The sequence below is a fragment of the Juglans microcarpa x Juglans regia genome, chromosome 8D (assembly GCF_004785595.1).
Source record: "Juglans microcarpa x Juglans regia isolate MS1-56 chromosome 8D, Jm3101_v1.0, whole genome shotgun sequence".
NCBI classification, from domain to species: Eukaryota; Viridiplantae; Streptophyta; class Magnoliopsida; order Fagales; family Juglandaceae; genus Juglans; species Juglans microcarpa x Juglans regia.
This window is the reverse complement of record NC_054608.1, coordinates 2,345,006-2,454,139: the sequence shown is the minus strand read 5'-3', so window position 1 is coordinate 2,454,139 and position 109,134 is coordinate 2,345,006. Positions and strand designations below refer to the sequence as shown.

The 109,134-nt window shown below is 33.9% G+C and overlaps 9 protein-coding genes, 2 long non-coding RNA genes and 1 other non-coding gene across 20 annotated transcripts; 6 read left to right on the top strand and 6 right to left on the bottom strand.

The window, feature by feature from the left end:
• Positions 1 to 5,323: 5,323 nt before the first annotated feature.
• On the top strand, positions 5,324 to 13,057 carry LOC121242077 (protein LAZ1 homolog 1-like). Of its 2 annotated transcripts, XM_041139974.1 has the most exons (9): positions 5,324 to 5,457; positions 5,543 to 5,699; positions 5,964 to 6,020; positions 8,255 to 8,363; positions 9,770 to 9,954; positions 10,051 to 10,139; positions 10,454 to 10,709; positions 12,127 to 12,372; positions 12,463 to 13,057. In XM_041139974.1, the coding sequence occupies exons 2-9, from the start codon at positions 5,559 to 5,561 to the stop codon at positions 12,757 to 12,759; spliced, it is 1,380 nt and encodes a 459-aa protein (XP_040995908.1). In that variant the 5' UTR covers positions 5,324 to 5,457; positions 5,543 to 5,558; the 3' UTR covers positions 12,760 to 13,057. The 2 variants fall into 2 exon arrangements, with proteins under 2 accessions (XP_040995908.1, XP_040995909.1); XM_041139975.1 differs by lacking the exon at positions 12,463 to 13,057 and having other exon boundaries at positions 12,170 to 12,354.
• Positions 13,058 to 15,096: 2,039 nt separating this feature from the next.
• On the top strand, positions 15,097 to 15,198 carry LOC121243806. The gene has a single exon (XR_005936291.1). It is a non-coding gene; the product is annotated as a small nucleolar RNA Z221/R21b (small nucleolar RNA).
• Positions 15,199 to 17,964: 2,766 nt separating this feature from the next.
• LOC121242079 (pathogen-related protein-like) lies at positions 17,965 to 19,486 on the top strand. Of its 2 annotated transcripts, XM_041139979.1 has the most exons (5): positions 17,965 to 18,085; positions 18,239 to 18,429; positions 18,545 to 18,677; positions 18,778 to 19,079; positions 19,183 to 19,486. In XM_041139979.1, the coding sequence occupies exons 2-5, from the start codon at positions 18,289 to 18,291 to the stop codon at positions 19,324 to 19,326; spliced, it is 720 nt and encodes a 239-aa protein (XP_040995913.1). In that variant the 5' UTR covers positions 17,965 to 18,085; positions 18,239 to 18,288; the 3' UTR covers positions 19,327 to 19,486. The 2 variants fall into 2 exon arrangements, with proteins under 2 accessions (XP_040995913.1, XP_040995912.1); XM_041139978.1 differs by lacking the exon at positions 17,965 to 18,085 and having other exon boundaries at positions 18,157 to 18,429.
• Positions 19,487 to 19,744: 258 nt separating this feature from the next.
• Positions 19,745 to 23,783, bottom strand: LOC121242078 (uncharacterized protein C57A10.07-like). The gene is given in 5 exon segments (XM_041139977.1): positions 19,745 to 19,895; positions 20,298 to 20,709; positions 21,478 to 21,602; positions 22,614 to 23,088; positions 23,091 to 23,783. Coding segments are annotated over 4 exon segments (1,041 nt in total). The 5' UTR covers positions 23,211 to 23,783; the 3' UTR covers positions 19,745 to 19,895; positions 20,298 to 20,388.
• Positions 23,784 to 25,328: 1,545 nt separating this feature from the next.
• On the bottom strand, positions 25,329 to 48,967 carry LOC121242073 (glycolipid transfer protein 3-like). 2 transcript variants are annotated; one of them, XM_041139971.1, is made up of 7 exons: positions 48,834 to 48,967; positions 27,644 to 28,044; positions 27,497 to 27,552; positions 27,122 to 27,252; positions 26,246 to 26,384; positions 25,795 to 25,938; positions 25,329 to 25,547 (listed from the first exon to the last, which is right to left on the bottom strand). In XM_041139971.1, exons 2-7 carry the CDS (start codon positions 27,804 to 27,806, stop codon positions 25,512 to 25,514), a joined length of 669 nt encoding a protein of 222 aa, XP_040995905.1. In that variant the 5' UTR covers positions 27,807 to 28,044; positions 48,834 to 48,967; the 3' UTR covers positions 25,329 to 25,511. The 2 variants fall into 2 exon arrangements, with proteins under 2 accessions (XP_040995905.1, XP_040995906.1); XM_041139972.1 differs by having other exon boundaries at positions 26,249 to 26,384; positions 48,834 to 48,957.
• On the top strand, positions 33,058 to 36,572 carry LOC121242075. 2 transcript variants are annotated; one of them, XR_005935884.1, is made up of 3 exons: positions 33,058 to 33,097; positions 36,252 to 36,352; positions 36,459 to 36,572. It is a non-coding gene; the product is annotated as an uncharacterized LOC121242075 (long non-coding RNA). The 2 variants fall into 2 exon arrangements; XR_005935885.1 differs by having other exon boundaries at positions 36,249 to 36,352.
• On the top strand, positions 36,672 to 36,971 carry LOC121242076. Its single transcript, XR_005935886.1, has 2 exons — positions 36,672 to 36,780; positions 36,863 to 36,971. It is a non-coding gene; the product is annotated as an uncharacterized LOC121242076 (long non-coding RNA).
• Positions 40,339 to 44,657, bottom strand: LOC121242071 (LRR receptor-like serine/threonine-protein kinase RGI1). 2 transcript variants are annotated; one of them, XM_041139967.1, is made up of 2 exons: positions 41,352 to 44,652; positions 40,339 to 40,924 (listed from the first exon to the last, which is right to left on the bottom strand). In XM_041139967.1, exons 1-2 carry the CDS (start codon positions 44,164 to 44,166, stop codon positions 40,470 to 40,472), a joined length of 3,270 nt encoding a protein of 1,089 aa, XP_040995901.1. In that variant the 5' UTR covers positions 44,167 to 44,652; the 3' UTR covers positions 40,339 to 40,469. The 2 variants fall into 2 exon arrangements, with proteins under 2 accessions (XP_040995901.1, XP_040995903.1); XM_041139969.1 differs by having other exon boundaries at positions 40,753 to 40,940; positions 41,352 to 44,657.
• LOC121242072 lies at positions 48,865 to 51,543 on the top strand. Its single transcript, XM_041139970.1, has 6 exons — positions 48,865 to 49,284; positions 49,412 to 49,526; positions 50,742 to 50,823; positions 50,906 to 50,957; positions 51,072 to 51,126; positions 51,423 to 51,543. The coding sequence occupies exons 1-6, from the start codon at positions 48,865 to 48,867 to the stop codon at positions 51,509 to 51,511; spliced, it is 813 nt and encodes a 270-aa protein (XP_040995904.1). The 3' UTR covers positions 51,512 to 51,543.
• Positions 51,544 to 56,974: 5,431 nt separating this feature from the next.
• LOC121242070 (dof zinc finger protein DOF1.2-like) lies at positions 56,975 to 58,285 on the bottom strand. Its single transcript, XM_041139966.1, has one exon. The coding sequence runs from the start codon at positions 58,061 to 58,063 to the stop codon at positions 57,164 to 57,166; it is 900 nt and encodes a 299-aa protein (XP_040995900.1). The 5' UTR covers positions 58,064 to 58,285; the 3' UTR covers positions 56,975 to 57,163.
• A 13,924-nt stretch (positions 58,286 to 72,209) lies between these two features.
• LOC121242069 (probable LRR receptor-like serine/threonine-protein kinase At3g47570) lies at positions 72,210 to 76,941 on the bottom strand. The gene is made up of 4 exons (XM_041139965.1): positions 76,799 to 76,941; positions 76,261 to 76,385; positions 72,779 to 75,485; positions 72,210 to 72,651 (listed from the first exon to the last, which is right to left on the bottom strand). Exons 3-4 carry the CDS (start codon positions 75,438 to 75,440, stop codon positions 72,227 to 72,229), a joined length of 3,087 nt encoding a protein of 1,028 aa, XP_040995899.1. The 5' UTR covers positions 75,441 to 75,485; positions 76,261 to 76,385; positions 76,799 to 76,941; the 3' UTR covers positions 72,210 to 72,226.
• Positions 76,942 to 98,869: 21,928 nt separating this feature from the next.
• On the bottom strand, positions 98,870 to 103,668 carry LOC121242068 (ABC transporter G family member 22-like). Of its 4 annotated transcripts, none has more exons than XM_041139961.1 (11): positions 103,436 to 103,668; positions 102,740 to 103,181; positions 102,205 to 102,311; positions 101,854 to 102,086; positions 101,604 to 101,759; positions 100,891 to 101,074; positions 100,477 to 100,785; positions 100,104 to 100,391; positions 99,726 to 100,010; positions 99,545 to 99,652; positions 98,870 to 99,418 (listed from the first exon to the last, which is right to left on the bottom strand). In XM_041139961.1, exons 2-11 carry the CDS (start codon positions 103,164 to 103,166, stop codon positions 99,176 to 99,178), a joined length of 2,340 nt encoding a protein of 779 aa, XP_040995895.1. In that variant the 5' UTR covers positions 103,167 to 103,181; positions 103,436 to 103,668; the 3' UTR covers positions 98,870 to 99,175. The 4 variants fall into 4 exon arrangements, with proteins under 4 accessions (XP_040995895.1, XP_040995896.1, XP_040995897.1 ...); XM_041139962.1 differs by having other exon boundaries at positions 102,740 to 103,174; XM_041139963.1 differs by having other exon boundaries at positions 102,740 to 103,166.
• Positions 103,669 to 109,134: the final 5,466 nt, after the last annotated feature.

Genomic DNA, 109,134 nt, shown 5'->3' with positions numbered 1-109,134 from the left:
CCATTGGTACCTAATTTTTGGTAGCCAACTATGACTAGGTGCATATAAGAAAAGGGCTACTTTCCAAGCAACTTTAGAGTGACAAAAAAATTAGAAGATTTTAAAGAACGGCTATATTTGAAATCTTTTATATCAAACACAATTCATATGACATAATTTAATTTGAAAAAATGCAATGAATTTGAGACTTTCATTTTGTTAATTTTGGGCTTGAATCTCACCCATTTAGGCCATGTATCTTAGAGCACTGGCATCAACCTCTACAACCGTTATTTTTCATCAAAATTTGAAAGCTTTGTGATTTTTCAAATCACTGTATTAGATTTGGTATACACATAAATCTCTAATTTTGAACTATAATATATTTAAGTTCATCTCTATATTTGAATACCATGTTCACACTATATAGCCATTATTTTATTTACTTAAATTATTGTTTTCTAATTTTGAGTCACAGTATATTTAAATTGGGAAACAATAATTTAAATATTAAATGAAATTATTAATTAACATATAGCTAGTGCAATTGTAAAATATGAAAAAAATAAATTAAAAATATTATTATTAAAAAAATAATATTATATTATTATTTTGACTAATCCAATGACTAATCTAATATGAGAATATGGTTAGGGAGGTTTTGCATTTATAGAAAATACGTACTTTTTATCAAATTTTAGAGATGAATTTGATGAAATTCATGACAATGCTCAACTCCATAGCAATCACATGATGTTAATAATGTCTTGGTTTTAGAGATACCAAATAATGAACAATGTTATACAATCTCCCTAACCTTCACACACTACATTTTTTAAAATTTTTAAAATTTTTAATATTTAAAAAAAAATTAGTTTATTTTTTTATATGAATAATGAATAGAAGAATTGAATTAGTTTAAAAAGAAAAAAATTAAAAAAATTAAAAAAATTATGGTGTGTGGAAGTTGTGTAAATAATAGGAGATTGTATAAATTTTTTTTCCAAAGAATTATCATAAAGTAATCATCATGCATGTGCAAAATTACACGAAAGGATGCCTTGAAGGCAAAAGATCAAAGCAATCCACTGTGCAATCACTATAAAAATGGAGCTGAATTATTTCAAAAGATTGTTTTGAAAAATAATTTTCAATACGAATAGGAGCTTTTCCCCTTAGCTTTTTAAATGTATACAAACTAAGTCTTCGTTTGTTTTTGTGGATGAGATAAATTGAGATAAAAGTTAAAAATTAAATAAAATATTGTTATAACATATTTTTTTAATATTATTTTTATTTTAAAATTTTAAAAAAATTGAATTTTTTATTTTATTATGTGAAAACTTAAAAAAATTATAATAATTAGGTGAGATGAGATAAAATAAATTGATAAATTTTGTAAAAATTAACTAGGCCTAAAACGAGGACAAGAAAATCTGAATGAAATTTATGGCAACATATAATCACAATAATGGATAGAGTTAATAATTAAAATTAGAAATAACGATTATATTATTTTTTATAATAATGATAACAGTGATGGTGATAATAATGATACTGATTAGAGAGGACATTTCTCTCGCTCATAGACTATGGGCCTGGGCCTTCATCTACTCATAATTTGAGTCTCAATAACAAAGAGGCCTATTAAAGTTGAGAGAGACCCAACCCACTTCCCATTACCAATTAATAACCACTCAGCAGGGATAAAAGAATGACAGTTATTATAACAATCTATTAGAGCAAAAACCCTAATTCCTAAGTTTGAATTTGAATAATAGATATATCTATTATTACTTAAGCAATAGAATAGTTCATAAGCTCTATATAAAAAGAGAACCCATGTACGTAAGATGGATCAAATTCATTGATATTATTATCATTATCTTTAATCACTGACTTAGGCATCGGAAACGTTCTCTCGAACTCTCAAAATCTCTACTCTTTAGTTACAGGTGATTGTGAGGTGGTGGCGGTGAAACACGTCCATAACACTGATGAAAATGATATATATTTATAATGAGTTTATGAATAAGTAAACATCAGATTCATCCTCTTCCATCTTTTTATCCATTTATTTAATTCCACAATTAAAGATTTAAAATCTAAAATCTAATTAACAAAATATTAAATACAATTTGAGCCTCGTTTGTTTTTACAATTATTATCATCTCATCTCATTATTACAACTTTTTTAATTCTCACACAAAAGAAAATTAACAATTCTAACTTTTTTAAATTTTTAAATAAAAAAAAATATTAAAAAAATATATATTTTAACAATATTTATTTAACTTTTAACTTTTATCGCAACTCATCTCATCTTCGAAAACAAACGAGACTTACATACAGAAAGATCAATACTCTCTGTGCATAACTTTGGGAATGGTTGGTAAATTTTGCACTTGACAAGAGAATAATTATACTTATCATCTCTATACATCACATACTACATTTATTTTATTTATTTATAATAAATATATGGTGTATAGATGATAAACAGAACAACTAAATTAATTTAATAAAAATAAAATAAAATAAAATAAAATAAAAATAATAACAGAATTTTAAAATATATAAAATATGGGGCGTAGGATATGTCATATGAGTCCTCTGGACAGACATATTCGTCCAGTAACCATCAACTGATGTGGAACCTAGAGGCTAGAGCTCGTCTCAAATTGCTGCCACGTAAACATGCTTGCGTGGAAATGAAATTTCGTATAAAGCATACAAAATTTGCTAGCGTCTTTAAAACCACAGCACCTCGCACCCTCCGAAAGATGAAAGCGCTCGCATTTATCAACACCTCAAACATTCTTAGAACCAGATTGCTGTTACCGTGACACTAGCCTAACACTGTGGAATTCGAGGGAAGGAAGTTTACGTACACAGTGTTCCCAACTGACGAAGCAAAATTCAGTTTACTCTTCCCTTTCGTGCGTGCGTCCCAAATGAATGTTATCTTTTCATTCAATTTTACCGGAAAGTTGATTTTCGCTAGAAATTTCTCAAGCAAAGAGGTTGGAGTCAAAAACCCTATTTTGAATTTCGTTTTATGACCTTTCATTTAAAAATACAAAAAAGTATGTACTTTTTTTTGTAGTTTGTTTCCGATTAGCGTACACAATATTTTTCGTTGGTGTGCGATTAATATTCTAGGGTTTTTATTTTTTCTTTCTTGGGTTTCAACTTTCTTCCTCATGAATTTCGAGTAGTTTAGGAGAATATGGTTATGTTCGATTAGATGGATAAAGTAAGGTTCTTTGAGAACCGTAGGCTTGTTGCTGGTGAAGAACCTTCCTAGCAGCAGTTTTGAAATCTGAGAAAATTGAGGATAATGGGTGAAATGAGAAGTCTTCTATGTGATGATTGACTTCGGTGTTGCTTTCGGCAAATAAGAAGGAAAAAGAAAACAAGCCGGAAAATTGTTGTAAACTAAGTAACTGCGTCAGCTTGCTTTCGTTCCATACGTTTAAAACTCTTAATTCTCTTTTTTTGGAATGCAATCACTGAAATATTATGAGATAAAGGTTTAATGTTTTGCACGGAAATTGTGAAACCTGCATGTCATCTCGTTAAGAAAAATATCATAACCCTCAGTGATTAATGTTTCTGATAGTTAGTGGGCTTAAGTTCAAGCCATTTGATTGAGATGTCTTCTTGTAGCACAGTAGAATCCATGTTCTACTTTGATTTGAATTTTTAACTGATCGGTTGGTAAATGACTCATGGGGGCCATTTTCAGATTAAGCCTTCTAGTATGTGCATTTAATAGATGGTGTTTAGTTCCCATGTTCCCCCTATTGAAAAGTGAATGATGATTTTTTCTTTTGCAAATACTGAAGTGATGATGCTTTGGTAGATTATAAGCTACTACAATCAGATATTTCAACGTTGGGAAGAAGTCTAATGGCTAATTTAATCCCTTGGATAAAATAGATCATGAGTAGCTCTAGATAGTAATAGTTTTTGGAAGGACTTGTTAAAAAAAAAAAAAAGTTTTTGGAAGGATAATAGCTTTAAGTTGAAATGATGAGATCAATGATCGGAGGATATCTGGATATGTGTGGAAGATGGAGTGGAACACTATGTTCGTTGCACCCAAAAAGTAACGCATGATTTGGCAGGTCATAGATCAAGTTATTTATTTTTGATAAGTTACGGATAATAGATCTATGATAATTTTATTTGTCATTAGTGGAAACAAGTGGGTGTTTTAATAAATCAAAACATATTTTATTTTCTGGAGTTTCATTTTTAATTGTCTAGATTCCACTGTAGATGTTCATATGCAAGCCCGATCTCTGCAATTTTGTAACTTTGGACTTCTTTTTTGGACTAACAAGGTTCCATACTAGAAATGTTTTGCTTTCAAGGGTGAAATTATCCAGTTGCATGGGGTTTGGGAAAGTTCTGTTTACTTGGCCAGATTTCTTTTGCCGTCACTTTCTTGTATGTTACTTTATTCATTGTTTATTATACGTGTTTAAATGTCAATATGAAAAAGGGTTTTACATTTCATAAATTCCTATTTATACTTCTTGTATGTGTGCTGTTGGTACAGATAAGTGGCTTTGCTGAAAGTTGAGGTGTGATCATTAAGGAATCTGGACTTTATGAGGCTGAGTTTTGGGCCTTTAGACTCTAGCCTTTTCTGTTTTTTTATTTTTTATTTATTAGTAAGTTATATACACGGCTGTACATTTTTGAACATATAATGACACCCTCTGAACATTCTTACCGGGGTCAGAGCTATTGCTCATTGATACTTGGATAGCCATCTTTCAAAGTTCAAGCTGCTTGTTTATCTTGCTTTTTGGAAAAAACTGTACAAGTTAAATGGACTGAGAAATTGTTGGTTATTGACTTCTAGATTAGTTGAGCATCGAACAGTGATTCAAATTTTTAGATATATAGATGGCTAGCATCTTCTTTCTAATTCATGTATTATGTTAGGGCTACTATATTACTTGAAACCAATGAACTACTTTATATTTCTTTCTAGCATGTATAATATGAATCTTTCAATCAATTTCTATACAAATGTGTAAATACAGTTACTTTCTTAACTATAATGGTTTGCAGTTTCCTATTCCCAAACAATAGACGTGTGCCTCCAATTTTCTGGTGGTTCATGCTATAATTTATTTTGATTAATGGTTTCTTGTTTCAATCTTCAGGATCCTGATTTTTGATGCTTCTTTTTGCCATTAAAGCAGAAGCTCACATCTTTTTTAGGCAGAATTTGTCATTATTTTCATTGTATTATATCCTCTAGGCACTACTGCAACCTGCCGAACAAGGCTCCTTTCAAGTCAAACAAGTAGGCAAGAAGGCCAGCTTTCCTCTGTTTAAATATCAAACCTCTTGGGAGCAAGGAGTTTCTTTATAGTTGACTCAAAGAAAATGTAAAAAAGGTGGCACAAGAGAAAGTACGGATAAAGCATCTTGGGTTACGACGTAAATTTTCAACTAGCATGTTGTGTTTATTGACGTGTTGAGTAGAATTTATTATATAGTTCTATTCAATTCACTGTTTTTTTCCTCTGATTGAGTCCTCAGGCGGATCGGGGAAAATGTGGTTGCTTCACCTGGGTGCTGAGTCTGCAATATTCTCCAGTTGGCCTATTTTCAGTGCAAGTATATTTGTAGCTGTTGCGGTGGTGCTCTCCATGTATCTTATCTTTGAGCATTTAGCTGCTTATAATCAGCCAGAGGTTCTTTATAGTCCTTTAGTGTTTGATTTACTTTACTTTTCTTTATTATTAATGTGGCTATGATGTGTATTCATATAGCCCCTGTACTATATTACTATTTTCATTTGCTTTTATGTATACAAAATTATACAAGGTTACTTGTATAATTTTGTGGCTTGGTTAGTTTCATATAGATTGCTATATCTTATTTAAGTACATAAATTGTTATTAATTTCTCTTAACAAGATCATCCAAAGTAAGAGCTTTAATTGTTGGAAATCTCAGGAGCAGAAGTTTCTAATTGGTCTCGTTCTGATGGTTCCTGTTTATGCACTAGAATCGGTATGATGGATGCTACCTTTTGTGTTTATCCCCCCTTCATTTTGTTTATCTGTTTCTCATTCAATGTTTTTGATTAGTTTGCTAGTTTTTCTAATATTTTCAATATATATCAACATTTACAATGCTTCAAAAGAGTGTCATCCTGCACTATTTGGCCCACCTTTCCATGTCCTATGATTATAAAATTAGCAATTTAATATCACATCGGTTTCCTTAGAGTGAAGAAATGCATTTATGTGTGTGTGTGTGTGTGTGGAGTGAAGTTGTCAAAATTACTATGTTTTCATTGCCCTTTATTGGAGAATGCTAGAGGTTCTGAAAAACATGAAAATATTTGCATCTGGTTGTCCATGTTTCCTTGGAAAAGACTCGGTTAATAGAATATGTAGCTAGCACTTACATTTTTTTTTGAACTGATTTTACGTTGTGGAAATGTTTGTGCTTCAGTTTTGTTACTGTTGGATTTGAAGATGCACTCCACTGTGAAAAATATGTTTACTTGGTCTTTTGTCTTGCCTCAATGGAGTTGAGGTCAGTCGTAGGTTAAAACAAAAAAGTGAAATATTTGGAGTCTTATGGACCTTTTATGTTAAATTGCTTTGAGAGACATCTGTAACACCCCTTCCCATAGATCAGGAATGTTACGTACATTCATAATATAATGCTCGATAAAGAGATTCGAATTTATGAAAATACCTTATTTATTGAATGATCAAACTAACTTAGCATAACATTCTTTCATAACATAAAGCTGAAACATAGTGAAAAAGGCATAAACTAGTTCTATGTGGTGATCACTTGTTCAAATATTTTAATCATAAACTAAATCTTTGTGGAAATAACACTTATTCAAGTCTCTGAAACTAATCTACTTCTGTGTCCACGCAATCAACATCTGGGACATTAAAACATAAAAACAGAAAAACAAATGAGTCGAAGACTCAATAATAGCACATCATAATGTAAACTTAGCTTAGCATTAGGCTTAATTTAGAAAACCTTAATGTATCGTAACATATGAGGAATTAACGAAATCATGGAATTTCATGTAACCTGATGCATGAGTGACTGACTCCATGCATTTCCTATCAATCATACATGACTTGTTCATCTTGTCTTTCCCTTATTTAGTTGCCATCATTACATATGTGCATCTGTCCAATTGTTGTAGACCATATATACATATCGTAACATGAGGTGTACCACGCTTGGTCTGTGGCACCATGTAACGTATCATATCATGTAGTGATACATGCTTGGGTCTGTGTTATCACCGTGTAACAACGTATCATAACGTATCATACAAGAATAATTTACAGCAAACATAAAATTTTGATTATGCTACTTACCTCTTAACGTTGCTTCCACAATCTTACTTCGTAGCTCGGCTGAGACGGTGGGTCTGGGTGGTTGGAAGTGACTGGCGGCAATTTCTAGGTGACCAAGTGGTATCCTGATTTCTCTGTGGTGGTCGGCGGTGGTAGAATGAAATATACAAGCCAATGAGTCACTGCTGGTAGAGAGAGAGAGAGAGAGAAGGAAAACGATGGGGAAAGAAGCGGGCTTACCATTGACGTGCTTTGTCCTGTTTTCCGACGAGAGAGTCTCGGTTTGCTATGAGGAAGGCTACGGGGCTGTTGTTTTCAACTTGGGGGTTGTTGTGAGGATGGGTTTGACTGCAAGGTTGCTACTGGTTTGATGAAAGGAATATTGTGAGGAAAAAGAGAGGATTTATGGGAGGGTTTTTGACGGGTGAATTGGTTTCGAATTAGGAAACTATTCAAACGTGGGAAATCAAACAGATGGATATACGGGGTGTAGACAGTGGAAGAAACACAATCAAATAAAATCACTATCTCAAAACGGAACTTAAAAATAATAAAAATACTAATTAATAATAATAATAATTATTATTATAAAAATAATAATTCTAAGTCCTAATTTAGGACCCGTATGTTACAACATCTGATTGCTTTCTTGTCTCTTTTTTGTGTAAACTTTGAAAAACATAATAAATGAAGTCTAATGAACAATATGTGCATAAATGCTTCTGAATTTGAGAACATAGTATTGGATTCTTGATATGTTACAAGACAACCTTGACTGTTCACATGTTCATAAACCGTGTTATTCATGCATGTTGTGTCATAGGCTTGCCTGCACCATATGAGAAATTCAGCCTGTATGGCTGTGTAGTTTTAGCATTCATTTGTCAACTAATTGTATGGGTGCAGTTTTTGTCACTTTTAAACTCAGATGCTGCCTTCAACTGTGAAGTTATTCGGGATTGCTATGAGGCTTTTGCACTATATTGCTTTGAGAGATACCTGATAGCCTGCTTAGGTATGTTAGAGGATCGTGCGTATATACTCTTTCGATTGGTGACAATCATTGTCCCTTAAATTTGTTATATTAGATAATAAACCATATGTCTTTAACGGTGTTGACTTTTTATTCTTTCCTTCTCCTTTCTTCCTTTATAATTTCATTTCATCCTCCCCATGCATGCCTTTGTGTGGCATAAGCAATTGATGGATTGGATAACTAAAATTATGAAGTTCTTGAAATTAATGTAACTAATCATCTACAAGTGTGCTGCATAAGATTAACCAAATTATTAAATAAAAAATATTACATTTAACTAAATTAGCATGGTCTTGAGCCATCACACAGTAAATAGAACTTTTAACAGAATACTAATTTAGTACCTTGTTCTCTGTAAGTTGATTGAACATCTTGTCTCCCTGTTGCTCTCTTTGTTTTATGTTATTAATGAGAAGTCTCACAAACTTCACTTGAGGGGAGAAACAGACCAGAGCTCTTTATATAGCATGCCAATGTGACCTGGCCATCGAGAAGTCTTAACTTATAGGCTCTCTAACTTCTTCTAAAAATTCAATATCTTTTATGAACCCATTGGTTTCACGATTTCTTTGTATCTATCTCTAACTCCTAAATACGTGTGCCATCTCTTGTAAGCATCTTGTGTACTTGGGTTATGCCTTTTCCTTAATATTTATAAAATTTGTTTTACTTATAAAGAAAATGAATATATTGGTTACAAGACTAAGGGATCGTTTGGATACAACTTATAATATCTCAGAATATTTGTGAATAGTAGTGAAATGGTTTGTGAATATTAGTGAAATTTTTTGAGTTAAGATGTTTTATAGGGTTTTGGGAAATGGGAGAGAAAATTTTGAATAAAAATATTATGAAGTTAAAATATTATTTGAATATAATTTTTTAATATAATTTTTGTTTTGAAATTGAAAAAAAAGTTGTATTGTTTTTTGTATTTTGTTTGGAAGTTTGGAAAAGTTGTAATGATTAAATAAAAAAGTTGAAGATTTGAAATTGAAAAGTTGAGTGATGTTTGGGAAGGAAATATCTGAAAATATTCGAGAATACCTGAGAATAATTGAGAATATCTGTATACACAAACAAGGCCTAAAAAGGCATGAGTTGAATAACCTAAAGGACACACAATAAAGAAAAGTAAAATATTACTAAAGTTAAATGAAAACTACTAACTGAATTAAACATATTATATTCATTTAATTTTTTAACTTAATTACATATATTGTTTAATTTTGATGTAATAGCATAATGGGAGAATGGCTGATGTGTTTGAATAGGAGCAAAGCTTGTTACATCTGAAATTTTATATTGTAATAGCTAGATGGTATTGACTATTGAGATTTGATATTATTTTCATTTTTTTTGACAAAATTTATTGCTTCCTGTAGGTGGTGAGGAAAAGACAATTGAGTTTATGGAAAATCAAGGGCTTATTGATTTCAACACACCTCTTTTGAAAGAAGCATATACTTATGGAGTTGTAGAACATCCTTTTCCACTAAATTTTGTCCTAAGAGATTGGTATCTTGGTCCTAACTTCTATAATGCTGTGAAAATTGGCATTGTTCAATATGTATGTGTGCGCTTTTTTATGGAAGATTATCACATTGCTCCTTTTCTTTTGCATTTCGAAGCCTCTATTTGGTGCTTACTGAAATATTATCTCCAGATGATACTGAAGATGATCTGTGCACTGCTGGCAATGATTCTAGAAGCTTTTGGGGTATATGGAGAAGGGAAGTTTGAATGGAGATACGGGTCAGACATCCTTATCAATAATTCAAAGTTTTTGATCAGCTTGTACATTCGTACAACACCCATGCACAAGCACACGCTCACGCTCACGCTCACGCACAAACATACTCACGCACGCACTCATGCACATACATAGATACGTCTCCAAATGGGCACATCACACACACATGTTTACACGTCTATTTGTAAGTGAACATATGAGAAATATATGTGTGTGTTTGCGTTTATCAAAGGTGCTGCTGAGAATTACATTATGTTTTGCATCGCAGTAATTTTCTATTGTTGCTATTATCTGAATGTCTCTAATTTGTTTGCAGCTATCCATACTTGGCAGTTGTTCTTAATTTCAGTCAGACATGGGCTCTATATTGCCTTTTACAGTTCTATACCATTATTAAAGATAAATTGGAACCAATTAAACCCCTGGCAAAGTTTCTGACTTTCAAATCAATTGTATTCCTGACATGGTGGCAAGGCATTGCTATCGCATTTCTTTTCTCGATGGGAGTTTTTAAAGGGTCTTTGGCTCAGGAACTAAAAACGCGGATACAAGACTACATCATCTGTATTGAGGTATGCATTTAAAAAACACCATGATTATTGTTCTTTTCCTCACAAAAATGTTTATAGGCAAAATTATATAAAATAAAAAAAAACTATCTTACAGTTTTACTGTGTATTCCTTTCATTTTGCTATTAGTGTGCCTGCAATATGGAGTTTAATGTATAGGGGCACAAAATGCCAGAGTATGCATTCGAAAAAATTTGACATATATAAGATCTAATTTGAAACTTGAAGCTGGTGAAAACTGGGATTTCTGTTGGTTTGAAGAAAGGCTTTGAGATGCATCCATCATTAGTGCACTGGTAATTAGGCGTATACTGTGTATACTTCCTGTGTAATTGGGCAATTTGGGCTATGCCTTTTTCTATTGCTAAAGTTTTATTTTTACTTATTAAAAAAAAAAGGCTTTGAGATGCAGATATTCTAAAAGCATGAATCATAATATTGAAAGAGATTAAGCTTTTTGTCGACTTTGGGGTGATTTTTTCGATGATTTTGAGACCCTTGTGTGAGGGTTTCGATATAAAAGTGTATATCTCAAATTTAATTAGTAGAAAATGGGAGCTCAAAATAAAATTCCAAGCATACTCCAAGTTATCAAACAATTAAGGTTAAGATAAGATTCTCATGTAACAGTGTATCTCAATCACTTGATCATGAAATATGCTCGATCACTGTAAAACTTGCTTTTACTTTAGAAGCTTTATTTTTTATTTTTTACCATTTTAAGGATTTACTAAGTTTCTTTTGAAATTTCACTCCTGCGATTATTTGAATAGGAGTGGAAAAAGGTTTTAGCTTTTGTTGAACGCTCTTTTGTCCATATGAAAGATTTTGATAAGTTTTGGGTAATTTTGGCTTATCAAAAAAATTATTGCATAGATTTCTTTTAGATCTTTTTTTATGGCTGTTGGGGTATTCTATTACAGCATTAGTACCAAGTGGAGATTTGGCATTGAGGAATCCTGGAGTTTATGGTCATTTGTTCGAGTGAATTATGGTTTGAAAGTTGTGCACTTACTACCTTTTTTTTTTATACTAATTTTTCAATTCCTTTTTTTGTATGCTTATTGTTTTGGGTTTTATTATTTAGTATACTATATATATTGTTGATCCTTTATAATAGACCACCCAATAAAAGATTTGATGGTATATCTCTTGAATCTCAGTATTCACAAGCACCATGTTTGCGTTTGTGGCTTCTAAATACTAAAATACCATACAACTAATCGGTTTTGTGAGGTATTTTGTGCTTACCAAGTAAATAATAAAGCATGAAGTCATTTTCTAACCTCTTGCCATTTTATGCTTCTTTCCATTAAATTATCCAATTGTTAGTCACGCCAAGATAAAACCTTCATTTAATTTTGAGAATGTTCAAGTGTCTATACTTGCACGGCTTCTGATTTCATGCTTAACAAATAGATGGGTGTTGCTGCCGTGGTTCACCTGTATGTCTTCCCAGCAGTGCCTTACAAAAGGGGAGAACGATGTGTTCGTAATGTAGCAGTTATGGCAAACTATGCGTCATTAGATGCACCTCCTGATCCAGAGGAGGTTCAAGACAGCGAAAGATCAACTATAATCCGCCTGGTTCGGCATGATGAGCAAGAAAAACGTTTGAATTTACCCCAGAGTGTCTGTGATGTGGTTGTTGGGAGTGGTGGAATTGTAAGATATTAACCCTTTTCATTTTAGTCATTGCTGCTTCTTTTTTTTTTTTTCAGTCTTTTGCTGAACTCGGTTAATTTGCTCTTTCAGATTGTTGATGACATGAAGTACACAGTATCACATGTAGTAGAACCCGTTGAAAGGGGAATTGCAAAAATAAATGAAACCTTCCATCAGATATCCGAAAATGCGAAACGTTATGAGGAGCAGAGGAGGAGCAGTAAGGATGATAGTTATCTTATCCCCTTGAACTCATGGACTAGAGAGTTTTCTGAAGTTAATGAAAATCTTGTTGAAGGTAGCATCAGTGATAGTGGTCTGTCTAATGGGAAAAGACAGCATCACCGGTCAAAAGCCTCAGCATCTCGAGCTAGAACATTCAGATAATGTTCACAGCTATACACATGTAAATACACTGAATTAACTCAATATCGTCCACTGAGTCTGGTTCTTTTGACGCTCAGATGTAACACAAGAAGGGGGTGAAGGCAGTTTATGCAAAAGATTTTCTTTTAGTTGGGTGATGCCGAGTTAGAGAAGCATTGGGCAATGGTGGATTGAGAGACCAGGAAATGATGCCGGCCAAATTGCTATCATCAACTCTTTTTTAGAGCACTGAAATTTTGACAATTATTCAGGAATGTTTAAAGTTTTTCCAATTTGAGTATAATATTATCAAAATTTCTTAAATTAGCAAATTTTGGTACCATTGGTTATAATGGATATTATAAACCTTTATGGTCCGATGTGCAAATTAGGTTGCGTTTAGGTAGTGAGGTATTCTTAGGTATTCTGTAAATAGTAAAAAAGTAATGATAGAATATTGAATAGTAGTAAAAAGTAGAAAAATAATAATAAAATAATAAATAATAGTGAGGTATTATGAGAATAACTAAATACCAAACTAGGCTTAGAGGTATAATTTTTCTACGTTCTTTGTTAAACATTTCTTGTTAACTTTGGGAAAAAGTATTTGGTAGACCAATTGCGAATTTTTTTTCTCCATTAATTTGGTGCAAAACTGAATGAAAAATCTCAATATTTCTAGGCATGGAATATGGATAGCAACTGATGGTCTTTAAGTAGTGATGTGTCATTGGGTCCCATGTCTCTTGGACAAGGATCTAAAATTAGACAAAAAAAAAAAAAAAAAAAAAAAAATAGAACTTGTGCTCTCAAATGCCATGTCAATTAGAACATATATTTACATAAATAATTTTAATTATAAGTTATTGTATTATCAAGTCTGTGGGTATAATACACCATTCATATCAGAGTATTCTCATTGGCGTGGACAAACGAGAAGATTGGTTTAAATTTACATAATTGATGTCAAAACCATCTCGCATTGAATTGGACAAATATAAAATAATTTAAATTCTTGCTATAGTGGTTGGCCAAAGATGAAGAATTATAATTAATTCACCAAACATTAAAATACTAATTTCTTACTCCAAACAAACATTAAAATATTAGTTTCTCACTCCAAGCAAAAATAGTATTTGGTTTATAATTAAGAAATTTAGATAGAATTTTAGATGGGTTTAATCAAATATTTTTTGTTATTAGCAATAAATGACTTTTGAAAATATGATTTTTTAATATTAATTTAATTAGAGTATAATTATTATTAACATTTAATTGGTAGAGCTATAAAATGCAATAAAAATAAATTAAATAAAAAAATTATTAAATTAATAATATTTTATTATTATATAAAGAGTGAATGAATAATCCAATGTGAAGATTAAATTTAAATGGAATAGGTAAATGAAAAAAAAAAGTGATATTAGTTAAATTTTGAAGATGAATTTGACCAACCCAATGATAATACTCTCACTTAAATTATAAAATTTGATTTATAAGATTTATATTATAAAATTTATCTCTTAAATCAAATTATATCATATTAATACTTTATTCAATGTATTCTGTATACAGATTTAAGAATAGTTTTTTTTTTGTTTTTTTTTTTAATTATATGATATATTGTGATAGAAAAAGAGACTCTGCTCATTGGTACTTTAAAAATAACTAATAATTTTTAGAAAGCATGACAATAAGGTTCGGTTTGTATTCGCAAGTCATCTCAACTCATTTCAATTTATCTTAACTCATCTCACTACTATTCATTATTATTCATCAACTTTAACTCACAAATCTCACTACTATTCACAACTCATCTCACTACTATTCACAACCCATCTCAACTCATCTCAACTCATCTTCGAATCCAAACGATACCTAAAAGGTATCTATACAGCTACAACCGAGGAGAAATCTTCTCAATACGTGTATTCTAATTTTTTTTTATATATATTTTTAATATATTTAAATATATATTTTTAAAAAATACAACATCATTAAATTAAAAACAAATATTTTATTAATCATTAAATTAAAAAAAATATTTTATTAATCATTAAATTAAAAAAATATTGTCGGGACTTATCTGGATTCATAGCATTTTCTGAATTTAAATATGTACACAAATATTAGCGGGTTAAAAATGTCAAAGCACCTTAAAAGGAGTTAGGGTTTTGGGGTTGGCGTCCCTATATATTTGTGTTTCAATCTGGCAGTCTCTACCTCGGATTTACATCTCTCTCTTCTCTAGTTTCGTTTTCGTTGCCTCTCTCTCTCTCTCTCTCTCTCTCTCTCTGTTTTTAAAATTAGGGTTCGTTCAGTCACTAGATTTATGGGAAGACTTAACTTTATTGGGGAGGGCAGTGATGAGGAATAGAGAAAGTCATGCACCACTCTGACGATTTTTCAAATCGATCTGTGCTGATAAATTTTCTCATACCCATAACATTCTCTGAGCTCTTTTATTTTCTCCTTTTTTTTTTTTCAATTATTCATTTTTTTTTTCTGTTTTTATGCTGCAATGCTTTTTGGGCATTTCTTATTGTTATTTAAATCCGAACCTTTGTTTTACTTTTTTTTTGTTGTCAATAATTCTTTTGTTTAATTTCAAAGTGATGATTTTTGGAATCCAGATAAAGGAAATGAAGGGATCAGATGATGCAGTCTTCTTGACCAAAGAAGACCTAACCATGATGCGGACCTAATCTCTTTATGAGGATAAGCCTTTGGTTTCTGATGGTTCCTTTAGAAATATAATTACTTGAAAACGAGTGTCTTGGTTCTTCTGAAAGTAGATTCATTTGATGTTGAAAATCTATGTAGTCAAGCCCATCTTTTGTTGTGTTTGATTAGTAATTATTCTCAGGTGTTGAGAATAAGCATTAGAAATTTTGATAATTTGACTATGGTACTAACAATTTTGGGATGTAATATTCTTTCTCATTTTCCCTTTTCCTTTTTTTGAGCTTTGGTCCATTATCAAAGTGGTGATGCAGTGGAACAAATCAATTCAATTAGAAGTCTCTCTCCTAAGAAAGGATCATTGAATTCAACAGATGACATTAGGGCATCATTAAATCTATTTCTCATCCTTTTCCTCTTCATCTTCTAATCATTTCGTGATATTAAATGATAAGTTTACAAATAGAATATAAAGAATAGTTTTATCATGATAATAATTGAGATAATGAAGTATTAATAATCATTCCCTTCGAAAATATGCTACACAAGAAAAAACCAGAGCAATGCATATATGCAGGATTTGGTCCAACAGATCTCTCACAAACCAGGCCACAACATCCCTTTCCTTGTAACCAACGGATCACAGCTTGAGAAATACCAATGTGACCCTATCTATCCCTTTCAAAGCTCTTCCCAGGATGGAAGGCTATACAGCCTATAAATATGAAGCTGAACCAGAACTGTAATTTTTCCCAGAACATAACATCTCAAAATGGCTAGGGATAAACAATGGATCACACAAATCAAATCCACCAACTTATTGAAAACAACCAAGATTATCGACTCTTCCTGCTCCTTTACCCCCCACAACTTTAATGATCTTTGCCTGTATGGTTATGCTTGTGCCTGTCCAGATATAACTGCCAAGAACTGAAGCAGCGAAAATCATGCAGTGTCGGTTTAAGAAATGGAAAGTTCTCATTTATTAATAGTTCTAATAATCTGAGAAGTTTCCGAGATGCTGATGTTGGAGCTACTGTTCATAAAATTGCGAATGAAACCGAGCAAATTATAACAGCGATTCTGTAAGTTTTGGCCAATACATAAGACACAATGTGTAAGCTTAGTGTGATTGTGAGAGGCAATAATACGATTACAAGTTTTATCTGCCTTGGCTGGAGGCCATGCCCTCTATAATTGAGTTTGGGGTCTACTCTCTCTTTACGTTTTTGCCATCCTACCAAATGAATCAATGATTGTGCGAATATACGGATAGTTTATAAGAATAAGCATGAAAACTTCATTAGTATATCAGCAGTCTTTATAACACAAGTATAGGTTTCTTCTTATCAGGTGTTGGGATATTTATAATTTTATAGGGGAAAATTGCATTAATCTGCTTCGAAGATGTGATTGGTTGTTCACTGAGACATTGCTTGAACATGGATGGAGTTGGAGGAGTCGTGACACTAGAGTTGCAGACTATTCAAAGCGTGGTAGGTTGCAGAATATTCAAAACATGGAGTTGGTTCCCTCACATCACATCAGCTGCCTGCCAATGGAGTATATGACTACTTGGGCTGCAAGGCTAGCTCTTTTAAGCCATTATTTCAATGCACACTTTTATTTTATTCAATTTAAATATTTTCTAATTGTTTGAGGCTGATGATTCAACTCGATTGATAAGTTCTCTATATTTTAATTAGAATTTCAGTTAAAGAAAATAACAAATGGGTTTTATTGATCTGAATATTATGTTGATTTGGTAGGCACAATGAACCTTAATCCATATTCAACTAGGCTGTTAGTTGGAGGCGGCCACTACACAGGGCCGGCTTATAGATATTATTATTAGAAAAATACTATAGATGCAAAGGGATTCCATACACTGATGTAGCACACTCACAGTGTGTCACGTGTTTCTCTATTTTTTTTTTCTCTTTCCGTGCAAGGCCCCTCCCCTCCTCCCCTTTTCCCTTTCTGTCTCGACTCGGGCTCGCGCGCTGTTGTGTGTGGGATTCTTTGTGAAATTTCTTTGTGTCTGTAGCAGCCCTCTTATTATTATTATTATTTTCTTCCAAAAAAGGGAGGTTGGGATCTCCATTATAGAATGTCCGGTTTGAGCCATACCGGTTTATAGATATTATTAATAAAAAAAATATTAATATTTGTTTTGCATCTCAAGATTTTCAATAAAATTTCATTATTGAACATTTAAATATTATTATTATTTTAAAATTAAAGTGTCATGTACTTAATGGTGGCTTTGAAAAAAAGTAAAGTATATTATTAAAAAATTAATTTTTTTTATATAAATTTTTATTTTTATTTTTTTTTTTTAAAACGATTACGCGACAATGATTAACATTCTTTTCTCGGCCACAAAATATATTGAGCTGCCCCTGCCACCACGAGTATCAGGCTCAATTATACAGCGAAGAATGTAAGGGGCCCCACAATATATGAAGACAAGCACACCGTAGGGTCAGACTTCAATATATTACCACAAAATATATTGAGCTGCCCCTGCCACCACGAGTATCAGGCTCAATTATACAGCGAAGAATGTAAGGGGCCCCACAATATATGAAGACAAGCACACCGTAGGGTCAGACTTTGATATACGAGGAGTCATGACACTAGAGTTCAGACAATTCAAAGCGTGGTGGGTGTACTGATTGCCAATATAAGAGTCTCTTCTGAAACATTCGGTATGTGGTAATATGCAACAATTCAAAGCGTGGTGGGTCTACTGATTGCCGATATAAGAGTCTCTTCTGAAACATTCGGTTTGTGGTAATAATCTCTTCTGTAACAGAACTCCAGAAGTTGGCAATACCCAGAAATTCTTGTTTACTGGGAAGTAAGATGGCAACTTCAGGAGTCGAGGCTCAGGACAAATATCGTTCCTACTTACATGGAGAAGAAGAGAAGAACACAAAATGGAGGTTTGGTGCCCCTCCTAACTATGATCTTGTTAACAGGCTTTTTGAAGAAGGCAGAACTAAGGTCTCTCTCTCTCTCTCTCACTCTCTGAGTGTGTGTGTGTGTATATGCGTTTGAGCATGAGAAATACCATAAAATTTGTAAGATAATCTGATACCAATTTGTTCATGGGAAATAGATATGGCCTCCTGGCTCACTTGAAGAAAAAGTGCAGAACCTTGTTAAGTCATGGGAAATGGAGATGTTTCACAAAACATGCTCTGATGACTATAAATCACTTGATCCGAATAAGTATACTTTCAGCCTTAATGGTAACCCAAGCTCCTTATTTATCTCACTGAATTATTATCATAATCATTCCATATTCCAAATATCTTTAGTCATGTATTACAAATCGCTCAAAACCTGTAGGAAGGAAGGCTGTAACTTTAGAAGAAAAGCGCAAGCTTGGGGGAGGCTACAATTCCTTGCTACAAACCTCTTTGCCAGAGAAGCTTCGTGGCTACAATCCAGCAGAAGAAACAGTTGATTCATCTCATAGGGCTTTTGTTACAGCTTTCCCGCGTGGGTTTGCTCTGGAGGTTCTGAGAGTTTATTCAGGGCCACCAGTGATTGTTTACAAGTTCAGGCATTGGGGTTTTATGGAGGGTGCTTTCAAAGGCCATGAACCAACAGGAGAAATGGTTGAACTCTTTGGGATGGCCGCTTTTGAGGTATTGTCGTTGTGGTTCTTTGTTATAATCATCATCATCTTCTTCTTCTTCTTCTTCTTCTTCTTCTTCAATCATATAGCAAATATTCTCTTCTTTGAAACAGTTGGACGAAAAGGAGAAAATTGTGAAGGTCGAGTTCTACTTTGACCGTGGAGAACTGCTAGGAGGTCTCATGCAAGGTGCTAGCTTGGATAGTTCCTCCGTAGAGGAGGCTGCAACCTGCCCTTTCCTGAAGAACACAGGGTAGCTACCCAAATACCTGTGTAACAATGTAACCAAGGGTCCGCTTGCAACCCTATAGCATTATGAATAATCTTTGGCACTTAGGCATCAACCCGGGTTTGCAGCATGAGGGTTGAAACGATATTAAAGTTTTGGATGGTTTATTTAATTTCAGTACTTTCACACGTGTTGATCAACTTTTCTGCAAATGAGCATCACTGCCAACATACTTTGGCCTACAAAAAGTGGATAATAATGTTCTTGTACAAACAAAAAAGTGAGATGGCTTCGTTTGTTTTCAAAACTCTTTTTAATTCATCTCATCTTATCTCATTTATAAAAATAAATAAGACATTAAATGTGCAAAAGCTTGGGTGTTTGGTTAACCAAGTGTTTTGAGGTACTTCTAGCAACTAAGTGGGATAAGAACATCAATAATGCACGTTACCAAGAAATTTTTCCACTATATAGAGCATATATGCAAGTTTCCCATCATCTGACGGTGACATAATTTTCTCTATTATCTTCCCAACATATTCTCTTTTCTTTTCATTTCTCTAAAAATTGATTAGAACAGTTAATTAAGAAAAAAACCAGTATTTTGAATACCGTACCGGTCAAGACATTGAAACGAAATATTTCGGTATTAATACCGTTTCGGAATAACGTTTCCGGATAGTCGATATATAAATAAATTATATATATATAAATATATATAAAAATTATATTCCAAAATAATAGTCTATATATAAATACATATATATATATATATATAAATTATAAAGTCTATAATCTGAATTGAAGGTTAAAAAATATGCTTGTAGTTTGAAAAACGAAAAAAAAAAAAGGCCGAAATCTAAGTCGGTACAAGCCGAAATTGAGGCCGGTACGGACAGTACAAAACGCGTATAGTACCTGTACCGGCCAGACGGCCAGTATGAAAAATTTCGGCCGTACCGGCCAGTACGGTACGAAATTTAAAATATTGAAAAAAACTACATTATTCTTAGGTTAAGCATCTCTTTCTGGTTGTAATGGTGGATTTAACTAATATTTGTTGTATGTGTAAAAACTCCTCTAACAAGTTTCACTGGGACCAAGGAAGGGAGCCTGGATAAGGAGCTGTTCCACAATATTTGAACAGACCTTCAATCTCAGGGCACCCATTAGGATAAGGAATTGACCGGTGAAAAGGATCACGCTTTAATTTTTTCCGAAAGAGTGAACCTTGGCATCCATATGGATCTCCATGGAATTGAGTCCGCACCAATGCCTCACCTTTCAGAGCTGCTTCTTTCGAAGTGAGTGAAGCTGGGGTGCCTAAGTAGAAAAACCTCGACTCTGGAAACCCAATTGCAGACCGATGCAGATGCGCAAATCTCTCTTCCTTGAAATCATAACTTACAACCTGATTCCAAATTGCAATAATGTTAGGGTGATTTAGTTCAAACCTTGCAGAAATTTTAATGATAACTAATAGGAATAGTTAGGAAAAAAAACTATAAATACATTCAAGTGTGAGAGCAAACGTGATACACGTGAACACCTACTGTACCTAGAACACAAACACACACTCACATGGGGGGGGGGGGGGGGGGGGGGGGGGGGGGGGCAGACTTCAAAAGGGAAAAAGTAAGAGCATGTTCTCTTATAGTATCTCAGCACTTGTTCGATTGATGATTAGCATTTTAGACACATAAATAGCGACAAACTTACAATCAAAATACAGGAAAATGAAAGGACGAATAAGAAGCTAAATGATTTGGTGTGATATACATTTCCACTCAATGATATATGGCACTACAACTCTCTTGTGGACACCCACAGCGACTTTGTATGTACTTTAGTTTTCAAAGAATCATAAACATGTATTTGTTTCGGAAACATCCATATGTATATTTGGGAAAATACTTGTCATACTCTTTTCCAAAGCCAAAATGGGTACTTATTGCTGACATATTCATGGCTACAAATGAAGCTTAATCAATGGTCGTTAGTCCCTATCGTGAGCATCCATTACACTGAAGGAACGAAAACAAATACAACCGTCTGGTTGTTTTTCTTAATTTTCATACCATCACATGTATGCGTTCGAAATATTTTAGCTCCAAAAGGAGAAGAAAAAGAAAAAAGGAGAAGGAATAGAATAAAAAAGCTTCGAGTAAAGGGAGCTTACAGTTATGTTATAAGGATACGTGCCAGTAAGCTCTCGGAAACGACACACACTAAAGAGGAGATTCTCAAAGCTCTCCCTTGCATGCTCTTCCGTGAGTGCCCTCCATCTCATGTTTTCTTTCTTGCCTATATAAACAACCAGACAATCAGTTGCATGATAGCAGGAAAAACCAGATTATCCATAGTATTCATGAATTGGAAACAACTTTACCTCACAAAGAATCCATGATTAATCTTATCAAGTTTCCATTTGTTCCATAAAACAACTGATAACTCAAGGCTAAGAGAGAACTACGCAATGGGGATATATATTTATCATCCATTACGTAGAAAAGACTCTTAAAAATCTCAGCTCTGTATTTCCCGAAGAGTCCCTAGAAAATGTTTCACCCTAAAGAAAGATGTAAAAGCATTGCAGGGATATGATTGGCTGTAAGTTATTATCCCCAACATAATGCCTAATGGCCTGTAAAAAATGTGAAGTTCCCTAGAAAGTATAACAAAACAATCATGATTAATGTGCAAATCTGCACAATCAGTTTAAATGGCAACTAGAAAACTCCATAGCTACAAAATACTCGGCAAGCCACGGGCCAACAACTACTTCCTTTTTAGTTGACTGAAGCTGAGAATAATCCAGGAGTGCACTTCATCCTACTGTTAGTAAGATACCAAAGTACACAAATTTAAATAAATCTAACCTAGTTTAAAAGTTCTGACAGTTTGTATTGATATGGGCAACTATACTTCTAATAACTTAAAATTAAATGCCACAAATACTTGCTTCACTTTGTATTGGATGCAATTCATTCTTGAGTTATACCAAATGGATTTAAGTCCAAGATTCTTTGTTTAGAAAATACTCACAGCCACTTTACTAAAAGGCAAGAAATTTATCGGCCAAGATTCTTTGTTTAGAAAATACTCACAGCCACTTTACTAAAAGGCAAGAAATTTATCGGCACATAATCATGGATTCTGATCTAACTCCCAAGTGAGCAGGATATAATCTAAGCACCTATTAGAACCATTCCTTTAGCAATCAACAAACAGATCAATTCTCAGTTGATAAATATTTTCCATACAAATGAGGCACAGAAAAACAGGTACAGAAAGTAATATAACACATGCACTCACCAAACCATCCTCTCGACTCAGCAACGCTCCAATAACTCTGTGCCTCACTGCGAGGACCAGCATCTTTTCGAGTCTCCCCACCACTAAACAAAAGCAAAGCTGCATCATCTTTGGCCGCAATTTCAACTCCCTCTTGAATATGTCTCACAAACGTAGCAGCTTGACCTGGATTCTTCTGATAAGATTCCAAAAACCATGAATCTTCTTTGTCAGCTTTCCCACAGCTGCTACTCGTATATACAGAATGCCCAGCAACCATTACCAGACTCCGAAGATCCCGCAACGGATAATCGCCCAAAACCACATCCATTTTTTGATTACTACCCACCATTCGGTAGTGGCTCTCATACAGAGATAAAATGATGAGGATTGTGACCCCAAGGGACAAGGAGATGATGAAAACCAAAAGTGGGTGTAGCTTACCGTAATAATGAAGACGAGTTCCCAACGTTTTAAGCATTTTGATGGGATGAAGGGGGAATTCTTAGGCTTTCGGGCACGTCTAGCGATTCCTAATTCTAAATCAAAGTCGCTGCCTCTTGGGTATGCATGGAAGGACTTGGGACTCCCAGAAGACCCAAGTGAATAATTGCTCATGATAATATGAATCCAGCTAATGGGTTTCGAGAGGGTGTGCTATTAAGCATACCCAGATGGTAATCCGAACAAATTAAGCAATGGGATCATGGGTTTTCTGATTCAGATTTCAGGGGTAATAAATAATCACACGACTACATAGACGTTCAACGAAGTCCATGTCAGAGGTAGAGACATCATAAATCCAAAACTATTTCATAAATTTTGCAGCTTGCTAAAGAAATCGATCATGCTAAAGAGAAATTCTGCAGCTTGCTAACGAGTAAAGAGAAATCGATCACTTTAAGAGTGGAGAGCATGTAGGAGTTGTATATGATCTGGAAAAAATAAAGCCAACCAAGAGAGAGAACTCACCCAAAAAAAAAACTTGTGAGATCTTGGGTGTATCTTTAGTACAGCTTCAGATTGCTAGAGGATATTGTTGTTCTTGGGACATGGCGCTGACTGAAGAGTTCTCCCGAGCTTGTGAAAAATACTGAATTTAACAGATTCTCTCTAAAGTTTCTGCTTTTACAATTTTTCTTGCGGCGACTATTCAGTTTCGATCTGTCGAATGTCGATCAGAGGAAGAAAAAAAAATTGCGAGTTTACCCTGATTTTGTCCTTCAATTGCTTGTATATTTAATTTTTTTTAAAATTTTTTTATTTGATAATTAAGAAAATAATTTTTAATATATTAGTGTATTTTTTATTTTTTAAAAATATTTAAAAATAAGAAAAGAAAAATAAGAAAAAAAAAATAAAAATCCACATTCAGCCTAGCTGTTAAGAGTAACCCGACTCAACAAAAAATGACGGTGCTAGCAAAGATGCAGTCAACCGAAACAAACCACCAAAATTTTTTTTATCTTTTATCTTTTTCTTTTTCAAACATTTTCTTAAATTTATTAAATATTTTTTAAAAAAATAAAAAATATGAATTCATTTTAAAATAATTACTTAACAATTAAATAAAAAATAAAAAAAAAAAAAATGCAATTCGGTGGCCTCCTCATGAGGCAGAAGCATTTCCCAAAAGAAATTCTGTCGAAAGTTTTCACATGCCCATACTCAAGGTTATGAAGCCATAAACTTTTTAAAAATAATATTTTATTATGAGTTATTGTAATTTTTAAGTTTTATTTCATTCCTTATATATAAAATATAAACCGATACAAGAATCGATTTAAAAACACTAATTCAATATTTATATTGTTTTGTATTTTAAGTCATGTGACATTCTATCCATAAAAGTAGGCATCTACCTATTGAATTTGAAGTATTATGTTTATAGAGTGGTAATCATTTTAAAAGTAATGTTTTATTATGAACTGTTGTAACTTTTAAATTTTATTTTTTTCTTACATATAAAGATATAAACCGATTCAAGTTTCCACTCAAAGATACTATTTTAATTTTTATATTATTTTGTCAAATAAACTACTCTATAAACCGTTTTGAATTTTTCTACTATAAAATCTGGCCTCTCTCTAAATCTCTGTTCCTCGTACACAATAATCAGCGTCTTGCGCGGGTTATAGGCTCGTGTTTTTTAAAAAATATGATGAATGATCCATTTAAGAATGATCTAAGATACGGACTGTTCGTTATTAGCATCCGAATTAGCTTCCAATAATCCAAATCATTTCCTACTGGACAAAGAGGCTGGCTTGAGTATCACATTCAGAACATGATGACTATATATATACATATATATTTCTCGGCAATCATACGAAGTATCTGTATAGAAGTAGAGCCTGTAGTGTGATAGATAATTTTATCTTTATCTTTAGTTTGGATGCTGTCTTGTCCGTTGATATTGTTACCACATGAATCCTTCGTCACGAGTGATGATTTTTTTAATTAAAAATACAAAATTAAATTTAAATAGTCCACTCCCTTAAAAAAAATCTGGATGGAACATAAGAAGTATACTTTCACGAACTGCACCTCCATTTTTCTCTACATTTGGATACTGAGGACAGAATACCTTACTATTATTTAATATTTTATTATTATTTTTTATCTATTTTTTACTATTATTTATTATTATTTAATATTCTATAATTAATTTTTTTATTATTATTCACAGAATACTTGAGAATACTTCGCTACGCAATTGTTGCCAATGAGATGATATTTACACGTATAACATATACATTATACTCCCTTAATTTCATGTTTCTTTGACAGATTTTGCAAATCGAGCTATTTACATATTTGTATTATATTACAGGGGAAAAAAAAGAGTAAAAAATGAAACATTGCTTTTCAAAATCAGACCGTGTACATATGTTCCGTTTTCTTTATATGATATCTCCTTTAGGTAGACTTTAACCTTTCCAAGCCATAAAAACTCTGCAACAAATAAGAAACCAGTATGAATAAACATATAGGAACTGCATAACATATAGAAACCAGTATTATTAGACACTCTCCACACTGACATGGCATGAATGATTGTCATTTCTTTTTTCTCAATCTAAATTTTAATTTTAGTTTTTTTAATTTGATATGTCAAATGCGTGACGGGTGTATCCTCCACATCGGCTTGCAAATAGAATTTTTTTTTTTTTTTTGTTAGAAAACATGAAATTAAGCTTACCAAGATTGAGTGGTTTTCTTCTAATAAAGGCAAAAATAGTGAAATCAAGGTTTGCATTTCCTCTTTAAGGGTCTCACAGTTGCCATCTTTCCCCATGAGGAGATTAGTGAATGTTTTGTTGTCAGGCACTAGTTTTAGAGCTACCTGTAAACACCACACTTGTTAGTTGGAGGTGTGTTTGGAAGAAGATGATGAAGGAAGTATATAGTAGCATGTCCATGCTTTAATGCTTGTGAAAGCTTGTAAACAGTGATAAAAGCACTCATGAGCTTAACATGAAGAGAAAAGAGAAAAGACACCACCACCAGCTCATAGATGGGGCTCTCATTGAGAAAAGTGAAGCTTAAACTGGCCCAAACAATCAATTTGATTCACCCACCCACCTTTATTAAAAGCAAGTGATGACAATTTAATTAAAGGATACAGACATTTAGGGAGTGAGAGGAATTATTACTTTGAAAGCAGCTGCTGATATCCATCCATGCCATAGCTTTAAAGTGGTGTTGTAAGACTCCTCCACTGCTTGTTCCATCCTCTGTTCAGGGTCTTTTGCTAGTTTTTGCAATAATGCCAAAGTAAAATCCATTGATCTGGGGAGAAAAACACATTAATTTGTTCATGTCATTGAACATCAAGGCCTGATAATTTTAGATGTGAGTAGTCAGACCAAAAACAGAAGAAGAAGAAAGAAAGAATACGAATTTGATTCTAAAATCAGATACAGAGCTCAATCCAAGTTTATTTTGTTTCAATTAACAAGAAGCCAAGACAGTGAAGTGCTTATGTTTGAATCAAGAATTAAACTAACTCATGAAACTAATCAAAGGACATCAACTCAAGTTAAAGCTAGCATCACAGAAGATCATATTAATCCGATCCGTAATGAACTTAGAAAAAGAAAAGAGCATTATATTTTGTCATTGGATTATGCTGTGAGAAATAGAGCTGACTTGCAGAAACCATAAACAAAATGGTCATGGACAAGAAGATACTCTAGTTATTGTCTGTATTCATGACTTCGTGCCAGATGAACTGTGAAATGAGTCATTATTATTACTAATACGTGCACGGTTGATCTTGGAGTAATCTAAATGTGATCTTCTTCGATCATTAAATACAATAAATCAAATTAATTTAAAAATTAATTATTAAATTTATGAATGTTTAACATAAGAATGGGTGATAGGGCTTAACAAGAACAAAGTTCCTTCTTCAAAAATTATTAGAACAGCTACACAAATGTACCTCTGTTGGAACCTTATTAGACCTTTTTATATTTATTACTCAGAATCTTAATATTAAAACGCAAAAACACAAAGATGTTTACCTGGTAAGCCATAGAAAGGCTCTGCTACAGCTTGTAACTTTTCTTGCATTGCCTTCACTGGATTCTTTCTTCAAGATCTCAACCAGATTTGAATTCAGTAAAGGATCAGATTCATGAGCCGTTTCCAATCTCTGCGCTCGAGACACAATATAAAAATGGAAGTCGTTAAAGATAAGGATTCAAATAAAAAAAGCCAGCAGGAAAGCACCACAGCTTTGATAGCCGTAGTTTCTGATAATAAAGCTCCACATGAACTTTAAGAAAGCCAGCAGGAAAGCATGTCATTACAAAATCAAAAGAGTATTCTTTTCATATAACAAAATCAAAAGAGAATCGGGGAGATTTTTGTTGTGCCGTGGTTTTCCTTCTAATTACCTGAATATTCTGATGAATGTCTTGTCTAAGAACAGCCATCGTTGGTCCAATCTTATCTGCAAAAAGGTTTAAAACCACAGAAAGTTTATGTGATTTTTTACACATCTAGAGCTATTGAGAGAGAGAGGTGCAGATAAAAAGACCAACCAAGAACTTGAATAACCAAGTTGCAGACATAAAGAAATGGCTTTGTGGGGATGTGAGCAGCATCATGATCATCACCAGGTTTAAGTACTTTGACCATCAAAGTGAGCTCTTCAATGGCAGAGCTTATCTCTGACCCCTTCTCCATCTCCCTTTTCCTCTTCATCTCAACCCTCTATATCTTCTCTCTCTCCCTTATATTTGACTCATGATTCTTGTCTCAATACTTATAGCTCAACTCTGGGTATGTTATGCAAGATAGAGGGAGAGGGAGCCTTTTTGAATTTTCATTGATCGCTGACACACTCGGTGACACTTGTCCATATATGTTAAAACTATTAGAAGGGAGATCTAGCCGGTGTAGCTTCTCAGGCCAAAACTCTCTCTCTCTCTCTCTCTCTCCCCTTTTTCTAATCCTTTTTTTTTTTTCAAATTTTTATGGGTTTTGTGTATTTTTTTTTTCAAATGTTTCTGTTACTCTAGATTGATGGCGACCTTAAATTTGACATTGAAATAATCGAATCTCCCAATTGCTTTTTTATATGCAAGTATATATCCATCTGATGTGGGTCATGTAAAATAATTAACAAGATGGTAAAACTCTTATCATTATCCGAGTCTACGCCGCAGCTACCAGAGATATTCAGACTTTATCCATTACAAGTTGGAGGAATATTTATCATAATGTTGGCCATTTCCATGACGAAAAAGGCTGAAGCAGCTCTCCTTATAAACTCTTTTTGCAAAAGTATATCGATATATATGCACGTCTTTAATAAAGTTGTAGCTGTGGCTGCAATTTGGCGGGCTGAAGTCATGCAAGTCAAACCAGTTGTACTTGACAGTTCTAGTCTGCGTACATGGCTATAGTTTTTGTGGCCACTGCTTGGTGCGTTAGTGCTTTTGTTTCGGAATGTAATTTTCTGGTTGATAACAATAAAAAAAATGACACCATGTAATTTCTATCACATCAATGGACAGGAGTCGCCTGGATGGTACCTCAATTTTAATGACAGTCCTAACTTATTATAGAGAAAAACGACCTGATAGTTACAAATATTTAAGAAAGACCAAAACCCAGGCAAAAAAAAAACCTAGACATCAAGCCAGACCAGTACCTAGGGGTTACATATATACAAAGAAGAGAAATACCAAACCCAGGTATAAAAAAAAGGTCATAATCCAACCAGACAGTATACATATACCTAGAATACAGATTAGTAGAATAAGCCAAACCAAAAAATCCAAATAAACATAGTAAAGAATAAAACAGTCCTAAGCTGATCAAATAATAGGAAGACCTAGTCTTTCGACTCCCTCAGAACTTTGACTACATCAGGAAAAGGAAAGTCTCTATCAAACTTTTGCCTTGTTAGCCTAGAGAGCCCCAGCAGTGGCAAGCAGGTGATCCTAAGATGTTTGGCGTGGTCCTAATTCATTATTGTAATGAGTACTAAAAAAGATGTTGATTAGGTTGGAAATGTGATGTCCTTAACTACTGTATATATCATGGTTTTGTTAGGTACTTCTTCTTTTATAATAATTTGATTCGTTTCTTCTCTTCGTATATTGTTTAGGACGTACCAATTACATCTCCGCGGAGAGTTAGATACCAATCAACAGTACTTCATCCTCTCCTTTGCGCACGACTACAAAGAGAATACATACCAGTACTTAAAACTACAAGTCAAACTGATTTTTAGTCTGTTTTAGGTAATGAATTGTATGATGGTTCTGCTTGACAATTTACATATTCCGCTGAGAGTTGATTAATCTGTCTGGGCGCAGCAAGTCAGAGAACCTTTGAAGGAAGTGATTTTCTCCAAGAAACCCCCGGCCGAAAGGGATCCAAGTAATTTTTTAATGCAGAATGCAGATCATCAATCCATTGTTTATTAATTTACTCATATATTTTATAGTTTGTGTCTATATATATACATATATATATATATTAATCTGTTCTTGTATGTAAGCCATGACTCAATAATGGTTGTGGTAGAGTAGTATATAAAATTCAGTTCTCTCTCAATCAGAATATTAATGGTTCAAAGTCTAAATACAGATCACTGATCATTAGTTAATTACAATATCATCATCTTGTAGGCCAATTTTATTTAGTTTAATTTTTTTTGAGAAATTCTCAAATGGGATCCATGAATCTAGGAAGCATATATATCATGCACCATTTTATGAAACACTAGCTAAAAATTAACTGATGCTGTACATGAGCAGACAACCTTGTAATTGTCCTTTCCAATTGAAAGACTTCAACGGTACTTGAGTTAGGGTTATGCATTTATATATGCGGTAGGTTTTGAAAAACAAAAAAGATAACTCATATTTCTAGTATATAATCTGCAGATCTCTTGCGTTGCTAGTACTTCTGCTAAAAACAATATTTGATACGCTCATATATGTGATACCTCGTGCTGAACGATAAGGATAAGTGGTGCATGTGTTCCCACATTGTTTAAGAATAAGAAGTTGATCTTGCTCAGTACTATAATGACTTTGATAGGATTTCGATTATATAATTAACTAGTCCTTTTGAAATATAGACTACCTGACTTGCCAGCCTTCCCTTGGGAGTCTAGTGTTGTGGAAAAATATAGTTTTAGATACGATTGTAATTTTTTTCTATCTCTTTTGCTCTTAATGGTATAAAGGCAAGAGATTAACAGTATCCAAGATTAATAGAAAATTAGATCAGTATGAATGCAACAGGATTCCTTTGGGAATTACATCAATTGTTTAAGACCATCGAAAGAAGACAAAATGAATATATGTTATAAATTAGTGTGAACATCTGTTGATTTGGGAAACAATAAATTAAGGATAATTAAAGTGATTAAGTAAATTAGGCAGAGACAGCCCATTGGCCATTGAGCTAAATTAGCTTTATCTTGCCCCAACTACCTTGCTCTCATCAATATTATTTTATTAATCAAGTGTCATGCCTGACATCAGTACTCCTCAAAGAACTAGATCAGGAGTTTCAATTAAATTGATTTTTACTTGTATAAAAAAAAAAAAAAAAAAAAAAAAAAACTAGATCAGGAGTATCCATGTAAATCAAACTATTTTTTTTAACTAATCTGGGCAGATTATCTTACAAGAAAAAAAAATATTTATGACAGATTATTTACGACGATAATAACAATTTATGATGAAAATGGGCTAATTTTGATAAGAAATAATCATTTTTGTAAAATATAAATAGTCATAAATAAACAGTTTTCTCATAAATGACAAACAATATGAATAAAGGAATTATTTAAGGAGTGAGCAGGAAGGATTCCCTTTGTTATAACCAGAGACAGACAACTAGACTAATCCATGCAGTTATTTAACGACAAAAGAATAAAAAAATATCAACTGCATTTCTTTGAACTATTTATTCTTAATCTCTTGTATGTATCTCTTTTGACTTCACTTTATGTTCCAAGCATACGCAGGTCTGTAAGCATATAAAACTATAAATTAATTAATGATATATGTACAGTGATGAATGATGATAATTTTCCGTGATGAATCGATCATGGGGTCGAAGGTTAATGGAGGGAAAAATGCATGATCAGGTGATACTAGAAACTGAATGTTGGAGACTGTTTGTGAAATCACTACTTATCTTAAAAGTTTAAACTGATAGAAATATGTAGATTTAATTATTTATATTATATTCTTAATACTCATCATTACAAGTGAGCCAGACTCCCATTAATGAGTGGGTGTAATATGGAGTTAATATCATGTAAAATTATCAATTGTTTCAAAAACTTAATCCGACAGAAAGAAATAAATTTAATTATTTGTATTATATATATATATATATTCTTAATACGACCTAACTAGTAAGATTGTGCTAAAGAAAAATAATATTTACAATTTTAGCATGTGTGCAAGTTTCGTGTACTCTTTTAAAAAAAGTAAGTAATTTTAAGACTTATCTAAAAAAATTATTATTTTTTAATAATAAATCATATTCTTTTTAAAAAAGAATGTACTAAACTTCCATTAGGAGAAAAAGTCGATACACTTTACTATAAACTATAAGAACAATTCTCCAATCATGTGTTGTGATAAAAGTCATATCCAATGCTATATGGTGTTATATGTGGTACCTACGAATTGTACCTTTTTGTTTAAATTCACGAACTGCGAATTCTAGTAATGCACATAATTATAAAACTCAGAAGGTTTTCTTCTTCATGATTATATATATATATATATATATATATATATATTCAATATGATTTAGAAATAAATATAAAAAATGATTTATATAATCTTAAGTTATTCAAGTCTCGTGTATTTTTAATAAAAAATAGATAAATTTAGAATTTACAGAAAAATATTTTTTTTTTCTTAGAGGACTACACGAGACTTATATATTTCAATATTGTATCTAACATATATCTATTAGCAGATAAAAATGTCTTTTTTTTGTTTGTTTGCAGCACTTAGATGTATGAAACCAATATAAAAGGAAAAGAAAAGTCAAAGCAATTTAAATGAATGAATCCAACTTTTACTCATACTAATTTTCTATAAATGAATTGTTGTTTTTTCTTTTTCTTTTATTTTTTTCTATATTGTGTTGACTTTCTAGAACTTCTGAACAGGCCCATTTATCCAATAGCATCCAGTAATTGGGCCTAATCTGGCAGGCCCAAGATGGTTCGCCCCATTGAACCATTCATTCCCTCCATGGACTTAATGGGCCTCCCCGGCCTGCTTGGAGACTGGAAGAATCTTGAAGTTGCAAAAATACCCTTATATCCCGGGCCTCCATGGACTTAATCACGCTTATATCCCTATCAAAAGGAACAACGGGCCAGGCATTTCGTGACTCGAGTTCATTCATCATCGACAATGGCTTCGGCGGGCGCACGAGTACTGCACCGACCACTTTAGCGCCGTTGGCCAACCGATTTAGATACACTTGATCTTTCTCTAAAGTGAGTTTTAATCCAATGCAGCTCGGGACCACTCTACCAGCAAGAAAGCCCGTGGTTAGAGCTGCTAGAACTGAGTCCAAAGGTGTCTCCGCTTCAGATATCCCCATTTTAAGGTTCTTTATTTCAGTCGTTCTCCAAATTGACTTGCAACTTAATCCATAAAGTTTTGGTTGGTTTAGCTTCCAGAGTCACTTCCTGGGAAAGTGTGGAAATTGGAATATTTTTTTTTTTTTTGTGATGTGGGGAAATCTCTTCAAGGCAGGGACGTTCGACCCACCTCTGTGAAATAAACTCCAGTCTCGTGTATCGTACCTTCGGAAGTTTTTCTAAATCGCTGGTCTTTCACCGGAGTGTGGTATCAAAGATTGTTTGCACTCATCAGATATTGAACTTTGGACCTTCAAGGAAGTGATACCCCAAGACCAAGGACTTCACCACTTGGGCCAACCCCTTGGGGTTGTGGAAATTGGAATACTTCGAATCAAATCTTGATATACGGGTCATAATTTCAATTTTTATTCGGTATGTTTTGGTTTCATGTTGCAATTATACATTGCTCTTTATTGTTGATGATTTCCAATGATTTTATATGCTTGATAGTTGATGTTTGATTAGCATTTTTATCAACCTATTTCAATGTTAAAGTGTAAGTAAATGCTGAGTGTTCTGTACTCCGGTGAAATTCTTTGAAGTGAGACGTGTGAGGTTTTCGATCAAGCTTCATTTGAATGCGCAGGACGATAGAAGAGTGCGGATACAAGAATGTTGTATCTTGTAGCAGAAAACTTTACCAGACCAGAGAACATTCAGTTAACAATCAATGACAAAACGAACTCCATCAAACCAACCTCGGGTTTTTATGGGCATTCTCAAATTACTTGTCAACTACATCTAGCTGAAATATCACCCCCACCCCAACACCTGCATGCCTAGGACTAAGGTCGTGTGTCTGATTGTGGGTTCATTAACTTTTGGGTTCGTGTGAGAACAACAAAACATTTGTAGCCAAATGTGGTAAAAAAAAGCCACCCAAGCAGCTCTAACTAGAACCAACTTTCCTCTCCAGGGCTTAATGACTCAAGAAAGGTCTGGTTCACCATCCGTGCAAACACTAGAATCATCACGGAAGCTCAAGATTCTCAACCAAGCCTCTCCTTGTGAAGCTGTAATTGAAACATAGATTGAAATATTATTTATTGGTGTCCAAACACTAGAACAGGGTTAACAAATTTGTTTAGTTTGCTGAAATTAAACACAATTATTAGTTTTATATTGATAGTGAAACATCATTATCAGTTCTTGGGGGGGGGGGGGGGGGGGGGATTTTAAATATATTATGTTTGGTCACTCAAGTGAAAGAAGGCATGAAATGATAGAAAAGGACACGATTGCAGGGGGCTGTCGGTAAACTTGCTCAACCTCCTTCCTCTACAGACCTGTTTAGACTCCTCATGGTAGCTTGAAGTAAGGTCATTGGTAGGGACTGTAGAACAACCCTTGTTCAATGAAATGACTGTCAGTGGGCTGTTAATCATGAAGAACCTAAAAAAAAAAAAGAGGAATTGGTTGGCGTCATCTACATGAGGAGCATAAATTTGACGAGTCCAGCTAATAATGACTTGACAGCTGAATATGTGCTTTGGCTTAGGTCAGCTAGTCTGGAATTGTATTACCTAATCATATTCACAATGCAAGTGTAAGATACATGCCAAGAATCTTGGTAATGGACAAAACTCACATCATATCCGATCTTAGGTTTTTAATGGGGCTAAAATTCCAGATTGCTAATTGGCCTATGGTTTACTCAAAAAATTAGAAAAAGAAAAGATATAGTTGTTGGCTTCTAAAACTTAAGAGTCAACTCTTGAGGTTTTTAAGAGAATGCTCCATTTCAATGAGAGTTTGTTTTTAAATGACGGGAGTATTTATGAGAAGTGTGAACTTTGTGTCATGTAAAGGATCAGCATTATCTGCTCAGCCAGAGTTAATACAGCTTATATTAATTAGGCAGGTTGTTATGAGGGAGAATGAATTGTTAACTTCCAATCATATGTAGCAACCCAGGAAAAGCTCTAGCCACTGTGCGCTATTGAAAAAAACTAATCAGTTTGAAACTTTCCTGGAAATAATTATAAAGTGCAGTTTCATCTAGTACGTAGCTAATTGTCATATAATGTTCTACTATCATATGGTTGATCTTAAAAGGTTGCTCTGATACCATATGTAATGACCCAAAGAAAGTAGGGTTGAGCACCGACAATGTCGGAGTCGGAGTGCCCTACCTCCAACTCCGACTCCGACTTTGTCGGAGGTCGAATCCAACCTCCGACTCCGACTCTGATTCACATAGTCTCCGATCCGATTCCGACTCCGACTTGTTGGAGCGGAGTTGGATTTGGGCTTTTTTATTGGGCTTTTTTCATAGCCCATTTGAAATTTCAATTTGACAATCTTGGGCTCTTATTAATCGGATTTAGGCTTCCAGATTTTAATTTTTTTAAAAATATATTTTTTTCAATTTAAATTTTATTAAAACATAACCAAAATTGAAAAAATAAATCATTGTACAAATTATTGTTATTATACATGATACATTACTAGTACATGTTATTATAGTTTAGTTATTATATATTAGTATTGCATGTTATTATAAATTTATATATTTGTGTTTATACACAATACATTAGTATTCTTCTTGTGTACACGGGCGATGCCTATTTCATTCGTATGAATAAAATCTTTGTTACTTATAAAAAAAAAAATACATTAGTATTAAATGTTATTATACATTAGTTATGATATAATTAATATTACATGTTATTATACATTAGTGTTTATACATTAGTTGTTATTATACATTAGTGTTACATGGTAGTAATGGTTAATAGTATGGTGTTTACGTATGCTAAACTATTATTAGTGAAGTTAGTCTATTTATATTACAGTATAAGCATATTATTTTATAATAATTTGCTCATACTTGTATATTATTGAATTTAATTAACTATATAAGTTATAGTTATATAAAATATATATGATTAATATATAAAAATACATATATTTTTAAAAAATATGTACAATATCGGAGTTGGAGTCGGTACATCGCCACCTCCGACTCCGACTCCGACTCCGACTTATCGGAGTTGGTGCAGAGTCGGATATTCGGATTTTTGCTCAGCCCTGAAGGAAAGCGCTAGCCATGTTTGTGCTATAACTCTTAAAAGACTAGTCAATTTGAAACTTTCCTAGAATCACTTATAAAGTCCAGTTCTACTTAATAAATAGCCAATGTGAGACTTAGTACTCATAATTACCTTTATAAACTACTAATTATTTATGAGTTATTCCTTTTCTCAATGTGAGACCCGGGTGTACATAACTCCTGCATTACTCCTGCATTATGACTGGCTCTGCTCCATGAACCCACAAAGCATGACCATTACCACAAAATGGCCAGTCCTTATAAATGGTAGTTTCGTTTAACAAGAAATAGTAGTAAAGTGCTCTCTCTCTCTCTATAGAAAACAATATTGAGCAATGATGATATTTGTTCCATCAGAGATGTAATGTAGGTTATGTTTATTTGAAACCACTGCCCATTTGTTAAGAACTTGAACCATAAGTAGGGACTTGATCCGTGTTGAAGCTAGTAGGTGATTTCTCCAACATATACAGCTCCTCACAGGATGGATCACAATTCATGGCTGTAGAAGCAAAGCTGCTTAACTATTTCTTTCCATATTTATGTGATGAGGTATGCTACTGTCAATCTCAACCCGCGGCTTCTTATTTTCATTTTATTTTGGCAATCATGTACACATTAGCATGTGATCGTATGTTCTGTTTGGTTTTTGTCAAAGTGCTACATTCTTGTTGATGCGCATACAGAACCTCTATTAATCGCATTTGGTGTAAAAATTGCTAGTGCCACACCCCTGCTAGTGCCATCAATTCAGATACCTGGACCCAGTTATCTTCTTACCTAATTCACTGTACTTTTCTTACTTCATCAAACATCTTTAAAGCCTTTAAAGACTTAATTACATGGTTGAAATCTTTTTTCCCTATCTGCTAGAGTGTTGGATGCAGCATAAAGTGGCCTCCGGGACAAATCGGCAATCTGTAATCTCTAGTTTGAACTTCTTGGAGACAAATCAATGAAGAATGTATTATTTCTTTCAGGTATCGATGCCTCTTATTTAATGGATTATTACCATTTTGATGTAATATGTAATATTTTTCTTATTTCTGTTAATTTTCCCAGCCTTCTTGTTTTAGCATTTTGGATTTCTCAAGGTGTAATAGGCAAGAAATGATGTAATAGTTGATACTTTTGTATACGATTATTTAATATAAGTTGTACTTGTAGTGCATCTGAATGGTTTTCTCCACTGTTGAGTATTTTCATTTGGATGAGGGCTGTCAGATGAAAAATTTCTGGTTTGCCTGTTCTGATGGTCCTTTATTCCAACAATCAATTCTGCTATGCCCATTTAGATACTCCTGCAATTTCCTCTCACTCTTGAGGTTTATTGATAAATGTTGATATCTTCTTATATGCTTCGAGATGGACTACAAATGGATTCTAATTTGTGTACAAGATTAAGCCTACGAATAAATGTGAAGGCTGGTATTATGGGTACATAACCCCTAACATGAAGGCAATTACTGTTTTAACACATACGGGGTTTTGGTATTGCATGAGTTATTCTTGGGATCTTTTAACAATTCTTGGGATCTTTTTATGTCTTTGGGCGAATGTTCTCGTTTTGAATGGAGATAATTTTCATGATTTTCTTTCAACTTTTTCTAGCTCTTAGTTTGTTGGTATTTTTGCTTGTATACTTCCTCTGTACTTGAGCTATACTTATTTACTTGTTTAAATAAAACTTCTTATTACTTAATAAAAAAAAATTTATGAGCTAACACTGATGTCACCAATAACCCCTCCTTCAAGGCTGGGTTGGATTTTGCTAAGCTGATGTAAGAGATGCCTACTCAGTTATCTCTTAATTGTTGCATTGTTGTTTGCTGTGTCTCATAGATGTTAGCATTTGAAGTTTTGAACTCATGCTAAACTTTGGCAGCTGCTTTGTGACGGTGCTGACCTTTAAAATCAAGACTCCTATGGCTCTGTTATTCCTTACTTAGGAATAAGCTGTTATTTAATAATACAGGAAATTTGGAAACCAAAACTACGAACCATCTCTTTTACGTTGCCCAAACATAAATATCTCTTCAATCACACCTGCAGCCATGTTACTGTCAAATGGTATTTGACAAAAAGTGCTGAAACACGTCATGCACGCATGCATACAACACACCCAAATGGAGCACGACAGGAATAATGTTCATATTTTCTTTCACATCTAGATGATTGATAGGTTGAGGTACAATGTCAGCTTTGACAGCGACAAATAATGCAGATTTTAAAGTTTAATGTAGTGAAAATGGTTTCTTAATTACCACTTTTATTTTTTCAAAGTTGCCATCTGCATGCAATGCATATGCATGTGTGCATGTGTCATGAACTATGCATACAAGCAAAAAAGTGGAAACCCTTGGCATCAAAAGAATATATCAAAATCTTATTTCGTTACTTATTTAAAAATTTGAAAAAATTATAATGATTTGTTTGAAAAGATTATAATGATTAGTTTAAAAATTTTATATTTAAATTATGTTTAAAAATGAAATAAGATGAGACGAAATGAGAATTTTGATATGAGATATTTTACTAAACAAGTCTTAGTCTTCTTTACACTAATGTTGCTGACTCCTACTTTAATGGTTGAAAATAGGGATTCAATCAAGACATCCCAAATTCCCAATAAAGCTTTTTAAGATCAGGCAAACGATTGTTGTTGTAAAAGAAACTATGAGAGAAGGCTTATAACCTAATTAATCATTATTTGCGAATCAGTATTGCTAAAAGAAGTGTTACAATTACAAAAATAATTTTTTTTAGACAAACAAGGTCGAGGCCTCCTATTATTAAAAATACCCTCACTAAGGCGGACGAACAACCATGGTTACAACAATAAAGCTTCTTCAAAGCAAACAACAAAGAAATATATTAATGTTGAATATAAGGAATACCTAATCTATCCAGACGAACAAGACCCTGAATCCTTCCTTGCACAAGACCGTCACCAATAAATCTAAAGATCTTCCTTTAGTGCCCTCTTGCGCCAAAAAATTTGCAATCGTATTAGCTTCTTTAAAAATATGCCGAAATTGGATATTAAGCGTGCAAATAAGCTCCTGCACTTTCTCCAAAAAATTCCATAAAAACCAATACTTACAAACTCTCGAAGTTAGCCATCCGACCACTACACTTGAATCCGACTCCACTAATAAATTTCTCAACTCAATCGTATGACACAACCATAGCCCATCAAGTAAAGGTCGACACTCCACAATTGTGTCCGTTGCTTGGCCATAAAAATGAGCAAATCCTGCAAGAACACGTACTGTGAATCACGAATAAGTCCTCCTCCACCTGAAGCACCCGGGTTTCCACATCAAATTATGTCAGTTTGTGAATTAATTTTTGTAAAATCTTTTTATAGTTAAAGCATTTCTCTTGCTGAAAAGGTGTAAACAAGCTAATTCTCATATCAATGTCCATGAGTTATAGCAGTTTAAAATCTTCCGTTGGATTTATTTTATTTTATTTTATTTTTTGTTACACGTCAATTGCTATAAGGGCTTACCACTTACAAGGATGTGTACTTGCTTTGCTGATACCAGATGAACTCAACTACAATCAATTGTAATTGCTTAAGAAGTTTCACAAGAATGATTACTTTAGGGGAGGGGTTGCTTGCAATCTTGGCCATTGGAGTTTGATAGAGTACAGTGAACAATCTGTGGGCCTAAGACAGTCTGATGCACATGACTAAAAGCAATGTATCCTTTCAAGAACATGGAGCTTGAATACTCTTTTATATCTGAAACATAATAATTGGGGAGAGCTGAAAAGGATAGGGGTCTATTTGTTGTGTTCTATACCGCTCATGCCCTCCAAATGTGTCACCACCTTGGCTTTTTCATTGGCTCAGCCCCCCTACAGACAATCAATCCATTGGGTATTGGGCTTGTGTCTGTTTCCCTTGGTTCCCAAGTTGAAAGCTACTCTTGCCTGCATAGCCATGTTAATTTGATTCCTCGGCATTGTAGTGTTTTGCTCATATTTCTTTACTTCCTGTGACCTGTGTTATAATCATCTTTTGTTCTGTTTATATGTAATTTGCATGCATTTGGTATTTGAAGTCTAGATTTCATCAAAACAATTATGAAAAGCTAGAGCTGGCATTACGAATGAGATATGCTATATACCAATTCATCTCACTCCTGTCACACGGTAGTGACTTGGCATTACCCATCAACCATTAGATCAATTGAGGCCTCGTTTGTTTTCATAGATGAGATGAGATAAGTTGAGATAAAAGTTGAAAGTTGAATAAAATATTGTTAGAATATTATTTTTATTTTGGAATTTGAAAAAGTTAAATCTTTTGGATTGTTTCTCGGCACTTTTTGAAGTTTTAACTGTTGCAGTGAGAGTTGAGAAGTGCTTCTCGGGTTGGGGAAGGAGTTGCTACAAATTATTTATTGATATTATTATAATAAAATTTGTGAGTTCTTACAAAGATGCACTTAAACTTTGGCATATGTGCATTATTTCTACAGTGAAAATAGAATGACAGAAGCACTCCAAACTGAATGAAGCAATTGCAACAAAGAAATTAAGTGTGATAACCTCTTTCTACAACATAATAACATCAATCAATCTACTTGAATTACTTCGTTATTTGTATTTTGGAAAGAAAAAAATATCAATGAACTACATTCTAGAAGTTGGGATGCTATGGAAATTTGGTGGGTGATCTGATTAGCGGTTCAGATGATCTAGAGAAGCTAGAACATTGGACTGTTGCTTTTGGGTTGGTTGCTTCCCCATTGTCAAGCAAGTCTGGTTTTCCAAGATCCTCATTTTCGTGCCTGATTTCCTTGAGCATCACTGCTACATCTTTCATCGTTGGCCTTTCCTCTGGGCAAGCGTTCACGCATAGTAGAGCCACCCCAAGCACTTGAAGCATCTCCTGAATCTGTGTTCCGGATCGCGAAACCAGTTGTTGGTCAAGAATTGAAGTGAATTCTCTTTTTCTTTCTCGAAATTCCATGTTAACCCAGGTGGCGATGTGAGCACCTTCTGGTATCCTGTTATCGGTTGGTTGCATCCCGGTTAAGAGCTCTAGGAGCACCACGCCATAGCTGTACACATCACTCTTTACTGTGATCTTCAAGCTGTATCCATATTCTGCAATTCGGACAAGCTGTAGTTAGCATAAATTAGACTACCTTTCACATTATTATAGGAAGATACCATCACCAGATGCATAGATTAAAGTTTGTGCTTTGAGGTGGCAGAAGGATATGATATTCTAAGTTCAGAACGAAATAGGGAAGATGGCTCAAAAAACTCAAATTTATAAAGAGTTGAAGTGATTAAAGATATACTTAAGCCAGCTTAAATGATTAGAACTGAATATAATTTGACGAATATTTCAAAGAGTAATTTAGGAACACCATAAAGATATTGAACATTACTACTTGATACCAAAATTGTCTGGAATAGAAGTTAATCTTTGGAAGAAAAAATAAACTCTTGATTACGTTTCTTCGATGGGTAATCATGATTATCTTGCTGCTGTAGTTTGAGAAGAACCTGAAGCATTTACACTCACCAGGAGCAATGTAACCATAAGAACCAGCGACTGTGTTGGAAGCTCTTGAACACTCTGAAGATTGAACAGGTTTTGCAAGGCCAAAATCTGCTATAAACGCTTCAAATTGTGGGCCTACCAAGATGTTGTTAGCTTTAATGTCACGATGAATTATTGGAGGAATACAGTCATGGTGAAGATAGGCTAAACCATGAGCTGCTCCCAGTATGATCTTATACCTAGCATCCCAGTCCAAGAACAGTCTCTTCTCATGGAGCAATCCAGCCAAACTACCATTACAGATGTAATCAAACAAGAGCAATCTAGTTTTTCCATTGTTACAACATCCCAGAAGCCTCACTATATTTTTGTGCCTTATGGATCCAAGAGTCTGAACTTCTGCAGAAAACAGGTCTCTCTCTGGAAGCTCCCCATTCTTCACTGGCCATAGCTTCTTCACTGCGATAACCTGCTTTCTTGGAGTCTCAACACGATAAACAATGCCTGAACAACCCTTTCCTACAACATTAGCATCCAACAGCCCTGTGACAATATCATTTATGGAAAAGCTAATCTTTTGAAATGGGGTGAAATCCCATTCCAAGTCATGATCTTCTTCATCATTCTTCTCAAATGTGGTTCCTCGGACTCTGTTAAATAGAAAAAGTCCAAAAATCACTATCACCACTGTTACAGTTAAACTGAGAAGAGCATAGATTATAAGTTTTCCGGCAAATCTCATTCCGTGAAGATTCTCATTTATGCGACACTTATTTCTGTCGATGCAGAGTTTTTTATTACCAGAAAACGCTGTGGCTGGCAGGCCGCGGAAGAACTTAGTATTGGGTAGGAGACCTGAAAAATTATTGTTTGAGACATCTAGAGATACTAGGTTATCGAGATTGCCGAGTACTGTCAGGCTTCCTGTTAGCATGTTGTGAGAGAGATCCAAGTTGGCAAGCTTTGAAAGATCTGAGAAGCTCTCTGGAATGGCACCAGTCAGAGAATTCCTGCTCAAATTCAAGAGAATATCTAATCCTTGCAGATGACCAATTTGTTCTGGGATGGAACCAGTGATGTCGTTGCTGCTCATATCCAACAACTGTAAATCCCTACAGAGGCCAAGTGATGCAGGGATTAAACCAGTAATGTGGTTCCCACGGATTACCAGTTTGTTTAAGGACGTAAGCTTGCCCAGATTCTCAGGAATTATACCTCCTATTCTATTCATGGAAATGTCAAGAACATTTAGACCAACAAGGAATTCTAATGACGAAGGAATCATGCCCTGTAGTGCATTTCCATGCAAATCAATCATTTCTAGTTGAGTGCAGTTGCCGATTTCAGGAGGAATTTCTCCTGTAAATTGGTTGTCTGACATCTCAAGAAAGCTCAAACGATGTAGGAGCCCAATTTCTGATGGTATTTGACCCGTGAAGTTGTTCGATCCCATCCGTAAACGGATCAAGCTGGTGCAATTGCCAATATCTGGTGGAAGTTCACCAGATATTCTATTTGATATTAACAACAGTTGGGTTAAATTCTTGAGATTGAAGAGAGAATATGGAATTGACCCAGTGAGCATATTGTGTGAAAGATCCAGTGCTTGAAGTTTCTCACAGTTGGCTAGCTCAGTTGGTATGCTACCAAGAAGATGATTCTGCCAGGCAAAAAATTGAGTAAGTTCTTTTAGTTGTCCTATGGCAGGTGGAATTTCACCAGAAAATCTGTTGTTATCCAATTCAAGTTGCTTCAGACTTGAACAGTTGCTGATAGTTGATGGTATTTTGCCAGAAATATTATTGTAAGACACAAGGAGCTCCTCTAATGTGACTAAATTTGAAAGAGACTCAGGAAGCTCACCACTGAGGGAATTCAATGAGAAATCGATAACCATCAAATTTGAACAATTTCCAAGAGTTTTAGGCATGCTTCCACTAAGACTGTTCTGCCACAATAACACCCTTTTGAGGTTTTTCAGCAGACTCAATTCATCAGGAATCTTTCCGGACAGCTGGTTTTCATATAGAAACAAGTTCTCTAAGGATGAGCAATTACCAATTTCTGTTGGGATTTGGCCCGTGAGATTGGCTGTGTAGACTGAGAGCGTCTGGAGATTCTTAAGCTCTCCCAAGCTGCTTGGAATCTTTCCTGAAATACCTGTATCCGCAAGACCGATAAAAACTAGTCTTTTACAGTTTGATATTTGCATTGGGATTTCACCATGAATTCCTTGATTACCACCTGCACGGAATACTTCCAGACCTGACAAATTGCTTAGTTCTACAGGAATCCTTCCCGAGAGCTGGTTATCAAACAATTCAAGCTGTTGAAGTTTTGAGCAATTCCCGATTTCAGTTGGAATTGGACCCTGTAAGGAATTTGAAGTCAGTGACAATAACTGCAACTCATATAATTTTCCAACTCCGGTTGGTATGTTCCCTGATAGAGCATTGTAGCTGAGGTCCAAGGTGATCAGGGAAGACATGTTTCCTATTGAAGGTGGGATTTCTCCGGTGAGGTTTGCATTTGAAAGGACAAGTGCAGTGAGATGGTTGAAGGAGAGGAGCTGGGTGGGGAAGCTTGTGTGAAGATTGATGGAGGTTATCATGATTTCTGAAACAAACCCATCATTGGAACATTTGATATAATCCCATTTGCATGGGTTATGGTGGTTTGGATTCCATGAAGAGAAGAAGGTAGCAGAGGAAGATGAATTGAAGGCTGAAAGCCATGAAAGTAGAGACAGACCTTCTCGGTTCAAGGCAGAGATGGCTGGAAACAAAAAGATGTTGAGAGACAAGAAAAGAATAGTGATTGCATTGCTCGACATCATGAGTTGAGTACTCCTCCACTGTTCTAACTCATCTAATCTCACAAAACCGGCCTCTCAAAATCTATCTGTATGTTTTCTTCATGATAGATAAAGGGATACTGATTAAGTGCTTCTGGATTTGTCCAAATTTAGTGGAAGAAAGGGTAGAAGATGTACTCTTGAAAGTTTAAACCGTTTCAGAAACTTCATGAGTGACTTGCCATGGTTGTGGAAAAGTAAATCGACAGCTAGGGACCAAGGTGACAGATCCGTTTTGTGGTTTTAAATACAGAAATGGGTGGAAAGAACTTAATCATACAAATATTTTGGGAATGAAGGGAACTGGGTTGCAGTTATTTACGACACAAAAGGGTTGTCTCCTGTCAAATTATTGGCATGTTTAGTACAATGTATCTTGTTTTGTATCGTAAAGATACAAGAGCAATGTTAGATACAATCATTAATTGTACAAGTGTTGTGTACTCCTTTTGAAAATGAGTGGGGTCTATTATTAAAAAATTAATTTTTTTTATGTAGATCTCATATTTACTCACTTCTTTTAAAAAGAATGCCCAACACTAGTGCACTCCATGGTTGTAAATATCATTTCTCTATAAATACAATATATAGTCTTTCTGACTGCATAAAGCAATGGGAAATAATAGCGAGAAATGATAGTTACAGTCGTGAGTATGTAAACGCCGCGCAATTACTTTGAAAAAAATGAATAAATATAAAACTCACATAAAAAAAATTAATTTTTTAATAGTGAACCTCACTTTTTTTCAAAGTAACTGCACGGTACTTGTGCACTCCATGACTGTATATAACATTACTCAATAATAGCACATGCTGCATTATCAGAGATCAGGCGTATAATGTATTGAAAGAGATACAATAGGAAAGGACGGAAGGCAGCTCTCTGTACCAACATTTTCCCTACTCTTTTTTCTAGTATATATTAATAAAAATAGGAGTATATAGATTTAGCTGGCCTGCTTTGAGATACTAACCAAAGGTAGAGAAGAAAAGAATATCAGCAGTGACAACGATATGTAGTAGTACTAGATTTTCTTCACATAGCTGGCAGTTTGCTAGAAGTCATAAATTATCTAGCCACAGGAGGAAGATGAGTACATAAACACAAGTAAACAAAACATACACATGGAGGATAAGATCATCACTAACAGGTACAGAAGGTATTTCCATTGCTTGACAGATGCTGCTATATGCAAGTCTATACATACAGGACCAAATCAGAAATTCATTCATTTGTTGCAAACAATGTCAAATGATGTTTTTTGGTTCTTATTTCTGTATTTATTCAGTAACTTAAATTCACTGTACCACCTTTTATGAGTTGGATCGAGTGTTTGATTGCAATTTTTGTAGTTTATCAAAGGTTTTCACATACAGACTATCCATCTATTTTGTGAATGATATGATATACAGAGAGTGAAAAGGACAAAGCAGCACCCACAAACGTGGTAGACACCACAAACTTTTCTGAGATATTGTTGTGGTGAGGTCTCAAAATCATCCCAGATTGATAAAGTTTTTTCTTATCATGAAAGTTAGCCAGCCTTCTTCCTAAGGGACAATAATATAGGTCCATGCTGCATCTGGAGAAAGCTCATTTCCTTCCCCCATGCATGAACCTCCCAACAAACCCAACTGCAACCTAATAAAAGTAGCACAAATGGCCATTTGTGTTACTTGCGTTTGTAATCTTCGAATTCTTTGAGCAATTATCTAGAGATTAGTTTCAACCTGAGGTTGATGATACTAGGGATATAGGTTTGGGAAAAACAGAGCTGAAAAATTGGAAGATAGAGAGATAATTGGCTCATGACCATCAAAACAAGATAATATACAATGAACTTAAGCTAATTATTGAACTATATACTATATATATATATATATTATACTTGTTGGAATTTTCTTTCCAAATAATTCATGATGTAAAATAAATTATCAGGTGAAAAAACCGATTTAGAGACACCCTTTTCAAGAGGACAATAAAAGCATTTTTGAAATTCAAAAACCAACAAACAGAAAAGATGGAGGAAAATGATTATTCATTAGGGTGGCATTTGCAAGGTGTTGAATTATTGGGGGGTTGAAACAAATTGGATATCAGCTAAGAAATTGTATGGCCTATGGCTAGGATAAGTCGTGGATGGTGGGGGCAAGCGATTCCCCAACCACAGCTAGTGGGAGATAACTGATTTTGCAATTTTCTTGTGGAAAATTTTCCTACTTTTTTTAAAATCTATTTTCCGAAAAATAGTAAAAAACTTCATGGTAACAATTTTTTTTTTTTTTTTTTAATTGGGGGAGGGGGGTTTGGAACTCCAGACCTTCATTTTGGAGGCTGAGAATTATGCCAATCAGACCATAGACATTTGGCATTCATGATAACAAAATTTAACATGTCACATAACATAAAATACCCAAGTTCTCAGTTTAGTTATACCAATGGAGAAACACAGCACATTGGCACAAAATCTTGGAGTTGGAGTGATATATAATGCAGGGCGTGGTTTGCTTTTAAGGTTAAAATCCAAAACTTTGATAACTTTGAAAACTTCTCATCTTATCATTACAATTTTTTTAAATTCTCACACAAAATAAAATAAATAATTTAACTTTTTTAAATTTTAAAACAAAAATAATATTAAAAAATATATTCTAACAATATTTTATTCAACTTTTTAATTTTAATCTCAACTTATTTTATTTCATCTTATCTCATCTCTAAAAAAAATGAGGCCGCATGCATATGCCTACAAAAGGTACGAGTGGAGTGGAAAGAAATTATAGCCATCAATGCCTTCAAAAGAATGATAGACATTGGAGCCAAAGAAATGTTTGGATGCATCCCATGCATGCATATGCACACGATAGAGTTGCATTATAAGAATTAATATTTGCCAATGGGCAGGTTTCTCACTTTCCAGGTTGGAAGAAAAGCATCTATGCACTTGACAGGTCGCAATAATTGAGCATGTATATAAAGAAAAAAGTTGAAATCCATGAAACAGATTAATATGGTCCACTAGAGCCTTCAATGGTAGGGGACCGAAGATGCTAGAGTTAGGTTAATTTGGAAGTATTGTTCTAGGTTCTGTATGGCTAAAGGAGTCAGAAACATTGGTTATTTGTACACTAAAGAGTAATTAATATTGAAGGCAAATGGAAAAATCGAGATATTTTTTTTAAAGAGGACGATACTTCAATTTTATTGATAGTCTCCACTTGTTACGGAGGAAATCCGTGGATACAACTGAAATTTAGGGGTTACTTATATTCAGAAAGGACTAAAACCCAGGCCTAAAAAATTCTTAGATACCTAACCACAATACAATTTGCCAAAAAGATTACAAGAAATAAAACCAAAGCGACAACCTTCAAGAAAAAACTGCACATGCATATAAGAATTAACCAACAACAAATTAAAACATATCTCATGAGGAAATTCTCAAATAAGGAAGACCAATTCTGTCCGTGCGAAGCAGATCTCTTAATTTACTGATCAACGGAACCCGATCCCCCAACCAATCCATAATTAAACCCCCGCACCCTATTTAGCAAGAAAATCCGCAACATCATTTCCCTCACGAAAAACATGGCTCACTCTATACTCCAATTGGAGAGCAAGTTGACAGTAAGATCATCAAAAGTCAATTAATCTCTCTCTCTCTCTATCAATCTATTTCCCTTCTATTTTCGAAAAATCTACTTACAAGCCTTTTTTTTAACATGGATGATTAAAAAGTATTAGTGTTTTAACTCATTATAATTATAAGAGGAGTGTTAAACCCACAATCAGATTACACAAAAGTAATCCTACAAACTGACGTGGCTTCATGTGAGCTGTCAGATCTGTATTATAATAAAAGTAACTTTACAATCTGACAGACCACATCGAGACATATCAATTTGTGAGATTACTTTTGTCTAATAACTTTGTGGCTAGAGTATTTGTCTAATTATAATAGGCCTTGCAATAAGTGATGTGTTTAGTGGCATGCTGACACCTATATTATAGTCAAACATGACCAAAAACCTTAATGCTTCAGCTACGAAATTTACATGACTTCATGATTAGAAGTTGCTACATCATTCCCTTCAATCTAGTTTCTGCAATGAATCAGTCAGTACTTTTCACTTGGATCTGATTGGAGCTCTAATCTCTACATTGTAATATTACAGAAGAATAAAAACCCAATGTTTGAAAGGAGCCCAACCTGAATCACTGGAGGATCATGTTGGGCCAGGCACCTCTCAATTTGAACCCAATTGTGCATTGCTTTCAATTCTATGAAGAATTGAAGGCAGGCTAGAGCTCACAATGCTACCGATTGTGTGCACTCTCCTTTTGAGTAGAATAGTATTCCTAGACCCAAGGAAGAAGGGAAATGTTTAACCAAAAAGGAAAAAAAAAAAAAAAAGAACCTGTAAGAGAAAATGCGATTAAAAAAAATCAAAGTTGTCAATGTCAATCTCTCAATAGAAAAGCAAATATAGGTACTTTTTCAGAAAAGCATATATGGGTTTCTTGTGACAATTGGTTAACATCTATTCCTTCCTTGGTTAGCAATCTTGGAATGCTGCAGATAGTTGCAAGCCAGCTGCAGCCCTTATGACAAGCAATTGACATGATAAATACACACGAACACACACACTCTCTCTCTCTGATCTTCTGATTACTCAACCATGGCCTTTTTGGGCCAATGTTGTACAAGAAATTGCCTGGGTTCAAAGAACAGCTTCACTACGTTTTCAGTTTCCAAGCCATGCAAGGCAAGGCAGGTTAGAAACATAGTTACTAACCAGCACAACACTAGTTTCAGACGCACATTTCATCTACTATCACCAGGAGGAAAGAAGCACTCGAGAATTATCTTTCAAAACAACAAAGAATATCGATGGAGACTATGTGGCAGTGATGACGGCTCATGTGGGATTGCCCCTTTGTCACCTCAAATTCCCTCTGCAGTGGACGTGATCGAAAAGTTTTACCAAGCCATCAATTCCGAGGAAACTGAAAAATTGGATGAGAAATTGGACCAAATCTTGTCAGATCATTGTGTATATCAAGACCTTTTCTTTTACATCCCTTTTGAAGGAAAACAGGTATTTTATTTTCTCTTTTCTTTTCCTGTCTTCTTCTATAGCTTGATTCAATAAATTGCAGCAAAAATGCATGATAAATCTCATCACAATCTTGAAACATTAACATCATCAATATGGGCATGTACAGGATATTAAAAACTTCCTGCACAACGTTAAGGATGCAATGGGACCTCATATTCATATGGTTGTGGATAGTATGAAGGAAGGAGAGAATTATTCTGCTAGTGTATTTTGGCATCTAGGTAATTTATTTAGTTTTTCTCTTTGAACAAGTTTCCATAATATCATTTGATTCAAACACACACAGAGAGAGAGAGAGAGAGAGAGAGAGAAGAAAAAAACAAACAAATCTATCCCAAATCTTTACAGCAGTCAATGTAATCCAAGGATGAATTGTAAAGCATAGAAATTGAGATATTGTCCATTTGGACAAGATTCTGATCTGCTGCCTAGGGAACCTTATTGACAGTCTTGCATATAATTGAAACTTGATTAGACAATTTGAGAGGATTTTTATCAACAATTGGGCGGTCTTTAATTACCAGACCAAAAGTTGATGCCTTTTAGTGGATTGTCTAATTGGCTTGACCACAAGAAGATCAGAGTATAGTGACATCTAGATTACTTTTGACAAACATGTATATATTAATTTATTATCATTTTAGAATTATCTAGATTTAATCTTATATAGTCACATCAGTATCCTCTCTTGATCACTAATTTTACAAGTTCAAAGGTCTCATTAAGTATGAATTACTTCAGCACTTACTCTTATTACCTTTACCGATTTTATTTTTGACAATTTACTTATTTTACATATATAAAGAGAGTAAAATTACAAGTTGAGTACAAGAAATTGCAATACATAGGCTAGGAATTAATGAACAAAAATAAAAAATTCAACTCACAAAGATGAGCGTTTTTTTTTTTTTTTTGTGGTAAATGATGTAAGATTAATCCAATCTATTTTAAATATTTTTAACACTTTTAGTACATTTTAAGATAAAAAAAAAACATTCTAAGAGTTATGTATGTTTATTCTAATCAAATATATTAAATTATCTAATTCTCTAGCTTACAATCTGAGGCTAAAGATCACTCCTAGAAAAATTTGATCACCAGAATTGAATATCAGGCCAGTTGAGTCAGTTTAAGCCTCTGTTTCTAACCCAAGTCCAAGTCCAAGCATCTAAATGAGTTTAAATTTTGCATTTAAATTGAGTTTGATTTGTTTTTTGTATCCACGGTTTTCTCTACCATAAGTGAGGATTTTGAATAAAGTGCCGGAGGTGCCGCCCTTATTTTTGGCAAAAAAAAAAAAGGTCGAAGCCTTTAATTTTTTGTGTTGGTCTGGGAAGCTGATCATGCAAAGAAGCCCACAACGATTCTGGTATGAATTTTTCTGTATTTTATTACCTGACTCATCTGAATACATATCAACCGTGAAATTCTCATAGGATGGAAAGGCAAACAAATACCCTTTTCGACTGGTTGCGGATTCTTTGAATGTGAAGAAGTTCAGGGAAAGCTCCTAATTAGGTACTATTTTCTACTATCATTAATATATAGTTGACATTTTATCTGAAATTTTCTGGCTGATGAGAAAATTATACATATGTAGGAAAATAACAGGTGTTGAAGAATTTCCAGTAAAACCTGGTGACTTATTACTGGTATGGATAGATCAATATTTCTTATGAGTTTCTTGTCTCTCTTAAATTTGAGTTAGAACTAATTATATACTTGGTCTGTTGTCGATCATGATCATTTCCTGCATAAATCTGCAGAAACTGTTGAAGGCAATCAGCGATACTTTTGAACGCTACCCAAGGTTAGCAGAAGGTACGTACGTAACATTCTTAGCTTAATCCCATTGATCTATGAAAGGAGAAAAAACAATAAAACCAAAGGATGAAAAATTTATTTGACAGAAAACATCGATCATGGTACTATATGTTAAATACAATCAGTCATGAGTTGTGCAAACATCGCGTGCTCTTTTCATATGGTCCTATAGTACTTGCACAACCTATACATGTAAATATCATTTCTCTTTGTGAAGTAATGCCACTACATACCACAATTAATTATTATTTGAGTAGTGTTTTTATCTTTTCTCCCTTTGTCGGACGTTGCAGGGATGCTGCAGCTAAATTTCCAGGGCACACATGAAGGAGGAGGACCAGATCAGTCGCTTTTAGACACTTTTTTTGGGTTGAAACACTGATACATGTACATGATACTCACAATTCTTTTATTTAGAGAAGGACAATTAATTAAAGCATGAGGCAAGTCTTCATTATCAACATTACAAAAACAACAAACTTCCTTTATGATGATCTTTTTCTTTCTCAGATTGTGTTGTGTTGGTAAACCATCCTTACAAGCTCTCCATGCAAAAATCTTAACTTTGTTTGGATAGCTTTCCATAGGGCTTGTTGTCTACTAGCATTCGAGCATTCTCCTGAATTTCTTTGTGTTCTCTGCCTTATCAACCTGTATGCATTTCTAACATTGAACTGGCCATTCTTCTTTTGAGTCCAAGTCCACTTATCAGACTGAGCACCTGGACAGATTATTATTTTCAATATCTCTAAGGCAACATTTGGACTGAATAGAACTCTTACTTTTGCGCTACCAATTTGTGTTAATATCCAATAAACTATCTACTATATCATCCACATTTCTTTCACCTGTACCAGGATTTCCCATATCAACGTTACAAAGACCAGGAATCCAAGGCTTCATCTGTTAATGTCGTGTTTTTCACGCTTTTGGGCTAGGCTCCGACAACTCAGGTCTTCAGAACTGGGCCTCAATCAGTATTGTGTGGAGCCCCTAGTAGTGGTCCGGTGCGGCTGTACGGTATTGGTTTGTACATCCAAGGTGATGAAAAATATTTAAATGCAAAAAATAAGGAGAGATGAATACATAGTTTTATATGGTTGCTCACTAGGCCTACATCCACGGGGGTTTGGAGAGGAGAGATTCCACTATAATAAGCTTGTTTACAGTCTCTCATAGTTTCTCATTTCTCACTGAACAATGAAAGTTGTAGATCTATTCGCTAGTGAAGAAGTTCTATCTGGAGCTTTCAGGTTGAAGAAAAAGTTGAAGTAGAACTCAAAAATCGGAAGAAGTTCTAGCCCCCCCAGTCTCAAGTCCTTGGCCTCTTTTATCTGACTCTTTTCATGCGTGTCCCTTGGTAGTGGTGAGGGATGTTTGTCTTGTGTGTTTGACCCCATCTCATTTGGCTTTAAGTCACTTCCATACTTGTCTCTCCTGACACTTTACATCTTGTCTTCTATTGCTTTATGTCAAATCGCCCATTTTCCTCTCCTGACACTCCCATGCCTTAGTCCCTTATTGTTCCCTCTCATTCTCTCATCTTTTGTCTTCTATTGAGTTCCCCCAATTGGCTGGACCTAGGAAATTTCATGGGCCGGAAAAAAATCCTTTACAGTTACCCGCCAATTTCTATCAAACTTGTCCGATGAGAATTTTTTAGCTCGATTTCAATTCGCCTCGCTTCATTCTGCTGGGCCGTTAGTTTTTCCACTTGTCAGCCTTTAGGTGGGGTTCTACCCCGCCGAGCCTTCATGTCGTCGCTTTGTCCTTTCGATTTCCTTTATCATTCTTTTCCTTCCCTATATCCTTTAGTTGCAATTTCCTTATATTTCTGCCTTTCCTTTAGCCGTCTTTCCTTCTATTTCTTATTTCCTTAACTATTTCTTTTAGCCGCCTTTCTATCCCTCTCCTATTTTGGCAGGGAAGCCCTGAGCACTCTAGATGCGTTTTATGTGCACCGGACTTGCGACAATGGGCTATTGCTCACCTGCCTTAGTGGTCAAAGACCACTTTCATGTCGGCAAAATGTGCTGACGAGGTGGTGGGGATTGTCGGTAGCTGCGCAGGGGGCTAGCTACAGTCCTCTTTAGCTCTCAGCAGCCATGCACCCATACCGTGAATGGCACTGTGCATGCCATGCATAGTCGGGATGTGTATGCATTGCGGGTACTGTGCATTTGCGTGCACAGTCCACTTAGTCGATACCCACGTGCGTGTTGAGTGTAGCCTCACCTTTTCCAAAGTGTACTTAAAAAAATGCACTGAGTATTTGTAGTTTGAGTGGCTGGGGAGTTTAGGTTCCCGGCCCTATATACTGCCTGCATGGAAAATACTTTAGTGCAGTGCACGTAATTGCTAGGGCAAGGAGATTTGCCCTTTCTTTGTAGCAGTGTTTTTTTCTTTTTAGTCTGCTCAAGATTGAGTATTTTACAACTCAAGTAGCTCGGATATTTGGCTTGTGTGCCCTTGCGAAAACGACCAGGTACAATTCCTTGCTAAATACCCATAAAAATAAAAGGTTAGAGAGTCAAAAGTACTTATTTGGAAAATTTTCATCCGTTCCTTCGATATGAGCTCTTGGTTTTCTTTGCAAAACATTTGTGTTTCGTCACCCATTCCTCCATAGTTTCCAGCCTTGTTTTCAACCTTGCCTCTATGGCTTCCTTTGTGTCACTTTCGAGTCATCTAGAAAGGGTTGTCACTAGCATGCAAAGTACACGCAAGATTTATAATGCTCTCACAGACAGTATTATTGTTAACGTCGTGCTTCACACGCCTTTGGGCCATACTCCAGCAACTCGGGTCTTCAGAGCTGGACCTCTATCAGTATTGTGTAGATCCCCCGAAAGTGGTCCGGTGTGATTGTACGGTGTCTGTTCGTACATCCATGACAATAAATAGTATTTAAATGTACAAAATAAGGAGAGATGAACACATAATTTTATGTGGTTCAGCACTAGGGCTACGTCCACGGGGGGTTTGGAGATGGGAGATTCAACTATAATAAGCTTGTTTACAATCTCTCATAACCTATCATTTCTCACTGTACAATAGAAGTTGTAGATCTATTTGCTGTGAAGAAGTTTTATCTAAAGCTCTCAGGTTAAAGAAAAAGTTGAAGTAGAACCCAAAAATCGAAAGAAGTTCCAGCTCCCCCAGCCTCAAGTCCTTGGCCCCTTTTATCTGACTCTTTTCATACGTGTCCCTCAGTAGTGATGAGGGATGTCTGTCTTACGTGTCTGACCCCCTCTCCTTTGGCTTTAAGTCACTTCCATACTTTTCTCTTCTGACACCTTACATCTTGTCTTCCATTACTTTTATGTCAAATTGTCCATTTTTCTCTCATGACATTACTGTTCCTCATTCTCTAATTTTGCTCTCCTGACACTCCTATGCCTTAGTCCCTTCTTGTCCACTTTCATTCTCTCATCTTTTATCTTCTATTGAGTCCCACCAAATTGGTTGGACCTAAGAAATTTCATGGACTGGGAAAAAATCCCTTTACATCATCTACTTAGTAATATTGCTTCATTTGATTTGCTTGAAATTAATTACCAGGGGAGGTTGCCCATACGTATTTAAAAAAAATATATACTTGTCAAGATACCATAAGAACGCAATATATTGAAATATCATTAGTGATCATTTCCTTAATTTAGTTTAGGCCAACCAAGAGTTTGGTCGAATGTACCATATATTAACAATAAACTACGTCGAGTTTCTTTTCATGTATTTATTTATTTAATAACCGATCAAAAAGTATTTCTGTAAGTAAATAAATAAATGAAGATCCGTGAGATTCAAAAGCATGAAGGTTTTGTGGGTGGAATATATGTGAGTACTTGACCTTTAGGTCCATTGAAGACTTGCCAAACCCAAGAGAAATGATTACTCCAAGCCAAAATATTGCATCACCATGCATCATCATTGATCATCACGTGGATATTGCACGAAGCATGTATGCATGCATGCAACGACAGCCATGTGATGGGTAGACATCATGGGATGGAACAGTTATTGGGCACTCATGTATCCTATGAAGCAAGTGGAATATTAATGCATGCAGCATGCATGTCGATCGAAGTGATCGATCTTATATATCTTTCGTTGTACGTATACACAATTTGCCAATATGGACAATTTGGCAAGTTGAAATACTCCTTCGACCAAAGAAGGCAACGATCGATCCTTGTTTATATGAAGTGTCACCAAACTAGCTAGGGTTACTCTATAATTCTAAAACGATGTTAAATTGACATTTTCTTTTACCTATTTTTTAAGAATTTTCTTTTTAAACAAACAGCGCTATCGGAAATCAATTTGATGATAATCCTTTTTGTCGGTTTATTTTATTCAACTTTATCCATATAATTAATTACTTTCTTCGGAAACTATATATAAATTGATAATTATAATTAGCCAATTAGTATAAGTACTAATTAATTAATATTCCATAATGTTTTAGGCCGATCATGAATAATTTTTGAGGCTAGGTGGACTAGTGTCATTTGAACTTGTTATAATTTGGGGATTTAATTTGAACATTTGATTTCTCTTGCTTTTAATTAATTGGTGCGAAGATTCTTTAATTATTTATTGAATATTTAATAATCTTAAAAAAAATTATCCGAATAGCGATTATAAATTTGATTAGACATTTTAGTTAAAACAACAACTTATCCCACCTAAGAAGGTCGAACCACCTGATCATGATACCATTCATATCAACATCGTCAGCACCAAGCTAGCCATTATCATCATCCCTGAAGTGATCATCACCATTAAAACTATTGGATCGGAATATTCTTTTATTTTTTTAATTTTAAATTATTCATCAAGCACAAATTAAATACCAACATTATTTATTTATTTATTTACAACACGTTTTAAGAAAAACGTGCATTTGTAACAGATTATTTACGACGAGAATGATTATTTTTTATGAAAACAGACTCATTTTAATAAAAAATATTTATTTTTATAAAAAATAACTAACTACAAATAAATAATATATTTTTTTTTTTTTGTATATATATGCTTCATTAATTACAAGTCCCCATCTGAACTTTCAACGATTGATGCGGGCATGAATGTATATATTCCAACACATATATTGACCATTCTTTTCAAGTATTATATTTTTATTTTAATCGTTGAATGGTCAAATACTCCAGTACTTGCTAATTAATAAGGAGCTGTAAATTCTGCTAGCTATCGAGAGAATTAGCCAACAACATCAGTCTGTCCATTCGCTTCATGTACACTAATATTGAAAGGTACTGATCATTAATGTGATACAGATAGAGATTGGTTCTTTTTCGTCACAATTTTCTTACACCATTGAAGTAACTTGTAGGAAACTTGCATTTTCTTCTTCCCATCTCGAGGATATCTAGATCACGGTAAATTCTACAAATTAACAGCAAAATTACACGTTGATACAAACCCAACTCAACTATATATCTTAAAAGCTGAATCTGTACAAATATGACAAGAAAAGCTTAATCTTCATTGGATTTAGACAATATCATTTGTCTTTTTATTTATTTATTTATTTTTTTTTTCTGATTTCGATTTTGGCAATTTTTTTTTGAGAATTCTTGTTTACTTACGTATTTGATTTTGATTTTCATGTAATAATTTGGATTTTTGTTTTTTCGAAAAACCTTAATTCAGACTTTCGAATTTTGTAGCTCAATCTCAATCACTAGTTTCTTTTGATAAACTAACCATCAGATATTAATCCTCATCATGTCCGGCATCACACGTTCGTTTGGCACATACTTGGAGGGTTGGGATCATATATATATATATATATAGGAGTAGAAGATCATGATATTAATAGTCAATTACATGCCTTTATTTTATGTTTCCATTAAAGTATATATTATTAACGTCCATATAACAATTAACACTTCCATGGACATCATGTGTAATTAATCTATGATCTTGAAGAAGAAGAAGAAGAACTCGTACGAAAAAAATTTAATAAATAAAAATATGAATATTGTTCCAGCTAGCTTGCGCATGATCAAGGTCTTGAGAAAACCTCGAAACCTGAGAAATCCAAGGAACTCCAAGTACCATCGGTGATTAGATTCGTCCTTGACTGATCTGCACACCACATGAAATTTGTCAAATTAGCTGTAGCATCATCGGACCACAAAGCATCTTGCACCACTTCATCATCCAACAAATTCTGCAACCCAAATGCGTTCACATCGTCGTCAATGAATACTTGATCATTATTAAGTACTTTCTCTTCCCGAGGAAATCCTTCGAGTAGCATGTGATCAGCCTCTCCTCCATTAATGGGTTTCTCATGGTACTCGAACGCTGCCTTGTGCTGCTGATCATCGTCACCTTGGTTTAAAGAACTTGGCGAAGAGTCGGCCAGTACGTCGGAATGATCATCAGGCCGCAATTCCGGGACTGTCCTGAACTCCGGCTCGGTGCTCGGGTTCTGATTCACGAACCTGGCGAAAACAACGGCAAGATCAATATCGGCGCCACTGGTTTCGCTTCGATGAGACGCCGAGTCCTCCCCATTAGAGTACTCGCAAGAATCCGCAGATTTGTCATTGCCATTATGGTCAGGAGAAGTACTACTACTTAGCCAAGCACCCCGTTGCCTCTGCGGCAGCCTGCTTGAAGACTTGGCACGGCGGTTCTTACGACAACCACCACCAACAGGCACGTTCCTTAGGGAACCGCCTTTGGTCCAGTACCTCCGACAACCTTTGCAGAAGTACCTAGGCTGCGACAAGCTGTAGTTGTTGTAGTAACAGAACTTTGTGTTGGAAGAGGCGCAACGAGGGCAGTTTGGAGCGAGCTCAACGTTGGTTCTCCACCCTGATCCATCCATTACCAATGGCCTAGGAGGGCAGAAATGGTGCGACATTTGGTCATGGCCGCCACAAGTTGTGAACATTCTTCAACGCCAATAATCGAAACAAGTAGTTGTTCTGGGTATACGTTTTGGCGTTGGGATAGGTGGGAGATTGGGAGATGCAGGCGTGTGTGAGACTGAGAGCAAGAGCATATATGTGGGGAGCTTGGAACGTGGGCGGTTGGGGGGAGGCGTTGGGAGCAAGCAATTGGATTGGGAAATTGGGGGAGGAGTGTGCATGTGTGGGGACTCATTAATTCATGTGATGTGAGTTTCATGTTATGGGGTGCTGTTTAATAGGCGCAATAAGCGTTTGATATCTAAATCCACAGGTGGCATTTCTTCATTGGGTACACCCAATACTATATGAGGAGTTTGAGGTTTACAAGTCAAACCATTTTTGGTTGTCATTATTATGATCATTGATTGTTATTTATTTCCTTAATTAGGGCGGTTATCTCGAATTGACTATTACGTGGTTGTGAGTTGTGACTAGCTAATTAACATGCACCGTTCATTGGATTATAATCCACCTCATATGCACACACGTGTGTATGTATGCATGCACGTATGTATGAGTTGAGTAGTGTGATATATATGTATTTTTAACTTTACTTATAATACTCATTTTGTCAATTTTGTTTTGAAATTAAAAATTTGATAAGCATATCAATAGTTAATATAGTAAATTTTTTGTAAGATTTTTTTTTTTAAGCACAGTTAGTAGTTTTCATATGAGTTAATCTAATCTCAGGCGGATCATATGTAAAACACATTATTTATATCACTTAAATGGTAATATTTGATTTGTAAGATTCAAATTTTTCAAATCAAATTATATTACTTTAAGCTTGATAATATAATTTTTCTATATATATATATATATGTATATGTATGTAAAGTGTTATGAGTAGAAAATACAGACATACCTAACCAGCAGCTTGCAGCTAGAATATATAAATATATATAATACATATATATATATATATATATGTATAATTAACACAATTTAATGAACCAAACTCATAGTTTTAATACATATATACATATAACTTGGGCTTAACCATATAGAAAAAGAAAGTTCAATTTAGAAAAAAAGATGTCAATCTTCCAGCACACATGAGCATAAAAATAAATGTGAAGCCTTTATAATTGACTTAAAGGCATATAGCCCTAGTAAAAGTATTAAATCCTCTACTAAGAAGCGAGAGCTAGACAGATGCGATGCTAATTTTATTAATAAGCGCTTATTGATACATTAATTAATATATTTGTAGCATTTCAAGTTTTTTTTTTTTCGTTATCCATGTAATTATATAATAATTTAGTTTTCTAGGTGAGTGTTAAATTTCCTACTTGCCAAATGGCTGTTTTGGAAGAATAATACTAGATCACAGTTTAAGATGTGTAAATCTCGTTTATTCTTTTTAAAAAACGTGAAGTCTGCTATTAAAAAAATATTTTTTTATGTAGATTTAGATTTATCATTTTTTTTTTTCAAAATGAGTGTGCATGACTTGTACACTTTAAAACTACAAATATCATTTCTTATCTTGGAAACATGCGTGAAATGAAGTATAAGTACATGATCATCGACGTCGGCATCATGCAGATATATATATATATATATATATATATATTATGTATTAATACATTGCATATGATCATCAAGCTCGGTCGTGGGGGTGAGGAATTACAAGAAGCTGCAAATCCTAGAAAAGAAGACTTGATTAATGATAAATTGGCCTAAAGTACGTGAAGAGCATGTTGCAATCCACGTGCATGATGGGATACGTGGCCCAATATTCCATCCTAAATTTCACCAATAACTTATCATATACTTATCGTGTTGAAATCATTATAATCTTAGGATTCTCGATCCCGCACGTGTTGCATGAGGATGATCTCCATCGCACTCCATTAATTATTCTTATATTTATTTATTAATTAATTTGTTTGACAATTTCTGATCATCATCATCATCATCGATCGTGGTGAACATATTTTTTTTTGTAGATTAATTTATTTTATCGTGAATTTGCCCATCAAAGTACGTACCCGCCCATTGAAGGCCAATCGTCGTGCTTTTCAAGTGCCCCAAATTTTGGGATTTAGAGGAAAGCTACCAAGCATAAAGTGCGAGATTAGGCAGACTTTTCCGCTGAGGTTTCTCATGTACTTTCAACAAATAAACAAATTAAAGGTAGAAATTATATGTTTATGCAGATCATCAGAGCTAGGAATTAAGAGATAGATGGAGCCAAGCTCATGATGTATTGTGTACGTAATATTAGTACTACTGCCTCATCACTATCTGCACGTACCATCGATCTGTTAATTATTTTCTCAGCTGCAACCATCGTCATGCATTAGGTCATGAGTGCTTAATCAATGAAAATTAATGTAAATTTATTCCTCTTACTTGAAAATTTGCTATGTATATATAGTGGGCTCCTTGAGTACACAAAAGATCAATGCATGACAACATGTTAAGACGTCACACAATCTTACTTCCATAATTCCATTAATCCTTTGAGTTAAAAAGAAAACCACTTTAGTCATACACACATACGCACGTAGTGTATATATATATATATATATATATATATATATATATATGTGTGTGTGTGTGTGTGTGTGTGTGTGTGTGTCTGTGTGCGCGCGCACACGCATACACATAACTCGTGTGCATATAAGAACTTCAGCCCTCTCAATTTGAAATTCATCTAAAGATCATATATACCACATTAGTACTAATATTTATTATGATTAAACCCACTGCATGCATGCATGTGCGAATGATGATCATCAGCGTTAATTGATAGAAACAAATTAAGGAAGATTGAGAAATGTTGGATATGCATGGCAGCTACTTGTTGCAATCGCCAGTGGGATTCGATTAATTGGAGAGAATATTTTGAACCATGTGGTGGGTTTCACGTCATTTTCACAGATCGAGAACATTATATATATATATATATATATATATATATATATATATATATATGAACACAACTGAGGATCAATATACATAGCTTCCACGTCTCAACTTCTTTATATTTTTCCTCATGAGATATCACAAACATAACTGCCTCTTTGATCTTCTCCAATATATCCCATCCCACATTACGTTTAATGGACAATATTCTCTTTACAAAATACAAACAACCTTTTTCAATGTGAGAAAATTATTAGATCAAGTGGCAATATTGCATGGGCAAGGTGGTAGCTCATGCACACGTAAGTATCGGCCAGCTGCATGCTTAATCGACGAAGTATGTAGTACTACTTCTTCGTGAAGAATTCAAACGAAGTGTACTAATATTAGATACAAGTTCTAAATAGACAAATTCTATACATGCTTTTTTTATATATATAAAAATGCATCATACTAAATATTAGTAAAAATAAATATTTTATATATATATATATATATTTTCATGGTACTGATGTTCACTATCTCGATGTTCCATTGATTTTGCAAGCAATTATTAGATAGTTTCAAGATGACATATCATTGAGATATAGAGTTTAGGTAAGAAATTTTAATAACATGATATTTAATAATAAGATGAAATTATAATGCCATTTGTACTTTTTTTCGAGTTCCTAATATTTTTTTCTAGTTTCCTTAGATAGGCCCAATATAGACCTTAGCCTATGGGCCGATCGGACATACGGGCGGTTCGGATTCCCCTATTACATGCGTCGGGCTTAGGGAAAATGACACTGTACCTACCGTGTTGGAAAAATGAGTGCAGCAGCTTGACTACAATGACTGGGCCTAATATCCGCTCCCTAGCAGAGTGGGTGGGTAGCAGGTCGCTCTGCCCCCCATCTGCATGAGTGAGGGGTCGGGTTTAGTCCTCGGGTCCTAGACAAGGGCAATGCTCTACCCGGCACCCTTCCCCGCTTTTCTCATGGTGGTTGGCGTCTGCCTGACGCAAGCGGACTGTCTTGCTAGCCTTAGGTGGTGCTCGAGCAGGTATACCGGGCGGGCTGGGTCCGGGTATTCGACCCTCACCCCTAAATTTTAGTAAAATTTTTTAAATTGTTGAAAAGGTTTATAAGTTATTATTTCTTGATGGTCAAAGTCATTTTGACAGATAAAAATAAATGAGAAAAAAGAGAAGAAAAGATCAATATACTAATCAAAAAATATTTTTTTGATAACAATGCTCACTCAAAATTTAAAACCAATATTTGATTGGATATTGATTTTTTTTTTTTTTTATGAAATTTGATATTTAGTCATATCGTGTGACCTATTTAATAATTAATTATAAATAGTTTAACACGACATGACTCATTTTACCTCGCTTCGTGTAAATTGGTTGAACTAACCTACATAATTCATTTGATCTTATTAACATAATTTCACATAATTGGTTTTGTTTTTATACGAGATTCTCGGCTTGTTGGAATATAAATTAAATAAATATATTCCATGAGCTAGTTTTCTAAGGGAACGAATGATTTAACATTGAAAAATGTTTAGGTCCCCAATATACCACGAGAGGGTGAATATGTGTTTTCTAATTTGACTATTTAAAAATATAATCAATCAATGAACTAAATCAAAAGAAACAACCAACACAATAATTTTGATAACGAAGTGAAACCCATTTGAATAATATCTTTAAAATCTAAATCATTTCGAGTGTAAATCATCACTTAAAATTTACTCTAAAAATTGGGCTCATTACAATCAATTTAAAAAATTTACAAGACCCTTAAAATAAGTAAATCATACTTACAACACCACAAATATTTCACTCAATCTCTACATCCCGGCACTCTGAACCACCGGTCTTTCTATAATTTCATCACGATGCGATTTCTGGTGTATATTTTCCGGGACTAGAAACTACGTGCGGACTAGGCCCAAATACAATATACACCTTAGCGTATGGGCCGAACAAAAGGGTGGTTCGGATTCTCGGAACAAAGATGAGTGAGTGGCCCTACAATCTATTACATGCGTCGGGCTTAGCGAAAAATGAGTGCAGCTAGACTACTATTAAATTTTCATCGAGTCAAAGTAATAAAATAAGAGTAATTCTATGTATAACTAAAAAATATATAAAAACCATATAATCGTTTTGAAAAATAGTAAAGTTTATTATTAAAAAATTAATTTTTTCATGTCGATCATATTTTATTCACTTTTTTTTCAAAACGATTATGTGAAGGTTGCATAATTCACAGTTACAAATATCTTTTCTCATAAAATAATGAAAACTTGACCGTCAAGTTTTGACTATTCTCCCGTAAAACCAATAGGTTTTTAAAATATCAATAGGGTTTATAATAAGGCTGAGCACCAACCAAGTCGGAGTTGATATGTCCTACTTCTAATTTCAATTTCGATTTTAACTCCGACTTGTTAGAGCAGAGTCTGATTTTAAACTTTTTTTTTTTTTTTTTTACTTTTTTTAACTTCATATTTGACCCACTTTTTTAAAAAAGAAAAATTGTGTGACTTTCAAATTTTAATTTTTTTCAAAAATTACAATTTAAACTAAATAATTCACTTTTACTTCAATTTTACTAAAAACATAACAAAAAATACAACTAAATAAAAACAAGTAACATACTAAGATGTTTCAAAAAATTAGAAAAAGATTAAAACCATCCACACCCATCATCCATCATACACATCCATCATAATAATATTTCCTTCCAGCTGCTACAATAAACATTTTCTAAGTTCCCATTCCGACACAAAAGAAACCCAATGACAACAAAACAATTTTTTTGTGCCAACCAAATTAAATGTTCTCGACAACAAAACAGATGTTCCTACAAATGAACAAAAATAAATTGCTGGTTTGATTACACAAACCTAAACTATTTCATTTCATCTCATATAATCATTATAACTTTTTCAAACTTCTACACAAAATATAATAAGCAATTTAATTTTTTCAAATCTAAAAATAAAAATAATATTATAACAATATTTTATTCAACTTTCAACAAAACATCTCATCTCATCTAAACTATGTAACCAAACGAGACTTGTATACTAGCTATCAACTTCCAAGTGCCAATCGAAATTTCAATTGTGTCTTGGAAAAAAAAGAAAAGACAAGATTATCAACTAAAAACAACAATAACTTTTGAAACAGCTATCAAGAAAAAGGGGAAAGATCACTTAAATAATGATACCCTGCATACCAGCTATCAAGCAGATTTGAGCAATACTTGTAATCCAAGAGTTTCCATTACTGATGCAAAAACGATGATACCCTGCATACTCAAGCTTGATTAGTATACATGACTTAGTGTAACTAAAAAGAAAGCTAATCACTTTATGGACAACTTTAAGAGGCAATTATGACATAATACATACAGTATGAAAGATAATCTATCATTTACAATTTTATAGTCTGAAAGTATAATCTATCATTATACTTTTCAAGTACTAGTTGCGGAAGGTCAGAGCCTAATCTATCATTATACTTTTCTACCAGGACCAAGATCTTTACACTTTGCTTATCATGTCTCACGTTAATTGTACATTACTTTGATTCTTCCTTTGTTAAGGTTTTCGCGGTGATTGGAAGTGTATGCCTTTTTTTTTCTCTTTTTTCTTCTGTTGCCCTATCTTTGTCTTGTGTTCTTTTTTTGTTATTTTTCTATATCTCCTGCATTTCACGTTGAGCATGCATGTTGTCAGGGAGGAGAAGACAACAGCTGCATATCATGAACTGGTTGAGATATACTGGAGCTTATTGTGTCATGCCTATCGATCATTGTAACAATCCAGACCAATATTTCTATGGTTGGAATATAGATAATTTTATTGGGTCTAAATTAGATTTTAATGTGCCAATGTTATCGGATGTTGATGGGCTATTATTTATTTAGGTTTGTCATGTTGAGCTTAAATTAGATAATATGTTATTTATTTCTTTAAATTTTAAAATATTATCAAAAATATTTTATTTTAACATATATTACTATTATGAATTTTATCAAATTCTATTAGTAACTTTTGTAATTGTAATTGAGGTTGTACGTTCTTCCTCTTCATGAATCATGGATATGCACGTTGTGAGTTGATATGCACGTTATCAGTTTGTAATCTATGGCATTATACGTGTAGAAGTCATTTTATATTTCTTCGCAACAAACCACCTCATTTGGAATCAAAGCAACCCCCACGTTGAAGTCGATCTGCATTGCACCAACCAGTAGTTAGTGCTATCGACCTCGTTAGGCCAAGATGAAAACCACCGTCGCATGGAACAAGCAAACGAGCATATCTCTATTTTACACTCACGGAATAGAGCACGCCAATGCCATGGAAAACGCCGATCAGCACCACAGTGAGCCACCTGTGATCAAACCACTATACTACGAACACGTTGTAGTTGAAGAACTCTGCCACCCCGCCATGCACGTAAACCTCTGCCGCTAGCAGCTCTGAAAAGTCAACCATCGTGAGCCTGAATCTCCTCCGTGAGCCACAGACAGGCACGGACGCAGCCCCTGTTTTGCACCCATTAAACAGAGCACTCTAGCCTTCTCTCCCACGCCGGAAGCCACCAAGGGGAGCCTTCACATATTACGCCGCCAATGACAGAATCCGAAGACGTCACTCCACGTCAGCCTTGCGCCACCACGTTCTCAGCCGCCCAATTCCCCGACGTCTTTATCTCAGCCCAGATCCGCAACGTATCCTCCTCACGAATATACTCCCTCCGTGTTTCTGGACTCGGGCCGCCCAATTTCGTCGCACGTTTCTTCTCCCTCGGTGAGTTTTGGCCCTGTAATTGCACGAATTTTCATCTCCATGCAACGAGAAGCTGCAGGAGACGCCATGGACAGCCACTTCCACCCATCGTTGCTGTCGTGGACAGCTTAGGCGTCACAGAAACTGCCGCTGGAAGCTTCCTGTCACTTCAGAACAAACCGCAAAATATTTACCTATGCACACACAATCGTTTAAGCCCAGACAGACGTGGTTCATCACCATCCTCCTCGACTGAACACCACTGAAAATATATATTTAAGCACAGTCGTCACCATTGACCCCATCTCCACGCACAGAAATTTCTGCTGATCACTTTCCGTCACCCAGGTCGACTGTGGCATGATTTATTCTCTTCGTCAGTGAGTTTGAACAGCTTTTTGGCTTCTCGTTGGTTAACGTCTAGGATGTTCTTCTTACAGCTACCCTTCCGTAAGTGCCTTTAAATTTATTGTTATCAAAATGCCCATAAGGCCCTTGACCGCTTGATTTTTTTTAAACTCAGTATATTGAAGGGCTACTTTTATATATAGACTTATATTTTATGTTGGGTTTAACAATTAAGTGACGCTTACATTTTACACTAAATATATTAGCTTAGCAATTTTATTATGTTATTAAGTATTAAATTAAGATTGAATTATACTAATAGTCTTAAATAATTCTTTATATTGAATACTATTAACTTTATCTTTATGAAATATCGGGTGTTTCCACCAGTTGTGTTTTTTTTTAAACTTAGATACATATATATATATATATATAAATATAGATATATATTAAATAATATTAAAATATTAGATATTATATTAACCAGCCTATAATCCGCACAATACGCTGATTGTCGTGTATATTGAATTTTATAGATTTATATTTATACATGCATTATATATAATAACTATTACAACAACTTAAAACTAATATAATTGATCAATATATAAATACATAACAAAAAATGGACTAAAAATTGTACATCTATATAAAATGAATTTAATTTACCAATAAATTAATTCATGGTCAGTTTATAGTATTAAAAAAATAATATACAATGCGGTGCATGCCTCGCATTATATGAGTTTTCACACAAAATACAAATTGAGAAGAAAGAAGCGGGAATTAATTATTCTAATTTGTAGTGAATGCACATTTGTTTTGATGGAACAAATGAAAGAAAATAAGGGAGAAAGATCTAGAGAGAAGGAATTTTATAGTGGAGAAACTTGAAACGGTTTATATGGTAGTTTATTTTGACAAAATAATATATAGATTGAGATAGTGTCTTTGAGTGGAGTATTAAATCGGTTTATATTTTTATGTATATGAAAATAATTGAAATTTATAAGTTACAACAATTTATAATGAAACATTATTTTTAAAAAGACTACCATTTCATAAACAAAACACTTCAATATTATCTCTCACCGTGTGTTTGTGGTTCTGTGCATTTGCAGAAATTTTTGGAGTTAGCATGAGAAAATGAGGCCCGTGTCTGTCGTCTCCCTCTGCCACTGCCACTACCATTGCCTATGCCATATTCCCCTTCTGCTCTTGTCATTTTCACGTACCTCTTTTTTTCCTTATTTGAATTCAAAATTCACCTCAATTCATCTCATTTCATTATTACAATTTTTTCAAATTTTTATATAAAATATAATAAACAATTCAACTTTTCTTCTACTATTTACAAACCATTTCAACTCATCTCTAAAAATAATTTCTCATTTTCCACACCTTCCATCAAGTATATCTACTTCCATCAAGTCTACCCATCAATTTCCATCCAATAGCAACAGCGTCTTCAGCGCCTTCTCATTTTCCAATAACTGTTTTTCTTATTTCTCATGTAATCGACCCTCCCCCTCTAAACTCACCGCTTGGATTTCTCTCTCTCTTTTCGCGTCATCGATGCCATATGTTTTCGGGTCATCTTTTCTTTTCACTTGGATCAAGTCTCTTTTACACCATTTCATTCCTGAATATTATGGTATCAATGCCAAGTCAGAAAACTTGAATTTTATATAATTAAATAGATAGCAAATAGTAAATGTTTAATCTATATTTAAAATGCTTTTAAGATCAATGTCTATCGTATGAAGAGAATTTTAATTTTTTTTTATAGGTTTTGATATAGTTATGCAATTAAAGCTTTACTTTTAAAATAAAGAAATATGTTAATATTTAAATGATATAAGTATTTATTAGATTTTATTGTAAAATTGAGTAATTATGCTAATTATAAGAGAATAAATATATTTTAAGAGTTGAGGTGTCCACTACTTATTTTTATTAAAATTGAATATAGCCCAAAGCATTTTTCTAAATTTGTAATATGTTGTTAGTATTTAAATATTTTAAAATATTAGTATTAATTGATCTTTGTGATAAATAGAATATTTATTTAATTATGTTATGCAATATGAATTTAATTAAGTGGGTTATTAGGACAAGTTTTCTAGACAAATTTAGTGATATTTAATACTTCGTATAGGTGAGGAGCTACAAAGTAGGATTGGAAGCAACGCAGTGAGATAAGTAATTTGATCACAAATTAAGATCATCACATTTTAACTTATATAAAATTATTATTAGTGTCAGTTATTTGACAACCGTTTTTATGTACCACTCATGTCATATGTAAGCATAGCACCAAGCACAGCACACTATCATGTCATTAAGCATCACGTTTAGATTAAAAAGTTATAGTATTTATATTAGTATGTAAATCATGCATCTCACGTCGCATAAGAATTATAAGCTATCTTAAATTTAAATACAAAATAAGATTAGATCAGTTAATCAGTAAATTAGATTGTCATTCAGATGCATAGTACCAATATAGTTTCAAGGTGGATGTGCAAGCCACGGACTCAGGCGTGGTCCACCATAATACGCCAGAATTTTATCAGCGGCTCCCTTTGCTGTAGTGGGACATGGGGCCAGTGCACAACTTTACACACAAGGTTAAGTGTGTTAACCAGTTAGATCAGTTAAATCAATCAGATTTGTTAAATCAGTCAGTAAATTCAGATAAGTCAGTCATGCATAGTATAAACATCAGCATGAACAATCATGTTTTAAGTTCTCAGCATGAAAATTTATAAAAACTTCTTGTTTATTACGTTCATGTTGTGATGAGTTTTTATTGACTCTTCGACTCATTTTAGTTTATTTCATATTTCTAAACCACCCAGGATGATGAGCACGAGTAGGCAAGTCAGGCTTAGATGGAGCAGTTGAATTTAATTTCAGGCCTTAATTATTTTATTTAGTTTGGATCTATTAATTATGAGATCTTTTGTCAGGTTTATTTTATAAAAAATGCGTGACACTCCTAACTTACGAGAATGGGATGTTACAATTATTGACTCGCAAAAGTATGTAATTATGTTAAAAAAAAAAAAAAGAACAACTATCTTTATTAATCAAAGAATTTGCTGAGAGTTTTCATGTTGGAGTTATCTGGGCATTGCCAACATGCTTGATGTTGTTTACAGTATGGAAATTGAGGCATGCCATTTTCAGTCACTCATAAAAAAATATGACATTTTTAGTCCTCATTCAAAATCTAAACTGATAGTTATGGTTTTAAGGCTTGTATCCTATAGAAATTACAAACAACCTTACAACACATGTACTGAGAGCTATTAGACTTTACACCCTTAAAGCTAGTGAATCCACAACAGAACTAAGCAGCACTGGGTTCTTATCATATCCCCTTTATTCTTTACCCCCTTTCAGGGCACCTGGTTAAATCCATAAAGAATTCACAAGTTGAACTATAAAAGTTGGATTTAAAGAAGAGAAATGCTCACTATATGATGCCGATGAATAGGCTAAAGGAACAAAAAGGAAAACCAATTATTCAAATTTCTTCTAATTTGAAGGGTGAGAAATTAAACTGTATAAATCAGTACACAACAAGATAAAGACCCAGAAAAATATTTTTTTTATGGGTAGACCCAAAAAAAAACTTACACATAAAATCAACCAAAATCAGACATGTAATAAACCAAAATCAACGCCAAATCAACAAGGGGTAGTGTAAGGACTTACTGCGGTGAGTGTGGTGAACCAAAATCTGGAAGAAACACTATCAGAAGCCAAATCTGAAAATAACAATAGAAAAAATTAGTAATCATGGGTATGTGCAAAAAATTAGTTTGGTGTGTGTACGAATCTTGAGGACATGTGCTAGCATTACCAACCTCAAAGATAACATTATCCACCTCAAAGATTTGATTAAAGAACAGAGACATAGGTAACTGAAAAGGTACTTACCGACTTCGTGGATAGTGGTTAAGGACACAACTGAGGCTGGAAGAGATCAAGAGGCGAGGGGGAGTCGAGGGATGGTGTCTTCACGGTGGGGGAAGAGATCAAGAGGCCACTGACGGTGACAGTGACGGGCTAGCAGTAGGGGGACCTATGGTTTTCAAGTGAGAATTGAAGGAATTCACGGAAATTGAAACTGAGGAAGTGAAGGGGAGGGGGGGTAAGTTTCTACAGATTTAGTCAAAACGGAGCTGTTTTCCTATAAAACAGACGTTGTCTTCCCAGGGAGAGTAGAAACATAAGCCCCTCGCAACAAAAAGGGCACCGTTTTGGGAGGAAAAAAGGGCGTCGTTTCGCTGAATCTTGGGTTGGGTCTCACATTTTTTTTCCCCCTTCCTAAAATGTATTTTTTAAAGCCTAAATTTCATTTCATTTTAATCTTAATATTTGTTTTAGGCTTTTAACCCAAAGTTTTTTTATTCATAATTTTAAAATTGTTAGTACTTCGTATGGATAATTATTAGATATTAATTCACTAGCATTTAATTATATGTTATTATATTATACAGTTATACTTTTAACATTTTATCATACTATAGTGTCTATTGTCTAATTATATGTTATCATTCTGTTTATGGTTTTTATAATATTTTTCATCACTCAATTTAATTATTAGTATTGATTAATAACAATTACTATTTAAATCGATTTGTACTGTATTGTTTAAAATTTAAGTAGAATTTATTATACTAGTATTATTATATATTGGTATTACATGTTCTCTAAGTCTATAATCTTATTATACATTATTCTAAATAGACTTGTACTATAGGGTTTAAGTACAATTGTTATTATTTATACTTGTACTATAGTATTGATTATTGATAATTACATATTATTATACTATAGTATTACATGTTATTAACTCATTATACTTTTACTCTACTAGTGTTTAACTTATTGATCATACTATAGTCTTTAGACTTGTACTATAGTTATTAATTACATATTATTATATTAGCTTCTAACTTATTTCTAACTTAATTATATATTATTATACTATTGTTATTATACATTCATATTACGTATTATTATAAATTTATAGATTAGTCTTTATACATTAGTATTACATGTTATTATACATTATTGTTATATTGTAGTAATAGTATGATGTTTATATATTTCAGATATTAAACAATTTTTAGTCAATTTAGTCAATTTATATTATAGTATAAATATATTATTTTATAATAAGTAGCGCATAATATTATTGGATTTAAGCACTAACAATATAAATTATAGTTAAGTATAAAATATATGATGAATGTATAAAAAAATACATATTATTTTGTATAAAATATATATGTGCAATACTAGAAGCAGAGTCGGAGGGCAAGGTCGAAGTCAAAATCGGTATATCAGAGTCGGAGTCAGTTTGACTCCACCTCCGACTCCAAATTTTTAGGAGAAAAAAACTCTGTCAGAGTTGGAGCGGAACTAGATTTTCAAATTTTTGCCCAGCCCTAATTTATAAGTTATTATTTCTTGATGGTCAAAGTCATTTTGATTCATGAAAATAATTGAGATAAAGAGAAGAAAAGATCAATATATATGCTCAATCAAAATTTTAAGACCAACGATCTGATATTGATATTTTATTTTACTAATTTTAATATCATATAAAGACTCAAATTTCACTAACTTCTTTTTTAGTAAGAGGATGGTATAATATATATTTTTTATTAATAACTCTCACTTTTAAGGAAGAATACAATGGCAAAACAAATTTTGAGGATGGGGAGCCACCCATGGCATAGTCCATATTACTCACCCATGGAACTTGAACTTCCGGGAAGAATACAACAAACCACTGCCATAACCTCCCACTTAAATTGGCATTTGATCACAAGTTCACCAGCTATCCACGGGTGGGTACATACAAAGACAATTGAAAACGCTAGCCACAAAAGGTAAAAATGCACAACAAATCTCTAAGAACTAACTAGCACTTGATTCACTTATTTTTATTTTCATAACATCAAAGGGGTGGCGTTGATGCTATGATCAATTAGTTAAAGTAAGAGCTGGCTAGCTTGTTGCCTAGCCACGAGCCTAAGGTAAACTTGATGACCACAATTGTTGCACATGAACAATGCATATGAGTTGTCTCACAATCATCCCACCAAGATTTTCATCAACTCCTGCAACTTTGTCAAGGCTTCTGCCATGGTCAAACGCTCCTTGGCCGAATGTGTTGCACATGACAAACCAAGCCTTATTGCGGCTGCCGCACATTCTTCGCTTCTGTTAAACAAATCATGACGAGAATTGTTATCGATGCTGATGCTGCTCTCACTGCCAGTGAAATTATTGGTGCTGGTGTTGGAGCTTTGAGTGTAATTTTCATTATCCTTGAAAAGCCTTGGATCCGCAATATCTGTGATTTTCTTCTCTTGTATTGTCGATGCATACGTGTTCAAGTTTAAACCCTCCTTGAACATCTCATCAGTGGGCTTCTTTGCTATAAACATCTCAAGCAACAATATTCCAAAACTGTAGACATCCCCACTGGTAGAAGCTTTGACAGCTTGTCCATACTCTGTAACAAATACATTGAAATTAGAAACGATTTTAAACTCCAAATTATAAAACTTCACAGATGGAATATAAAAAACATAAAGATTTTACTTATGTGATATCAATGTTATTAGATGAATTTTGAATACCTGGGGCAATGTAGCCAATTGAGCCTTTTAGCCCAATTGTGCTAATGTCATTCTGTTGAGGATTTTGAAGGAGAAACCTTGCCAATCCAAAATCTCCAACATGAGCAGCCATGTTCTCGTCCAAAAGCACATTTCCGGGCTTCAAATCACAATGGACTACAGGTGGCTCACAATGGTGGTGCAGGTAATCCAAGGCAGAAGCGACATCAATGGCAATATTTAGTCTCTGGGATAAGGTCAGGAATAATCCAGACTCGATATCTCTGGGGTACAGGCAAATATCCAAGTTGCCATTAGACATGAATTCCATAATCAAAGCCTTGAAATCAGCTCCTGTATGATCAATGCTGGAGCAAGAAGTGAAAACCTTAACAAGATTCCGATGCCTAATATTTCTCAACGCTTCACATTCTGCATCAAAACTTTTAGAAGCTTTGCTTTGTCCCAAGTCAAGAACCTTTACTGCAGAGATGGTGTTGACACCAAGCTTCCTAGTATTCTCGAATACTGCTTTATAAACGGTCCCAAACCCTCCCTTGCCAATCAGATTTTCTGCGGCAAAACCATTTGTCGCACGCTGGATTTCAGAGTAAGATAGCCTTGGCAGAGACCTGATGATTGCAGATGAAGATCTTTTTTTGTTTCCTCTGTTTTTGTTCGTTTGGGTGATCAATACCCAGAAGAAGCAACATATTGCACACACTAACACAATGAAACAAGAAACTGGAATCAATATTTTAGGTAGTAAATGAGAATTTGACGTACATATCTTAACTCTCAGCTTTTCTGCAGCCTCTTGGTTGAATCCACAGAGCTTATAATTTCCCTGGAGGGAGTCCCAAGTGAGGTTGACAAACACACCATTTCTTGGAATTTGTCCTTCTAATTGATTGAAAGACAAATTCAAAGTTTTTAGAACTTCAAGATTCTCTAGCTCTTTGGGGACTGGGCCAGTAAGTTTGTTAGAGGAAAGATCCAAGCCCTCCAGTGATGCTAATTCTCCAAGTAAGCTCGGTATTGAGCCAGTTAGGTTGTTTCTTGCCATGCTCAAATTGCGCAAACTCGAGCATTTTGTAATCTCCGTGGTGATATTTCCTGAGAGAAGGTTTTCAGAAACGTCCAATACTTCAAGTTGCTTCAAGTTTCCTATTTCCATTGGCAAAGAACCGGTAAACAAGTTGTGTGCCAATTGCAATCGGCTTAAACTTGAAAGCCCAGAAATATGATTTGTAATGCTTCCTGTGAGCTTGTTCCCTGCTAGATACAATTTACTTAAGCGTTCGCAATAAGCTAAACTCGAAGGAAATCCACCAGAGAGCTGGTTGTTTGACATTGCAAGAAGATCAAGTCGTGTCAAATTGCCAAAGATATCGGGAATTTCTCCATAAAGCTCGTTTCTATGTACCATCAATCTTTGTAATTGCTTTAGTTGTCCAATAGAGCTTGGTATTTCACCTTTGAAAAAGTTTTTGTTTATAGCTAAAGCAAAGAGGTTCTGGTACTTGTCAAAGCCCTGAGGGAAGCCTCCAGTGAAGAAGTTCTCACCAATACAAAATTCTTGAAGGTTTGCTGATAGATTTGATACAGAAATAGGAAGTTCTCCTCCAAGTTGGTTCAACTCCAAAATCAGTTGTTCCATCTTAGTACAGTTTGTGAGGGACCCAAATGCCTGAAAGTTCAGTTCCGTCGTTGAAGATAACCTATTATTTCCAAGATTTAGTTTGATCAGATTCTTCAAGTTACCCAACAACGGTAGAGACCCACTAAATCTATTTGTAGAGAGATCAATGACTTGCATTTGTGAAGCAGTGGACAAAGAACTGGGAATTGGACCTTCCAGCTTATTGTTAGCCAAGTAAAGCTGTGTTAAACGGGGAAGATCATGACCTATATTGGAAGGTAGTTTCCCTGTAAGCATGTTTCCTGTAAGAGATAAGAAGACCAAAGAAGACATGTTGCAGATCGAAAATGGAATTTCTCCGGTTAACTGATTGGTCGAAAGCTGAAGCTCAAGTAGATTTCGGAGACGACCCAACTCAGTTGGAATTTTACCAGATATGTGGTTTTCTGCTATTAAGAGCCTAGTAAGATTGGGTAGAAAACCAAACGTTGTGGGGATTGCACCACTAAGATTATTTCTGGACAAGTCAAGTATCTTCAATCTAGGAAGATTGCCGAGTGCAGGAGGAATTGTGCCATTGATGGAGTTTACTGCAAGAACTAGAATCTGAAGGCTAGCCAGCCGAGAAAGCTCTGAAGGAATGTGACCAAAAAAAGAGTTTCCAGAAAGGTCAAGAATTTGGAGGGATGTGAGGTTGGAAAGCTGTGGAGGAATGATTCCAATGAGGCCATGACCGTTAAGTACAAGAGATCGGACTCGAGCTCCATTATTGGTGCAATTGACACCAGGCCAATTACAATGAGATGAATCAAGCTTCCATTGGTTCAGAGCACTCTGAGGATCAGAGACAAGGGATTTGAAAGATAGAAGGGCTTGCTTGTCAGTAGTGGCATCCAACTGAGCTCTCACCATGTTCATGTTGTAGCATAAAATAATTTGACAGATGAGGAACAAGGTCATGAGGAACATCAGAGAAGAGTGGGATTTCTTCTTCATTCTCGAAAGTTTGGACTGCAGGCTCATATATATATGTACTAGCATGGAAGTATGATCTTAACGTGGAACTGCTCCTTCCTTGCTCCACTCCTTTCCAATCCATAAACATATATATTAATAAAGTAACATATAAAAATACCTTATGATTTCTAATAAAAATTAAGAAATAGAAACCATAACAATTATCAGAAACACAGATTGGGGGAACTCATGCATAGTCCAATAAAACAAATCAAGGTAATTGCTTAGCCTGTTCTCTTTTCGAGATAATCTCTACCACGTTTGATAAGATTGTCGAGTAAAATAGATCACATATAAATAGTTAATATTGTATATCTATTGCTCTTCAAATATTTAATCAACCAATATATATGAGAATCTCAAATATTTCATTGATCAGACGAGCTTGTGATCGATGCATGGCTAGTTGTATACTATAAGAAAAATAAACATTTGTGATTGATTATTTGCGATGATAATGACTATTTACGACGAAAACAGACTACTTTTGACATGATATAATCATTTTTTCAAGAAATAGCTAGTTACAAATAAGCAGTTTTCTTGTAGTATATGTAAAAGAAAAAAAAAAAACTAATAGATAATGGTAAGATTATGAAGTTCAATTAATTTGAGCCTCTTCTCTCAAATCTACTCCATTTAGAGATCAGTAAACAATAATAATTACCCACTTAATCAAAAGAAAAAAAACATAAAAATAAATAAACAAAGAGAAAAGATTAGGCATGCACATCATGACTATATGCATATATACGTACATAAACAAAACACATTTATAATTATCTAGCAAAAACAAAAAAAAAATACACATTTATAATTATATAAGTTTGCGATATATAAGCACCTTGTGTTAATGGGAGAGATTTAGGACAAAGGTCTTCTGCAAATGGAACGTGCAGTTCTGAACAACTTGTGATTGGAGGAGCAAAAACTGAAGAACGCAAAGAGTATAGATTGGCTGCAGCGCACCTGCAATTGGCAAAATATACATATGAGAAGTTATAAAATTGCTCGATCCGTCAAGAACTATATTTTCTAAAATTATATTATTAATTTCCAAAAAAAATCATAAAAATGTCAGATCTTGGATCTAACTTTGATCTGTCTCCACTTCAAGAAAACAACAATATTGTGAAAACTTGTTTCAAAATTATACTACTTTTTGGTATGCATGCATGCTGCAGGATACTCATGTTTATGAACACTAGCTAGTGTTTTTAACAGGCAAGCTCGGCAATCTCCGGCCATCTGATATCGGCAATCTCCTTAGGAGGTCTTCCCCCAGTACGAAGTTTATTCGAAAATTTTCACTTATTCTGGTGTTGTTTCTATGATCTACTGTTATCTAAAAAATAAATCAATAATTGTAAAAGGAAGCTCACCTTGACTAATTAAGAGCAGTACTACTAAACTCCTCCTTCGACCACAGAGCTAGCAAGCATTAGCAGCATGCATGCAGTAGATTTCTGATGAGTTTCGCCATTTATGATGAAGCTGAGATCGTATATATCGACAGCTGGATGCAGAAGTCCTTGCTTGCTAGGATAGGCAACATGCGAAAGACGACGCGCGTAGTACTTGAGACAAGTCAGCATTACGTTTCTGACCAAAACGTTGAATATCTCTTGCGAAGAAGCTTCAATTACGTTGACGGATCATTAGAATTAAGTAAAAAACTTTGACTCGAGATGGATCTCCTGAAAGTCCAAAAGAAATTAGGTGTTTTCCAGCACTCAAAATCGTCGCAAATACCCTTAATAATCGCTGCAATTGATCATTTTCAGCGATTTCTAATTCGCTGCATATTCGACGAAATTAAAGTGCCTTTTTTGAACAATTTCAACGATAGATAAAAATTGTCACAAAAACTACTATTTGGGACGATTTTTTTCCGTTGCAATTGTCCCAAAAATCGATGGAAATGGTCTTTTGGTTTATCATTAAATCGTTGAAAAAAGTTAATTGCGGCGATATATATCATCGCCAAAAATGTTAAAATCGCCGCAATAATCGTTATTTTTTCCAGCGATTTCAGTTATCGTCGCGATCATTCATTTCCAAATGGGTAATTGTCACCAAAAACAGCATTTCGTGCGAGTAAATGTCGCTGCAAATAAGCTTATGCGACAAAAAATGTTTTGCGGCGACCTTTACTCGCCGCAAATGCTGTTTCAGAAAATATAAAAAACAAATGCACAAAACAGAATACATAAAAAATATAATACATATTCCAAATTATATTCAGTATGAAATTTCTGGATGGCCACACAAAGCTCAAGCTAATTGCAATTTAACATTTATATCAAACAATAATTAAGAACTACAAAATAAAATAAAAAACACACAAATAAGAAAGAAAGTGAATGGGAGAATAAAAAGTATCTTGATTTAATAACCATAGCACTGCTTTGCCGCTACAAGCCTGCAATGTGCCTGTAGTATTACCCTCAATTAGAGTTAGGCAACTTCTTACAATTCCATGGAAAAAAGTAACATTCTTACAACATTCTTGGAAGCTATAAATGTTACCTTTAGAGAAAAGTACTGAGATCAAGCAAAAGCAAGAACTTTCAGCCTGTGCGCTGCCAAACACAAGCTAGTAATTTAAGTAAACACTATAATGTAGAAGCAACCAATTAACTAACTAAATCTAAAAACTGCAAAATGAATGTTAGTGCAATTGGATAACCAGACCTATCACAAAGAAAATAATTCACAAGTAGAGAGTGAATGAAAGAGCTGAAAACAACACATACATTTTCCTTTGCTTCTTAATATAGTACTTTGACATGAGAAGCACCGACCCCAACATATATTTTCACAAACTAAGAGTACTAGAGGCCTCAAGAATTGGTTTTGACAGTTGGACATGCTCAAGTGCTTGAACTAGAATTTCCCAAGATTTTTTTTTTCATTACCAAAAACCTAACAATAAAATCAGGAAAGAGAGATATTAGCCATAGTATGAAGTGTAAATAATAAAAAACAAAGATCTATGACCAATAATTACTTCATGAGCAAATGTATAGTTGCAACTTTCTTCAAAAGTTAAAAACAAAGGGACAAAGTACATTTGCAACTGCCTTAGGAGGGTAATCTCCGTTAAGTCTTGTATCAACACACTGCTTAACCTTGTCTTCACTAAGTTTTGGTGTAGCTTGCAAACAACAAAGTAACTTTTTGACTTGTTGGATTCACTTGCAAACAACAAAGAACACTCCAAAGTCACTAGCATGAAAAGATAACCAAAGAAATATATTTAGTTGTTTGAATTGTACAAGTTCAGACACGTGGGTTTGAAAAAATATACTTAGATATAAACAGATGTTCATGCACAGATGTTCAATATACTTGGAGGAAAAAGAAATTTCACAGTCAAATAATTCCAGAAGAAAATGAAATCATGAACTTTCATATCATAATTCTAGATGTTCATCCACAGATGTTGAATATACTTGGGAGGAAAAAGAAATTTCACAGTCAAATAATTTTTCAGTTGGAACTTTCAAAATGAATATTGTACACTGCTGTAGGCTCACATATGGCTTCTAAAATTAAATCATGAACTCTTTTAGCTCCTTGGAGAAACATGCTCCCTTGTGCTTTCTTTACTTATAAAAAACAGCTGTAAGAATATATATTACATCATCTGAGAAACCTGTAAAAATAGTGGAATTGAATGTGCAAAACTTATTTATTTTTACGCAAAATTCAGTTGTAGCATCATATTGACACTAGAGAACCAGAACCAACATTATGTAGGTGTTATAAAAGAAGCTGTGTTCATGCAATCAAATGATTCAAGCTTTCAACCACCAAAATGAAGCAAATCCCACCCCTGTACATATTCATCAAGTGCAATAAATTGCATGACAAAACCATCACTGGAAAACTACACTAGCAACCAAGGAATCAAAATTAAGAAATATAAATATCGATTAAGAAGGCCAAGGAAAAAACAGTAATACAACCCCATAAACACACAACGCATGATGGAAGTAAACAAAACAAGTAAAAATGTGACTCCCTACTTCAAAACATTATAACTCTTGTGACCTAAATGGCAAAAATTAATTGACACTTTGGTTTATGAGTTAAAGAGTTGAGTTATTTGAAATAGGGGCAACACAGTTCCACTCTCCACTGCACTTATGCATGGCCCAAACACTAAAGAAGCACTAATTTCCCTGCTAGATAATTAGTAGGGAATTAGCAAACTATAATAACATTGTAATCTCGGAAACTATGATAGCATGCATGCTGCATAGTCTTTCACTATTTGCTATCTTTTTTTTATGTGCCAATCATTTAAAAGATGATAAATAAATATCATTTTTCCTTACATTAAATACAAATCATGATTGTCTACTTGTAAACATGTTGACAGTAGTTACTAAAAGTAAACTGAGATAAACATATTGATAAGTATATATTCCTAAAACATTGACAGCCACATGCAGTACTACTTGAGCTCTCTCTCATGTATATAGATATGTTGGCATATATATATATATATATATATATATATATGATGTTGATAATCCTAATCCGATAACAAGGCTAACAACCAAAATAGAAGCCAAGAAATCACAACGACATAACAGATGAAGTTTGTGGTGCATGTAGTGGTTTTGAGTTGTCTGAGATATGTACTAATGACCATATAAAGGCAAAAAGGGAAACCACTTCGCCCCTACTTAGAAGCCAATAAATCAAAATATTATTCCAAAATCTCCATTAAAACCTATTAAAAGATCCCAATTAAATTTATGCAAAACCAACCACTCATTAAATAGTGTCAAACATAAAGCATCAATCAAAACATAAAGGTTCTCTTGAAATACATACCAGCAGAACTCCCAAGTTAATAGTAACTCATATAAGATATTATATACTCATACAACATCAATCAAACCATAGTGTATGAATTATACAGCTCCAATTAAGAAAAAAATCTTTGTTTTATAAAAATTAAAACAGAAGTGTACAAATTAAAACCTAGTTACACCTTACATCATTAATTGCTAGCATAATTCATGGTTTTCCAAACGTTGAATACACAAGAATTTATCAGGACCTATCATTAAAACAAGAAAACATTCATATTAATAATGGGAAAATCTTATTTATGTTCTCAAGTTCTAACAAATAAAAATAAAATCTATCTTCATATATCCCTTTTGCCCCAAACTGAAAATTAGACATCAAGTTCATCAGCACGCACCAAATCTAGGTTCAAAGCCATAACTGAAAAATGCATGATATCAACAACCCATATACAAACTAGCGACCACAAAGATATTTCTACAGTATAGGTACAAAACACAAAACCCAATCTCCAAATGAAACTAAACCAAGAAATCAATCAAAGATAAAAGGAATGAAAAGAACCCATATGTGAAACCAGAAGGCAATATAAGGGGTGGTCGTGGTGGTGGCTCAGGAGGAGCACGGCGGCGCTGAGGAGAGCTGGTGGTCGTGGGCTGCGAACAGAGCAAGGGAGGGCCTCGGGCTATTCGTCCAGGTGTGGAGAAGAAAAGGCTCCGATGGAGGAATGTCAACGACGTCGAGATGTGGGTGGTGGCTAACGGAGCCCCTAGCAGCGGCGACATAGAGAAATCCGAGAGAGACAGAGAGAGGTGAGGCCAGAAAGAGATCGGCGTGGGGACTGGGGGAGAAGGAGGGGGTGGCCGTCGAGGTGAGGTGGCGGTGGCGTGTTGGGGCCGTTGGCGACGGGCTGTGCGCGGCGGAGGCTTGAGGGAGAAGAGGGATTGGGGACAGAGAGGGGGAGGAGACGGCTTGAGGGAACGAAATGAGCGGAAAACCTAACGCGGGGGTTTTAAATTTTATTAGGTTTTCCGGCGCTTTTGATTCGCCGCTACTAAGCTTAAATGGGCGCATATGTTTTTACGGCGACAATATTAGTCGTAAATAGTATCTATTGCCGCGATTGTTTTAATCGACGGAAATCTAATGACACTACAGTTAATAATAGTTTGTTGCGACGGCATAAATCACCGTTAAAAGTACAAAAGTCGCCGCAAAAAATAAATTGTACATTTTCCTTCATGATTTCCCAGCTTCACACTGGAAATTGAGCGGCGACTTGGAAATCGCTAGAAATAATGTCTATTTGCGGCGAGTTTTTTTGCGACGAATTTAAAATCGCTGGAAAAAGACCTGATTTCTTGTAGTGAATAAATGAGATCGTGATTGACATGAATTAGATAGGTTGAGAGCCCCCCTCAATTCAAATGGAGCTTAAGTCCGGTTTGGTTAGTCAATACAGATGAAAACATTTCATATAGAGTTGTACCATATAATAGTACTTTTGACTAGCTAAATATAATATTTTATTTCTTAAATTTTGAAAACATTCACTTAAATGAGCAGTAAATAAAAAGTATAAAACAATGAAAATTAACAGAAATAGTGCGTAAACAGTACCCAATTCAGGTACTCTATAAAACAGTGGAACCCACACTTTTTCCAAATCCCAAAAATTAAAAGAGAATAATTTCAGACCAAAGACAGCTATAAATTGTGAATAACGAAGACCAGTAGTGCGCTGACACATAAGGAGCACATGACCAAATTATACCCCGCATAAACAGTAGATCAAACTTTTTATTTGCCTCTCGATTCTCCCCTCCCCCTCTCTCTGCTCTCTCACTCTCTCTGTCAAAGACAAAAAACCATGCTACCTCTCTCTCTGCTCTCTCAATCTCCATCTCCGAAAGATACATTCAAAGGCATCGTCCCAAAAATATGCTCCCTCTCTCTCTGCTCTCCCAATCTCCATCTCCGAAAGATACATTCGAAAGACATTATCCCAAAAATCTGCTCCCTCTCTCTCTGCTCTCTCACTCGATCCGAAAGACAATGCCTTCATCTTCGTCTCTCACTTCCCTCCATCTCCATCTCTATCTCCGAAAGAAAGCCACCAAGCCCTCATTGAAGAAAAAATATACTTTTAAAATTAATTTGTGGCTAAATGACTAATCTTCTGCAACACAAATATTTTTTTTTAACTGTTGAAAAACAAAGAGGCTCTTTGGGAGTTACAAGAATGAAGAATGTACAGAGAAAATTCTGAAAATGGCTGGCTATTCAAATCCACTCAGCCCCAAATTCCAATCTACAAAAATCAACAAAGGTCATCTCGGATCTGTAGTACGTATAAACGGGTGGGTCAAAAGTTGTGCCACCATCCACCTCTGCCCAAACTCCTTTTGCAAGCAACACTGAATAAACCTATGGAACACCTCCGACACACTCTCACACAAGCTTGGTGGCTCGTCGAAACAGATCGCGCACATCAAGGTCGCCCAGTCGAGTCTCTAGCCAAGCGGCAGGAACGAAAAATGGCCTAAGTACAGCTCCAACAAGGTTAGCCCCAAGCTCCATATGTCGCCGGCGTAACAATTGTAATTCCCGCAATAGGTGTTTGGGTCGAACCGTTCGGGGCTCATGTAGGCGGAGTCACCGACGTATAAGTTGCACGCATATGAGAAAATCGATTTTGGGGGAGAGACAGAAAGACGATGGGGCTGATTTGGGCAGCATTTATGTTGATATCTTGTATGCATCCCCACATTAACAATTGAGAAAGCTTACGTGTTATCTCTCTATTTGTTTTCGTTATTCCCACTTTATAGGTGCCTCCGTCCAACAGTATTTCTGAAATTAAAAATTATCTTATCTAATCTCACTATCCAAACACACATTTTTTTACAAACTATTTCTTCTCATTTTAACTCAAAAATTTTACATTATTCAAAATATCTCATCTTATCTTATATAAACTGTGTATCCGAACGAGGTCTAAAAGTCTATCCATATACCAAATAAAACTATTGCCTATTTTGTCCGAAGTTAAAAGGTTAGATAGGTATATTACATAGATTTTATAATAATTATTATTGTTGGATAAATATTTTAGATAATATCATATAAATAATGTATAATTGTTGTAAAGCTTATTTTATAGAGTAATTATTATATATTTTCGAAATACTAAATACACGTAACAGGGTAGTCTCATCCTATTATATATAAGATATCATTTCATGAATTAAATCGGCGGTTACTTTAAAAAAAATTTATTACATAGCATTTACAATTGGATTGGACCAATACTATAATTTTATCACCTTATTATATCTATCTTTCTCTCAATTAAAAGACTTGGAAGTGGTCAAAACAAGCTCAACCGGAGACTTTAGATAAGAAGAATAATAACCCGTTTGGATAGTGAGATAATAGGAGATAATTTTAGATAAAAAATGAAAGTTGAGGGTTGAATAAAATATTATTAGAATATTATTTTTTAATATTATTATTATTTTAAAATAATTTGAAAAGTCGAATTGTTTATTATATTTTATGTAAAAATTTTATAAAAATTATAATAATGAGATGAGATAAAACCATTTTCATATTCAAACGAACCATGAAAAGTTGAATAGTACTGGAAACTTGAAGGCTTAATTCGAGCTCAAAATTAAACGGGCACAGTACCGGAGACTGGAGACTGGAGATTGGAGACTACAGAAGAAGAATATAATACCGGAGACTTGAAAAGTTCTTATTTGGCAACTCATGTCATTTTAAGAAAATGAAGAGAAAAGATTCAGTAAAATGATTATAAAATTAAGAAATTTTTTAAATATAATCTTTTAATATAATTTTTATTTTAAAACTTGAAGAAATAATATTATTTTTTATGTTTTGTTTAAGAGTTTTAAAAAGTTGTAAAGATTAGATAATGATTAGATAAAAAGTTAAATATTTGAAATAGAAAATTTTTTTGTGATGTTTAGGAAATAAATATCTAAAAATATTTGAAAATATCTGAAAATATTTAAGAAAAATTGTTTTGCCAAATGGACCCTTAGACTACTAAAAGTCTATGCATATGCCAAACAAAGCTATCGAATATTGGGCATTGTCTAGGAAATGAAATGAAATGAGAAATTTATAAATAATAGTGAAATTATTTGTGAATAGTAGTAAAATAATTTGAGTTAATATGTTTTATTAGATTTTAAGAAATGAGAGACAAAAAATTAAGTAAAAAATACTAGAAATTTAAAATAGTGTAAATTTGTAATTATAATATATATTTTTTTATATAATTTTTGTTTTAGAATTTGAAAAGTTGAATTATTTTTTTAGTTTTGTTTAAAAGTTTAAAAAATTTATAATAATTAGATGAAAAAATTAAAAATTAAAAATTAAAAATCTTTATGTTTAAGTAAATATTTAAAAAGAAAATGAAACGACAGCTGCAGCAGAAGTCCTTGCTTGCTTGGATAGGCAACATGCGAAAGACGACGTAGTACTTAAGACAAGTCAGCAGTACGTTTCTGACCAAAAACGTGGAATATCCCTTGCGAAGAAGCTTCAATTGCGTTGACGTATCATTAGAATTAAGTCACAAGCATTGACTCGCGATCGAGTCGTGAACGGAAAAATATGTATATCCAACTCATGTTCTAGATCGATGTACTGAAAGTAAGGTACGTATGGTTCGTCAATGCATTTCAATTCATTTTTAATTTATTATTATAAACTTTTTAATTTTAATATAAAATATAATAAATAATTTAATATTTTTAAATTTTAAAATAATAATAATATTAAAAAATAATATTTTAATAATATTTTATTATCTCAACTAAACTCAATTCAAATTTTTGAATAACAAGATTCAAATTTTCAACTTGTTCAAATTTAAAAAAAAAATTATATTAAAAGATTATATTTAAGCAATTTCTTAATTTTATAATAATTTTATTCAATTTGTTTTTGTTATTTTCTTAAAATGACATGAGTTGCCAAATAAGAACTTTGTCTCCGCACTATAAAAAAAAAGATATTTTGTAACGGATTATTTATGATGAAAATGATTATTTATGATAAAAACAAATTTATTTTAATAGAAAATAACTTGTCACAAATAAATAATTTTAACAGAAAAGGTACTGGTACTGGCCTTGGCCTTGGCCTGGAGTGATAAATTATATATTCCTGTTTTTACTTATTTCTATTTAATCATATCAATACGTATTAATTTTTTTTTAGTTGAAGGGTGCACTGTGAGAGTCTAGAGTGTATTTTTGTTCAAAGTATTGCTAATTCAATTTTAAGATGTGTAAGACGGACGTAGTTCTTTTGAAAGAAAGTTAGATTCACTATAAAAATTAAAAAAAAATAGCAATACTCACTTAATTTACAAGAACAAAGTGAGTCTTCAACTTAAAAAAAAACAATTACCTTAATTAAAAATGTACTTTTATTTTGTGTCTTAAGATGTATTTTTTAAAAATGTACTTTAAAAATGAATTAGTGTCAGCAAAGATGTATTTTTTATTTAAAAATGTACTTGAAAAATTAGCAATACTCACTTGCCAGCAAAGATGGATTTTGGTTCCATATACCACACTAGTTAATTATCTTAATTAAAAAAAAAATTAAAAATAGTAGGTTCCATTCTATCACAAAGTCTTCAACTTTACTCACTTTACAAGAACAAAATGAGTAAGAAGTTGAATTATTTATTTTATTTTATATAAAAATTTATAGATATTTTTATAAAGTAATTATTATATATTTTCAAAATACGAAACGCATGGTAGTGCCGTTCTATTATAAGATATCATTATATTTCATGAATTAAATTGGTGCTTATTTAAATTTTTTTTATTACATAGCATTTATTTACAATAGGATTGGATCCGTACTATAATTTTATCATCTTATTATCTATCTTTCTCTCAATTAAAAGACTACTAGAGAAGAAGAAAAAATTGAGAAGTTCAATACCGGAAACTTGAAGACTCCGAACTCAAAACAAAGCAGATCGTGCAGTACCCGCGGAGACTGGGAAGAAGGAAAAAAAATGAAAAGTGCAGATCATGGAGTACCCGCGGAGACAGGGAAAAAGTGAAAAAAAATGAAAAGTGCAGATCAGAAAAGTGCAGATCATGCAGTACCCGCGGAGACTGGGAAGAAGGAAAAAAAAAAAAAAATGGAAAAATGGGAAGAAAGAAAAAAAAAATGAAAAGTGCAAGGAAAAAAAATGAAAATAATGGAAAGTGCAGATCATGCAGTACCCGCGGAGACTGGGAACAAGGAAAAAAAATGAAAATAATGGAAAGTGCAGATCATGCAGTACCCGCGGAGACTGGGAACAAGGAAAAAAAATGAAAATAATGGAAAGTGCAGATCATGCAGTACCCGCGGAGACTGGGAACAAGGAAAAAAAATGAAAAGTTGAAAAGTTCAATACCGGAGACTTGAAAAGTAGTTCTTACTTGATAAGTCATCTCAATTTTTAAAATTTAAAGAATATATAATTTTTTACCTTTTATCTAATCACTTAACATGGCTAAAAATATATATTAGATTAATCACCATATTCTTTATAATAATAAGATATTATTATTTTTTATTATTTATATTTCTTTAATTAATTTTTAATTTTTAATTACTTTATTTTATTTTATTTTCATAATCTTCAATAACCTTTAACAATTATATTTATATTCACTTTCACAATCTAGGAATCTATAATATAATAATCTCGTATGTAAATAAAAATTCTATATGTACAATCCATAAAAATTTTATATCTATAATATAATAATCTCAAAATATAACAAAATAATATATGAGAAAATCACACGATGACAATGTGGTAGAGGAGGGAAGAAGAAGAGCTGCGGGAGATAAAGAGAAAAGAATGAGAGAAAGAGGGAAGAATGCGAACACGGGGAAGGGTGCCCAAATATAATAATAAAAATACATTTAGACTTGCTACAATACATTTCATATTTAAAAATAATCATAGAATTATTATAATTCATATTTTAGATGAAATCAATTTGACTAATTCAATATGAGCCAAATGTTGATGATATTAGTTAAACTTAAAGATACATTTGACTAAGTCAATACCAATACTTATTAAGGTCTGAGGATATGAAAAGTTAAAATGTTCAATAAAAGTCTATGCATATACCCATCGAACAAAGCTATATATATTTGGATATTAACCATGTACAAGCTTGAAGATCATGAAGGCAAATTCATTATTTAATATGAATTAATATCACTGACATCAAATTTTTAGTTAGGAGAATTAATTAATGATATTGTTTCTTATTCTAAATTCTATTATTTTCAGTGACGTGTTATAGCACATATTTTAAAATGGTTGTCGTTTAAGTATTTGATATCAGTACTAAATATGACTTAAAATAAAAATATTTAAAATTAAGAGTGACATTATTGATTATTCCCTTTAATTATATAACATGATCGATCGTTAATTTGATAGGTTGAAAATATAATAATTCGACTATATACACACTCACTCTCTCTCTCTCTTTCTCTCCCCGTCAGTATCAATTCCAGATCGTAATGAAATGAGTAGGAAATTACAACTTTTGACTATTCTAGCAGCCATGATGGCAAAGTCTTCAACTTTACCTATAAGTACTACCTAAAACACTGCATTCTTCTCATTCACCTCGCTTATAATCTTTTATCGATCATTCCTACTACCCTTTGCAAAATGGTATTCTCTAAGACCCATTCCAAAGTTACGCTGCTCATGATGGCTCTTATTGTAGCAATCATGTTGCTCAGTACGTGCTCTGAGACAGCTTTGGCAAATCCAAACCTTGGTTAGTACACCATGCAACTATATAAATATATATATATATTTGTTTGATTTGATCATTAGTTTAATTCAATATATATATATTTTAGTTATAAAAGAATTATACAAAGTAAATTTATAAACTGATGTATTTTGATTATGTACGTCAGATTGTAAAATTATTTTTATTGTAAAATATTTCTAATGAATTATTTAAAACTACATTAGTTTACGAGTTTATTTATGTGTAATATCTTTGTATCTGTAATTCATGAGATTAGTCATGTGATCAATCTCATCAGTTTAATGGATTATCGATCGTGTGATTCATGAGCACATGAACTATGAAATACAATAAATCACTTCATACTCAAATTCATGTATATGAATTTTGCAGGACGAAGAGTACTAGGTGTCATGCGCAGGCAAGCCAACGAACTTGATCCTATTCCTACATATACAAATATACCTGGAGGAGGAGGAGGCGTCTCATATTCCCCCCCGAGCCCGAGTCCATGAGAAAGTAGTTGGCTATACCGGCCACGAGAACCACCATAATTGCCGGCCGGGAAAATAATTAAAACATATATAGTTGCTGAATAAATAATTAAAACAAATATCCTCTTAGGGTTTGGTTCTGTACCAGCTGCACTCTGTTGCATGCACAGTAGCGTTTAATAAGATCATTGTGGTGATTAGATTGTTAAATCTTACGAGTACTAGGTTGCTTGTGTAATGATGTGTGATCAAAGTATAATGACAATCTCTGTTGAGTTCTTTTCAATAATCATGATCATCTTGATGGGAAATATTGATTCATTTGAATGGTAATATGGCTTTGAATAACAAGAAACAACATTCAGCCATATTATTTTGTCGAAAAAAGAATATTTTTGATAAAATTGAGGCCTCACATAACTTTTTCTTTTAAAATAAAATTTAAATAATAAAAGTTCTCAACTATTTTCTCATACAAAATACAAAATGTCAGTCTTAAATGAACTTTCTACTGTTTATTTCATTTTGAGTCCCATATTAAGAAGTATCGTATACAAAGACAAGAAGTTTGGGGTTCATATATAATAATAAATTTTTTTATCCGGCCTATATATACATGTAAGTTTAGTTTTAACCTTTTTCACAATTTACTCCTCAAATTGAAAGAATCGTTAGGGGCAAAAAAAAAAAAAAATAATAATTTTGAAGGGATCACAATATAGCAATTAATATGTAACATATAAATAAAGTTCTGGTTCATATAAAATAAATTGAAAAGAAAAATTTCTATTTATACTCAAATTTTAAAGAATTTTGAAAAGCAGGCGAGGATTATGGAGAACTTAGTATAATGTACGAATAATGATAGGCTTACTACTTCCTACCACTCATTTACTATTTTTTTGATTTTTTATTTTCTTTACTTAATGGTTAAAGAATTAACTATTACTGAAGTTGTATTTTTTTTTCTTAATGATTAAGGATGTTAAAATAATACTTAAAAGAAAATAATAAAAAAATAAAAATTTCAAATACACTATAGACTATAGAGTGGTAAAAAAGTGGGAAGATGATAGTAAGCCTATCATTATCCATAATGTACACCGTTCTTCTGTGACAAATAAGGCCTCGTTTATTTTTACAATTTTTCTCAACTCAACTCATTTTATCACATCTAATTATTACAATTTTTGTAAGTTTTTATACAAAATAAAATAAACAATTCAAATTTTTTAAATCTCAAAATAAAGATAATATTAAAAAATATATTCTAACATTATTTTATTTAAATTTTAACTTTAATCTCAATTTCACTCGTTTTATTTCATCTCATCTCTTAAAACCAAACAGTTGAAACTTCGTTGAGCGATTTGTCTTTGACACCAACGACGAAAACGTTTTCCAAACAGAGACTTTGGAAGTAAGAACGATTAGCACACCCGGGAGAAGAGAAGAAAAAATAAACTTGAAAAGTACTACTTATTTGACTACTGTTTTAAGGTCACGTATGATGGAAATAAGGAGATTATAAAAAAATAAATATATAAATTGATATATTTTTGGTGATATTTTGTAATAAAAATAATTTTATAATATTTTAATATATCACATTAAATTACGTTAATTTATTTATTTATATTTAAATAATCTCTTTATAATTAAAATATATATTTTTTTATCTCTCTGATAATACAACACATGTAAAATATCATTTGATAGTTGAAAATACAACACGCGTAAATAGGCCTTAGGCTGTATTTGGGTAATGGAATGATTTGATATTTAATACTTTATCATTATTTTTTATATATTTTTTATTATTTTTATTATTATTTAATATTTTATTATTATTATTTTACTATTATTAATAAATCAATTAAGATTACCTTATTACCCAAACGTAACTCATCGAGATAGTTTGTATCTCATCAAGGTATCCAAACCGGTTCTGAAGTATTTTTCCTATAATTAATGTAACTTACTTGGAAATGGAATCTTTTGAAGAAAGAAAAGAAAAGAAAAACAGAATGAAACCTCTGTTTCCTACATACATTAATTCATAGTCACGAGGAGATACTGATGTAATGTCTATACATTAACGAGTTTATTTCTGTGACCTGATACTCCTACAGAGAAACACTTTTGTTGAAATCTTAACTTTTCTATTCAACAAAGAAAATGACATCAACAATTGATTACGGTATAAGGTAAAGTTAAAAGAAATATATTTATTTATTAGCATCATCAATAATTATTAACATAGCTCATCTGGTACAATTGATTTTGTTTTTATACGAGATTCCCTTGTTATGTTAGAATATAAATTAAATAAATATATTCCGTGAGCTTAAGTTTTCAAGGGAACGAATGATCTAACATTGAAAAATGTTTAGGTACCAAATATACCTCAAGCAAATTTGATAATGAAGTAAAAACTCATTTGAAAAATATTTTTAAAATCTAAAACTACTTTGGGTGCAAATTACTATCTAAAATCCACTGTAAAATTTGAGTTCGTTACAACCAATTTAAAAGACTTACAAGACCTTTGAAGTAAATGGCTTCGTTTGAATGTGAAGTAATCTGAAAACACTCAACTACTATTTATTATTATTTAATATTTTATTATTACTTTGTCATTACTACCATGCCCTCAAAAAGCCTTGTTGGTTCCTTTAAAGACCTATGCTCCTACACACTTAACATAGACATAATCACATTCCTATATCAAACAACTATACCCAAGCTATATAATATATGTATATATAACTGTAAGATATAATTAAATCTACCAAGGCTTTAAAGTCATCACCTAAGGCTTAGTTTGGTAAAAGAGTTGTTACTGTAAGAAACAATACTATGTCAGCAAGATGATGCTCCAATTTCTTCCATTGTTCTTAAATAGCAGAATTCATTAGTATTTTGGAGGGTTTTTGTACATAGGACAACAATTTAAATTACAAGAACTAACAACCCAATAAACTAGAAAGTATATAGAAGACCACTAGAAGACCACATACAAGTAGCAGCTTAAGATTGAAGTTAGTGTCAGTTGGATGCGGCAACTTTCTGTCAATGTAAATCAAACCTTTCGGAAGATGGGTTGCGATCAGAGCAAGGGAGAGAGGGAGGACCTCGGGCTGCTGGGCTAGGAGTGGAGGAGAAGGAGGCTCTAACGGAGGACTGGGGATGATATCGAGGTGTGGGTGGTGGCGAACGGCAGCCCCAGCGGCAGCGACATAGAGAAATTCAAGAGAGAGAAATGGGTGAGGTTAGATTCGGGGAAAAGGAAAAAGATCAGCGTGGGGGTTGGGGGAGAAGGAGGGGTTGGCCGTCGAGGTGAGGTAGCGGCGGCGTGGTGGGGTCGTTGGCGACGGGCTGTGCGCGGCGGAGGCGTGAGGGAGAAGAGGGACTGTGGAGAGAAAGGGCGAATGGGGAGAGACGGCTGGAGGGGAACAAAATGAGGGAAAACCTAATGCGGGGGATTTAATTTTAATGAGCTTTTCCGGCGCTTTTGACTCGCCGCTAATAAGTTTAAATGGGCGCATGTGTTTTTACAGCGACGATATTCGCCGCAAATAGTATATATTGCGGCGATTTTCATTAATCGACGGAAATTTAATATTGCTAAAGTTAATAATACATTGTTGCGACGATAAAAATCGCTGCAAAAGATACAAATGTCGCCGCAAAAGTGACTTGTACATTTTTCCTCCATTATTTCCCAACTTCGCAACGAAATTTAAGCGGCGACTTGAAAGTCGCCGGAAATAACCTCAATTTGCGGCAATTTTTTTTTGCGACGATTTTAAAATCGCTAGAAAATGCTTGATTTCTTGTAGTGAAAAAAATTTATTACATAGGATTTACAATTGGATTGGATCAATACTATAATTTTATCATCTTATTGTATCTATCTTTCTCTCAATTAAAAGACTTGGAAGCTGTCAAAGCAAGCTCTAATGTAGAGTTAGAGAAGAAGAATAAGAACCCGTTTGGATAATGAGATAATGGGAGATAATTTTAGATGAAAATTGAATAAAATATTGTTAGAATATTATTTTTTAATATTATTATTGTTTTGAGATAATTTGAAAAGTCAAATTGTTTATTATATTTTATGTTAAAATTTTAAAAAAATATAATAATGAAATAAAAAGAAATAAAACTGTTTTTATATCCAAACAAACCAAAATGAAAAGTTGAATAATAATTAAAGATTATTATTATATTAGATAATAATCTAAAGATTAGATAATGATTAGATACAATGTTAAAGGTTTGAAATAGAAAAATTTTTTGTATTTAAATGATGTTTGAAAAATAAATATTTGAGAATATCTGAGAATATTTGAGAACAATTGTTTTGCTAAACAGACCCTTAGACTACTAAAAATCTATGCATATGCCAAACAACGCTATCAGATATTGCGCATTGTCTAGGAAATGAGATGATATGAGTAATCTGTAAATTATAGCGAAATTATTTATGAATAGTAGTAAAATAATTTGAGTTAGTATATTTTATTAGATTTTAATAAATGAGAGACAAAAAGTTAAATAAAAAATATTATAAATTTAAAATAGTATAAATTTGTAATTAAAAGTTAAGTAAAAAATATTATAAATTTAAAATAGTGTAAATTTGTTATTATAATGTAATTCTTTTATATAATTTTTGTTTTAGAATTTGAAAAGTTGAATTATTTTTTTTAATTTTATTTAAAAGTTTGAAAAAATTATAATAATTAGATGAAAAAAATTAAAAATTAAAAAACTTTTATATTTAAGTAATATTTAAAAAAAAAAAAAAGAATCGACGGCTGCATGCATGCAGAAGTCGTTGCTTGCTTGGGTAGGCAACATGCGAAAGACGACGTAGTACTTAAGACAAGTCAGCAGTACGTTTCTGACCAAAAACGTGGAATATCCCTTGCGAAGAAGTTTCAATTGCATTGACGTCTTATTAGAATTTCGAAAGCATTGACTCGCGAATTATGTATACCCAACTCGTGTTCTAGATCGATGCACTGACGTGAGTTAGAATATTATTATTAAAATAAAAATATTTGAGATGAAAGTTAAAAATTAAATAAAATATTATTAAAATTTATTTTTTAATATTATTATTATTTTAAAATTTATAAAAATTAAAGTATTTATTATAATTTATAAAAATTATAATAATGAAATGAGATTATCAAAACAGGATGTAAAAGTCTGTGCAAATACCAAATAAAGCTATTGCCTATTTTGTCTGTCCGAAGTTAAAAGGGTAGATAGGTATATTACATGGATTTTATAGTAATTGTTATTGTTGGATAAATATTATAGATAATATTAAATAAATAATGTATAATTGTTGTAAAGCTTATTTGATAGAGTAATTATTATATATTTTCAAAGTACGAAACACGTGGTACGTAGTCTCGTCCTATTATGAGTTCAAAATTCCAGCCCACATAAATATCGTATAGTTGAATAATAAGCAAACCACAGAATCTTATAGTTCAAGGAGCCTAGACCCGAGAAGAAGATCTCCAACCAAAGAATTACAACACAGGCTGACATAGAACAAGAAATTACCTCAAGAACAAATACTGACACACATAAAAAGAAAAAGACTTCTTAAACTCCCAAAGCGTTCATTGATTTTAGACAAAACTCAACATTCCTATTATTACCTAGAGAAATTCTACTCTAAAGCCACTTAAGTTATCAACACCACACACTAGTTGAGCTGTTTTTTTTTTTTCAAAACGCATCATTAGACAGAAACTCTCCCCACGTATTCCTCATTCTCCACGTTTCCTCTATTCGAAATATTGCTTCTCCTCCATTCGGATTCGCGCCCTCCCGCTGTGTTGCAGTACGTCTACCTCTAATTGACCAAATAACAGCAGATTTGGTAACCTGTTGTGATGCTCTTCTCTAAAGGTCCTCTCTTTTCAATCCTCTCTCTCTATGGCACTAAGTAGAGTAGTAAAATACAGAACTTTCATTATTGCTCTGTTATTGCTGGGTTATTTCTGAATTAGAAGCTTTCGGCATACCACCTGGGAAGGGACGAAACTTCATCTTGGGTGGAAAGGTACAATAATTTTTGGATTAAGTAGATGGATTGGACTAAAAAAAAAGAAAAGAACCTTTAGTTGGACTAAAAAATAAAGAAAAGAACCAATTTTTGTTAAACCCAGAAATTCGTACTCTTCCTTATTAAAGTTGGTCTTGGGTGGAAAGGTACAGTAATTTTTGAGTTAAGTAGATGGAAACACTCTTCGTTGGACTAAAATAAAAGGAAAATAATCGATTTCTTAAACCCAAAAATATTTCTAGTTTATTGAAATATTTCTGGGAGAGAGATTCGCAGAGGGAGAGGGAGAAGAAGCTTTCGGCAGGGGACGGGAGGAGAGGGATTCGCAGAGGCGGGGAGGAGGGGGGGGATTCGCACAAGGGAGGGAGAGAAGAAGCTTTCGATAGGTCACGGGGGGAGAGGGATTTGCAGAGGAGAAGGGGGGAGATTTGCAGAGGTCACGGGGGGAGATGGATTGAGAGCAAAATGAGGGATCGTGTAATTGAAGCTCTAGACCATTTTGAAAATAAACCTGGTTTGCCACATCATTGGTGTGTAGTGTTGGAGAGTTAACGGGCCTTAGAGTAGAATTTCTCTATAGAGATCTAATACACGTAATAATCATATTTCAATCCATTTTCTGCTATTATTTGCTTTTACAAAGAAGTTTTATGTTTAGGTAAAATTTTCCTATTCTTCCAACTGGGCAAAAGTGCATGTTGAGCCCTTACTAGTGTATATATTCTTAGGGTAAAACTTTCAACAAAATAATTGAAATACTTCAGGATGCTTGGCTCTTTTATACAAGAGATCGGATAGATATATGTTTCAGAAATTTACGTAGTAGATAAAACATGAGGCAGACGAAAGTAGAACGTACGTTGATTGTTTGGATTTTCCATTCGACTTCTCCATTTTCGAAACTCAACATCCAAAGAGAGGGTTCTCCTTGAGAGGCTGGAACGAGAGCCGGCCAGATCTCCCTCTCTGGTTTCGCGCTCTCTTGCAAGGTTTTTGTTTTGATTTCCCTCCTTTCCGCGTGCAGGGTGTTTCAGTGTTTAACTGCTGACATGGCAGCCTGCCACGTCAGCCGGTTCTGTGGCCGGGATGTAGGGGCGGTTGTCTCTATCATTTTTGTTTACCTAATCACTTAACACGATTTAAAATCTACATTAAATTAATCATCACATTCTTTATAATAATAAAATATTATTATTTTTTATTATTTATATTTCTTTAATTATTTTTTATTTTGTAATTTTTTTTTATTTTTTTTTCATAATCTTGAATAACCTCTAACAATCACATTTATTTTCATTTTCATAATCTAACAATCTATAATATAATAATTTCATATGTAAATAAAAATTCCATATGTACAATCCATAAAAATCTCATATCAATAATATAATAATCTCAAAATATACAACATAACATATAAGAAAATCACATGATGACAAACGTGGTAGAGAATGAGGAAAAAAAGAAGAGCCGTGTGAGATAAAGAGAAAAGAAGGAGGAGAACACGGGGAAGAGTGCCCAAATATAATAATAAAAATACATTTAGACTTGCTAGGACACATTTCATATTTGGAAAGAATCATAGAATTATTATAGCTCATATTTTAGTTAAAATCAGTTTAAATAATTTAATATGAGCTAAATGTGGATGATATTTGTTAAATTTGAATATAAAAATACATTTGACTAAGCCAATACCAATATTGGTATGAGGATGTGAAAAGTTAAAAAGGTCAATAAAAGTCTATGCATATACCCATCGAACAAAGCTATATATATTTGGATATTAACCATGTACAAGCTTGAAGATCATGAAGGCAAATTCATTATTTAATATAAATTAATATCACTGACATCAAATTTTTAGTTAGGAGAATTAATTAATGATATTGTTTCTTATTCTAAATTCTATTATTTTCAGTGACGTGTTATAGCACATATTTTAAAAGGGTTGTCGTTTAAGTATTTGATATCAGTAAATATGACTTAAAATAAAAATATTTAAAATTAAGAGTGACATTATTGATTATTCCCTTTAATTATATAACATGATCGATCGTTAATTTGATAGGTTGAAAATATATTAATTCGACTATACACAGACTCTCTCTCTCTCTCTTTCTCTCTCCGTCCGTATCAATTCCAGATCGTAATCAAATGAGTAGGAAATTTCGACTTTTGACTATTCTAGCAGCCATGACGACAAAGTGAAGACTTTACCCATAAGTACTACCTAAAACACTGCATTCTTCTCATTCCTCTGGCTTATAATCTTTTATCGATCATTCCTACTACCCTTTGCAAAATGGTATTCTCTAAGACCCATTCCAAAGTTACGCTGCTCATGATGGCTCTTATTGTAGCAATCATGTTGCTCAGTACGTGCTCTGAGGCAGCTTTGGCAAATCCAATTAACCTTGGTTAGTACACCATGCAACTATATATATATTTGTTTGATTTGATCATTAGTTTAATTTGTTGTTTGACCAAATAGGTTTCCTTTTTCTCCTTAAAAAGAGGAAAAAAAAGACCTATATATATATATAAAAAATATTTTAGTCACAAAAAGATTACACAAGATAAATTTAGAAAGTAATGTGTTTTGATGATGTACGTCAGATTATAAAATTATTTTTATTGTAAAGTAGTTCTAACGGATCATTTAAAACTACCTCAGTTTGTGGATTTACTTATATATAATCTCTTTATATCTGTAGCATTTATATATATATATATATAGATATATTGGTCATGTGATTCATGAGCACATGAACTATGAAATACAATAAATCACTTCATACTCAAATTTATGTATATGAATGTTGCAGGACGAAGAGTACTAGGTGTCATGCGCAGGCAAGCTCAGGCACTTGATCCTTCGGAGACATATACATATACACCTGGAGGAGGAGGAGGCGTCTCATATTCCCCCCCCCCCCGAGCCCGAGTCCATGAGAAAGTAGTTGGCTATACCGGCCACGAGAACCACCATATTCGCCGGTCGGGAAAATAATTAAAACATATTTAGTTACTGAATAAATAGTTGGTGTTGGAGATGGTGCACTTGCGCGTGCTCACACACACACACATTAATAGTTGCATTCAAAATTTTAAATTTGATATTCGGACCAGACATCTATCCTCTTAAGGTTTGGTTCTGTACGAGCTGCACTCTATTGCATGTATAGTAGTGTTTAATAAGATCATTGTGATGATTAGATTGTTAAGTCTCACGAGTACTAGCTAGCTTGTGTAATGATGTGTGATCAAAGTATAATGACAATCTCTGTTGGGTTCTTTTCAATAATCATGATCTTGATGGAAAATATTGATTCATTTGAATGGTCATATGGCTTTTAAATAAAAAGAAACAACATTCAGCCATACTACTTTGTCGAAAAAAGAATATTTGTAACGAATTATTTGGGTTAAAAGTGGACTAATTTTAGTAGAAAATTGTTATTGTCGTAGCAAATAACTAATCACAAATAAGCGTTAACTTATACGGAAAGAGATTATTTTCTTTGTTAAAAGAAAAACAGAAGAAAATTCTGTTTCCTACATTAATTCATAGCACGAGGTGAAATGATGTAATTTCTAAACATTAACGAGTTCTTGCTATTTCTGTAACCTGATATTCCTACAGAGAAACACATCTGTTGAAATCTTAATAATGTTATTATTCAACAAAGAAAATGACACCATTTGTTATGGTATAAGGTAAAGTTAAAAGAAATATATATATATATATATATATTTATTAGCATCATCAATAATTATTAACATAGCTCAACTAGTACATTGATTTGTTTTTACACGAGATTCCCTTATTTTGTGAGCTTAATGCCTCGTTTGGTTATACAGATGAAATAAGATAATATTAAAGTTAAAAGTTAAATAAAATATTATTAGAATATAATTTTGTAATATTATTTTTATTTTGAAATTTGAAAAATCTGAATTTTTTATTGTATTTTATGTAGGAGTTTGAGAAAATTATAATGATTAGATGAGATGAGATAAGATAGTTTGTGTTGTGTAATCAAACGAGTTTTCAAGACGACGAATGCTTTTATAACATGATATCAGAATAAAGAGGTTATTAATATGGAAAATATCAAAAGCACTACAATTTTCAATACCAAAGTCTTAAATAACTGAATGCATTAGATTCAAGATTTGAAGAAACAATTCTTTAAGGCATTCAAGATGAAAGATTTTCTCAGTTTTATTTGCTGTGACAAACATTTAATCAACCATAGATATATTATTACAAATATAAATGGCTCAGAAAGAACTGAATCCAGTGTGAAGATGATTTATTTTTCTTGGGAGAAACTAAATTCCTCAAAGCCTATGCATAACAGGCATAACACCAAGGATCTTTCATTATGTGGATATTGGTTCTTGTGGAACAGAGCAAGTGGATGTCTTCCAAGTTTGGTCTTACTCAACAGAGCAAGCAGATGTCTTCAACTTTGCCCTTGAAAATGGAATAGACTATGTCTTGGTTATTCTCCTTAGGAGTAAGTAGGCAAGTAGCCTATACACAACGACCATGGCCATCAGAGCCCCGACTTCTGTTTCACCTTCACCCAGTCTTAATCCTCTGATGAAAGGAGACTCGCAAGAACTTGATCCAGAAGTTGGAGCTGGGCATCCGTACTGTATTTTTAGGAGCAACCTATATGTGTGATAGTTGAATGAGATGTAGCGTACCCACACCATGAATAATGGGACTTTCTGCATCCATTTTGACAAAATTTACAGGTCAGGATCAAGAAATATGGATCACGATTCTCTATAATTATTTTGATCCAAACACCTACAATTTAGAAAGAGATAGATACTGCACTAAGACTAGCTCACCTGGATAAAGAATCCAGCAGATAACATGAAGGCCATAACTATGATGGAAGCTACTGTTGTGGCTTTCTTCACATCCATAAATGCTGCTCCTATGGTCAGTCCAAGACCCTGTACTGTTTTAGTTAGGAAGCTGCTAATTGGCTCAGAATTTGAAATGATGTCAATGAGATAAGATTCTTACCTGAGCAGCCACGACACTGAGGAAAACTGTAAGCATGGTTAGAGAAAATGATGCAAAGTTAAGCTTCAATCCCACCATGAAATAAACTATTAGAAGAAACACTATAGGCAGTAGGAGATCCAAAGGAAGATCACTAGTGGTTCTGCCTAAAAAGTAAGCACTGAGTTTATACATCCCAACTGATCTCTCTTTAGCAAGCATAGCTCTTTCTTGTGGGAATGTGAATATGGCATTGAATAAAGGAAAGAAGCCCCAAAATACTGAAACGAAGAACAACAGCCCTGCCTGCAAGTACGTTAAAGAGAAGAAATAAAAAAGATTGACAAAAATAACGATTGAAGAAGATAAGGCTACCATCAAAATGATATTTTTAGTTGCCTGATCTTGAAGTCGTTTAGGAGTTGAAGCATCTGAATGCCACCAAAGCAGCCCAATGATTACTGCAGTAGAAATAACTTGCGTTACGCGCATACAGCTTAGGTATTCATGGCGTCTTTCTTTAAGGCCCCTACTGAAAAGAATTGAGAACTGTTCCCACCAAGTTGCTCCCCATTCCCTTGAATTTGACCTGCCCTCTATGTCTGGCTCGCTCTGTATTATCACAGGTTTTTGGAGCTTTCTTTCCTCTATTTTTGCGAGCCTTACTTCGTAGGCCTCCACAAGAAACTGCATGAAGTCAACATGGAACATAAGATTTCTACTCAAAACGGTTTCATGCAATGCTGATGAAAGTTTAGTATTGGTTATTGACCTCTTGGACATCAACTGAGGAAGGTCCTCCATTTTTTTTTTCAAATCTTTTGCTTCCTTGTAAGAACTTATCTTCCAGCTCTGATGGAACTGATTTGTCTTTTATATTCCCACTTGCAAGATCAATAAGAAACTCTGATGGGTTCATAGCAATAAGTGGATTGCAACCAATGGAGGAGAAATACATCATTGCTTCAGAGGCTTTTCCGAAGTACAAGGAGCTTCCTCTGCTCAAGAGAATAAGTCTATCAAACTTGTGAAAGAGCCTGCTTGATGGCTGATGTATTGTGGTCACCACTGCCTTGCCAGCCTGTGAAACATAATCAAGTGCGTCCATAGAACTTCACTAAACCAAGCATTGGCGCTTAGAAATATTAAAAAGAGAAAAAATGTTGGCAATTCAAAATTCTGATACCTTCGCAATGTTATTAAGTATCTGACCAATCCGGAGTGCAGTTGTTGAATCAAGACCAGATGTTGGTTCATCCAAGAAGAGTAGGGATGGGTTGAGAAGGATTTCATTGCCAATGCAAACTCTCTTTCTCTCACCCCCAGAAATCCCTCTTACAAATTTGCCACCAATTAAGGTATCTTGGCACCTGAAACAATATTCACAAGTCATCGCATGATTATCTTTTCAAGACAATTATCCAACTACTATGGTATAGATACTTAGTTTCTTGAAGAGAGGGAAGTAATATGGTGAGCTCCTCTGCCCTAACCAAGGGGAAATAGCTGACTTAATTAATTGAGGAATGCTATAGTCACAATGGGGTTACACAAACGTAATCTCACAAAATAGCGTGACTTCATGTGATCCGTTAGATCTAGTTTATAATAAAAGTAACTTCACAATATTACGAACCACATCGATTTGGCTAGACTATATCTCTAACTAATATGACTCTTGGAGTAGACAGTTACACTTCAGTGAAATATTTCAGTTGTCCAGAGGTTCAAAAATTGGATTTGGTAACATCCTGAGTGACGAGATAGATATTCATCCCCTCTGACATACACATAGATATTGAGAGTGCTTGACAATTACTATAGATGAAGATTTCTTCATATATTTCAGGGGCTTGTTCTAAAAAAACCATTTTGAATGAAGATTGTTTATGATCACACCTTTCAAGGCCTAGCTCGCTGATAACATTCATTGCCCTTTCTTTCTTCTGTTCTCTAGTTAAGGTACTTGAAAGACGGAGCAGAGCAGCATAAGTTAGTGTTTCTTTGACTGTGAGGTGGGGAAACACTACATCGTCTTGCAACACAAACCCAATCCTGTTTCATCCAAATTACCATAAGCCACCCATTTTCGTAAAGATATTAAAACATACTAAGTAGCTACAGATGCCAATCACGCATTGTCTCATACCTCGTTTTTAGAGACTTTGTGTATGGTTGGTCATTGTAAGTGATGGTACCACTGCTAAATTTGACTCTTCCACTAAGAAGAGAAAGAAGAGATGTTTTGCCACCTCCTGATGGTCCCATTAGTGCAAGTACCTCTCCAGGATTTATTGAGCCGGTGATTCCATGCAATATATACTTCTCTGAACCTGACCTTTTTACACCTTTCACTGATACCTTATACTTCACATCCTGGAACTGCACGAGAGTAAAAAGTTAGAATATATACTTCGTTGATTTCATTTTTAATCTAGTTGGACAAAGACATGCATTTATGGAAACAAATGTCACATGGTCTCTTGGTTTAAGATATCACCTTGATATATATTGGTAGGACAGGTTCACTATTTATTTGCTTCCACCTGAGTGAATCTGGTTCATCTTCATGATCAGGCTCAGATTGTCCATTTTCACCATCTTGATCTGGTTACAAGAGTAAAGACATATTAGTTTAATGCTAGTCTTCCAAGTTAGTGGCTATCTTATCTTTCAAGTGATAAATAAAACCAATGCAATGCTAGAGTTCAAGCCAGTTAATGTCCTATATAGACAGTTCTGCTCTACCTTTTTTTGTCGTAATATCTATTCAAGAAAAATGCTTACTGATTGACCGCTAAGAATGTGTTTGTGTGTGTGTGTGTGTGTGTGTGTGTGTGTGTGTGTGTGTGTGAGAGAGAGAGAGAGAGAGAGAGAGAGAGAGAGATGGTTTACAGGTGCACTTTTTTGGCTGCAAATGATAGCTAATTTTTTAAATAAATGTTAAAAAATTGAAAATTAGAAAATAAAAGTAACATGGTTTGCATAGGTGAAGCCATTTATCAAAAAATGTAGTATTGGAATATGTTTCTTACTGCAATTTGGACTTTGAAGTCTCAAGACATCTGGAAAGTTCTCTGAAGGCATTGTGGCACCAGCAAGCGGGAAAGAATAGCCTAAACCATTGCTTGAAGCCCTGCTGAGAACGGAACATGTCTGATCATAGCTTCCTGGAACATTGTTTATGAGTTCATCTATATTGACTAAGAACTGAGCACTCAGTGACTTTGCCTTGCGAATTTTTTTCCCAACTGGGGATTCCAAATTTTTATCAAAGCTTTTCATTCTACTAATTCCAGCCTCATCTTTGTCATCTTGAGCTACACTTGAGATTTTGCTGCAAGATTTTCTTTGGGGTACGATAATGGCATCCTTCACAGTCCAAGGTGTGGTTGCAGCTTCATGATCTATCCCCTCAAAACTCCCATACGGCTCCAATATATGTTCCTTCTTTACCTCCATCTGTTGTACTAACGATTGAGACATAAAAAGAACTCTGTCATTGCTCATGAATGCTGCAACACCGATGTATTCAAAGACAACAAAAGGGAAAAGAACAAAAACAAAAAGAAGCCAAACTCAGACAAATCCTTTTCCAATTTTGTAAGAAATAATCATTTTGCTTCTAAGGAAGTTCAAAACACTTAAAAATCGTTAAGAGAGAGAGAGAGAGGGAGAGAAAAAAAAACGGGGGCTAAAAACGCGAGTGAAAGAAGGATGAGAAGGCTTACGATTACTTGAGAGCTGAATTTTTAGTGCAGAGATGAGGAAAAGAGAGGGTGACCAGCTCTTATGGCCTGTACATTGGGAGGTGTCTCTCGACTCCTTTTATAGGCCCACCATGACAGTGTCATGGTACTGCATGCAACGCGCATGCATCACTGTTTATTGTTTAATGTCCTTACATACATGCAATAACCAAATGAGATGGTCAATTTCTTGCTTTTCTAAAGTGAGTAGAAGATTTTTTTTCTTGTTTGCCCTTGTCAAAAAGGTGGTACTCAACCTTTTGAAGCTTAAAGGACATTTTCTGTACACGTTTTTTAAAAATAAGAAAGAATTAATTCTAATTCAATTTCTGGTTTATATAATTTGCAGAAACTTACATATGTATGACACTCATGCCAAGTCATACCATGAACTTATATTATTCCCATAAATATATTTAAAAAAATTTCATCCATGCATATAGTCATAGATTCACGTTTCACTAAATAAAACAAAATTTAAAAAAATAAAATAAAAAATGTTTAACAAAATAATTAAAAGAAGCGCAAAAATCTAGCTAACAAAATTCACAGTTAATAAGGCCGTGAGCATTCGGTTCATGAAAAATTACAAATGATTTGATTTCTCAGTTAGCATATGCACTAAAATCCATTGCAGAGAGTACTGATACATAATTAAGCAAACCAAAGGCCACAATTCTCTTAATGGATTATAACCTACATTATTTACATACACGTATGCATTTTACTCATGTGGTGACTGTAAACATATAAAATACAAGCATGTATATATATATATATATATATATATAGATGAGGCCAAAAGCTTGGGCGGTGCCCCAAGAAGGAGGGCATGTAGAAGATCAGAGTAATCAGATCAGTAATAAGTACAGGACCACATGCAACATTGGGATCTATGGCTGTTGTGGGATGTTTGTACGGAAAATGAGGCAGACCGAAACCTGCTGATCTTGGCACTACATTGAATGCTAGTACTCTTTCAAGGTACAACTTCGTGTCATAGCATGCAGTACTGGGAAAGAAAGTAAATAACGAGCAGAAAGCTGATTGATATTGAAGGATGAGAAGCAACCAAATTAAAGGGCAGACTACTTGTGGTTGCAATTGATCCGTATTGAAACCAGCAAGAAAAACAAAACAAGTACCAAATTCATGATCATAGCACGATCTTTTCACTTGATTTTTTAAGAGTCCTTTTTGATATGACAGCTGACTTATCATAGCCCTAAAGAGAACGCCATGCCTTTGATCTCATATTTATATTTTTTAGGAAAATAATTATTTTTTATTAAAATATATCTATTTATCGTAAATAATTATTTTTATCATAAATAATCTGTTATAAATATTCATTTTTCTTATAATACTTAAACAAAACATCATCCTCATTTTCTTTTCTTTTTTTTTAAGAAGAACAAGAACAAAGAAAAATCTGTTATTAATTTAGAGTTCACAAGCTAAGGGACACCCCAAATTTTAATTATTACTTGGTCCTACCAAGCAAATGCATGCAGAGATATATATATATATATATATATATATATATATATATATATGCATATTACGATGGGTAATGCGCACGAGAAAGAGTACTCATGATCAACAGTACAAAAATAGAAAATTTAATCTAATTCAATGAATATAATTTAGAGCCATGTCAATGTTATTTTAGCATCATGTTTATCTTTCTTATCTTACTTTTCTTTGTTAGAGTAGTAACGGAAGATCCCAAGACTACAGCCAAAAATTCCAAGACATCAGCCTCCGTGAAGTTAGCGACTGTTACAGATATGCAATACAAGTCATATGCTCAAGAAGGAAATTAAAGTCAGCAGGATAATCCCAAGATCTATGCATTCCTATTTTACATTATACAACTGTAAAGCTTAATATTGCTTAATATTTTGTGTATAAATACCTCTGTACATTGAGATGTAATGAGATATAGAAAAAGTCTTTTTCTGCAAATCTTACATTCTTAACCTCTTTATGTTTGTATGCTAGTAAAGATCAGAAACATTCAGTTGAGAGAGATCATGAGAGCCCTTTATATATAAGTTTATCAAAGTAGCTAATCTGCCCATCTAAAGTCATTACCTATAAGCTGCTGATCTTTAATTACGAATCCAAAATCCATTAATTACAAATTAAAAAAAAAAAAAAGAAAAGAAAAACACGAGTTCATGAAATTAGTTAAAGGCCATGCATGCATGATCGATCGATGATCAGTATGAAAAATAAAAGTTCTGTTAATTCCTCAATCAAAAGTGAGGATTTTGAAAAATTATTACCATCCCTCTTCTTTAGAAAAAAGATTTTATATATTAATATTTGGAAAAATAGATATTAATTTATAAAACATCATGAGATCAATTAAATAAAGACGCATTAATAATCTTGATATTCACGTGAATACTTACTTATGACCAAATAAATTTTGCAGTAGAAAAAACTTAGTCGTTTAAAGAGCAAAAAGCGTCAATCGTCGCAGAAAAGGTCGCCATATTGACAATGCAATCTCTTCATCAGAAAAGGATACCTAAAGGACGAAATGCATGTGATTTGAGCGTGTTTCAATTGGTTTACTTTACAACTCTGTTTTGTCTCATCACGCGGATGTCCTGCTTGTAATTAGCATTAATTAAGCCTATATAATATCATTCATGCAGTACGTAATTAACGTTGGACCATTCCATGAAAGCAACTGATCATGATATATATCTTTCACGTACCTATATATAGCTAGCTAGTTTAATTATTGCGTGGCCATGAGCATTGTTCCAAGTCTATTGTTTCACTTTCATTGTGGAAAATATATATTGAGGCGCCGCGTAGAGTACGTACGTACTAATCCCATTATACAAATCTAAAACCCAATTTTTAAAGGTCTAAAAGTAAAGATCAGGCTATCTCGATATATCGTGTCGTGAAAGCAAAGATGATATTCCATGTACGGAGTAAATGACATTGTTCTTCAAAATTACTTCAATGACGTACGAGCAATATTGATAACGATGAGGATTAATGGTATGAGGCTATATATATATATATACCCACTTGCACAGAAATTCTGCGCCAAAGCTCCTTAGCTACACTACCAATAGCCATGATCTTCCAAATTCCCCCTGCACATGAGCATTCACATTTTGATATTATCGGAATACTCAACTTACTCACTCTATCATCAACACTAAGACAAGCATTCATTGCCTTCCACATTGTCACTGAGTATTTTTTTGGGAGAGCAGCATTCCACATCCAATCTGACCAATTCATTTTTGGAGCTTTGATTAATTCTCATACACTCTCAAGCGCTTTTTGAGGAAAATGCACTAATTAAATTTGAAGATCAAATTACCAGCAAATCCGCACCTTCCTTACACTCCTCAAAGGAATCTAAAATCTCTTCCAATTTACTATCCCCCACTAGACCCCGTACTAATTCCACATCCCACCCATTTTTTGATCCTGCACTCGCACACTTTTAGCAGTGGTCGATCAATAGGACTAGTCTCTTCCAATTGATTCACAAGAGGACCACTCTTTAGCCACTTATCTCGCTAGAAGGAAACATTTTTCATTTCGAATTCGCCATCTCGCATTGCTAAGAACTTTTGGTACACACAACATGATGACTTTCCAGAATTGAGTTCCTTTATGAGCCTCACCAAAGAAATATGTTTGCCTTTAACATACTTGGCTTTGAAAAAGTGAGCCCATAAAGTATTTTCAGTCAAGATTTTCCAAGCAAACTTCATGAACAGCAACGTTTGAACTTCCTCCAGACTACGCAGGCCCACACTCCCCTCCCTTGTCAGTTTACAAAGAGAACTCTAAGATTTTCACTTCCTTTTCGGATTGCCCTCGGAAGACCCCCAAAAGAAACTACTCATGAGCCAATTTAAATCAGATAGAACCGACTTATGCGCATGTACCATCGAAAATAGATGAATGGGTATACTAGCAACCACATGTCGTAGCAGAAGGATCCGAGCACCATTCGACATAATGCGATGCTGCCAGTTACCCAATTTCCTTCTAATACAACCCACAAGATCATCAAAATGAACCATCTTCAGACGTCCAGAAATCAGAGGAGCTCCCAAATATTTCACAGGGAAAGAGCCTTCCGAAAACATTGTCAAACACATCAACCTCTTTCGTCTAACAACAGAAATGTGCTTAGCAAAGACTATAACATCATTAGCATACAATAAGTGTGAAACCAGAGGAACTCCTCAAGGATGACTAAAGGCCTTTATCTTTCCAGCATCAAAATTATATTTCAGCAGCCTTGACAATATTTCTTCGACCATTATAAATAGATACGGCAAAAGGGAGTCTCCTTGGTGCAAAGCACGACCACTTGGAAAGAAACATTTCGCAGTACCATTCATGACCACCGAAAACCAGGGAGTTGTAATACACTGTCAAATAATCCCACGAACACCCTGAGAAAAACCATAGGAGCTCATCACATGCAACAAAAATTTTCAGTCAATGCTATCATATGTTTTTGCCATATCTACTTTAATCATCACATTACCACCCCAAATAGGCTTATTAATTTGATAAACCATCTCTTGAGTCAAAGAAATGTTCTCAAAAATACTATGATCAAGTAGGAAAGCACCTTGTTCCGGAGACACCAATCTACTCAGAATAGGGGACAACCTCTTGACAAGGATTTTTTAGCACACTTTGTAAATTACTGAACACAAGCTGATAAGACTTATCAAAACCAAAAGGATTTGACACTTTCGAAATTAAAACAACATACAAGGCCGAATAGAATCTTCGTAAGGAGTGTCACGAAAAAAATCTCTAACAGCTTCAACCACATCAGCCTCCACAATATCCTAACACGATCTATAAAAGCCCGATCCAAACCCATCCGGACCCGAACTACTATATATTGGGATTGAAAACAATGCCTTTTTAACTTCTTGGATTGAAGGGAGCTTCATTAGCATCCGATTTTCATGCTAAAAACATCAACACTAACAATTTCCAACAAATTCATTAAACTCCTCCATCGCTACCCTCGAATGAGGCCTTCCTCCATGCCGCTCTTCATCCCCACAAATCACGTTAAAATCACCTAGTCCTAACCAAGCTGCGTCTCTCGGAATATCTTGTTTTAAATTCTACCATAGCTCCCTACGCTCTTGATAGTAGCATTTCGCATAAACTACCGAAATAAAAAGCCTCTTATTCTCAAATGGCAACGACACAGTGACATGTTGTGCACTTGCATTCAGGACTAGAAGTCAAACTCCTCAACAACATCAACTTAGATTCATTCGCAAAAGGCTCTGCTAGTATGATGAAATTCAGTTTCCTTCTCTTCATTTAATTTCCTAATCTCCTCTTTGACGTACCCAACCCACAAATATTCCAAAATAAGGGATTACAGATCATAAATTCAGCCAAGAGGCCTTGCTATGAACCCTGGATGAACTTCAGACTGGCTTAACACTTGTTCCCACCTCCTACATGACTTGAGCCTCGTTATCTGACAGACAATCTATAAATTTCCCCAAGTGCGCTATGGATTCACCATCAGGATCGGACGAGAAACCCCCTGCATAATAAGAAGATCTTCCTCACGTGGTCCAATGCCAACCATTCCATCATTCTCATGCAACATAACCCCCTCAACAGTGGGCGAAACCACTCAG

What these genes read in the sequence shown, in the direction of transcription:
- LOC121242077 (XM_041139974.1), top strand. Translation starts at nt 5,559, where the DNA reads ATGTGGTTGCTTCACCTGGGTGCTGAGTCTGCAATATTCTCCAGTTGG. An exon ending in AAGTTTGAATGGAGATACGG is followed by an intron (nt 10,140 to 10,453) that starts GTCAGACATCCT and finishes ATTTGTTTGCAG; the next exon opens with CTATCCATACTTGGCAGTTG. An exon ending in TTGTTGGGAGTGGTGGAATT is followed by an intron (nt 12,373 to 12,462) that starts GTAAGATATTAA and finishes TTGCTCTTTCAG; the next exon opens with ATTGTTGATGACATGAAGTA.
- LOC121242079 (XM_041139979.1), top strand. Translation starts at nt 18,289, where the DNA reads ATGGCAACTTCAGGAGTCGAGGCTCAGGACAAATATCGTTCCTACTTA. An exon ending in GTATACTTTCAGCCTTAATG is followed by an intron (nt 18,678 to 18,777) that starts GTAACCCAAGCT and finishes CAAAACCTGTAG; the next exon opens with GAAGGAAGGCTGTAACTTTA. An exon ending in TTGGGATGGCCGCTTTTGAG is followed by an intron (nt 19,080 to 19,182) that starts GTATTGTCGTTG and finishes TCTTTGAAACAG; the next exon opens with TTGGACGAAAAGGAGAAAAT.
- LOC121242073 (XM_041139971.1), bottom strand. Translation starts at nt 27,806, where the DNA reads ATGAAGAGGAAAAGGGAGATGGAGAAGGGGTCAGAGATAAGCTCTGCC. An exon ending in GCCTTTCTATGGCTTACCAG is followed by an intron (nt 26,385 to 27,121) that starts GTAAACATCTTT and finishes TTTTCTCCCCAG; the next exon opens with ATCAATGGATTTTACTTTGG. An exon ending in CAGCAGCTGCTTTCAAAGTA is followed by an intron (nt 25,939 to 26,245) that starts ATAATTCCTCTC and finishes TGGTGTTTACAG; the next exon opens with GTAGCTCTAAAACTAGTGCC.
- LOC121242071 (XM_041139967.1), bottom strand. Translation starts at nt 44,166, where the DNA reads ATGATGTCGAGCAATGCAATCACTATTCTTTTCTTGTCTCTCAACATC. An exon ending in TTATGGTTACATTGCTCCTG is followed by an intron (nt 40,925 to 41,351) that starts GTGAGTGTAAAT and finishes TCCGAATTGCAG; the next exon opens with AATATGGATACAGCTTGAAG.
- LOC121242072 (XM_041139970.1), top strand. Translation starts at nt 48,865, where the DNA reads ATGGCCTTTTTGGGCCAATGTTGTACAAGAAATTGCCTGGGTTCAAAG. An exon ending in CAGGGAAAGCTCCTAATTAG is followed by an intron (nt 50,824 to 50,905) that starts GTACTATTTTCT and finishes ATACATATGTAG; the next exon opens with GAAAATAACAGGTGTTGAAG. An exon ending in AACCTGGTGACTTATTACTG is followed by an intron (nt 50,958 to 51,071) that starts GTATGGATAGAT and finishes ATAAATCTGCAG; the next exon opens with AAACTGTTGAAGGCAATCAG.
- LOC121242070 (XM_041139966.1), bottom strand. Translation starts at nt 58,063, where the DNA reads ATGTTCACAACTTGTGGCGGCCATGACCAAATGTCGCACCATTTCTGC.
- LOC121242069 (XM_041139965.1), bottom strand. Translation starts at nt 75,440, where the DNA reads ATGCTAGTACATATATATATGAGCCTGCAGTCCAAACTTTCGAGAATG. An exon ending in AATTGGCTACATTGCCCCAG is followed by an intron (nt 72,652 to 72,778) that starts GTATTCAAAATT and finishes TATTTGTTACAG; the next exon opens with AGTATGGACAAGCTGTCAAA.
- LOC121242068 (XM_041139961.1), bottom strand. Translation starts at nt 103,166, where the DNA reads ATGGAGGTAAAGAAGGAACATATATTGGAGCCGTATGGGAGTTTTGAG. An exon ending in CCTCAGTTGATGTCCAAGAG is followed by an intron (nt 100,392 to 100,476) that starts GTCAATAACCAA and finishes GACTTCATGCAG; the next exon opens with TTTCTTGTGGAGGCCTACGA. An exon ending in CTGCTGGATTCTTTATCCAG is followed by an intron (nt 99,419 to 99,544) that starts GTGAGCTAGTCT and finishes AAATGGATGCAG; the next exon opens with AAAGTCCCATTATTCATGGT.